The 110,965-nt window shown below is 40.5% G+C and overlaps 6 protein-coding genes and 1 long non-coding RNA gene across 12 annotated transcripts in view; 5 read left to right on the plus strand and 2 right to left on the minus strand.

Annotated features, from left to right (window-relative positions):
- Nucleotides 1–1,670: 1,670 nt before the first annotated feature.
- On the plus strand, nt 1,671–8,925 carry LOC128623993 (RNA-binding protein MEX3B). 4 transcript variants are annotated; one of them, XM_053651242.1, is made up of 4 exons: nt 1,671–1,988; nt 2,169–2,249; nt 2,810–3,335; nt 5,141–8,925. In XM_053651242.1, exons 3-4 carry the CDS (start codon nt 2,852–2,854, stop codon nt 6,514–6,516), a joined length of 1,860 nt encoding a protein of 619 aa, XP_053507217.1. In that variant the 5' UTR covers nt 1,671–1,988; nt 2,169–2,249; nt 2,810–2,851; the 3' UTR covers nt 6,517–8,925. The 4 variants fall into 4 exon arrangements, with proteins under 4 accessions (XP_053507217.1, XP_053507216.1, XP_053507218.1 ...); XM_053651241.1 differs by having other exon boundaries at nt 1,671–2,249; XM_053651243.1 differs by lacking the exon at nt 2,169–2,249 and having other exon boundaries at nt 1,671–1,984.
- An 8,151-nt stretch (nt 8,926–17,076) lies between these two features.
- LOC128624037 (protein unc-13 homolog A) lies at nt 17,077–62,228 on the minus strand. The gene is made up of 42 exons (XM_053651316.1): nt 62,195–62,228; nt 60,710–60,796; nt 60,475–60,574; nt 56,772–56,889; nt 54,491–54,614; nt 53,782–53,852; nt 53,621–53,675; nt 50,540–50,569; nt 49,338–49,551; nt 45,167–46,243; nt 44,625–44,727; nt 43,321–43,367; nt 42,333–42,411; nt 42,185–42,190; nt 41,891–41,965; nt 41,539–41,758; nt 40,543–40,770; nt 40,261–40,402; nt 39,552–39,721; nt 39,203–39,318; nt 38,102–38,265; nt 36,743–36,896; nt 36,313–36,381; nt 36,128–36,217; nt 34,336–34,470; nt 32,942–33,069; nt 31,543–31,628; nt 31,138–31,264; nt 30,127–30,223; nt 29,223–29,366; nt 28,974–29,051; nt 28,521–28,598; nt 26,127–26,215; nt 25,707–25,856; nt 25,041–25,164; nt 23,684–23,740; nt 23,472–23,552; nt 23,229–23,376; nt 21,122–21,178; nt 18,548–18,640; nt 18,286–18,445; nt 17,077–17,873 (listed from the first exon to the last, which is right to left on the minus strand). The coding sequence occupies exons 1-42, from the start codon at nt 62,226–62,228 to the stop codon at nt 17,582–17,584; spliced, it is 5,697 nt and encodes a 1,898-aa protein (XP_053507291.1). The 3' UTR covers nt 17,077–17,581.
- A 7,073-nt stretch (nt 62,229–69,301) lies between these two features.
- Nucleotides 69,302–70,916, plus strand: LOC128624038 (adhesive plaque matrix protein-like). The gene is made up of 2 exons (XM_053651317.1): nt 69,302–69,307; nt 70,317–70,916. The coding sequence occupies exons 1-2, from the start codon at nt 69,302–69,304 to the stop codon at nt 70,914–70,916; spliced, it is 606 nt and encodes a 201-aa protein (XP_053507292.1).
- Nucleotides 70,917–74,947: 4,031 nt separating this feature from the next.
- Nucleotides 74,948–84,515, plus strand: LOC128624360 (BTB/POZ domain-containing protein 2). Of its 2 annotated transcripts, none has more exons than XM_053651954.1 (9): nt 74,948–75,669; nt 77,377–77,496; nt 77,636–77,792; nt 78,048–78,153; nt 79,554–79,751; nt 79,973–80,102; nt 80,549–80,636; nt 80,780–80,926; nt 82,709–84,515. In XM_053651954.1, the coding sequence occupies exons 1-9, from the start codon at nt 75,125–75,127 to the stop codon at nt 82,868–82,870; spliced, it is 1,653 nt and encodes a 550-aa protein (XP_053507929.1). In that variant the 5' UTR covers nt 74,948–75,124; the 3' UTR covers nt 82,871–84,515. The 2 variants fall into 2 exon arrangements, with proteins under 2 accessions (XP_053507929.1, XP_053507928.1); XM_053651953.1 differs by having other exon boundaries at nt 74,949–75,669; nt 79,910–80,102.
- Nucleotides 84,516–85,986: 1,471 nt separating this feature from the next.
- On the plus strand, nt 85,987–90,563 carry armc6 (armadillo repeat containing 6). 2 transcript variants are annotated; one of them, XM_053651211.1, is made up of 8 exons: nt 85,987–86,109; nt 86,394–86,534; nt 86,635–86,720; nt 87,840–88,407; nt 88,942–89,087; nt 89,273–89,404; nt 89,661–89,798; nt 89,937–90,563. In XM_053651211.1, exons 2-8 carry the CDS (start codon nt 86,414–86,416, stop codon nt 90,147–90,149), a joined length of 1,404 nt encoding a protein of 467 aa, XP_053507186.1. In that variant the 5' UTR covers nt 85,987–86,109; nt 86,394–86,413; the 3' UTR covers nt 90,150–90,563. The 2 variants fall into 2 exon arrangements, with proteins under 2 accessions (XP_053507186.1, XP_053507187.1); XM_053651212.1 differs by having other exon boundaries at nt 89,273–89,398.
- Nucleotides 90,564–91,623: 1,060 nt separating this feature from the next.
- Nucleotides 91,624–109,353, plus strand: slc25a42 (solute carrier family 25 member 42). Its single transcript, XM_053651213.1, has 8 exons — nt 91,624–92,323; nt 97,405–97,563; nt 99,666–99,777; nt 101,538–101,563; nt 101,783–101,949; nt 103,744–103,860; nt 103,993–104,144; nt 104,407–109,353. Exons 2-8 carry the CDS (start codon nt 97,483–97,485, stop codon nt 104,715–104,717), a joined length of 966 nt encoding a protein of 321 aa, XP_053507188.1. The 5' UTR covers nt 91,624–92,323; nt 97,405–97,482; the 3' UTR covers nt 104,718–109,353.
- Nucleotides 109,354–110,358: 1,005 nt separating this feature from the next.
- LOC128623976 (uncharacterized) overlaps nt 110,359–110,965 on the minus strand; it is a 19,069-nt gene continuing 18,462 nt past the window's right edge. Inside the window, exon 4 of the long non-coding RNA XR_008388695.1 lies at nt 110,359–110,443. This is a non-coding gene — a long non-coding RNA (uncharacterized LOC128623976). The remainder of the gene's footprint in view (nt 110,444–110,965) is intronic.

Here is a 110,965-nt window from a genome sequence, read left to right on the forward strand (position 1 = left end):
TTTTTATACCCAATCATGTTACTGACCTGTTGCCAATTAACCTGTTTAAACTGTTTCTTTTTAGTAACACTTACTTTTCCAGCCTTTTATTTGCCCCGTCCCAACTTTTTTTAGACGTGCTGTGGCCATCAAATTCAAAATTACCTTATTTTTTTCTTAAAATGGTACGTTTCCTCAGTTTAAACATTTGGTATGTTTTCTATGTTCTATTGTAAATAACATATGGGTTTATGAGATTTGCAAATCCTTACATTCTGTTTTCATTTACATATATTTACATTTTAAACAGCATCCCAACTTTTTTGGAATTGGGGTTGTAATATTGGTGATGTCAGTTACTTGATGTCTACAATGTCAATTACTCAATATAATATTGGTAGTGTCAGTTACTCAATGTTGTGTCTGCAATGTCAGTACTATATATAATATTGGTAATGTCGGTTACTCAATATTGTGTCTGCAGTGTCAGTTACTCGATAAAATATTGGTAATGTCAGTTACTTGATATAATATTGGTAATGTCAATTGCTTGATATTGTGCCTGCCATGTCAATTACTCAATATTGTTTCTGCAATGTCAATTACCCGATATTGTTTCTGCAATGTCAGTTACTCGATATTGTGCCTGCAATGTCAGTTACTCTATATAATGTTGGTAATGTCAGTTACTTGATATAATATTGGTAATGTCAGTTGCTCGATACTGTTTCTGTAGTGTCAGTTACTCAATATTGTGCCTGCAATGTCAGTTACTCTATATAATATTGGTAATGTCAGTAACTCGATATAGTATTGGTAATGTCAGTTACTCAATATTGTTTCTGCAATGTCAGTTACTTGATATTGTGTCTGCAATGTGAGTTGCTCGATATAATATTAGTAATGTCACTTACTTGACATTGTGTCTCTAATGTCAGTTACTCGATTACCTGTGGCTGAATCACAGCCGCGTTAATATTCAGGTTAATAATAAAATTCATGATAATACTGACAGTCTTGCTTATGCGATACTGGAAATCATAATGCTACAGCACACAAAGACATCCTATACAATCACATGCCTCCAACTTTGTGGCAACATTTTGGGGAAGGCCCACATACCTTTGGCCATATTGTGCATCATGATATATAGGTTTGTCCCCAAACTACAAACAGCAAAACAAAAACAAAACAAAAACTGTTTGATGATATTTCATGTCTACAAAAGTTATTTTTGAAATAAAAAAAATCCCATTATATATATATATATATATATATATATATATATATATATATATATATATATATATATACACACACACACACATATATACACACACAATATAATATTAATATCATAATTATATATATATATATAGAATGGGATTTTTTCTATTTGTTAAGATTAAGTACAAATTTTTTAAACATTAACTCAACTGCTTCCAGTCAGTTGGTAATTATATATTTTTTAAATCCTGAAAAGATATCCAGATGCTATTTCCATTCCATGATATCTCAGAAAGGAGTTTTGTGTCATAGATATTATATCATCATATCTCCCCAGCCCTACTCAAAAGTAGTCTACACTGACTTTCTGTATGAACTTGAAATCGGGTCAACATGTAACGTTAAGTAATGCATCCACAAGAGTGATTATCTAAAAGATTATCTGCGATTTTTCAACACAGCTCGTGATGCTTCTCTTCGAGTTGTTCATGACTTGAAAAACAGACTTTTTTAAAAATAAAGCGAATCTGATTTCAAGCTGTAACGATGATAACGCTCGCGGTTTGAACATGACCGGGTGTAGCCGGGACGCGCATGCGCAATCGCGTTGCTGATGTAGGCGCCTACCGCGTGGCCTTTGAACTCCATTGTTGTGTCGCGGGTGACGTCAGCGCCTTGTGCGCGAGAGACTGGCAGGCAGAGAGCGGCGTCGCGTGCGCCTGGCTAGACAAAGGCGGCGGATTGCAGGCAGCGGGAGAGACGAGACGCTGCTCCTCTAGTGTGTGTGTATATATGTGTGTGTTTTTGGGATTTATACGCTCATGGAAATGTGAAGAATCGTGCCAACGTGTAGCTCGGGTCATGGGAAAGTAGAGATATTCGCGTTTTTTCCGGCGTGTTCACTCTGGCGTGTGCGTTGAATGTTCTTTTAAAAACAAATATTTTCTCCAAACGCCCCCCAGATTAGCACACTCAGCTAACGCTTGTAGCCAGGACTTCAGTGTTCCTTCTCCAGAATCAATAAAGGAGCGGGAGCCAAACAGGTAAATTAAACGCGTGTTCTTCACTTGCATTTATTATTTGAACGATTTGATGGTTGAACTTTACTCGGCGCGGTGCATGCCTGCTGCTTAGACTGTTACCCACAAACAAAGGCGGCGACAACGTGACTTACCGCCTGTATGCTAGCCGGCTAAAGCTAGCTCGCTAACAACAAAATGCAGCGTCCTTTCTGTTGTGTTTTATTCTGGCGCGTTTATCATTCCGCGGTTATTGAAGAAACTCGGTCATGTCTGTAAGTGTCACGGGCGTTGTTTAAGAATTAACACCGGTAATAATGTCAGATTTGTCCTACCGTGTAAGTTACTAACTCATGCTAGCTGGTGATGTAGCTGATGCTAAGCTACTTTGCTAACCGCTGCTGGATGAAGAGAAAGAAACAATAAGGACAAAGCAAGAGGGAGTTTTTTTTACTCTAGTGGCATGAAGTAGACGTTGATTTGGGACGTTTTTGAACAGGGTTGTGAATTGTTGTGTGGTTTTATTACTAGAGTTTTTAAAAATGTTTATTTGTGGCGTTGTTTTGTGTTTTTTTTCCGCGCAGAAAGCAGTTGACCATCCCGTCTAATGCTCATCCGCGGGCAGCATGCCTAGCCCCCTGTTCCACCCAGAGATCATGGACCACGACGCGGTAGTAAGCGCGCAGCAGACCGGAGTCGCGCTGCCCGGAGAACCGGAACCGGAGTCCCGCGACGAGGAGCACCAGGAAGCGCTGCGCTTCGCCATCGATCAGTTCTCGCTCATGGCGCTGGATAAAGTGGACTCCCTGGACGGGACCACGACGGTCAGCGTGTCCGAGAACTGCAACGGCGTCGGAGGAGGAGTTGGAGGAAGCGGCTACGTGGACCTGCCGCTGCTCGACCATCCGGGAGGCTCCCGCGGCTCGCCCTCCTCCTGCTCGCCGTCTCCGGAGTACTACGGCACAGGGGGCTACCACATGGCCCCGCACACACACCCCGTGTTGGGAGACCAGAATGCCGCGCTGTGCAACCGCAAGAGGAGTGTCAACATGACCGAGTGTGTGCCTGTGCCCAGCTCGGAGCATGTCGCTGAGATCGTTGGGAGGCAAGGTGGGTTAAGTGACCATATCCAGCCTTTGTGATTGCACACGGACCGCCTTTTGTTCCTCCTGGAAAAGTTGTTTATGATGAGTCCAGCTGTCATGGCACACCGTGATATCGGTGCTTTATAGCAACTATTGTTTAAGTTGTTTTATTTTTTAGGTTTAGAAGTGTATTGGTGAGGCGATATTGTATTGCATGCTCCTGTGTTCTTGGGGCAGATGGAGGGTCGGGGGGAGGGGAGACTCGGGGGTCAGACAAAGCAGCACAGTCTGCACATGCCTAACCAGTCTGTCCCTCCACCCAAACAAAAGAAACACATAGACCGACACTCTTTTACGGCATACTCGGTTGAGGCCAGGCGCCAAACCCTTCCTGCAACCCATTTTATCACCCGTAACATTGATAAGTTGGTGTTTATGGTGTTATTTCTCGACAGAAACGGCTGCTGTTATGTTGTGCTAGAGCAGGGCCAGTCGGTCAGGGCGGTATCAGATTGTCCTCGCGCTGCACTGAATTCGATTCCACCGCCGTGGATATTGCACTAAATCATTACACGTGTTTATATTGATTATATTTACGTTATGCTCAACATCAGTGCGGACCCGAGAGCTTCGCTGAGGCACGTGCGTGCTCGCGGCGCTTTATCGCTTTGTTCTCTTTGTTTGAAAGTGCCATGCTTTCTGCCTCGGACGATGACATCACAGCGCGCGCACGCGATTGGCTGCGCGAGGGAAGGCAGCCATATTTAAAGAAACAGTACACCTTTTACCTCAGAAGAGCTGCTAATGAACGTGAGCATCGGATTGGTTTCTCTTTTCTAGGGGTTCACAAACTTTTTTTTTTCAGCCCTGCGGATTTATCTCAGGGCACATTCGTTTAACGAACCTAATCATATGTCCATATATATATTTTTTTGCAGTTTTAAACTTTGCAGTTTTTTTTACTTTTCTCATATTGTGTAGATGCATCAGATAAACAACACTCTTAGAATTACACTTGCATTCAAATTATTTGCATTATTTATGTTTAAATGGTTAACCTTTATATTAGTAAATAAACACTTTTCCATAGTGGAAAAAACTTTGGTGTGACTGATCTACTGAACTCGTTTCATTCAAGTGACTATATAATTAGGCAGAGAACTGTATTAACTATGATTATAACAATAGGGGTTGGTGATTGTGATCTGTCATTACTATTAATCATTAAATGATGGTGTTGAATTCTAATAAATAAAACAGTAAATAACAGGATGCTTGGATGTACATCACACACCCCATTTTAAGAACCATGGCACTAAAGAAAGATGGATCATTAAAAAAAACAAACAAACAAAATAACAGTTTGTTTTAATAGCCGTTATATTCCCTCTATATATAATTTTCACTCTCAGCTGTGCATATATCATTTGTGTTGTTTATATTGATCGTCATTGAGATGAAGAGAAGATAAATTGTGCTTGTTACTTGTTTGATATAAATTCTAATCTTAAAAACCCACCATATGCCAACATGAATAAATCATGAACAAAACCAAGGCTTAATATGTTTGCTTAATAGCTCTTGAAAGCGCTGTTAAGTCTTTGTTTTATTTATTGATTTTGAAGTTTGCCTTTCTGATTGTTGTAAAGTATATGCAGTGCACAGAACTGTTATAATAATATTGGACTTAAATAAGTAGAATCTACTGCTAGTGGAATAAACATAATCAGCATAATGGCGAACAAATTAAAAGCACAGTGGTGTTCATATATTTGTGCCATGATTTCCTTAGGTCTCAACTGCTGCCATATGTTTTTTTTTTGCTTGTAGGTTGTAAGATCAAAGCCCTGCGAGCAAAGACCAACACTTACATCAAGACCCCGGTGAGAGGTGAGGACCCTGTGTTTATAGTGACGGGCCGCCGCGAGGACGTGGAAATGGCCAAGCGTGAGATCATCTCTGCAGCTGATCACTTCTCCATGATTCGTGCGTCTCGCTGCAAAGCTGGAGGAAATGGTGGTTCTCTTCCTGGGCCGCCACACCTTCCTGGCCAGACTACTATCCAGGTGCGTGTGCCCTACCGTGTGGTGGGCCTGGTGGTGGGGCCTAAAGGGGCCACGATCAAACGTATCCAGCAGCAGACTCACACATACATTGTGACACCGAGTCGAGAGAAGGATCCTGTGTTTGAGGTGACGGGCATGCCGGAGAACGTCGACCGGGCACGTGAGGAGATCGAGACACACATCACGTTGCGCACCGGCGCATTCGTAGACCTGCAGGGCCACAACGACTTTCACACCAACGGCACCGATGTCAGCCTCGAAGGCCTTGGCGCGTTGGGGCTTGGGAGCACGCTTTGGGGGCGCGGAAACAGCTCTGGTCACCATACAGCACCCCCGCCTCCTCCACCACCCCCTCCTCCTCTCCCTCTCTCCATGCACCACTCAGGCCGCAAGCTCTCCACAGCATCCTATCACAACGGTGGTCTGGGTTCAGAGCCCTACCCGAGCAGCCGCCGGCCCACAGACAGCGCTAGTCCTACCAGTCCATTTAGCACGGGTAGTGGTGGAGGCACTTTCACCTTCAACAACGACCCCGCGCCTGGCATACCACCCACCTCCGATGAGCTTGGCTTTGAATTCAGCACCAGCAACATCTGGGCACCACTGGCCAACGGCAATAAACCGGCACAGCCTCTCCGGCGCAACAGTAGCGGCCTGAGCGGGGGCACAGTCACACCACGCCTCTCACCCACACTGCCTGGCGATGGCTCGGCGCTGGAGCACCCGTTGGCACGGCGGGCACAAAGCGACCCACTCAGCACACTCTCCTGGCTTCACACGGGCTCGTCGTTCTCGGGAGGAAGCAGCAGCAGCAGCGGTGGCAGCACCACGGGCTACTCATCCTGCTCTGCCTCTTCGCTTCCTGGCGGCTCACCTACCGACTCAGAGGGTGGCGGAAGCGTAGGTGCTGCATCTGGCATGCTGGGCCGCTTGAAGGCCGGCACCCTGGGCAGCATGATGCCAGGCGGCGGCAACAGGGACTGCTTCGTCTGTTTTGAGAGTGAGGTCACAGCCGCTCTTGTTCCCTGCGGCCACAATCTGTTCTGCATGGACTGCGCTGGGCAAATCTGCCAGTCACAGGAGCCCGAGTGCCCTGTATGCCACACCCCAGCCACGCAGTGCATTCGCATTTTCTCTTAATGGCACACAGTCACCGGGGTGCTGTTATCCCAAGCCCTGAAGAACAACCCCACTATTTAGAAAGTCTACAGTAAACTATAAGGAGCGAGGAAGATGTGTACCTGCCTACATAGGATTGAAAATAATTACTATATTATATACGACACTATTCTGATGTTGATTTATTATTAACTAATAATAACTATGATGATAATGTCAATATTATAACTGACTCGTGTACTTACGCCAGGCTGTGGAATCAGCAGGTCAGCAGTGTACTTTATTTTTCCTTTGAGATGGACGAGAGGGATAGAAACCAGTGTCTTATCTATCTTTAGGCATTAATTTGATCTACCGCCGATGAGTCTGTCCATGTATTATACATTCCCCTCCCCTTCATTCTTGCTTCTGAGCAGGTTATTTTTTTGCTTGAGACTTTTTTCTACTTGCAGATATTTTTCGATTTAAGCTGCATAGGTCTGCACTTTTTTCTAAGGGTTCATTTTGAGAACTTTTCGAGAGGGGCGGGAATGCAGTCTGTTTTTAATCCCGCACGTTTTTTGCGTTTTCACAAGAAAAAACAAAACACAATGCGCAAGCCTGCGGAGCCTGCACACTCGTCAGACCAAAATAGTACAGAATTATTTGTTTGCTTTTTTTTATTATTATTATCGATGAAGAATGAAACACTTAATATTTATTCAAGTTAAGAGTTGATATCCAGCATAATGGTTAATGTTCAATATTATGTAGGTAGATAGAGTAGTTAACGTTGCATAAGAAATATCATTACAGTGCTAAGAGGTCGGTGTTCCGCCTGTATTTGTCCTAATCCTAATCTGCAATCCTAAAACACTCGTACTCCGGTCCAGAAGAGGGCGCTATTAGACCCTCGAACTAGAACACACACTGTTCCTGAGGACTTTACCCAGGGTGGACATGTCATATACAGTACACTTCATTATCAGACACACACTTTTATTGTGTTTACTGCTTTGATCAAATAAGTTCAGGTTTGTTCATTCCAGTTTCGTTCCCCGTTCCAGCGGGGTCCACTACAGCACCACGGATATGGCGGAGTCGCCTTTCACTCCACGGACGACTTTATCTGTTACACTTTTATTGTTCTTTTAGAGATTCTTTTCAATTTAGCTGTCTGGTTGTTGGAACAGGACTGAAATGTCCTCTCCAACATCACCTTGTTCTGAATTACTGAATTCTAGCATAGGTAGGTTGTAACTTTGCGAGAATATTTCTTCTTACTGTGGAAGTGTGTGTGTGTGTGTGTGTATGTTATGGAGGAGAAAAAGGTGAAGAGTGGGGAATTTTTATTATTTTAGAAATTTTAGTGGACTGTTGTAAATCCATCCCACTTTGTGCACTGCGACACATTGCAATGTTCTTTCGGTCTCTGGCCAGCCTGGAGAAACGTCGGTCTTCCGCCCCTTCCCACAACGCCTTGCTCTCACTTTGAGGGCGAAGGCTCTTTGCTGTAATCCACACTAGCGCCCAGACCCATTTCTATGTTTTGCCTCTTGCTGTTTTTGTGCTTTGATCGGATGAGTCTTGCACCAGTAGCCCAGTGAATAGTTGTTTTTGTTTATTTTCCGCGACAAGCCATGACACCGTACAGTCTAAAAGGGCTTCCTGTGATAATTCAGGTCTCCTACAGTTACAATAACCAGGATTGAGAACCAATCAGAACCTGGCAGCTATGTTCACCCAGGGCTTCCATTCACTCTTTGCTACATGTCCAAGAGCTGCAGACGAGGTTTAGTTGTAGGGTCGCAGGCCAGAGCTTAGAACCGATGTTTAGACGCAGTGGCTTTGAAACGGAAACCTCTGGAGCCGAGGTTAAGGTCAGGGGTGAGATCTTTATAGTTCTGGTTTACATGGTTTTATGTGTTGTCTATTTAGTTTCAGTAATCAAGCGTCTATGAAACAAGCCTCAAAAATGGTCCATAATTTCTCCTGTGTCCCTTTTTGAAGAGGTTTTTTTTTTTTGCTTCATCCAGAGGTACACAGATATAGAATGTTGTTAAAAGACTCAGTAGTGCCAGTTCACTTTCAGTTCAGAGCTGAGAGCATTTGGTGCCTTGGCGGTGCAGATCACTACTGATGTTCAGTTTGTTTCTGAAGCGCCTGAGAGAATGATTCTGTGTTCGTAACAGGGATCCACCCGCTCTTGTGGTCTTATTAAAACATTTTATGTCATTTCCCCCCCCTTGCTATTGATTGCAGAATGTTAGAGAGAAGAAAAGAGGGAAAGAGAATTTTTAAGCATTTGTCCAGTGTATGAGCCGGCAGCGATGACTGACTGAGATGAATCTTGTTGGACTGAGGTTAGACCTTAGTAAGGTTACTTTTAAGATACTTTGGAAACTACATTTTAAAAGAGGGTTTTGTTCTGGAAATGTACAGTAGCAGAACTGGTTAAAAGGTACAGAATTTGCTCCATGTCAGTAGCGTGTTGTAAACGTCCCTCCAAGTGTGTGCTGTCTGAAGCTCCAGGTGTTTCTCAGCCTAGCGAGGACCAGCATCCTCAGTCAATCCGTCACTCCAAACCTGGACACAGCTGGCACAGACTCGTGATGGAGATTAGTTAGTATGTTTACCCCTTTATCCCTCCCATCCCCTCTTCTTAAAGTTTATAAACAGGGTTTACTATGGAAAGCTCGGAGGGGAGATCTGATTTCGGGCATCAGACTGGCACCAAGCTGCCACGCTCCCATAGATCACTTAGCCCTGTAACTCTGCTCTCCTTTCTAGTGTTTTTTTGTTGTTGTTGCTTTAATTCTTTTATATGCAGAACCAAAAGTCGTTTCAGTAACAAGGTTTTAGGCCTGACTGTAAATACCCTGAAATACAATCATTGGGATTTTTTTTCCAGCCGTACAAAACTGATAAGTTTAGTAGTTTTTAAAACATTATCATTATTTGTAAGTTAACTATCTGCATGTCTTGAAGCCATCAGGCATTAGCTAATAATTTTCTAAAGGTTAAAAAAAAAAAAAAAAAAAGGACAAAAAACTTTTTACACATTTTATTTTTACAATTTATTTGCTTACCTTTAACCTAAATATCCCAGATTATAATGTGACCCTTTTTATTACTGCAAATTTATCTTTATTTTCCATATTTCTGTTTTCCTGTGTAAAACATATAGGCAATTTATAACAAAATGAGAAAATTATTGAAGAAAATTTAAAATTGAAATATATTTTATTTGAAAGTTTATGGACCTTTTAACCGCGAGTCGGAACAATTGTATACAAGTTATAATTTGAACTGACTTGACGGTTATAAGAAATGTATCAAGAGTTTTATTTTTTATGCTTCTTTAATAAAAATCTTGTTTTTTGTTTTCATTTTTTACTGTAAAACAATAAACCTCAGTGTCTTGGTGCTTTTCATTTAGGTTACTGTAGCTGGATAAGGCATTTGATACAGGCTGGATGAGGAACCGGGGCTCAGCTGGAGGAGTCTGTGTTTATGGCCTGGTCACTGAAAGTGAGATTGCTTTGAGTCTTATGAAATCCACAGAACACAACTTTAAAAAACCGTTGTGTTTAAGTGCCATGTGGGAAATGAAGCTATTGTAAGTTTATCATTGGAGTTTTACAGTCAGGAACTTTTTGTTTCTTTAGACATCTGAACTGCAGTCTTTCATGTGGCCGCTAGGAGGCACTGAAACTCAACAAACACGCACTATACACTATATACTGTCCACTTGTGCCTGGCATGGCATGTTTAAATAAATTATATATATATATATCTATATATATATAATGTGCGATTTAGTTACGTTTACTAGAATTAATAAATTTGGGTGTACAGAGCGCATAGTGACATTGCACTTAATGTCGCACTGAAATTATTCATTAAATTGATGGTTTAAAATATAACAGTGGTGCTTTGAGACTATATGAATACAATAATTAGTTCTCTTGCCTTTTGCTTAGTCTGTGTTGAGTCTCTAGCTATTGGGAAGTGAGACCATTCCTCAAGAACCACATCTCCATCATGTTTAATTAATCAATGCAAATGGAGACTTGATTTTGTCTTTTGTCTGTTTCAATTATAAACTCATGGAAGAGATAAGTCATGACTTCCTGGACCACATTTCTTTTCTTCCACATGTTGGAAATTGGCTTTAGTTGATTTTTTTTTCTTTGCAAAGAGCATAAATAAATAAATTTCAGTGTTTTCTTTCCTCCTGATTTTTGACGGTGTTCTCCTTTATAAGACTTTCTATGACTTTTCCATTTGGTGGATTTCTCTGATGCCTTAGAAACTAGTATGTTAAACTAGTTACTTTAAAAACATTGATAATTAGCATTAAATCTGGTTTCTGCGAATTTGTGAATCTCTAAATGACGTCTTCATCTATCAGCTGATTTATTAAAATGCTGAAGCGTTTTGAGTCCTATTCAACTCTTAGAAGCAGTCTTTTATTATTAAACTAGCCACTTACCAACCACATTAGGTCTAATTTGACATTATTTATACACCTACTTGTTTTGGTGTTAGTGCGGTTTGGGTGAAACTCGTTCAGTTCAAATTACTCGTCAAATAATTATAAGTATATGTAAGAAATATAATATGCTTGATAATGGCTGGACTTGTGATTGGCCCCATCACAGACCCCACTTTGGGACCCACAGTAGTAGAAGGTTTGCTACATTAACTTATTTATTCATTTGGCACACACTACTCATGCAGACTGATCAATATTCTATACACACATTTTTCAAAATGACCGCAGATTTGGGCCAAGACACATCTTGTGATGTCATCACAATGCGCATTCTGCCAAAGCCCTCATTGATTCACATGCGTCGAATATGAGTACGGCTGAAAGGTCTCGTTTACCAACACGCATCACTGTGCAAAAAAATCCGTGCTGTTGTGATTTCAGCACTTCAAGTAGTTTTCGCAACCAAAAAAAAAACCCCCACAAAAAAGTCTACAAGTTGCATCGCAAATTTTGAACAAAGGCGCAACAAAATCAAGCACTTTTTGGCCACAACAATTACAAAAATACTTTGTGAAATCCTGTACGGACTGCAGAATGTTGTGATAATCCAACAATGTCATTAGCATGGCAAAGGGAGGATATGTAAAGACAGAAATCAGAGTTTGTGCTCTGATTGCAGTAATGTCTTGGAACTCTTGTGTATAAAAAATATATATACTAATTTAAAGGAATCTATAATGTGAACATAAACTATGTCAAATATCACTTTAAAGAAGCGGTTTGCCATTTTTGGAGCCCTCTGCTGCCTGCAATGTGAATCACTACTTCAGTGAAATCACTGACCCCTCTGTCCCATACAGTTTGCCTTAAGTAGTTTCAGTTGTGAGTGGAGCTAATTTCTGGGTCAGAAAAGTACACAGAAGCCGCATATTTGAGACATGATGACTGTTGCTGGCTGAGTGTATACGCATTCATCCTTCTACAAGGAAATAAATCCACAGGGTCTGATTGAGTGATCATATTTTAATAGGAAGCAATGCTGCAATAATCCATCACTGTTCTGATTAGAAACCATCATAATGATTCAAAATAAAAATTAGAAACATCCCTGGTATAAAAACATCCTCTCATGCTTGTACACGCTACATTCATTTTTGGACACTTTTACGTATTCACAAGCTTTTTTTGTTTTGATAAAAATAAATACATTTGAAAATATGAACACCAAAGGAAAAAATAAAGATAAATCGTTCGATAGTTGGCAGGATAAACACTAAAAAATAAAAAAATGTAAAAAAAAAAAAAAGACACGTGCTGGCACAATTAACATTCGATTCCCCTTCATGCACTTAATTTCTGTTCACAATGTGGGCAGCACGTGGACCGCACGGCAGCAGGCATGCACGCATGCATATGGGGTAATCGTCATGCCTGTTTGTGCTTGAGCGGGTCTGTGAGTGCGTGTTTCTGTGTGTGTGTGTGTGTGTGTGTGTGTGTGTTTAGTGCGAGTCCTCAAGGGGATGGCATTTCTGCATTTGTTAGAGGAATAGTTTTACCAAACATTAATGCCACAGCATTTCCCTTACCTCAGACTTAGTCAATCAACCAAAATATATTTGGTGCCTGAAGCTTGCTTTTTAAGTTTTGCACTGAAGGCTGTTGTAACTAACAAGAAAGGACAGCTTATAGCTACCAGTCTAGCATCAAGCAGATTGTATGCTTAAATCATTACACGCTTGCTAAAATAGTAGCGTATGAAAACATTATCATGTATATCACAGTGCTGTTGAATTCTCGTATCTGCACATCTGATACGCTGTATTTTACAGCCATACAATCTATATTCTAATGCGTTATTGTTGCTATAGTAACAACTCATTCATGGCAGACGCTCCACAAAATCTAAGGCAAATGATCTGATTATATCATGTGTTCTTTAACAAAGGGAAGCATATAACTGCTGATATGGTGAAGATTTCTCTAAGGTGATGTTTATATACCATTTATGGAAGGAATCTCCAGTGTCAGAGTTTTGTAACGGTCAGTACGTTCCTCCATGGGTAAGTCTTCAGGACAGAGAAGTTTGCGCTTTTTGGTTTCTTGGTAAAATGGAAAACTGGGGGATATTTTTGTTTTGTTTTATTCACTTTACAAGAGAGAAAAATAGAGGTTGGTGAGAGAACGAGTATTTACAGCTGCTATAACGTAAGTGATAACGTAACAGGAAATATTTTTGTACATAAATGTGTCAAACTGTTAGAATCCTTTACTTATTAGGAACATTAGCCTTAACGCTTCAGTGCAAAACTAACGCAAACTTTACACGCCATATAAGTCTTGGCTGATCAACGCAAATTTGGGGTCATTTTCATTTCTGGCTGAACTATTCTTTTAAGCATGTCATATTGTTTGACTATGTCCATGTCTAACCGTTTCTCCTGAGTGAAGGCCGGTGTGACAGACATTCAAAGCTGCATTGGATTTGGACATTAAAGCCCACTGCAATTATATAAGAGACCTACTTCTAATTAACTCGACCCATTTGGATATTTGCTTCCCAACAGTAATTACATAAAGTATGTGCGAGCGATTTGTGCTGAAACACTCTGCCTTGTAAACATTTAATATTCTAGTCTAAAGCTAACCACTGTGACTGCGTTTAATTGCACTATGGTTTAGGTGTTAAAACAGCAAACTTGGATGGCTATCTATCCACGACTGACTGTCTTCCCTTGTAAGACCACATACACAGCCTTCAAAGAGGCAAGAACACTTCTGGAATTGATCATTAAGTGAATGAAAAGTGCAGGAACGGCGCTAATGATCCACTTCGGTTTATTGGAACAGCCGCTAAACGCTTACATACCTGAAATTAAATCTGTGTTCTGTGCTTCCCACTGTTCCTAAATGCTCATCTCGTTTATGAAAACTAACGTGGTGTACAAACTTATTGTCACGTATTGTTGCTTGTATAGGCCTGTGCATCTTCCTGGATGGATGCCTGACTAAGACACTCTATTTGGCTTGTGTGTGTGTGTCTGTGTGTGTGTTTTTCAGGTTTACTCCCCCCACGGTTCTGTTTTAGTCTTCAGTATTGCTGTAGAATTAAGACAGACAAGTTTACACTAGATTACATTACAACATTAGCAAAACTCAACTGTGCCCACACGTCACGGACATACGGTCTGGTTGGTTGATAATCTGACTGGTACAGACTTAATGTGACATAACTCACTGGCAGAATCCTGGACTAAAGGTCCAGCCACACTGAACACTCTTGAGTAACACTATTAGAAAGCTGCAATGTAAACCTCTTGCACTGTATTTCACGCTGTTGACACGTTTCACAAAAGGGCAATCCAGCCTGGAGTCCCCAAATTCTAATTAATGACCGTGAGATGCTGGAGAGGCACTAAACCCTCTTTCATTCATTAAAATAAAAAAAAGTCTGAAGAATCTTGGAATCAGTGACCGCTGTCAGCAGATTGTAGTCCCCAGAAGGAATATAGAAGTATTCCAAATAGGGAGAAAAACTATTTGGTATTTGGTAGCACAAGCTAACCTTCAATGCTAACATTAGCCAGTTAACTTCAATCTTCACTGCTAACACAAGCCTAATAGCTAACATTGTCATAATTGTTAATAATATTCATTGATAACTATGGCCGGCTACCATACATGAGCTAACCTGACAAGACTTCCAAGAGGAAGAAATCATTTATAACTTAAATTGTATAACCTTAGGAGCGTATTTATGATTTATATGGCACATATTGAAAATATGGTGATTTAAAGCTTGAGTTAGTGAGAGCTGGGACATGGCAAAATGAGTCCTGACAACAGTAAACCTTTAGAAACTGTGAACTGGGGAACATAGGACCCTGGGAACGCAGGAATGACCCCAGCTTAGCCTAGCTAGCTAGAATAAGATAACTTAACAGGATTTCTGAGAGGATTTGAGAGGATAGTCATAAATGTTAAAAAAATACTTATTGCCATAGCTAGCTAGCCAGGATTTTTAAGTCATATTTACAGCTGGTCAGTTAGCTAACCTGACATGATCTCTAAGGGGATTAAAAAAAAAAAAGTCTTAAAAGGTATAACTTTTAACCAATTAGCTAAAATAGGTTAACTTGACAGGATTTCTTAGACAGTTTGAGAGGATAGTCATATATGTTGCATAAATGCTAGCTAGCGAATCCTGCTAGCTAGCCAAAATAAGCTAACCTGACACGTTTTCTCAGAGGATTTTTAAAGTCATATTTCTAATATTAATAATGGTCATATATGAGCCAGGTAGCCAACGTGAGCTAACCTGACAGAATTTCTGACAGGATTTTAAAGTTGTATTCTTAATGTTAATAATCTGCTTGCGAGCTAAAATAAGTAAACTCGACAGGATTTCTGAGAGACTTTAAGTCATATTCATAAATGTTCATTATCTGTATCTAATGCTAGCCAGCTAGCCAACATCAGCTAACCTGACAGATTTTTAAGGACATATTCATAAAGTAATGTTAATAATCTTCATACAGCAATATAGCTAAAATACGTTGATAGGTTTTCTGAGAGGATTCGAGAGGAAATTCATAAATGTTCATAATTCTCAGTGCTAACCCTGCTGGCTAGCCAAAATGAGCTAACCTGACAGGATGTCTGAGAAGTTAACTTGAGTGGATTTCTGGGAGAATTCATGAATTCATATTCATAAATGTTCATAATCCAAATTGCTAACACTAGACAGCAAGCCATGAGTTAACCTGACAATTTCTGACAGGATTTTTAAGCCATGTTTATCAATTGTCATAATCCTTACTGCTAATGCTAGCCTGCAACGACGTACCCACCAGTCTGTGGTACATAGATAGACTTCTCCCTTCAGTGGCATCTCCATTAATGTTTTGGTGTTTGCTGATGATTTTAACAATGAATCTGGATATTATGTTATTAAAAGGCTGAGCAACATGACACCAGAGAGCACCAAGATGTTTAAAAAGACATCTTTGCCAAAGTTATAGTAGGAGTTAGTAGGAGAAAGTTTGTAATACATGTTTTTAAAGTTGTAGAACAGATCTCAAACTTATTATGCACCAGAAAACGATGTATATTTCGGGGGCAAATCAAAGGAGAAATCTTTTTATGGGCCAATTTAAGTAATGGATGTTCACTGATGTCTCTAGTCAGTCGATATGCACTGGGAAATATCGATATTATGATCAATTATGTAACTATGCTTTTCTGAGAGTATTGTTTGTCATCAGTATTGAACAATGTTATTGACAGCAGCTGACTGGAGGATAAAAATCTATTTTTATTTTAAAAAAAAGTTTCCATTTTAATTTCTTAGCATTACTGAACTATTTTTAAATCACGTCCCTACTCTTCAGTTAGCACATTATTTGCAAATCTAAATATCGTGAAATGTCATAAAGTTTATCGTGATAGTCTGATATTTTTGCCATATCACCCGATCCCGATTTTCATTACTCTGAATTTGAGGTCTTATAACAGCATATTCAGTCTTCACCACTCCAACTACCAGTTTTGGTTTGGATATCCAGGAACGACAGGACACACGAAATCGAACAACCTAAAGCTCCATAATGCACGGCAGCGGAGACAGGCATGTGGAGAGAGTCACAGTGTTAAAGTGGCTTGGCTTCATCATGCACAATGTAACAGAGGACAGCAGAAACAGAAGGTTCTGACTGGACCAGACGGATGAATAGAAGCACGCGACTGGGACTGGACTCAGAAACATGCAACGGAGGCTTAAGTGCAAAGTTAAGTTTCCAAAACAACACGTAAATATTGAGCCCCATAATGTTTTGGATTTTTACAGTTGTCTGGTTATAAAACATGAGTGAGGGAGAGAGTACACGGAATTCATGTAGCTCCTGTAAGCAGCAATGCATCATGGGTAAGCAGGTAGGAGCAGCATGCTGGTCTACACATGTAAGAGTAGAGTACGGAGGAGCAATGTGCCGACTCGAGCCATGCATGGACCGCTAGCATGTCGCTGTAGTGCTGCCTTTGCTCACTGCACAACTGAATAACGGCTAATGCTTCTTACGGTGACATTTTTTATGACATAGGGTCAAAAAGGCTTCGGCATGTTTTTATAAAGGATAAAAAGTAGGAAAATTCGTATGTGTGACATATGTATGGTGTTAATCACTATTGTTTTTTGTTTTTTTTTAAATATATATATATGTAAGCTTTGAAGCATGCTTAAGTCCACTGTAGATTCAGAATGCAAAAAGGAGAATGGGTGTAAAATGGGCGTGTATGTGTCTATACTGTTGCAGTTTAGGATGTCACAGCAGAGTTCCCTTTACAAAAAAAGGCAAAGATGAAAGAGCGACACCTCTGACATCATTATTTGCTTGAATCAGGTTTGATTGCTTTAGTGCTTATGCAGAGATTTATGTCATGCCACTGGTGAGGCACAACAGTATTTCTCTAACTCACATTAGTCTCTATACAAGTCAGTGTTTACTGACCTGACTGTTTCCTGTTCACTTGGTTTATGTTTATGTGTGTGTGTGTATGTGTGCATCTTTCCATTTCTTGTGCATGTGTACAGTGTGGGGACAGATCTCCAGCCTCCTAACTCCCGCGGCCCTCTTCGGCCGAGCGTTGGTCCGATTTGAGCTTGACGAACTCTTTGGCCACCTCGTCATTGTTGCGCTGTGAGAGGATTCGCAGCACGGTAAGGCCCGTCTCATCCATGTGCACACGTTTGCCCAGGGGTAACCAGAAGGCTCCACCGCCTCGTGATGCCAGGTCTTTTAGCTGCAGCACGGCCATGCCGACTGTACGGTCCTCTCGTGCGAAGCAGTAGTCCTTCACACACACCTGCAGTTCGTAGCCCTCGGGGCCCAGCTCGCTGCCCAGGACACTACAGAGAGACGGAGAAAAGGCAGGGAGGGGTCGAAGAAGGACATTCTGTTCAAGATCTGTTCATGCTATCCCTGTGTCTAAATTGCCTGTATGTGTGAATGACTGAATGTGAATGTAAATAGGGTGTATTCCTGCCTCGGGCCCAGTGTTCCTGGTATAGGCTGTGGATCTACTGTGGCTCCGATCAGGATAAAGTGTTTACTGGAGATGAATGAATGAATGAATGAGAAGACCAAGAGCAAGATGTCTAGATGATCTATGTAGCTCCACATTAGAAAGCAGACACTTAAACTGTGTATGCAATATGAAATAACATGAAGTTAGGATTTTTGGGTGTCCTTAATTATTTTATTTTTTTAAAAAATTCATATGAACTACATAATTCTGTATTTTGAGAAGCACAGACGTACAATTGGAAGGACTCTGCGAATTTCGGGGACCAGCTGTTGTTCTTGGACTTGGTGGCGAACTTCCTCTTCTTGTCGCTGAGGTGAGGTCCAATGATGTAGACCTCCACGAAGGGCCGGAATATGCCCTGAGTCTGCCAGCGCAGGTCATTGGCTGCCACCACTGACAATCAAGTGGGAGGAGTGAAAACGTGTCATTCACAGATTCATTAGTCACAAATGCAAAATTCCAGAGAGGGAGAATAAGTGAAGGGAAAATTTCCACCTTTAACATTGATTTTATGTCCTCCAGAGTTGGGGTCACTGAGGATCTCCACGGTCATGCACACCTCTCCCACAGCGTCATCCACACCCGAGGCTGAAAGGTTGAAAGGTCAACGGTCAGAAATGTGGTTTTGAATTATATATGTCACAAAAGCCAGTGCGAGAAATGTAGTTATATATGTATAACTACATTTATATAGTGCCCCCTACTTTCCTGCCATGCAACCCATGCACGTTCTTCATCCCTCAAGTTCTTATTTACTTAAGTGTTTATTCGATGAGAACACAGAAAGACAAATACTTGCTTTCTGTTTCTAGAACTTCATGCTAAGCTGAATGTGGAGTTACACAATGAAAATCTAATTTCAAATAATGCACACATTAACTGGAGTTAATTATTCAGTTATTCCTCTGAAAACATATTCAGGGGGAAAGTGGGGATGACTCCAGGGGATGACTCTATGAGTATGAAAATTGTGCAGCGGTAGGGGCCCAAGAATTGAAAACCTCTCTGGAAAATCCAAATTGCTGAATGCGACAGGCATTGTATTTTATTACATCATAAAATACAAGAGCCAATCATGTGCTGATATGCAAATGAATCCCATGAAACACCGGTTTACCAGGAGTTTACCAATTTAGGAGCAATTTAGGTATCCCAAACAAATCATCTTATATCTGCAATATTATGACAAAATTGTCCAAGAAAGTATTGCAGTCAGGCCACACTTCCTAGATAAAAATCAACAACAAAGCACTAATGAAGCTTTTGAAATCCAGGTCTTGTATGGTGTCACTTTGTTTTGTGAAATGTGATCACATCACGAGCTCCATATCTTCCTGACTCAGCCTTGACCTACGATATGGTCTCCTTAGAATCTAAATGAAAAACATTAACTGCTAATGAAACACCTCTATGGCACCCTGTGCCATATGGGGTGTCCCCTCGCCTCTTGCCCCATGTCCCCTGAGATAGGCTTGAGGTTTCCCACGACCCTGTGTAGGATAAGCGGAACAGTAAATGGATGAATGGATGGAAGGAAACACCTATGTGCTGTATTTTAATCCACTAGATGGTGCTGTAGTCCTTTGCTCATGACCTCATGCCACTTTTAAAAGCCTTATTAAAGCCTGATTGGCACCCTGTCCAGGGTGTACCTGGCCTTGTGCCCGATGCTCTCTGGGATAGGCTCCAGGTTTCCCTGTGACCCTGAAGGAAGGATAAGCGGTATAGAAGATGGATGGATGGATGGATTAAAGGCTGAATACTGTATGATGCCGACAGATAGACTCGAGCACACTCTAGATACTCTAGTCACAATGACTACTCATTTTTAGGGACTTTCTTTGGTCATCTTGATGAATTATGTTGGACAGCAAAGCTGACACTTCACTTCCATCTGCTGATTAAAGTGCTGTAATGACCGAATCACATAATTGCAATTAAGTAATCCACTAAAGAAAAGCACACCCATATAACAGTGAAGTGAAGGTTCTGTGTTAGCAGTAAACGCTCACACTCACTATGAAGAGATCAATACAATCCTTCTCCTGCATTAATGGTAATGGAAAGTGAGCAGTCTGAACATGTGCCAGGTTTTATGCTAGTCTGTGACCTCCGCTGCCTTTTCAACACCTGCTCTCCATTAGAGCTCATTCTCACCAAATATATGAGACACACAAAGGATTTATACGCCTTTTTCACCAACACATTTGCAGTGCAGCACAGCTTTATGATAACAGGTCCACTTTTCCTGTAATGTTTAAAATTGCCACTAGACCTATAAACATCATATCACTTTAAAGATATCTTTTAAACAAATTCTGATTCACAATATTACCACACACTGGATCTGGGCAGTTTCTTCATTTTCCAGCTTCTATTTACATTTTTTCCAGCCCTGAAATTAGCACCACCCTCATGTGGTATAGAGTTTCTCAGCTCTACACTTTCCCATATTTTATTGAATTCACTCACAGGAAGCAGTGGACCAAATCGTTCCATAATGTAATGTGTAAAAAATAACGACTGTGGAGAATTTTACAAATTGTACTTCTGTACAAACATATCAACATTTAGCCATAGACAGCAATTACATTACAAAGTTCTGTTAGCAGTAGCAATGTAGCCTATTATTTTCTTCCTCAAACAACTGTCTACGTATTTAAATGACTTAAAATTAGTTGTTGTCATAACACTAAAATGACATGGCCCCCCCCAAACATCTGATGGTGCCAACCCTGATGTTGCTGGTTAGGACCAGCTGAAAAGTGTGACCCGCTTCTTGATTATACTCTTGGAACAAAGGATAGTTCTAGAAATAGTTCTAGGTCTTTAATGGAATTAGACTTCTTGGAACTTTTAGTGAAAGAGAAAGCCTTGATGGAAAGTTTATACACAGACTTTTTTTGAGGTTGAGGGAAAAAAACACTAATACCCACTTACTAATGATAACCTCACATGCGTATGTGAATATGCAAACTGTTCGTTTGCATATACGAATATGAATATTTGATTAAAATCATGCCCATGCAGGGAGCAGCTCTCTGTGTTCAGAGACCTGTACACACGTACCCTTCTCTGGGTACACATCCTCACTAGGAGTGCACCTCACCCCTTTACCTCCATGAACTAGTAGAGTGGAAGAGAACAAGAGAAACGGAGAGAGAGAGAGAGAGAGAGAGAGAGAGAGAGAGAGAGAGAGAGAGAGAGATTGAGAACAAATACTAATGGAAACACATTAGCATCTGAACAAGATGTTGACATTTGAACATAAAAGATGTTGACAGCAATACAAAAGCCAGACAGTTTGCAATAGACATACAGTGAAAGACGTAGTGAGCATATTATACAACAACAGAGAGAGAAATAGACAGAGACAGATGAAAGCTAAAGGCACAAAGAGAAAGAGAAAGGAGACAGACTAAAAATAGGAAGAGAGTAGAACAAATAATGGGGAGTGTTTATAGGAGTTTAATGACAAAAAGGTGTTTAAAAAAATACAGCATGTATGAATTCATTTCAATTAATATTTTAACTGTTGAAATGTTTACATATAAAGAGACTTCTTTCTGACTTCAGTCCCCCCCCCCCTTTTATTAGGATTGATTTTATTATATTTATTATATTTAGAATATACAGTCGGGTCCATAAGTATTTGGACGGTGACACAATTTTCACAATTTTGTCTCTGTACACCACCACAATGGATGTGAAATGAAGCAGTCAAGATGTTATTGCAGTGTACACTTTCAGCTTTCATTCAGAAATATTGCATTAACCATCATTTTTTCAGAGTCTCTCCATTTTCACAGGTTCTAACATAAATATAAGAATAATTAGCATAAATATAAGGATTATTTGTAATACTTGGAAGCAAATCCTTTGCAGTTAATGACTGCTTGAAATCTGGAACCCATGGACATCACCAAAAGCTGAATTTCCTCCCTTGAGATACTTTGCCAGGCCTTTACTGCAGCTGCCTTTAGTTTCTGCTTGTTTGTGGGTCTTTCTGCCTTCGGTTTTGTCTTCAGTAAGTGAAAAGCAAGCTCAGTTGGGATGAGATCAGGTGACTGACTCGGCCATTTAAGAATATTTAATTTCTTTCTCTTAAGAAACTCTTGGGTTGCTTTCACAGAATGTTTTGGGTCATTACCATCTGTACTATGAAGCCCGTCCTATCAGTTTTGCAGCGTTTGACTGAATCTGAGCAGAAAGTATAGCTCTAAATGCTACAGAATTCATCCTGCAACTTCTATCAGCAGTCACATCATCAATAAACTCCAGTGACCCAGTTCCACTGGCAGCCATAGATGCCCATGGCATAACACTACCTCCACCATGTTTGACAGATAATGTGTTCTTTCTAAGCTGGTTTTTCTGTTCTTGAATGTTACAGGTGGTTTGCATCTTGAGGTAAACCCACTGTATTAACCTTCATGAAGGTATTTCATAATTGTAGACTTTGACCTACGTAGATACACAAACGTACCTCCTCCAAAGTGTTCTTGACTTGGCTAGATGTTGTGAAGGGGTTTTTCTTCACCAAGGAAAGAATTCTGCGATCATCCACTTTAGTTGTCTTCCGTGGTCTTCCAGGCCTTTCGGTGTTGCTGAGCTCACCAGTGCATTCCTTCTTTATATGTATCAGATTGTTGACTTGGCCACTTCTAAAGATTCTGCTATCTCTCTGATAGGTCTGTTTTGTTTTGTTCAGCCTAATGATTGCCTCCTTCACTTGTATCCACACCTCTTTGGACTGCATATTGAGAGTTCCCCTGAACAGCTACCAAATGTAAATTCAATGCTTGGAATCAACTCCAGACCTTTTATCTTATTAATTTGTCATGAAATAATGAGAAAACAGGCCATACCTGGCCATGAAACTGCTTATCAGTCAGTTGTCCAATTATTTTTGAGCCTGTGCAATGCAGTATTTTTGCTAAACCCCTTGAATTAAAGCTGAAAGTCTACACTTCAATCACATATTGATTGCTTCATTTCAAATCCGTTGTGGTGATGTACAGAGGAAAAATGACGAAAATTGTGTCACTGTCCAAATACTTATGGACCTAACTGTAAATTATTTTTTGTGAGCGAGTTTAACAGTGAAGTGCTCTGTGTGTGTGTGTGTGTGTGTGTGTGTGTGTGTGTGTGTGTGTGTGTGTGTACAGTGCTGTACCCTGATTGTGCTGTGACTGGACGAATTTGCGGATGAGTTTGTCCGTGGCTTGTGTGTAGAGTGAAAGTGCGTAGCGCAGAGACTGCAGGTCTGGGCTTTTCTCCAAAAATGTCTTCTTCAGGCCCACACCACCAGCATGGAAGTATTGCTGTTACACACACACACACACACACATCTTCATTACATTACCTCATAGTGAATACACATATGAGTGTGGTCTGAGTGTGGAATCTGTGTTCTTACCTTTATGGTGTCCAGTGCCAGCTCAATAACTGCACACTGTTTGGGGGTGAGTGCCTTGGCTTCCTCTCGCACCATGTGCTCCTAAAAAAATCATTATTGAGTCAATCAACAGCTGCGTCCTAGTTTATCGATCCAGATGTTTCATAATAATGTCTTTTCATTACACTTGTTTGTTAATTGTTGTGTTATTTACACAATTGTTGAATGTCTACCTTTAGCTTGGAGAGCTGGCCCAGCTCTTTAGCAGCGCTGAAGATGAGCTGTGTGCCCTGAAAAAGAGGACTAGGTTATCATACTTACACACTTTCACTGGATGGATTTCTCTCTCTGACCAATACACCCAAACCCTCTCTCACACACTCACACACTCCCAGAGACCACACTCTCTCCGCCCCTGTCTGGGTCTATTATTAGTTCTAAATTGCATTAGACAAGAAACCTATCTCCTCTTTTAGTGATTAAATACAGGAGGCAGCACAAGTTGTTTTCCGGTTTCTGCCCACAGGATCATGTTTTTGTTTGTCGTCTAGTAACAGTGCAATATAATCTCTCAACTGTTCTGTCTCTCAGCAGGATGGAGCTCATTACTAGCATACACGATCAGCTAGTTTGAAGACTCAAGTGATGACTCAATTGAGGACGCAAGAAGCCTCAAGTGATGCCTCAATTGAAGAATCAAGTGATGCCTCAAATGGAGACTCAACTGTCAACACAAGTGATGACTCCAGAGAAACCGCAAGTGATGCCTCAAATGAAGACTCAAGTGATGACTCAAATGAAGACTCAAGTGATGACTCAACTGACTCGAGAAACCTCAAGTGATGACTCAAATGATGACTCAAGAAGCCTCGAGTGATGCCTCAAATGAAGCCTCTACTGTCAACACAAGTGATGACTCCAGAGACACCACAGGTGATGACTCCAGAGACACCTCAATTGATGCCTCAAATGAAGCCTCAAGTGATGCCTCAAATGAAGACTCAGATGATGCCTCAAATGAAGACTCAGGTGATGCCTCAAATGATGACTCAAGAGAAGCCTCAAATGAAGACTCAGCTGTCAACACAAGTGATGACTCTAGAGACACCTCAAGTGATGCCTCAAATGAAGACTCAAGTGATGACTCAAGAAATCTCAAGTGATGCCTCAAATGAAAACAAAAGTGACGCCTCAAATGAAGACTCAACTGTCAACACAAGTGATGACTCCAGAGACACCTCAAGTGATGCCTCAAATGAAGACTCAAGTGATGAATCAAGAGAAGCATCAAGCGATGCCTCAAATGAAGACTCGAGTGATGACTCAAGTGGCAACTCAAGAGAAACCTCAAGTGTAGACTCAAGAGAAGACTCAAGGGACAATTCTGTAATAATTCTGTTTAACTAATTAATATTTGTAGTATTTCAGCTCCACTCTGTTCACAACTCCTGGTTATCCCATTAAAAAGGGAAACCGAATCTTTAAGTATGGTACGAGTCACTTGGCAACAGAAATAACAAAACATGGGATTGTTCCCATATTATGTCGCACTGCACTGTCTGGTGGAAAAGCCCTATTAGGGACACTCACTGTTTGGTCAGTAAGTGGGGGAAGAACGATGGTTTTCTCCATAGTGTTCATGACCAACTTCCACAGCTCCTTGAGGACCCGTTTCAGCACTGTCTTCTCACAGATCTTTGCAAACAATGTCAAACTAAAAGAAAGAGAGAAACGAGAGAGAGGACGAATATATATATATTACATTTTTCCCATTTGAACCAAATTCAATTGCATTTCTGAGACCTGAAGCAAAAACACTCTGATGCTCCATACAAAATACCCAACATAATCCCAGACAACCTAGTATTCCATTACTACTGCATTTCTATATAATTTTACTCAAAATCACTCCCTACAATACACAGCACTTATATAACAATCAACACAATAATCCTAAACACTCATTTTTCTGCAATTTTGTTGGGTCATCATAAATAACTGTAGTATACCCACTAGCTGTGACTGGCTCAGACTAGGTTTCCTCCATGATATAAACCACTGGCTACATTATCATTTAACTTGGTGGAGTACGAATCATGCAAGCTTGATTTTTGGCAAACTTCCCCACCACTTTTTGTATTTGTTAATGCTTTACAGCTTCGTGTAGGTTTTTCCTGACTAACATAAACTACTAGCTTCATAGCACCACAACTATTAACAAAGTTTCTGGAAATGAGAATGAAGTGTGTGTCTCACTTGCTGTCCAGGAATTCCATGATGGGCTGAAGCACGTTGTCAGCGTCCTGTGCGAGGCTGCCATTTCCATTAGCAGGAACGTTAGCGCCCTTTACCTGGCTCAGGATGTCGCCCATCTGTTTCACATTCTGCTCAATGTGAGGCTGGAAACTACAACACACAATCGTACACACACATACACACACAAATACAAACACAAAACTCAGTCACTGTACAATGTTGTTTGGTCATAACCATGACAACTAGAACAAATAACAATTAATTATTATTTATTAATTATTGGAATAAATATATATGATACAGCGCTTCAAACATAGAAGAAAAATACAAGTTGCTACAGCTAAGTGCAAAAGTTTGTACACCCTTACAAATGACATTTATAGCAACATTTGATGCCTTAGGTTAGCATGGCTAACCCACCTGACCGCAAAGATCCTGCTCAGGTCGTCCATCACGTTGTTCAGTTTGACCTGCAGCTCCTTCAGGAAGTCACTGGCCTCCACGTTCAGCTGCAGAGCAAACCATACACGGATGAATCCCGTGAAAACCACTGCCATTAAGATAAGCCTCATGATGCATTAACAAATCGGGCATAGAAGTCAGGCAGTTTCCTTAATATTCCGGATATCATCGGGTTTAAATAAGCAAAAATAGTCAATTAGTTGTGAAAGAATTAGAAATGTTTATCCATTTTATGCTACATAGTGAAAAATGTATTACCTAATATACATTCAACACAATATGTGTTATTCTGCGATGATAACAATTATATTCACAGTAAAAGCATACACAAGGATTTGTCTTTGTTCCACATGAATATATATATATATATATTTTTATGATGGAAGAGTTTGCGGTTTCTCGGTACCATGACAAGCTGCATTTTTTGGTTTATTAACTCCAAAAATAAGAGAAAATTGAGGTTGGTGAGGGACTTACTGCTAGTGATGGCAAGATCACGGATGTTCTACAACATGAAACAAAACTATAATGGATAAAAAGTATGTGGAAAAAGACATCACTCTTTAATAAATAAAATTTTCGCTGGCAAATTGCTGTGGTATAAGAGGAATAAACCTCTTCAGGATGTTGTGCTTTTGGAAAATTATCAATAATCAAGCATCATACCACCCCATCATTGATTTTTCCCCCCTTAAATAGTCCTACTCATTAAGTAACTTTTCCTGAGTATAGTATGTGACATGCTTCAAACGTAGTTTATTTTAATATGCATATAATAAACTGTTAGGAAAAAGTTCCTGCGATTGCTCAGAGATTGTGTAATAGTCCGTAAACATTTTTTGCAGGCTGGTAAAGAGGACTGGGGCGGTAAATGGTCTGTCATGCAGTAATTACACAGGGTAACAGGTGGATGAGAGGCCTCGCTGCAGAGGAGGGAATGACTAAGAGCTTCTCAAAGAGACAGCATGAGTGGGAGTTTTTACCGTAGGGTGACTCAGGAACGAGGGCACGATCGATGAATGAGAATGCGAGAGAGGTTGGTAAACGACAGAAAGATTTAATTGATGACCAGGAAATTGGAGTGATGACGAAAGAAGAGATAAATCTGAATCTAGCAGAACAGACGGGCCAACCTCTGAAAGGCAGCAGACCTCTGGTAAAAGTCTTCTATAGGAACAACTTCTTATACTAAACACAGTGAACGAGTACAAGGACAGTTAGGGCCCTTTGCTTCACTAAGAGCAATTTAGCTAAACAAAATGAATCATAGAGGCAATCTTGCATATCACAGACATTGTGTAACTGATCATTCCTCAGGAAATACAGCTTTAGTACAATGGCTGAGATCAAGTAAACTCAATGCTATATGATAGGACTTGAGAAGGACTGGATGAGGGGAACGATAGCTGTAGACAATTTGATATATATCCTAAATTATGATGTATAACTTTGAACATGGTGTTGCTGTTGGTGCTAGATGGGTTGGCTTGACTATTTAAGAAACTGCTGATCTCTTGGGATTTTGACAGACAACAGTCTCTGGAGTTTACTCAGAATGGTGCGATCCAGTGAGCGGCTATTCTGCAAGTGGAAACACCTTGTTGATGAGAGAGGTCAGAAGAGAATGGCCAGACAGGTTCAAGCTCACCGGAATGCTTTGGGAACTCAAATAAGCACTCTTTACAATCGTGGTGAGCAGAAAAGCATCTCAGAACACACAATACAGATGGGCTACAACAGCAGAAAACCACATTGGATTCCACTCCTGTCAGCCAAGAACATTAATCTGAGGCTACAGTGGGCACAGGCTCCAGGGCTGGACAGTTGAAAACTGGAAAAACGTTGCCTGGTCTGAAGAATCTCACATTTGTTTTTAGAAACCTTGCCAGAAAGGTTCACAGGGCATCTGATTGAGACTAGTTGTGTGCATGAGGACTTGGATCATACAAACAAATACTCAACAAAAAGAGTCGCTTGAGCAAGATATATGAGGGCTATGTGAATAATATCCTAACTGAGAGATATGAAGATTATGAGAATGACATGAGGACTGAGAAGTGTGTGTAGGGCTATATTGAGATCATGAGGCTTTAAGTTCTACTTGTGTTCTATATAAGAGTCACATGAAGGCTAAATGAGAGTAAAAGAGTTATTCTTGGTTCAGGAATATTACTGGGGATCTTTGAGGACTGAGAAGCATATGAAAAGAATATGAGAGTTTGAAAAACTATATAATAACTATATGAAGGCTTGATATGAAATTTGTATGCTATGTAAAGGCATTATGAAAGATTGGAATGTTGTATGAGAACTATAAGGACTCTCTATATTCAGTGATGGATAAGGACTCACGTCTTTGCCTCCCATGGCCTCAAACATCTTCTCCAACTGCACCCGGAGCTGCTGGATGTTATTAATGATGATGCAAGGCTGATCAAAAGAAACAGAAGATGTTAACGATTTAAGTCGTTCAAAGACGAATGAAAACACACAAACAAAATCGCTAGGGCTGTACTGAAATAACTCTAACCTCTTAAACACACAGATTTGGAGTCAATCAAAGTTTCATTTAGCTGCAGGACCTGAATGGTGTGTGTGTGTGTCTAGTGGGAACAATTTGTCTCAGTCCCAGCAGTGCATTCAGCTAATTACTTCATCCCCATTCGATTAAACATATGGATACCTATTCCAGACTTGAGCACAGTTACACCACATTTCCCTGAAATTGCACAAAGTGCGTGCGCGCACGCACGCACGCACGCACACACACACACACACACAAATACAAACAGTAATAACACGTACCACTTTCTCCTTATTGCAGTGGTTGGGAAAATCCTTGGCAATGATGTCAGCATAAGACAGAAGTACAGTCCCAATAGTCTGTTTACATAAAATAAAATAAAAAAAAGAAAGGTGACAGAGATGGAAATTAACTGATTGCAAGCAAACAGCAATTCATCAGCTAGACACAATTCAAGTAAATACAATATTCTTAGAAATACAACAGCAGGACAGTCACACTCTAGTGTATAAGAACGTATTAAAAAGCACCTTGGCAAATCTCTTCATATAGTTGCCAACAATCTGAGGGTCAGGACACTCCAGTTTCCGGATAATCTCAAAACTCTGATTCAGCTGAGAGAAAACGTCAACCACCGAGCAGGAGAACAGGGCATGCTCTGACGTCTGCTGGAACTGTGTGTGTGTGAGAGAGAGAGACAGAGGGACCACAAGAGTAGAAACACCTTGAGAGGGAGAGTCAAGGTAATCGTAATACTGCTTGGATCTACGAAAAGGAATGAATTGTAACTTGTAAGGATCAGGAAGTCACAAATCACACACAACAAAGCATTTTATGCAATCTTTATAATAATAATTCTTATAATAAGTAAGGAATAAACCACAGCAGAGCTGACTTGTTGATGGTTTTCCAATAACAGCATGTCCTGAAGTGTTTTATTCCTCTTATACCACAACAATGTCCAAAGTTCCTGCTATCACTTATGTTGTAGCAGCTATAAACAGTCGCTCCCTTACTTTAATAGGAAGGATTAAGTAATAAGACAAAAAGGCAGTTTGTTATCAAGAAAACCACAAATTGCAACGTCAAGCTTGAATACTTTACAGTGGCAGAAAACAAGTTTACCTCACAACTTGAACTCTGACTGTTACAAAGCAGTGACACTGGAAACTCCTTCTGGAAATTGCTAAATAAACTTCTCACAGAAAACTTCACCATGTCAACAATTATACATTTGTCTTAGACTAAACAATATCGCATTAGAATGAGCGCATTCATATCTCTGCCGTGCCACTGACGCTACTATCAGAGTTGCTGTTATGGACAATTAATCACCTTCTGAATTCAAGATTTCGGCAGTGCTGTGGTTTAATCTAAAATACCAAACTAACATAAGTATAGAGAGTATAAGCATTTTTTTTTTTTGATATTTACCCCGTCCTTTGCATCCCTCACCAGGGCACCATTCAAGAAGTCCTTGGACACTTCCTCATTTTCATCCAACCAAAGGATCACAAATGGTTCAAACCACCTATTAAAGACAGCACATATCCAGATAGGCTGAGATTATTAATACTGACTAAACCAAATGATAACCAGGACATATACAAGTTAAACCAAAGACTCATAGATTTGACTCACAACTTGAATTTGTGAACAATTGCACAACTGCAGTCTTATCAGGGAGAAAACAATGCGTTACTTTACAAAGATTACATTTTTAAAGATTTCATTTAATTGGTTCTTTATAATCCATCATACAGTGTGATAGTTAGCAGGTGTTGCTACTGAGGAACGTAGCTACATTAAGCTCACAACATGAGGAAAAAACCTTGAGAGGAACCAGACACAACATGGAACCCAGCGATACAGCACGTTTGTTTCTTGCTGCCATTGTACCAGTGCACGCTATAGAGCTAATATCGTGAATCAGGCTTGCCACGTTTCAGCAAAAGCCCACCTACATCTCATAAAACACACAAACAAACCTGAAACTTTGCTTCTATTCTATTGATAATGTTTATAGAGCAACCATGGGGCAGCGTGGTTCCTGTCTCACTGGACCTCTATTGCTTGGCTCTACTGGAGCTCTATCTTATTGCAGTTCACATTTTTGACCACTAGGTGCAATAATAATACAATAAATCTATAGTATATGCATGCAAGAAAAGTATTTAATATTTCAACAGAATTTAAAATGTATGGAGTTGTGAATTAGGACTTTATGAAGATTAACATTTGTGGACAAGTTGAAGTTTCTCCACCTGCCCCTATTGACCAGTCGCCACTGAGTTAACTATTATATACAGACTTGTTGTAAGGGTTTTTTGATCCAGAGGGTAGATTTCTAACAGGACTCTCAGCACTGCTCAACTTCTCTCTATTCTATCAGACACTATTTCAGCTCGTATCCACAGTGCATAAGTAGGTTTTAACCGTACTTACGTAGGGTACTCGGGCACGCAGCCTTTGAAGCATGGCAGCTCTTTGCAGTACTCGTTGTATAGCCACTTGACTTTGAAGTGAAGGTTCATGTAATCTGCGCTCTTACACAGCCGGTGCTTCTCGTGCTCTACAGACACAGACAGCATCAGTCTACCAGGAGCTGTGTGACAGATTGTACTTATAGCAAGGACATGCTCAGGAAGAGCACGGAGATAAAGAGAGCACAGATGGAGAGTCAGCTCTGGTCTACTTCATCAGTACGAGTTAAAAGCTGCCATGAAAAGTTCTGAAATTCTCCCTAAGGTTTTCCCTGCTGGATCTGTTCAAAGCCATTAACTTTTTGTCATCTTCTCTGCACATTTGTATCATGTAGATGTGAATGAAGAATACTGCAGAGATCCTCACCCTCCATGGCATACTTCATATCCTGAGCGAACATGTTCCACATAACCTCAGCGCTGATCTTCCCAACGTTCAGCTCCTGAGGAAACCTGCACAGAGAGTGCTTATGGGTAGTGTAGTCTATTTGCAACCGGCCTCATAAATAATGAACAGACATATTGTCAGACCTGCTGTTACAAAAAAAGCAATCAACATCTTCTGACCAATCAGAAATGAGAATTCAACAGCACTGTGGTATAATACCTTAAAGGGCCCGGTGTAAATGCTCATAAGTAGTTGTAGTTACATGCACAATACATAAAAAAGTTTGTGGCTTCATAATGTAGGTTACATAACGTATTTTCCATCCATCCGTCCATCTATCCATTTTCTGTACCACTTATCTTACACAGGGTGGCAGGGAGCCTGGAGCCTATCCCAGGAAACTTGGGGCACAAGGTGGAGGACTCCCTGGACAGGGTGCCAATCCATCGCAGGGCACAATCGCACACACATTCACACACTATGGACAGTTTGGAAATGCCAATCAGCCTACAACGCATGTCTTTGGACTTGGGGTGGAAATCAGAATACCCAGAGGAAACCCCCGAAGCACGGGGAGAACATGCAAACTCCACTCATGAGGGCAGAGATGGGAATAGAACCCCCAACCCTGGGGGACTGCTCCCGTACCACCAGGGTTGCCATTGTGCCCCCCACATAATGTATTATAATAAATTAAAATATAATATAACAGCACTGTGGCAACAAATTATATAAATCCAGTATTCCTAATGCAACATAAAAATATTTAAACATATTATATAGCATCCATAATATCTCATAATGCCTGGCATAAGCCTCTAAAAATGCTCAGGTAAGAACTTAGGTTGTAACACATCATAACAAAACATGTTGTCATAACGCTGTTATATAGTGCTGTATAGTGCATTACAGCCTGAGTGGCTACAATGTTCTTATGAACAATTAGTATTTGCTGTGCATGTTGACCTTACGAAGTCGTAAGCTCATGTTTTACAACACGTTATGCATATAAGTACAACTACCTACTGCATGAGCATACAGGCTTATTATTTATTATAAAAGTATTGTTTATGCTACATAACACTGTATTAAAGTATATAAGATGCTTTATGAATACAGGGTTCAACAAATGCTGTAATGTAGTATAAAGCAAGCTCAGGTATTATATTTTACAACTTTAGCTTCTCACATTGGACTGCATATTGTTTATAAATGTATAGAACACATAATAGATGTAATTTCAGTACTAATACCATATGAAGCATTAAAAGTGCTTTTTATAGGCTTTAAGTGAAGTGAGAAAATCATGCCAATGTGCACACGCACACACACACACACACACACACACACACACACACACACACACACACACACTCACTGGTTGAGGCAGAGTGTGTAAGAGTTCTTGTCCTCTTCTATAATGGAAACGATAAGGGTAATGAGTTTGGACCAGAAGTCCAGGTTCTTGATGCTGGGGCCCTGCTCGTCTGGAGGAACACTCTTAGACTGAGGACAGATAGAAAACACACACACACACACACACACACACACACACATACACACACACTGCTATTTATGGCAGTTTAGCTTACATAATGTTAAAAAAAAACCCCTTCCTGTAGAGGTTGAAGGAGATGAGAGAAAAAGAGAGCAGAGTAAAGGAAAGAGCACCGTGGCCCACTGAAGCGCTCTGTTCTCTAACAACCACGCCATCTCCGGTGTGATCAATATTTCATCTTAAAAAGGAACGTCCATTAGAGAGGTGATCACTGTTCACTGCCTCCTGCTCCTGAATAACAAGAAAAATGCCTGGGGCTGAATCACCGTGACATCCCGAGCATGAAGCTGGTGAAAAATGACTTTCGGTTCCGGTGAGGAGGTGAGAACAGAGAAGAAGCGTGGAGAGAGACACTTTATTACACACCTCAATTCAACATATAAAACATCCAGTGCTGATGCATTTAATAATTAATGTCATGCAGTGTCTACGTTGAGCTTGACTATTCCCAGAGGCCAAAAAAAAAAGGAATTTCTGCCTGTTTTTGGGGGTGCCTGTGTTCAACAATGAATTTATTAGTGATGTCACACTCCACAGTAGTGCTTAATGGCTGATATGAAAGTAGACATTCAGGACTTTAAGAATTTGCAATCTAGCCTACTAGATTTAAATATTATCACTTTATTGTGGCAGTGACATTGTATACAGTGGTTTACTATCAAACAAGCTTTAGTTTTTAGTGCTGTCTGTTTTATCTCTGTACCAATGTTATTGCAGAGAGGTGTGAATTGTTCGCCCAGCAGGGGGCTCACACCCTCCCCTTTCCCATCGCCCTACTCACTAACACACTGCTCACTAAAAACACAGTCACACTATACTCTACATACAGAAACCCAACAGTGTCCTGACTAATCTTATAACAGTCTTGTGGCGATAAAATTATTATATAAAATAATTTCATTTGTTTAGACTGAAAATGTCCGCCGGCAGAATGGAACACCAGTGTACTGTGAGAAAGGGTTCATTTTTGTGAAACTAAGAGAAGGGTAAATCTCATGCTTTCTCTTAAACCTTAACAAAGATTATGGCCACTCATTTTACACAGAAATGAAACTAATGCAATGCATGAACTGGAAAGTCACCAATTACTCATACTATGTTCTTCAGATTCTGCCTACAAGACCAACATTAGCCAGTTGGGAAGTAACTTTAGGTTTGCTGGGGCTTAAATGTATATAATAATGTACTATGCAAGCACACACACATCTACTTACCGCATCTGTCTGATATTCCCGACTGTAGAGCTCATGGCAGTTGTTGAAGATGTACTCATATGTAGAGTTCAGACAGGCCTTCACGCAATCCTTAACCACCTGACTGGCTCGAGGAGGACTTTGCAGCTCTTGGACCTACACACATACATATATACACACATCATCCACACAAAGACGTACAAACAATTGCATCAATGAATCTCCTTGGCAGCAAGAGCTAGAATCCCATTTGGTGTGTCAGCAGGGGTGTAACTGTTTCTACAGCGCTGTAAAAAACAGGGTTGCAATCGAACAGCAGGAGGTTTAACGGGACAATCATCAGAGTGAGTGTTTCCCTAACACGGTCCAACCCAGATAGCAAATGAGCGATGAAGCATGTTTGACACTTTCATCTGGCCCACATACAGTACAGGCACTGATGAACTCATCCGAATCTTTGCCAGGACGCAGTCACAACTCAACCTAGATGAGGCTGTGTGTATGGTTGTGATATGGACAACAAATGATCATTTAGCCACGTTCAGGCTGAAAGTGAAATGTCACACAAGTTTTACGTTGCATTTGAGCCATTATTGTCCCATATTTCAAGTCTGAAAAAAACATAAATGTAGCAGGTTACACTTGGGTAGCACATTACACTCATCACTGCCAAAACAGGGCTCAGTTTAAGAGGTGATGCAAAAGGTTGACGCTCATATTATCCCCTTGTAACACGGCTGTCTACTTTTTTTTCTATACTGTTTAGACCAATGTCAATATTTAATATTATTATTATCAGTATTTCAATTCCATTTACATTTAAGTAAGGAGTAAAACAAAACAGGCATGTTGTTATAGGAAAATAAATAATCAAATTTTAATAAAATAAATATTTTTTTATTAAAAAGCAACACGTCTTACTTTTAATCCATTTACAGTTATGATTAATGTTGTCAAACGTCTGCGAAACAAGTTAGTTCCTATTATCACTTATATAATAGCAGCTATAAACAGTGATTCTCTCACTATCTCTTCAAGGTAAAAGGTCAAATAATACAAAAAATGCAGCTTGTTACTGAGAAACTGTCAAGCACAAAGTCCTTGCTATCAAAAAATGCCAAATAAACTGATCAGTGGTTATACGTTTTTCTTAGTTAAATAACAATGCGTCACTATGAGCCGTTGCTATAGAAACAATAACGCATTAGAAAGAGCAAATTAATAGAAACTCGTGAAATGACTTGGAGCCTGTTTAAAGCTGTTAAAGCTGCTTCTGACCAATCGGAATCGAGAATTCAATAGCACTGTGGTATATGTGTTTTTTTGTGGATATATAAAGAGTTCCCCACATCAAACCAACACATTACAATCAGCGTAAAGCATGTGTGCCTCTGCCAAAAAAATATGCACATCTTTCATCAGTAATGCAATGGAGCATTAATAATATGCAGGTCAACCTTTCGAAATGGGAAATCAAACACTACATAAAGGCTCTGAGTAAAGAAACACAAGCAGCTTTTGTCCAGGGGAAGATATGTGGAGTAAATTTGAAACTAATTTGAGATCATCTTGATATTTAATTATGCTATTTAAATAATGACACTAAAATATTAGGAGTATATTATATTAGTAGCTAGATAACTAATCTGATATGGGCCTTTCCTTCACAGCTAGATTCCCCACTAAATATGCACTAAATATTAACTGCATTTACAGTTGTGGGGCAGACATTTAACTGTTTCAGTCTTATTGAGGTTTTTTTTTTTTAATACAAGACTTCCATCATGTGTGAGCGTGTAGGTGCAACACAAACCTTCATCCTGAAGAAGGTGATGCTAGTGAGTAGATCCACAGTTGACTTTAGATCCTGCAGACGCTCAGGACTGCTAGCAGGGAAATTATTCTGCAAGACATATGGAGTGTGTATCACACGCCTGGCTCGAGAGTGTAACTGAGGGTTAATGAGTGTGTAAATGAGCGTGTATTGTGCGTCAGTACCCTGTACATAGAAAGGTCGATTCTCAGAGAGTTATGGAGTTGGTCCAGTAGCTTCACAAACCTCTCTTTCTGCAGGACATACACACACACACACATACACACACAAACTTTTACAAAATAGTTCACACCAGGTGGCAGACATTGAGCATTCACGTAAAGAATTTTTCATTAATACACATTAATAATTGTGAGAGATAGCATCCATGTCAATCAAAGCGACACTAGCCAATCATGTGTATCTTAGATACAGTGCTTTCCTCCAAGTCCGATGTAACAGGAGCAGCAGATGTGGCTGGCTGGATTCATGTGTTACTCTCAGCCTCCCCGTTGGTAGCAGGTGTATCATGGGGAGAGCAGGCTGGTGGGTTGCAATTAGCAGGGGACCATATTGGGGAGAAAAGGGGGGGTTAATGATCTAAGGTAAACGCACCCCGAAGTTGGAGGCGGCGAAGCGGTCTGAGGCGGAGACATTGTTGGAGGACTGCGTTGTGTGGGCGTAGTAAGCATTGATGTTGGCCAGCAGGGTGCTCATCACAGCTGGCACACCAGGACACATGTACTTAGATGACAAACATGCAAAGTGCCTGGAAACAGCACACACACACACACACACACACACACACACACACGATACACAGTGCTGAGCATTAATACAAGAAAAAAGTTGAGTCAGAGTACGTAACAAAACAAACAAATGCATTGATAATGTTCTATACTGAAAATGTTCTATACTAAAACATTTTGGATTTCTGTTACATAAAGCAAACAGTGAGACATATACAGACCTATTAATGCGTGACACATCTGTTTAAGCACATGGATATTCTCTCTGTATAACATCTAAAAATTGGGTTTACTACAGTGTTTACAGAAAATGACAAAATGCACTCCAATAGAGTTGTTTGTTAATTTCTTCCGAGATGTTATACAAGATGCTAATTAAGTAATGGCAATGCTACAAATTCTTTCAGTTGTTTTATTGAGATCATATTGGTGAAAGTTGAAAGGAAGTACCTATATGGTCAAAAGCTTGTGGACCGCTGACCATCACACCCATATGTACTTCTTGAACATCCAGTTGCAGATTTCATCCGCCTTTGCTGTTACAATAGCCTCCACTCTTCTGGGAAATCTTTCCACTAGAGTTTGAGGAGTGGCTGTGGGGATTTGTGTTCATTCACCCACAAGAGCATTAGTGAGATCAGGCACTGATGTTGGGTGAGCAGGAATTGGGTGGTGTTTCAATTCATTCCAAAGGGGTTCAGTGGGGTTGAAGTCAGGGCTCTGCACAGGACACTCGAGTTCTTCCACTCCAACCTTGGCAAACCATGTCTTCATGGAGCTCGCTTTGTGCACAGGGGCATTGTCATGCTGGAACAGGTTTGGGCCTCTTAGTTCCAGTGAATGGAAATTGTAAAGCTACAAAGCATACAAAGACATTCGGTACAATTCTGCTTCCAACTTTGTGGCAAAAGGCTTGGGAAAGGCTCACATATGAGTGTGATGGTCAGGTGCCCACAAATGTTTGGCCATATCGTGTATTTTTCTTCATAGTTATCCATAAGCCTAATGATCTAATTATTTTCTTCTTAATAAAACACCTTAATTTTATGATCTCAAGACGCAAGGCCTCTCTGGACTTGATATGTATGATATGATATGTAATTTGCATACTAGTAATACCCACATGCAATGGATGTCAGTGATGCCATTGAAAAAGTCCATTAACCTTACTGCTATTTCATAACATCTCTAATCAGCTCTCCGTCTCTCTCTCTAGTCAGCTTACGTCATGGCTTGGTAGATGGACTCCACTCCGTATCTCATGGCAAACTCGTCCACGATCTCCTGTGCTGTCTCCTCAAAATAGACTTTCCAGGCGTCATCTCCTTTAGCGTCAGGAATCTTCACCACGCCGCCGTTCTGCTCTTCAGTGGTGTAGTGGAATAGGTGCTGCAGACACAAATGCTGCCAATAAAACACTGGAGAAAAACCTCAATCAATACGGCCACTTTTACTGAAAGGAACCCACTGGTTTAGATTCAACCGCACAGAAAAAATGTATAGAAGTTGTTAGAAATGAATGTATAATAGACAACGTTTTGTAGTTTTTGTTGTACTTCTCCCAGTGGGTGTGAACTTCTGCTTGGATTGATGGCACAAGAATGCATGTTTGAGCACTTATCCAGTCTTCCATTAAAACAGTTGATTTTTCCTCAGGACTGATATTGATATTGATTCTTTTTAAATGCCACACCGATCACACATTTTAAACCGTGGTCATGTAAATCAATTAAGAAGCTATATCACAGGTCCCTCACTTCCTGTTTCCTTGTAAAGTAAATAACGGCATGTTTGAACAGGGTTTATTACACCATGAAGCTTATGGTATTTTCTACTATAGACATTTCTGATAGTTCAGAGTTCAAAAGTTGTGACATAATGATGCTTCTTAATATGGCGGAACCAAGTGAAGCTCAGTTTGAGTTAGATCCTGTCAATAGTCAATAATTTACCAACACATCTGAGGGAAATGCTGTTATTTCTGACAGTTCTTTCTTATTTTTTTTTGTTTTGTTTTTTGATATAAGCAGTTGTCCTGCCCGCTAGGCTCACTGGTTCCTCTGGACGAGTCCGCAGTGCTGATATTAGCCAGGACGTGGTTCTTTAATGGTGTACAGGAAAGGAATGGTTCCAGATTAGTCGCCATCAACAGCACAGGCTGTTGCAAAAAAGTGATATGGCAGAGTTGACATTGAAACCCACTAACTTCCAGTTACTCTCACAGAAGTATTGAGCTTTCACTACAATCCAGGGGAAAATCACATTATAATACATTCATTCATCTTCAGTTAGTTGACCCTGGTCAGTATACAGTATCTGAGCTGACCTCATGTAGGCAGGTGTACTGGACATGGTATGGAGCCACTGTCTCCTCTCCTTTAATTTCCACACTGATGTGCATGCGGATGGCTCCAGACACGGCCGATTTATCTGTGCGCTTGTCTGTGCAAGGAGGGGGAGAAGCAATGAGAGAGCAAGAGAGAGAGAAAGAGAGAGAGAGAGAAGTTAGAGAGAGAAAAAGACAGGTCGTAAATTAACTCAACCTCCCTCTATTCCGAGATCCTTCTTATTTCCGCTTTCATTAGTTTTCATCAGTATGATTAAAATCTGACACACACACATACACACACACACACACACACACACACACACACACACACACACACAGAGCTCACCCAAGTTGTACCACACGTCCATTTCTCCACTGAGAGTCCGGACCTCGATGATGGTCTGGCCCAAGAAGTCATCAGACTCTCTTTTGAACCTCTGTTTCACGCGAGATTTAATGTCATCGTCTTCGTCCCACACTCGCACCTTTATGCGATCGGATGAGTTGTGGCACTCGCTAGCAACATGAACACAAACTCTGTGTTTGTATATGCTCACTATATTTATATTGTATTATACCACAGAACTGATGAACTCTTGAATCTGATTGGTCAGAAAGTGTTGTTTAACCTTCTACAACAGCAGCTCAGACAGTCTGGCTGCAAGGCAAATCACACGTTTATATTAAAAAAATTCTTCCTTTTTGTCAGTAACATGACAAGCAGAAAGGTTTCGTATTAAAACTGTTGACAATGATAACTTGTGTCGCAGATGGATATACCACAGGATTAAATGTAACTATAAATGTACAAAATAGGGAATGTCATTCTTTAATAAAAAAATGTTGGACATTGTTATCGGATTATAGCTTCAGGGTGGTAACAGTACCTCAGCTTCGTGATTGCCCTGAAATGTTTCATTCTATGCTTATCCTATATGTTATATGATTCCACCATTAGAATTTTCTCCAGTGTACACTAAATAGTGAACCTGGCTTTAATGACAGACAGTGCTAAGCAGGCTAGGAGTAAAAAAAAAAGAGGGACAAGGGCTTACAAGTGGAAACTCTCATCCCAGACAGGATTGAGGTTGCCATAGATGGTCTTGGTCCTTTTCTTGGTCTTGCCCACCTGGACCGTGACGTAAGGATCACTGGAGCCTGTCTTATCCTTGGCCTGCAGTCCTTGAGCACAGACCACTGAGAGAGAAACAAACATACACACACATACATCGACCTTCTTTTCAATACAATGTTACTTAATGCATTTAATGTACTGTATTTCTAAAAACTTTTCTCCAGCAACATTCAGACAGGATTCACTGGCTTTGAACTCTGACCTGTGATGCTGATCTTGGCCGACCATTTGGACGTCCCGTCGAGAACGCTCTGCTTGATCTGCTTCATCTGGGTGCCATGGGTTGTCTTGGCCACACCGAACACCTCCTGGATGAGCTCAAAGATCTCGGGTTTGTTGCGTTCACGGATCTTCATGCGGTCCTTCAGGACCATGATGATGTTCTGAGTGCGGTCCTCTGCCCCGTGCTTAGAGCTCTTCTCGGCAGCTCCTGAAACACAGAGCATAGCCAAGAGTCTAAAACATCAGATCCATGCTTGCTGAACAGATCCAAGCCTATGAACTGGTATGTTAGTGGAGAGAAAAAGAGCTCTTTTTTTTATGTGTTGTACCTGTTGAGATGATCGATGACTCGAAGCTTATACAATCATTTAATCCATAATTTTGTCAGTTAGTCTTATAATTTACTCCAAGTTTACTCTCTCTCTCTCTTTCTCTCTCTCTCTCACACATACATACAATGATCTTGCACTCATTTGTGGTCTGGTGGTATTTGTACTGTATTACTATCAGATTATCCAACAGTTAAATGCTCAGATTGGATTTTGGGATTGCATAAAAGTATCTGCCAAATGAATATATGCAAATGTACGTGAATTTAAACAGATTTCTGCATGAGAAATGTCAACAGCCACGTAAGGCCTTCACCAAGTAACATTTATTCTATATTACATAATAAATTGATGTGTCGCAATTTCTCTCATCAGGAAATCATATTTCTATGAATATACAAATGCATACATATGCGCTGCTCCTTCCCCTGGTAAACAAATGTTGCATGACCTGAATTGGCATACTGGAACCTTGTAGGCTATTTCATTTTATGATGCAATAACATTTGTCTGTCATACTTCTTTTTCCATCAGTTTCCGTGTTTCTTAAAAAAAAAATGTAGAAAAACTCTGCTGTAACAATTTTTAGATAATGTAGGTTTACACAATGTGGGTATTGAGGTCATTGGCATATCATGCTCACTCACTCTGTAGGCAGTCGGCATTGAGGAGGTCCTGGCACTTTTCGTGGCATTTGACCCCGCACTCTGTGCAGCGCATGCCCTGACGGGCGATACCCCACAGCAGCCCCTCACACTCGTAACAGTAGGTGGGTGTAGTGGCTGTCCACACCTCAAAGTTGTGAGGAGTCGTACAGGAGATGGGGTAGATCAGAGCTTGGAGGGCCTTCTTATACACATGACTCTTCTGCAGTAGGAGACATGGAAACAGAAAACAGATTGTGATGCTTTTTGAACTAGATTAGTGGGTGCCAGTGGGATTAGTGTGTTGTTTTTTTTTGTAGACATATGGCCACAGACACAAACACAGAGCACTCACCAGTTCCTCATTGTTGAGTGTGCTACATGCCATAGCAGATGTGATTCCGGCTTTACGAGAATTCTGAACCAAAGACTGCATTCAGACACAAAAAGAAACAGAAAGAAAATCTGAATCATTTCTTTTCTTTTAAAAAAAACTTCAACATTATACATAAAACAGTGCATTCACTCCAGGTCAATGGTTCTGGGAACATCACTAACTAACTGGTAATTTGGTGCATGAGCTGCTGTAATTCAGCAGGGGGCGGAGCTAATTTCTGGGCTGGAAAAATGGTTCTTGTGCCAAACTTACCATAGCCTGTGCGGAGGCAGAGGCAGCAAAAGACAGGGAGAGAAAAAAACAACAATGTTATATTCAAATACATACACAAAGTTATGTGATTTACTGCGCGCACAAAAAAAAAAAACGTTGTGAAGATTTTGGCATGCATTTCACTCACCAGGTCCCGGACTAGTGGGATGGCTTTCCTCTTGCGTAGGTCAGGCATGCTGTCTATGCTGTACAAAGCTCCTCCCATTCTGCATGAACACAGGAAATAACTCATACCCGAGCACAAAGTCTGAAATTTCTCAAGAATATGGTTTTCGTCACTGCTGGTTCTGCTTATGAGATATATAAGTAGCTACACCTGACAGCTATGTTCACGATGATGACCCCGCCCCATAGTGATTGATAGGGTTCCTGACTAATAATGTCTAAATTCTAAACACATGCAATTGGCTGAGTCAGATCTTCGTGCCTCTCAATAGGCTTACACTTTTCTACCTTAATGCCTTATAGCAGCACATTGCAATAAAGCTTTAAGAGCTGAGTGGAGGGGAGTTTGGGAAATATCTCACTGTTGCCACAGAGAATACCTTCCTTATATTATCCGCACTTAGATTAAAACCATAAACTATATCTAAGTTGTGTGTGTGTGTGTGTGTGTGTGTGTGCGCGCAAATGAGTAAGTGTGTACTGTATTGTCAACCAATAAATAGTAACAACTAATTCCCAGTTAAAAGCAGAGAGCCTCTGATTTACATTAATTCTCAAATCCAATTAAAATATATTACATATGAGCTCTTGATAGTGCAACAAAAAAGAGTTCACCCTATTGTTGGGAGACAGTGAGTTCAAATCCTCAGACGGCACAGCCTTCCATGGCCAGGAGTCAAGGGACAAAACTGGCTGTGCTCTCTAGGTAGGAGGGATGTCATACTCTCTCTCCCCTGTCAATCACAGTGACACTAGCCAATTGTGGGTGTGTGTGTGTGGGCTCGTATACGTAGAAACAGGCTGATAGCGCTTTCCTGAGTAGGTTATAGCTGAGTATTTGTTAAATCATGTTTAAAAATTAAGTAGTGTAACAAAAGGTGACTCTAAACTTCATTTAATTCTGCTTACTTCTAAACAGAGTCTTCGGTAAATGCTTGATTTTGACTTACCCGCCCTTTCCAAACCAAAAAGACTGAGAATCTGTTTCTCCCCGTTCCTGAAATGAGATGAGATGAGAGAGAGAGAGATTTAGAAAGAGAGAGAGAGAAATGACAAGAACATTCATGCTGACATGTCTCTGGAGAGCACTTCACAAACCCTGATTAGGCTTGACCTACAAACCAAAATCAGCAATATTTACAGCACTCATGGAAGTCACTGAAGTGAGGTACACAGTTATATTTTGGCCAAACCACAACAATCAACAAGATCCATGCACTCTGAGTCCAAGGGCTGCAATCTACATGACCTTCAATCATTTTGAGAAGCACCTGATTATAACAGCACTGCAGAAATGATTGAATCACAGTCTGAATAGTAGATTTCCAGGAAAGGCTGTATTCTCTGACCTTTACATGAATTACACACAGAAATCAATTAGCAATCATGGTAACAGCAATTAGATTAATTCTGAGGCAGGTTTCTGAGAATTCTGAGGCAGGTTCGTCTATAATTTTCACCTTGACTCAAATTTAATTCATTAGCGTAAAATATAACGATTGGTAGTAAATAATCTGGTCCCTCACTTTGAAGTCTCTGGGCAAAGAGAAATGTCACATGTATGATCCTGTAGTTGCTGTCAGCCAAAAGAGAAAACGAATTCATGCTTCCATAAGCTTGTGTATGCACACAAATGCTCAATGTGCAGACCTTCACAAAACCACCACATAACTTTTATACCACTAGAGCAGACCCACCTGACTCTCGTCCAAGCATGGCCCATCTGAGTGAACATGCAAATCGCTAAAGCAATGAAAAGAGACTGGAGAGAAAACAAAATGGTGGGATACAGACAAAACAAGAAAACAGCCAAAAATAACAGACAAAACAAAAGAAGAAGCAGTGTGACAAAGTTGCATGGCAGCAGTTATCTGCAGTGGTTAAAATATCAGCAAGACAAAGCCTTTTTAGCATTATTATAATTTAGCAAATGCATGTACAGTATATAAAATGAAATTCGGAAATCAATCTAAGTGCATCAAGCCAAAATGCTAGTAAAATAAAGTTTGTAAAGGAAACCAAGCAGTGATGTGAATTGACTATTGTAATGACTGTTGCCTTGAATCCTGTCCCAAGTGGGTTTCAGGTTTCCATCCAAGACAGCCATTCAAAAATCAATACTCCATAGATCATGCATCACTTTAGCATACACTTAATTCCCCTTCTGATTTAGCATCCAGATTCAGGATTGATGACCACCGTTGAACTTCACCCATAATAGCCCATGGAAGTAAGAGTATTTTTAAAGTCCTACCTCCTGCAGCTGCTGTCGGACCTTGTTGAAGAGCCGTAACCAGTTCTCTTTAGCTCGTACTGCTGGGTCTACTGGCTCCTTCACCTCCTCAACTTCTGGCTCTCTACACAGATAAAAGAGAATGCAGGCATGAACAGATGATTTAGGCTTTGATTTAACAATCACACTCATTTGGTATTTGTGGAAAGGTTTGGCTGTTTTTGCTGCTTTATTTAGGTTTAAAGCTTTGGACACCTGGATACCAACCATCCTACTGAAGATGGAGCTCCTACAGGGTTCAGTTCCACTGCAAAACTAAATGGAACTAGGTTAGTTTGGGTTTGACCTGAATTAGGACAGTAGATTTTAATGCATAATATAATAGCTACTGATATGGACGTGAGACTTCAACTCCTGAAGGACCACAGCATTGCACAAGTCAGTGTTTACCATCCATTTTCTGGTCAAAAAAATTATTAGATGTTGAGAGACAGCCAACTATGCAGTGCTGACCCATATTTTTACTAATTATTTGCTGCTGTGCATGGGAGTAACAGCAATACCTGTCTGGATCAGGCTCTAATTCCATCTCCTCAGGTGGTGTTGTTGGAGGGGTGATCTCTCTCTCTTTTTCCTCCAGAGGAGACCCTTCTACTGGAATTTCCTCATCTTTTGAAGGTGGCTGCTCTTGCACTGGTGGTTCCTCAATGACCTGTGTTTCCTCTGTTGGTGTGGTTGGTTTGGTGACAGGGGATAAAGGTTGAGCATTGGTTGTGGGAGTCTGGGTTGGGGATTCTGTGGGTTTGGCTGTGGTTGGAGCTGCTTGTTGGATTCCAGAAGCCGGAGGTTGGACTGGTGCAGCTTGGGGCTGAGATGCTGCAGGTTGTGGTTGTGGTTTTTGGGGTTGGGGTGTGGGTGCAGGAGGCGGTGAGGACATTGACATAGATCCACCCAACCCAAAAACAGCAGTTAGAGGTTTAGCCATAGCAAAGAAGGACTGGACAGATGGGATGGGACCTGTAGAATGCTGTTGCTGGAGAGGTGGCCTGGCCTGCTGCTGTGTTTGATTGGGTTTGTTTGGAGCTTGATTGGTTGGTGGTGGTTGAGTAGGAGCTTGATTTGTTGGTTGTGTAGGAGCTGGACTGGCCATCTGGTTTGCATTCTGGCCCTGTGGCACCTGCTGTGTTGGTGGTTGCTGATGCAGGGATGCCTGTTTCTCCAGTGGTGGCCTGGAGGTTGATGGCACACCCAGTTTGGGTGCAGTGCTGGTAGGGGTCGGGGTGTATGGAGGCTCCTGATCTTCGCTGAGAGCCTCATCAATAGGGCACAGATCTTCATCATTATAGTTGAAGTCATCCTCTTCACCCTCATATAAGTCAGCATCTTCAGCATATGGGCCACCATCTTCATAAAGGGCACCTTCCTCGCCACCATCTTTGCTGTAGGCACCCTCATCACTGTAGGCACCTGTTGTCTCGTCTGGTTCCCAGTCAGGAGAGTCTTTGCTGTAGGAGACGGATGAGTGGCATGAGTGGTAGGAGTCATTCTCGTCATACAGCTCCCGCTCACCATACTCTTCCTCACTTAGCTGTGAGCTACAGTGGCTCAACTCTGCTGATGATGCATAGCTTCCTGTCGGACTAAAAGAGAGAAAGCAGGAGAGACAGAGAGAGAGAGAGAGAGAGAGAGAGAGAGAGAGAGATTAGTATCTGCTTGGAGATTACTGTATAAAACTGACAAGTTCATCAAAGTCTATTTGTGGAGGCTTTATGGTTTTAGCTTGGGAACATTTCTGAAAAAAACCCCTTTCTTTTGTAAATTGAATTACTACTTAGAATGTTTTTTTTAATGGGTTACCCTTGACATACAGCATAGGATACACTTTTTATTCCTTTAAGCAACCAATGAGACAGTGATGGAAAGAGAATATCACACATACACCCTTAGAAAACAGGGATACTCATGAGTTCTTGGAATTGTTAAGAATTGTTCTTAGCTTCTTAAAGAAATTCTCTGAATACTCTGTTGTTCAGATACATGTAGAATTTTAAGATTTTCCCCAGAGGGACAAACCAAAGAATCCTTAGGGGTATTAAATAGAATCCTTTTTTCTAAGAGTGTACAGAAAAGGTTCTTTATAGTGAAGCCATTTTTGGTTCCCTGAAGAGCTTTTCCCTCACAAAGCTCCACAAAACTCCACATAATGGTAACCCATGGCATCGAAAATGGCTCAAAAATGGACAATGGTTAAAAATAAAGCTTCCAAAATAGTTATTCTATGACAACACTCACAATATCTTTTGCTGTTTAATGCTCTTTTTGATAGGTAATTGTATAGGGATTGCTTAATATCTTGTTCTGAAAATCCCAGTACTCTATATTGATATAAAATATCAATAAAAGGTTATATAAAAATAATATTTGAAGTACCAGCATTAATTAGACTGTGGATAAAAGCAGAGATTGTAAATCTTTGGTCTGTTGCGTCAGTCAAGAGAATCATCCAGAAATGAGGATATTATATAACAGTATACAAGAAATATGAAGAGGAAGAGTGAGAGAGAGAGAGAGAGAGAGAGAGAGAGAGAGAGAAGCAGAAACTGAAGGAGGACTTGATGTTTCATTTGATATTGCGGGAACAGAAAACAAACTCAGATGAGAAAGCAAACCATCAATCTAAAAGATGGAGCTACTTTGGCAGTCGTGGGATGACTAGAGTGGAAAAATGTCACGAACAACAAAGCTGACTCATAAAACAACCCCCCCCCCCCCACACACACACCCACACCTCATTCTCTCTATGCTGTGATTCTATCACCAGCTATTTATGCATAAACACAATGCGGAAGAGACCTTGGGAGGCTTCGGTTTGGAGAAAACCACCGGCTATTCCCAGTGTGCCAAGCTAGTTACATCATGCTGAGTGGGACTCAACCAACTGTTAGGATATTCCTGAGTTTTGGCAGTAAAAGCACTTTGAAAGCATGCTGTGAGTGAAGCTCTGTAGGTGGACGATTTAAAAGCGGTGTTTTAATACATTAAGAGTCTTAAATTTTAACGATGGATTACACAATCATGAAGAACTCCTTGTAAATTGTTTATTTAAATAATGTTCCTGTAATTCTAATTAAGGTTAATAACACGTGTATATACACATATATTTGGGCAATGTCTTTTTGGACCTAAATAGAATAAACAAGAGCTTATTGGAATTTATGTCTCATAGCTGCATCAAAACTCAAGAAGGAGCTATATAGAAAAAACACATTCTTATATTTTTGAAATCTAGCCTAATTTAAGCAAAAATAATTTTTTATCCAAATGTAGATGGTGCAAAACACGAGAAATCAGAGCAAAGTGCTTGAGAAAGGTTAGAGAAAATGAGGAAAAAAGAACCATTATTAAAGAAAGACACATGGATCAAATATGATGAATGAGCCTATTAAATATAAGGAGAAGGGAAGGAGGAAAAAACACAACACTCATCCACCCACCCACCCACACACACCCACACACACACACACACACACACACAAACAATCTGACCCACATACATTTAGACATACCCGAGTTAACATACACTTGTATGCGTGCATTTGCTAAGACATTCTCATCCTCGTACACTATTGACCAGTGGCATTTATTAAATAATGCATGAAGCAGCGCAAGATAAAAAGTGGTTTTATGCACAAAGCACACCACAGGTCAATACACACACCCACACACATCCTGAAGTAGGCCAGGCGATGCTGTCATCACCTGCTCTGTTTAAGCGACGCTACAGACACCAGGATCAAATGAGCTGCTGAAAACTGCTTAAACAATGAAAATGTTTGTCCTCCAGCTAGAACCATTTAGCAAAACATGATTTAACTGTACCATCTGGCTTTAACTTTCTAAAGGGCTTCTAACATAGAACCTTTTCTAATGGGGACCTTTTTTCTCCAGGAGTGTACAGTAGAAAGCTTTGAGGCTGTTATTTATGTGATCAAATGTGATTATAGCATTATATAACCACCACTAGATAACCTGACAGATGTCAGTTAGAATGAATAGATTATCAAGAGGTGTGGTTGTCTGATCAAATTAGCTCCTCCCATTCCATTATTTTTTATTAGTGCCACAAACGTAGATATTTATTTGAGATTTAATTTCAACGGTTCGAAAGCTCAGAATCATAAATCAAAAAACAGGTTAGGAGTCAAAGATTCATAAAGCTCCAGCGTCATAAGTATACAATATAAACCCTTTTCTAAAGGCTGTACAATAATAACATTAATGGGTTATTTTTAATGATGTTAAATAGTTTACAGATAAATTGTGAGAGTGAAATTTGAATGTTTTATTCATGTGTGAAAAAGAAACAAGAACACAACACATAAAAAATGGATCAGCCAACGAGTCCTTTGAGTCCTTGAATCAATTTGTGAATCGATTCGTCAATTGTTCGATGCGTGCCAGTTAATTGGATATTTCCTTTAAAGAATGAGATTATCCTTCATTTAGCAGGTCCCAAGAGTTATAATTAGGAATTCGATAAGATGCTCACGAGGGTCTTATCCACACCTTTTTGGTGAAGCCAGGGTCAATACGGAAATGATATATTACAATTTAACCCAAAACCCCTTGCAATTATTATCTAGAACCAATCACAGCAGATGAGAGAGCAACATTGTGGGTTAGAGCACAGGCTCTCTAGCTCTCTCTCTCTCTCTCTCTCTCTCTCTCTCCTACCTGATTGCTCTCTGGTGGTCGTAGTCGATGATGTCACAGCTGTGAATAGAACGGGTGTAAGTGGCTCGGTTGGTGCGATGCTGCTGACCCATGGGGTATTGGTGGACGGAGGCGTTGGGCTGTGATGTGCTATAGAACGGTGGTGGGATGCTGTTACTTGTCTCACTGCGGTAATCACTGTCCCGGTCATCCACCGCACTATCTGGGTCTTCGTCTACACATGGGAAGTGAGCGTTAGCAAAGGATTTAATTTCCACACAAATATAATGCCAAACCAAACCAAAACCCTGTTTTACATGAGCCTGTAGAATGAAATGCAACAATGGACTCTACCCCTTCAAAATGAGATTACCACAAGAGCTAAATCTGGCCCTCGGGGAGGAAGAGGAGGAAGACTGTGACTCATTCAGGAGTGGAGTGTGGTGCTATATTCAGGAAGGCTCCAGTATGAGTCAAACCTCTTATAAGTGGTATGCTTTGGAGACGAGAGCCAAGATTGGGTGAGGGGTGGCGTGACAACTGGGCCGATGGGCCAACTGGACCCTCGCCAGCAGGTCCATCTGCTAATCCACGCATCAGCAAAGTTGTGTGTGTGTGTGTGTGATGCAGTTAGTGTGTGATCCACTCATGCTCTTTTGGTGATGCTATTGGAAAGAAGGTTATGTATTATATTGTTTTATTGTGATTCTCTTGATATTTTCATGGTTGCTGCATAATATGGAAGTAAGCAACTTGAAGAGATGGTGGTATTTTACAGGATATTACAGGATATTTAATATGCTTAAAGGATTTCACGGGAGTGTTCGTCATCTTTTTCAAAGCTGCTATGAACTTGTAGCTAAATCACAGGAGAAAAATAAACACCTGGGTAACATTTGTGGAGACCAAAGAGACAGTACAATTGATTGTCTCTAGAATTCTTAGCTATCGTTCACCAGAATGCTAACATTACCCTTATCATTCATTTGATTAAAAATACAAAACACTGTATTACTATTATAATGTAATACGATTACATTTGGGGTCATTTGTATTATCTATGAAAACCGCATTCCGTCACATGTCCTTTCCCTGAACACATGTGTGTTCGAGGGGAAAAAATTATCACTTTTATAATTTATAAAACATATCACTTACTTGGCAATCCAAACATAACCCTTTGATCATAGCATGCAGCTTAATGACAGTAAACAGTGACTCACTCTGCTGTTCTCCCCACAAATTCCAGTTACCTGTAAGAGAGCAGACATACAAAGGACACTCAGGTTGGTTGAGACTAAAGCGTTGATTTGTGGGATAAACAAACCAGATGCAAAGTACCTGCATATACTGTATTTTAATGAAAGTAAATGTATAGTCAGAATTGCTGCAAATCTAGCACACTGGAATATGTGCTATGGTGGAAATTCATCTGTAGATGGACGCTAATGAAATGTGAAATGTGTATACTTCTCTCCAACACACACCACTTCAGTAAATGCTTTGTCAGTGCAGGACAACAGATTTCACCAAATGATCATTTCACACACAAAAAACTTCAGACTAGCCCCAAATATTCCAACAATATTTCTCCCATAAGGTCATTTTGGTGCCCATAAATTTATGATGTAAGGATATTATCCACAACATTAACCCCTTTCCCTCTCTCAAGCTTTGAGGTTTTAATTACAATAGAAATAGTTAGGGGGGCAGTGGTGATTTAGCGGTTAAGGCTCTGGGTTACTGATCGGAAGGTCGGGGGTTCAGGCCCTGGTGCTGCCAAGCTGCCACCGTTGGGCCCTTGAGCAAGGCCCTTAACCCTCTCTGCTCCAGGGGCGTGGTATCATGGCTGACCCTGTGCTCTGACCCCAACTTCCTGGCATGCTGGGCTATGTGAAGAACAGAATTTCACTGTGCTGTAATGTATACGTGACCAATAAAGACCCATTATCATTATTATCATTGACACACTGTCTGCACTTACACTTTGCTCTTGTTTGTGGAAATTTTTAGATTTAATTCTGATTACTTATATTATAAAACAAGAGCCTGGTGGCTGCAGAATATTTTTAAAGACCAATTTGGCCTAAAAAAAAAAGAAGCATGACCCTGGTGATTCCTGCCCCCATTTTTGACCACTAGGTGCAATAATCTCTGTGGAGCTAAATGGGGAAGTTAAGCCCAGTGCCAACTGCCCCATGACTGTGCTATCCAGAAAGGTGAGCAAATCAATGGAGCATCAACTTATATACAACAACTTACTACATGGCCAAAGCTTTGTGGATACCTGACCCTCACACCTATATGTGCTTGTCGAACATCCCATTCCACATGTAGTCCCTCTTTCCTGTTATAATAACTTCCATTATCCTGAGAAGGCTTTTCACTAGATTTTGGAGCATGGCTGTGGGGATTTGTGCTCATTCATCAACAAGCGTATTAGTGAGGTCAGGCACTGATGTCGGGTGAGGAGGTCTGAGGTGCAGTCGGTGTTCCAGTTCATCCCAAAGGTGTTCAATGGGGTTGAGGTCAGGGCTCTGTGCACGCCACTTGAGTTCTAACACTCCAACCTTGGCAAACCATGTTTTCATGGAGCTCACTTTGTGCACAGGAAAGTTGTCATGCTGCAACAGGTTTTGACCTCTTACTTCCGGTTACAAATTGTAAAGCTACAGCATACAAAGACATCTTATACAATTGTTTGCTTCCAACTTTGTGGCAACAATTTGGAGAAGAACCGCATATGGGTGTGATGGTCAGGTGTCCAAAAACCTTTGGCCATATAGTGTGTGTATAAACTAGCAACTTTTTTTTTTAAATAGTTGGTCCCTCACAAGAGGTAATTAGCATATCAATTGAATTTAAAATGTATTGTGAGCCGCCACTTGTTAAACGTAACTATAAATGGATAAAAAGTATGGGATGTTATTCTTTCATTAATAAAAAAATGTAATCCATGGCAATTTGCTGTGGTATAAGGGAAATAAAACCCTCGGAGACATGCTTTCACTGAAAAATAATCAATGTTGGGGTAGTAACTTATAATATAACAGCACATCCTGTCATGTTTTATTCCTTACTAGACTCACCCCAGTACTCTCTCCCGTTCCTCTCAGCTAATAGAGTGGAGGAAATCACACAGCCTTTATTATAGGCGGCTGTGATGCCTCACCAGCCTGTGATTAACACAATGTGGGTCTGGCAGGTAGCCAATGACAATCTCCGGCTGCCTGCCACAACCAATGACAGGCCACTTGAGTGTAGCCCAGCCCACTGGAACCTGTGTAGTAAAATTAGTAACTGTGGCAGTAATGTCTTTAAGGTCAGAGATTATGCTTAACTATAATATTCCTCAGGGCATGTTTGGTGTCATTTTTATCCATACTTAATGGTGAACAATGTGGTGATATCATAAACATCATAGAAGTTTAGGAAATAACATTTAAAATATATGTTGCACTATGTGCTCTTTCACTGACCTGGTGTCGCTGATTAAAGATTAGTTTAGCATTATACTCCATCCATGACTGGAGGGTGGCAACATGGTGGCTGTGACCCAAGCCACCCCAATTCTGGCCTCAAATCACATCCCTTAAAATGTCTACCACTCTTACACAATTCATTTAGGCTTTAGGTGTTTTATCCAAAGCCCTTTCAGTATTAGGAACTACCACATAACTACATATAAAGTCTTCAGGTAGCTGTTTATTTTGCACCATGGAACAAATCAGATATTCTGCAAATTTAACTTTGTCTTATACATAATTTGGTGGTGCTGCCTCTTAGTGTGCGCTCCTGCCTCCAGTTACAACCTCATATCTATAACCTGAACACTCTGCTTTTATCGAACAGGCAGACAGGTGAGAAAGGGAACACGAGACAGCATCTGTGAAAAGCTCTGAAATTTTGCACATCTTTGGGTTTTTTTCTTATTTTCTTATTCTCCTTATTTTAATAAATAAAGTAATCGATAATTAGTTTAATTATCGATTACTACTTACACAACAATGTTCATGAAGTAGCAGCACAAGCTACTGACTATTAAAAGAACTTTGGCCTTTGCAGATCAGGTGCCGCCAAAATTCCACATCAAAAACTTCCATAATACAGATAACCGATATCCGGTGAGTGTAAGATTACATAATCCAGACAAGTCTAAAAGCCTTGTGGTGAATAGAGATTCATTTGAGGTTGTGGGAGCTTCTACAGGCAGGAAGCAGTAAGGTAACTCGACCTATCCCTCCACCTCTGAAGTCTGTGTGTGACAGTATGGGATTGATTTTATATGGAAGTGTGTAACTCACAGCATTGGCTCCCGGGAATAGGAAGTGGCCTCTCCTGCTGCTCCTGGTATGAGTACTACGAGAACAAGCATAATTAGATTAATTAACAGATTATGACATTTCCAGGATGGTATTTTAAACATGTGAATCATGTGACTTCTTTATGGGGAAAAGGAACTTACATCCTGGTCTCTCATGGCATTGAGCTGTTCAAGTTTCTTAGCCCAGTAGCGAGCTTCCTCTTCAGGGATATCTGTGGCAAGGAGCACATGCATCCACACACATGTTTGCTTTACAATCCTTGTGAGGACCTTCCAGTGACAATGCATTAAATTACTGCTATGCCTACACCTAACCCAACCTAAACCTTAACCTCAGTAATCAAAGGGAAACATTTTGGCTCTTTTAATTTTTTGTTTTGTTTTTTTCAAAAAAAGAAGAAAAACAAGAAATTAAGTTTTCTTCTTGGGGACCAGCCAATTGTCCTCAGAAAGTCAAAATCATCAAAAATGGCAGACATCGAGACTGGGACCCAAACAGCAGGTCATGGAAGTGGGTGGTTTGTACTTTCTTCATACACACCCCAACTACCACATATACACTGTGTTACTTTGTTTGCTTGAAGAACCTGCTGTGACCTTATGCCAACACAGATTTCTAGCCAAGAAACAAAAATGGGCCTCAATGGTCTCTCTTTTTCAGCAGAAACTCACTGAAACTAAGGTACTGGATTAATAATGACTGTAATGCAACTGATTTTTGGCTCTTCCTAAGGTTTAAGGGTAGCCATTTATTTCTAATAAAGAGAATAGAGGATCCATTTGAGATTGTGGTGATGAATCGGTAATCTGTTGTTATGATTTCAGTGGGATTGATTAATTACGGTCCTACCCAGTGGCAGTTCGAAGCGAGTGTCGAGCAGCACCCGGTGAAACGTTGGGTCTTTGGTGCCACAGATCTCATTATCGTCCATGATGACCTGGGAGTCCAGAGTCTGCCACTCCCCTGGACCCTCCTATGAGAATACACAGGTAAAATGATGACATGAGATTAATTCATAATCACAGTTATTTGGTTCAATATTGAAATCATGAGTATTTATTACAATTACACAATTTAAGGACCAAATTGGGACAAATCTCTGAATCACAGTAAGGCTGCTCCTTAGTTACATTAACTGAGTGGCTTTTTTTTTTTTTACAAACACAATTAGCTTCAGTATGCAACCAAGCAGAAATCTGAATGGGAATCTAATGATTTAATACACTGAAGTCAATAAATAAGCAAACTGTCGGTACATTGTTATGGTATAAGAGGAATAGAACACTTCAGGATGTGTTGTAATAGGAAAATAATCAACATTGAGGAGGTAACAGCTGCGTTACACCACCCCATTGTTGATGATTAAACCCTTTATACCTCAACAATTTGCCAATAATTACATTATTATTAATTATATAACAACACAACATATTTTGTATCAGTTTATTCTTACATTTAATGTTGTGGAACATCTGTGAGACAAGTTAGTTCCTGTTATTAGTTTCGTATACCATTCCCTCACCAGACTCTCTTTTTTCCCCACTCTCTTGAAGTTAATAAGATTTTTTTTTAATTGCATCTTGTCATAGTGCCGAGAAACCGGAAAAAGTCCTGGTATAAAGTACTGACACTGGAGACTCCTTCCACAATTATTAAATAAATGTCTCCTCACAGAGACTCCTCACTTCACTATATCCATGTTAAATAATATGCTTTTTTTAATCCATTGTAAAAAAAAAAAAAAAGGTCATTGTAAATAAGTTGTTGCTATAGAAATGATACTTTATTAGATACTTTACCTATGATTTACCTTGCAGCTGGAACTATTGTCAGAGCTGCTTTTTAAAGAATATCAAACACCTTCTGACCAATCAGAATCGAGAATTCAATAGCACTAGTATAAATATAAACATCCATATCTAACATCAGCCAAGAAGCTAGATTTAACTAAGCTCACCAATATCATAGTCAATTATGTTAAATTACCCGAAAAAGCCAAACAAAATCATGCTCACAAGTAAAATATTTTTTTTAAATTGCAGCTCTATATTTCTGTGAGTCTTCTTTTTTTTTGACATTCTCTGCAGGACATCATTATTAAATGGTAAATGGTCTGCACTTATATAGTGCTTTTATCCAAAGCGCTTTACACTGTGTGTCATTCACCCATTCACACACACACCAGTGGTAGCAGAACTGCCATGCAAGGTGCCAGGAATCGAACCGCCAACCCTACGATTAGTGGACAACCTGCTCAACCACCTGAGCTACAGCCGCCCCAACCATTATTAAATAAAATCTACTCTTGAACATCACGATTAACATGAAAAAGCCATTGTCCACACTATCGTTATCACTCCAGCTGGAGTCTGGTGTGGAACCAAATGAAAAATATTGCCCGCTACTGTCATCACTTCTGTAATCACATCTCACATCAGCAGTTTTAGTTCACCCTTGATGGCTCAGTTACAGATCAAAGAGACACACAAACGTGTCTGTTGAAGTCCGGGAACAGGCCAGGCAATAATCCCGATTCATAATCGAGGACAGGTGATACATTATTCATACAGAGTTATAAAAACAAAGTGAAAAAAGCTCACGCTCATTTATAAAGCAGAACATAAAAGCTGCAAATGGGAGAAATGGTTGCTTCGCTTTAGAGGAGGCCATTGTGTGTGCTTATGTAACTGTCTCTCAGCAGCTGGTGCGTGTGCGTGTGAGTGTGTGTGTGAGAGAGAGAGAGAGAGAGAGAGAGAGAGAGATGGGTGCTGCTGAGCTCAGCTCAAACAGAAACGCATTACACCGGTAGACTTTTGCTACTATGGATTTGAATTTTTATGCCTTGATTTAAAACAGCAAATGAAATTTGGAACTTGAATTCGATTAAATCAAAAGTTGTATTTAGTACTTTGAATGTGTGTGAAACATTTTAATGCTGAGTTAATGCACACTGGAAAAGCAAAACTGCAACCTTGCTTATGTTTTGAAGTTTTACAGAAGCCTGCTTATATATCACTTCATGAAATCCTTCAACATTGCTTAATAAAGGATTTATGGAATGCTTATGAATGTGTTATGCATACAACAGTGTAAAAGACAGTTGTAGAATGCAATTGGTCCCGCTCCTTACTTCATTTGATTGACGGATGCTCTGCAACGGGATCCAGACGGTGCCCACCATGGTGTCCCAGATCAGACCTTTATTCCACACCTCCACCGTCAAACCCAGATCCAGCCGGTTTATCTCACTGCCCAGAGAGAGTGAGAGAGAGAGAGAGAGAGAGGTGTTACTTGTATTGATACTTCTTTCTTATTTTACCAAATTTTTCTTCATGCACATTATTTCTCTTCTTACACATTATTTTTAATCGGATACATTACTGCCAAAGCACTGGGGGGCATTATAAATAATCTTTTATTACAACATTTATTCATATTAATGAAGCATTGCTGAATTAAAGAGAGATAGAGAGCGGGTGAGAAAGAGCGACAGCTCTGGAATGATGATATTGTCCTCATATTATATTTAACAAGGGATTAGCATTGGAACTGGGTCGATGATATTGCCAGCAGCATGCTGTGTTGATTTTGTAAGTACATTTCTTTTATGTAATTATATTAACTTGCATTATAGCAAATGGTAGCGGACTGAAAACAAAGCTGGAAGCAGGGCTGCGAGGAACACGACGCGGCTCAATTACAACACAGCAGGATGCGTTATTAGAGTGAGAGAGGAAGATGGAGGAAGAGAGAGAGAGAGAGATGGAATGAAGTAAGTGGAAGACAGATGAAAGCTGCATGTGAAACTACACTCCACTATACTATAGGCTACATGCACAAAATTAGTACAGCGCTATAGTATATGAATGAAGCCTAAAAGATTAATACTCTCAGAAGAAGTCATTAAAGGAATACTCCAGTGGTTTTCAACCTAATTTGTAACCTAATTATTATCTATGTGTAATTATCACAAACAGACTGTGACGAGGAGGAGGGAGAAGCCAGGTTGTGAAGATGCACACCTGGCACTGATTTGGCTAATCGTGTACTATACTACTATGTTGCAAAATTGGAAAAAACTTCATGTCTGTCCATAACAAGATCCTAAAGGCTGAGTGAATCTAGCATGCATATATATGTGTGGCGGTCTGGGAAAACCCAACAGAGGTAGCTGGGTAAAAAAGACAAAAAAATTCAGTTTTGGCCATGGGTTTTTGACCCTATCTCACAGTACACTGGTGTTCTATTCTGCCGGCGGAGTGGAAATCCTCTTATTAAACATTTTCCATACCAAGACGCTAAAGGCTGCTTCCACACTAGACGTTTTTACTCAACTGTCGGTGCATGTTATAAATGTAATCCTACAGGAAGTGAGCACAAAGCGTCCTCTTATCTGGCACAGCAGAAGTTGAAAAAAGATCAACTTTTTAGAAAAGCACATCATGACATCAAGCAATCAGGATGCGAGCTGGAAGGCAATCGAGGTAAAACAAACACGGAGAACAACATGCTGGTGAAAAATCTTGTTAGTGAACGAATATAATGAGAAAATATTTCGTTGTCAATATTCCACCATTTTAGTGTAACTAACACCATTTAGTATAATTAACACCATCATGCAGTACAGCCACACAAGCAGCTCGAACTTTCTTCATTTTCCACCTGGAAAGCTACAGAAACCTTCTCAAGACAATCAACCTCCTCATCCCCAGAGTTACACCAATCTCATCTCTCATTTCATCTACATTATGGATGATAATAATAAATCTAAATCTACACAGCAAGCTAGGCTGGTTATATAGTTGAAGTTAGCCAGGGAAACATGTCTACATTCATGCACACTGCAACTACACATCCACTACAGATGCACTGGATAGTGACCAGGTTGAAAACTGATGGAATATTCCTTTATGGAAGCCTATAGCACTTACTGAAAGCTGAGCACTTCACACATTATAGGGTTAGCCTTCCTCTTTCCTTTTTTGCTATAATCAGATCATGTTTTCGATATAAATGGAGCTTGCAGTAATTAATCACACGTAAGATTTTGTGCAAGAGGCAGCAATGAAGCGAGTTAGTGAGTGCTAATTATGGCCATGTGGCTGTGGGAGAGTGTGTGTCTGTGTATGCGTGTGTGTGTGTGTGTGTGTGTGTGTGTGTATGTATGTTGGTGGGGTTGCAGAGATGTGGACATTACGGACATGTCCCTGGTCTCACGACACAACAGAGAATCTCCACAGAGCTTTGTTACACAACAAGCACTTTGGCACCACAGCACTCCAATCCCAGTGCTCTGAAACAGTACCCACCAGTACATACACACTCCTGCTAGCCAATTCTACTCCACTGGATCATGGGCAAAATGAACGAGCGAAAAGGAAAGCATAGAGGAAATGAAATGGAGCAAGATGGAGAATGAGGGATGCATGAATGAATGGGCTGACAGGGAAAAAAAGGAGTGCGAATTAAAATGAGTGCAAAAGACCGAGGCGGAGAGCGATGCATGATTGAGCGAGTGAGTAAACGGCGGGGGCAGTGAGGTAGGGGGAGGTGAAAGAGTGCAAGAGAGAAAGTGAACGAGTGCAGCTGGACTGTATGAGTGTCTGCATGAACAAGCCTGAGTTGAGTCACGGTCTGAACATAGAATCCTGGGAACATAGAAAAACAAAAAGATAAGAAACTTTTGCTTCTTTCTTTATTGATCAAACCTGTCAGTTAAATATGAAGCCAACTGTCTTTTACTCGGCACTTATTAAAGCAGGTCTGTCATTTGCAATGGATTTTTATGACCAAAACATGAAGATCTGTGAGCGAATCTAGCATGCATGTATATGTGTGGCGGTCCGGAAAAACCCACCAGAGGTAGCTGGGTAAAAAAAACAACAAAGTTTTAGCCATGGGTTTTTGACACCTCAAGTTGAAACCTTTCTCGCGGTACACTGGCGTTCCATTCATCCAGCGTCCATCAGACATTTTCAATCAGCAGGAACAAATGAATTATTTTATTGCTGCAAGTCATAAGATTAGTCAGGACACTGTTGGGTATCTGTATATAGAGTACCGTGACTCTGTGTTTAACTGCTGGTGAGCAGGGTGATGAGAAAGGGGAGGGGTGTGATCCCCCTGCTGGGCAAACACTTCACACCTCTCTAAAATAACACTAGTATAGAGATGAAATGGACAGCACGACTACCGTTTTTTTTTTTTTTTAATGAAGCCCTGAGTGTCTACTTTCATATGAGCCATTAACCACTATTGTGGAGTGTGACATCACAAATAAATTCAATGCTGAACACAGGCACCCCCAAAACAGGCAGAAATTCTATGGAATTTTTTTGACATCTGGTAAAAAGAGTTGAGTACCTGTAAGTACTCAGGTTACCTGCCTTGGAGTCTACCTGTAAAGATCATGGTAGGTAATCAGTCAATTTGTCTAAATTGAGTAAAATGAATGACTGGAGTCCCCTGTATAAGCTTCCTCACTGTAAACATGGGCTGTAATGTGAACTGGAACCAATGAAACATCCAGTAATGGAATGCCAATGATCTAAAGCCTAAAATTTTTGTTTTTGTCTCTGGGAATGAATATTTCTGTTGTACTGCTGCTTGCAATCAAATAAAAATCAATTCAAAACAAAGCCAGATTACAAAAATAGGGGCATGAAAAGGAGTGAAAAAGGAAGTATGGGAGAACTGGGTTGTGGAAAGAAAATGGTAGATGAAACATGAGAAAATGAGGAGAAGATGACATGACAGATGAGGAGCATAAAAAGCAGGAGGTGAGAAGAGAGCGAGAGATAGAGAGAGACAGAGAGAGAAAGAGAGATACTCACAACATGAAGTCCTGCTCCCAGCTCGGCTGGTTGCCCCGCACTGCAATCGTTGTGCTCTTAACATTCTGAACCTTCAGACTCACATACGTGTTAAACTTCTCTAAAGGGGGAAGAGCATAAGGAAGTCACTCACAACAATAAATACACACAAGCGCACAATCACACACACACAGAGTTTGTCAGAGTCATGCCTAGAATCAAGGGTAATGCTGGTGTTGAATCAGTCTTCACTCACCTTGGGGTCCATCGAGTTTGGCTTTCTTCACTGCAGAACAGAAAGGCAAAGACAAAAAATCAGTCACTCTAGTCACTTCATGCCTTACTTGTTACGACAAAGAATTCATTTCAGTTTATCAAATGCAACCTGATTCCCAGTTTGATCCAAAGATCAACACATCCATCCATTTTCTGTACCACTTCTCCTACACAGGGTCGTGGGGGAATCTGGAGCACATCCCAGGAGACTCGGGGTACGAGGCGGGGGACACCCTGGACGGGGTGCCAATCCATCGCAGGGCACACTCTCACACACCCATTCACACACTACGGACAATTTGGAAATGCCAATCAGCCCAATCAACGCGTGTCTTTGGACCTTTCACATTCAGATTTGTATTTAAGTGATATAACTGAGTAGTCAAAGTAATTTTAGCATTTATCAATCAAGTATGCCAAGAGCTCCATCCGAGCAATTTCGAGAGGTTGATTGGATTCAGATTTGAGGGGAGGGGTTTCTTATTTCATATTACACCACAGCACTGCTGAATTCTTCATTCTGATCGCTCAGGTGTTGATTAATGTTCTATAACAGCAGCTCTGACAATAGTACCGGCTCCAATGCGCTCGCTCTAATACGTTATCATTTCTATAGTAACAGATAAAACAATGTGTCTTGCATGGCAAACGCACAACATCCATCCATCCATTTTCCGAACCCTTTATACTACCCCTGGACGGGGTGCCAATCTATCGCAGGGCACATTCGCATACACCCTCATTCACACACTACGGACAATTTGGAAATGCCAATCAGCCTACAGTGCATGTCTTTGGACTGGGAAGGAAACCTGAGGAAACCCCCGAAGCACGTGGAGAACATGCAAACATGTTCCGTGCACACAGGGTGGCGTCAGGAATCGAACCCCCAACCCTGGAGGTGCGATGCAAACGTGCTGGACGCACAACAGAAATAGATTAAAAACATGTGCATTCACTGATATGGTAATGTTTTCTGTCAGCTGATGTTTGTTTAGCATTTCTGGAGAGTCTCCAGTGTCAGTGCTTAACAATCAGAGGTGAAGCTTTATTAGCGTCATGCTGGAATACTGAACATCAACACTGTAGAATACCATTTGATCATTTAACACTGCCACACTCTAATAACTACATATCTTTGCTATTAGCTTCACTGTAGCTCCTGAATAATTCATGGTTACTGAATAATATGATTAAGACGAATAATATTAAGTAGGAAATATGAGGAGGTCTCTGAGGCCTTGCTCATGTGGAAACAGCACAATGCATAAAAATCATTGTGCTAATGCCACGGCACCTGTTTTTGTTTTTTTCAATCTTCAAAAGTCCATCTTTGATGAGCCTGTGCCTATGATAGCCTCAGAATCCTGTTCTTGGCTGATTTGATGTGGTCTTCTCCTGTTGTAGGACATCCACCTCAGGTTTTGATGTGTTGATGTGTGTTCCAAGATGCTTTTCTGCTCACCACAGATGTAAACAGTGCTTATATGAGTTACCATAGCCTTCCTGCCATCTTGAACCAGTCTGGCTATTTTGCTCCTTTAACCTCTCGCATCACCAAATGGTTTCCATACACCGGATGTTTTTAGTTTTTCGCACCGTTCAGTATAAGACGTTTTCTGTTGTCTGGGAAAATCCCAGGAGTTCAGCAGATTCCATGCCAAGTCACTGAGATGACGTTCTGGTTCTCCATTTCCACCTGGATCATGATTTCATGCATCTCATTTCCTCATTGGATAATTACATGAATAATTGCATGAAGTGTACAGTTTTTTTTTCTTCTTCCTATTAAAGCAGCCAATGACTGTATATTCTTCTTTCTTCCTCTTCTCTTTCTCCGATCTATGGCTCAATGGCGGCTCAATCTATTTCCTGTTTTCTGTGTGATGCCAATTCTGCAGCTGCTCTCCTGGGCTTTTCTTCAGACTGTGTGAAATTAATCCTGCAGCTTACTGCTTACAGCTCGCAGCACAGCTCAGCTCTGTCTCTTTTTTAAAGGAAAAGAAAGAGAGAGAGAAAAAAACCCTGCTGGCAGTCAACCGACAGAAACGTGTCTGAGTGAACGTGACTCGTGACACAGACGATACTGCAGTGAGTGTCACAAAACACTGACACAAACAGATGAATGAAATTGTTCATTAGTGGAGTGTGGAGATGAAATGTAATACGTAATATCTGTCAAACTCTGCGTGCGTGTGTGTGTGTGTGTGTGTGTGTGAGGATTTCAGCTGAGTCAGAGCTTTTCGACATCTTTGCTTCCAGGGAAGAAGAGACGAGAGGAGATGATGGAGAAGAGGCACTGAGAGAAAACGATTCCGCAATAAAGATGAGAGGAGACGATAGAGATGAGAGGCATTAGGAAAGAGGGATTAGATGAGAACAAGACGTGTTTGATATGAATATTAACGAGCCCTGTATTACGTGGCACAAGCAGCAGCGGGCATTAACAAGGCATACGTACTGACGTAATAACTCTGACCTTACGAAGTACTGCAGTGTGAGAGAGAGCAAGAGAGATAGAGACAGAGATAGTGATTCAAGCACATCCAGGACATGCTTTCTCTCTCCTTCTCCTCACACACACACACACACACATACACTGACATTGAGTTAAAACACCTGCAGAGTGTCAGGAATTCCCAGAGCTTTTCTCCTGTCAACCACTGTCACTACAACTGATCACACCGCCGACGGGCATTCAGCGATAAAAAGATCCGAAGGACAAGTTAAACTCTCCGTTTCTACACGGCCCCTGGGGCGAGATTTCAAACTGCAAGACGTGGAGCTGTGTTTTAGGTGATTTAACCGAGTCTCCGTATTCCGGTTGCACATTATAACCCCTTCAATTCACAGCTTATTGTTTAGTTATTCAAAAGGAATAGAGTTAGTGGTAGAAGTGTCAGTGAGATATAGCCCTAGCTTCATATCTATCTAAACAGAGCGATGCAGCGACTAGGTGTGAACTGGGCCTGTGAGCTGTATAGTCAGTGTAATAGAATACGGCATAACTTCATTACTGTAAAAGTAAAGAAGTGCTACTTTGTTTGCTGTTGATTTGACTTTCTGAGGAGATAGAGAAGGTGTTTTCTTTGCTAACTTCTCATGGGATTGACAAAAATACAGCACCAATCAACCAACCAACAAATCAGCACCAGAATCTCAAAACATACGTAATGTGTTTCAGTGCGAAGCCTTCCTTTAAAATAAATTGGGGGGTATAAAAAGGCAGCCTAAACCGTGGTGGCTTAGTGGTTATAGCTTGTTTGCCTCGCACCTCCGGGTTTGGAGGTGAGTTTGGGTTCCTCCCTCAGTCCTAAGACATGAATTGTCTGTAGTGTTTGAATGTGTGTGCGATTGTGCCCTGAGATGTTTTGGCACTCCATCCAGTTAGTCCCCCGCCCTGTGCCCCGAGTTCCCTGGGATAGGCTCCAGGCTCCACCACGACCCTGTGTAGGTTTAGCAGTACAGAAAATGAATGAATGCGATCTGCCCCAAACACACAAGGATACGCTCACACTGCTGGAAACAGATCGAATCTTTATGAACCTTCATAAAATGTTATATCATTCTCATATTCTCTCTCTCACACTCGTAAATTAGAGGTAGAGAGTTTGACATGATCAGAGAAAATGACTTCGCTGAGGGATCCATTAGGAGATAAAACTGTGCTTTAGAACAACACGTACACAGCTAATCAGGTAGACCGGTGTTCCTCGGTGATGCCCGATCTCTCTAGAGACGTGCACGCGTGAGCTTAATTAGAACAGCCGCAACCTAAATGGCTCCAAACTGGCTCGGCGAAAGGCCAGGGCTTTGCTCTGTGTGCCGGTGGGTATGAACCTGATCAATTGGCTTAATGCTAATATGGAGCTAATAGAGGATTGTGAAGAAGGACATGAATAGATGACAGAATGAGGTTAAGGGAAATGAGGGACGGAATTTGTGCTCCATCAGACGTTTATACACATAGCTGCACCACACTGGGATTTGGTACAGGTTTTTGAGCGGCGTCGATATGCGGAACGCATATCGAAAAATCTTTCTATTATCAGGCTCTTCAGAAACAGGCTGCATGTGACTTGCTGGATCAATTATGATGTTACAGGTACAGCACTGGAACTTTGTGGTTAACGTAGCTAACAAGCACTGGAAGTCTATTTCATGTCAATTTGTATCTGCCCTAAAAATCATGTCCAGTTCTTAAAGGAAAACTCCACTCTGAAACACATTACATATGTTTCTACTGAAAGATTTGTGATGTGTTTAGTCATGCTGGTGCTAATCTGTTGGTTGGTGCTGCATTGTTGTTATTCCTTTGAGAAGGTGGCGGTTGTCTGGGGAACATTGTTAGCACAGTTACAAAGGTAGGAGGGAAAAAAACAGTGATGATCAAACATAAGTGATAAACGTGCATAATTTCAAGTTGTTTATATGATTATTGTATATTTATATCATTCATATAATGTATATTTATTTCATTATGTATTGATCCTCCTTATCTGGTGTAGAAGGACATGCTAATAATATAATAGAACAGTTTTATATTATTAGCACGTCTTTCTACACCGGATAAGGCGGATCAGTGGAGGATCAACGGGGCAGTGGTGGCTTAGCGGTTAAGGCTCTGGGTTACTGATCGGAAGGTCGGGGTTTCAAGCTGCCACTGTTGGGCCCTTGAGCAAGGCCCTTGACCCTCTCTGCTCCAGGGGCGCCGTATCATGGCTGACCCTGCGCTCTGACCCCAGCTTCCTGACAGGCTGGGGTATGTGAAGAAAACAATTTCACTGTGCCCTACTGTATATGTGACCAATATTGATAATAACTGACTCATTATCAATTAGTACGTTTACATGGACAACAATAATCCAATATTAACCAGATTAAGACGATACTCTTTAGGAAACTACCATGTAAACAGCAATTTTTTATTACCTTAATCGTATTAAAATCATACTCGGAGTAAACACAAATGGAATTAAGACGTGTGGAGTATTCCTGTTTTAGTCGCATTATCGATGTGTATTACAGACATGTACACACCTTAATCACACTATTAACGTCGTGTGAGAGTTTTCACCGCATTTTGCGACAGGACACATACACACGGCAGTGCTCAATCGTTTTACGGCAAACAAGAGAGCACGGCTGTGTCCAAAACCACGTACTTACCTACTATATAGTAGGCGAAATACATGTATCTCAGCTACTATATAGTAGGTAAGTACGCGGTTTAGGACGCAGCCCACGGCTTCAAGCAGTCATCTATTTGCACGTATAGCATGACAAATAATTAACTGTGTTTGTAAAAATTAAAAATAAAAACACCCAGAACTGTATACGGTTCCATAACGAAGACGAACTGTATGTCGATACGTGAAATTCTGGAGGGAACGTCGGACAGCGTGGTGTGGGGATGTAATGATGTGTGCTGTTAATCGCCCTGTGTTCTATAACATGTAAAACGGGAACATGAAAGGAGTATTCTAAAAGCGACTCATGTAAACACCTCAATCACAATATTGTCTTATTCAGAATAAGGTCAATAATTAGATTACTGCTGTCCATGTTGAAAGCAATCCAGTGCCATCCAATGACGTCTGTGTACACAACTGTGCACGGCAAACTACAGAAACAATTTGAAATTATGCAGGTTTTCATTCAAATTCTTTCTTATAGAGGATGTTTGATTTCGTTTTCCCCTATTAACTAACAAACATCTACTAACATGTACTTAAATTGGTCGTTATTCACGAATGAATTCATAAGACTGACGTCGTAGTTAAGGTTAGCTCTTCATTAGTTAGTGATTAGTACATGCCTTAACTCATCATTAGTTCATATTTAAATAAGTATTAAGTCACACATTAGTGCTTGATTATTCATGTACGGTTATTGTAACGTGTTACCAATGCACGTTTTGTAGGCTATGTCACAGTTTTCTGTGGCTTTAGAAAGGGTAACGAGGCACTAGTACTTATATATATATATATAAAGTATATTTTTCATTTCTTAAAACCCTTATTGGAGCTTTAAAGTGAGAAAACACTAAACCTTGACCAGCTCGAACAGCATGACACCTAATTTAGTCTATTCAATATTGTTTTTCAAAGCCAGTGACAAATTCCTTGGGACCTCATGTGCTGAAACCCTATTAATTCCGCCTACTCCGGCTAATTAGTTTCGAGTGCATCGCAGTACGCTCCAGGAAAACAAAATATGACTGTACTGCTAATGTCCTCTTTTCTGCAGCTGCAGCAGCTTGAAAGTTTGCTTAAAACGTGTCCCCAAAAGTGGTTAAAATTAGACTGTTCTGTTCCCTTCAAATCTTCACAGCCCGCTAAAAAGTGATGACACTGTCCAGGTGAGCGAACTGACCGAAACTATTTTAAGCAAGTTAAAACTCTCTTGCCTGCTTCTTGGCTCAAATTCGAGCCTCAATAAGAAGTGCCCAGACGAGCAGGAACGTTGCAGTGCAGTTTCACCTGAGAGCTTTGGGTTTCATTCAGAGCAGTGAAAAACAGGCAACTGTAATATATCAGTACATGTCAGAAATCAATGACAAAGAAATTGGGACTGCAGAAAGTGGGAAAGCGGCTCTTTATAATAACACCGACTCATAAATCACTGCCAATATAAATAATTCAGGTCAGGAAGTGCCGCATACAGACAATACATCGTAATCTATGAACCCTGAGATGGGGTTTATAAAGAAGAACCTGGAGAGGAATGACGAGCTAACCTCAAACACTCAAAGCCAGCCTAAATATGCCTTCTGAGTCTGAAGATATTTACTACAATTACTGAACTGAACTTTTTTTTTTTATCAAGCTGACTATGTTTTAGCATTGGGTTCTTGATAGCGTTGTTTTTGCACTGAATGAGGACCATATAAGTGTGTCCTTTTTAAAATGGAAATAAAAAGAGCCCATTTCTCAAATACATTATTATATTAATAAAACACAAGTACAGCAACAGCCTTAGAATTTAAACACAGTAAGAGAAAAATCCATACACATATGCAAACAATCATACTCTAAACACTGAATGCCTTTGAAACAAATCCAATTTATCCATTTAATGGTTTAGTGGGTGTATGTGTGTTAGATATTGACTGATGTGGGTTTCTGGATATCAGGTCATTAATATAGGTAATGAATTTTATTAGTATGACTTTCATATATACAGTACAAGAGCTGATAATTGAATTCCCAACCCAGGAAATGCGAGGAATGGGTATGCTAACTTCTAAGCCACTGTGCACAAAATAATTCTTAATAATACTTACAATTTTTAATATCTTAAGAAAACAGATATATTGTCTCCATTTGACAAAAGAATATCCGTATCCCAAAACTACACATGTTCTAAAACAAAAATTCCATACTATTGTGGAATGAGTGCATTTACATTAAATTACCGGACCTTGCAAGACTGAATACGTAGACAACTTGTTATCTAACTAGTTTATTTGGTTTCTTTATATCTCTGTGTAGAAGAATGTTTAGATTTTTTTTTTGTTTTAAGTATGAAATAAAACAGAGGCCTTTTATTTCCAAAAGGGGATAACATAAAGCATTTTTAAACCCATTAGTGAAAATCTAGTCATTAATTCATACACAACTAGCTTCAGAAAACTGTAATTTAAGAGTATTGGTTTAGCAAAAAAAAAAAAAAGATTTCCCTGGCATAATCTGACTAGCTACTAGCATAATCTGACTTACTTTCTGTTTAGGTAGCTATATGTTTTGTTTCAAACAACAAAACAAAACAAAACAAATAAAACAAATGTATAAATAAATCAACAAACTTATAAACACACCAAACATTAAAAAAAAAACAGACAAACACATTTAAGAAAGGAAAAAACAAATAAAGCAAACATTTTAAAACAACAGTTAAAGTGACAGCTATTACACAGTTTATGAGTACACTCAGTGCTATGTAAATAAAATATGACTTGTTGATATCAAAAATGTGACGTGATCATAAAGATTATACGATATATAACTCATTGATAATGAGTGTATTGACTATACAAATGACTGAATATTGTCTCGTAGTACACCATAACAATGACATTGCTTTAACACATGTTGGTGCCTGATTAGCTATAGATTAGATTTAGGGAACTGAGTAAATTTACTGAAGGTTATCATAATAAATTGGAAAGTAAATATAAAGCAAGGGTGTCCCATCCACTCATTAAAAGCCTTTACAGGGAGTTTATTGTACACAGATACCAATGTATTATAGTTTCTACTAAAGACTGAAAACCACTGGATGTGATTTAAACTGATCAGGCTGCTATTAAATATCAAGCTGCTGGTATGGTATTGATACTGAATTCGAGGCCATTGTGGGCTGCAAGATGAATAACTAGCCTATAAAGCTCACGACATATTACATAAATCCACCTCCACTCCCACATGTGGAATATAAGATTAGGATGTTATAGCATTCGCAATACAAAGGACAATGCAAAAGGATTACATCACTATAAACCCAATGAAAGATCTGTATTTTTATGTCATTTTACTATATAATTAAAGTTCCCTGTGGGCTTGAGCAAGAGATGAAGGTGTGTGGGTGAGAAAACACACACACACACACACACACACCGCTAACCCACAAGCATTTTTCTTTCCGCTGATAACGTCAGTTCATATCCTGCTTCCTCAAAATAACAGCGTTATTAGATAGCATCCATCCAGACAAATGCAGACCATGTTTAATGCAGAGAGAGTGTGGAGAATCAGAAATGGGACCAAGAGAGGAGAAAAATATGGCATCGATCACATCGCCGCCTTCCACGTTATTCATTTATTCATTATTCACTCTAAGCAGAGAAACTTACGCTATGACCTTACTCATAGACGTTACTCATGCACATTCTCTCGCCCTGATCTGTTAGGCAGAAACAAAGTAGAGAGCGATTTCTCAAAAATTGACTTTAACATCTGCTACACACAATTCCCACTCACACACAACTCACTGTAACATCTGCTGTGGAGACAGCAAATGCTGGACTCAGCTTTCCAGAATGCAGTGCAGCTATACAGCAAAGACTCTGCTCGACTAGTTAGCCATGTACGAGATGATGAGCATGACGTAGGTGAGAGAGTGCTGAAGGGCAGACTAAAAGGCTAAAGTGCTGCTGCATCACTCTCTTTAGGTAGAGATGAAGCAAAAGTTAAATCCCACTGGCACCACTATCAGCATTGATAAGAGTTTCAAAATTCAATGAAAGGAGTTTCAAAATTCAATGTGGAATTTCAAAGCAAAGTCAATCTTGCTTGTCAATGAAGATCACATCCATCCATCCATTTTCTGTACCACTTATCCTACACAGGGTCACGGGGAGCCTGGAGCCTATCCCAGGGAACTCAGGGCACAAGGCAGGGGACACCCTGGACGGGGTGCCAACCCACAATCGCACACACACTCACACACTACAGGCGATTTTGGAAACACCAATCAGCCTTCAACACATTTCTTTGGACTGGGGTAGGAAACCAGAATACCTGGAGGAAACCCCCGAAGCACGGGGAGAACATGCAAACTCCACCTACAATCCACGAACAATCCAGCTACAATCCACCTACAAGCCACGAACAATCCACCTACAAGCCACCTACAAGCCACCAAGCCAGCTACAATCCACCTACAAGCCACCAAGCCAGTTACAATCCACCTACAAGCCACCTACGATCGACCTACAAGCCACCTACAAGCCACCTACGAGCCATCTACGAGCCACCTACGAGCCATCTACGAGCCACCTACGAGCCATCTACGAGCCACCTATGGTCCACCTACGATCCACCTACAAGCCACCTACAATCCACCTACGGTCCACCTACAAGCCTCCTACGATCCACCTACAAGCCACCTACGATCCACCTACAACCCACCTACAACCCACCTACAAGCCACCTACGATCCACCTACGATCCACCTACGGTCCACCTACAACCCACCTACGATCCACCTACGGTCCACCTACGGTCCACCTACAAGCCACCTACAATCCACTTACAAACTACCTACGATCCACCTACGATCCACCTACAAACTACCTACGATCCACCTATGATCCACCTACAAACTACCTAGGATCCACCTACAATGCTGTTGGGAAGGAGGGGGATCCTGAGTGCAGGATCAAACAGGAGACTCTGGAGCTGTGAGAGCACTACCCACCCACACCCTCACTTCATATACACACACACACACTTCATACATACACACTTCATACACACACACACACACACACACACACGACTTACACACCCACACCCTCACTTCATACACACACACTTCATACACACACACACACACACACACACACACACAGACACACACACTTCATACACACAAATCCTCACTTCATACACACACAAAGACACGCACACACACACACACAAAGACACACACACACACGCTTCATACACACATAAAAGCTTCATTTGATCCAGACTCAGACGCTTAAGTTTGAACATCGCTGTGCTTTATCACTGCAGTGTGATTTCGTGAATGGAGCAGAGACGAGCGCGTGAACGTTTTTCGTGAATGGCGGTTTGGAGGCGCTCGCGCGCGCACAGACCAGCCGCCCACGGGATTCCCTCGCGGCCGAGAGAGAGAGAGAGAGAGAGAGAGAGAGAGAGAGAGAGAGAGAGAGAGAGAGAGAGAGAGAGAGAGAGAGAGAGAGAGAGAGAGACGGGTTTCACCTGCAACAGTGCTGCAGCTTTCCGCCTTTTCTGACTGAGTTTTTTTCTCAGAGCCACAGGAATACCGATGGAGTTAGTTAGTTAAATAAATAAATAAATAAATACGCTGCGGCAAACTCTCACGAGCTCAATTTGTGAGTAAAAGAGGCTGATTCACAGGTGTGACTCATTAAACTAATTGCGTAAATCAGGTGCAGCCAATAAATTAACCGCTTAATGATTGGGTTAAAAATACCGGAAAAACAAACAATAATAAACATGTAAGTAATTCAGATGAAAAATAACAACATAAAAGTAGCTTTTCAGTCCATTCAGATGGTGAACCAACAACAAGCTAGGCTGCCATTAAAGAGAAATGGTGCTATTTTGAGTAAATAAATAGCTCAACTTAGTTTTAAAGAGTGAACTAACAAAGTTTAGCAGGACACTAGGATATTTCTCATACACACGCACACACACACACACACACACACACACACACATATACATATATATATATATATATATATATATATATATATATATATATATATATATATGGAGAAATTTAATTGGAGATGTTTTCCTTTTTCCAACTCACCCCCAACACACAGAAGTGACATCGCTCCTCAGAGTCTCGGTGTGTTTTTGTTGTCCTCCACTGTCCTCTAGCAGATCGCCGGTCGAGAACGGGACAGCCTGGACGTGCCGTGATTCGGTGATGTCCGGTTTACACACGCCCCGCACGCACGCACACGCACACACACACACACACACGCACACACAGTCCTGCCCCGACGCCTTTTGTATATATATATATATGTATATATATAAAGAAAAAGGTGAGAGGATTTTCAGCTCAAAAGCTTCCGGGGTTAGTTTCTCCTCTCAGCTGTGCTGGTTTCTCGTTTCCGCTCGGGACGTCTCGAGAAAGCTTTGGTCGTCAGTCCCCGGCTCGCACGCGCACAGCCATCTTGTTTTCAGCACCAGCGCGGCGGGGACAGCTCATGCCGCTGTGACGTCACGGCGCGAGACGACGGGCACAGACCGGGGAGCGCGCGGGCAGCGGAGTTTCTCGTGCTCGCACTCTCCCGCCCACATCCAGGGGCTCCCGGAAACCCGCATGAGCTGAATCACAATGGGAGTCTAAAGTGGAAAATGGCACTGTGAGAACTTATTACACGGAAGAAGAACAAGAAGAGGAAGAAGAAGGGGGAAAATCCGTTTTGCATTATGTTACACTCTTCATACTGACAATTCATTCATTCATTCATTCATTCATTCATTCATTCATTAATCTACTCATTCATTCATCTACCCATTCATTCATTCATTCATTCATTCATCTAATGAGATTGTAAAATAGCCTACATAAAGGGCTATATTATATAAATGCATACATCACACTTATGTATCTATTATAAACGCTATACAATTAAATCCAGGCAAGAAAATTAATAGAAATATAAAGTCATTGGGTATAATGAGGGACCTTAGATTTTACCCAGTATACAAACATTTACAAATAAAAATGAAAGAAAACATGATCAGAGAGCTTTTCCTCCTGCACTGTCGTGAACAAAGAGCAGCTGCTGCAGTGTTTGCAGTAAGTGATGCAGTCCGGATGTTTCCCTTTACTCCTGAAGGCGGCAGTAAAACTATCCTCATAAAAACCGCCTGGGCCACGGTGCAGTGTTGCCAGGTCTGCAGAAATCCTGCGAACTGATTTGAGATTGTTGAGCCCTCCATCTATCCATCCATCCATCCAATTTCTGTACCGCTTATCCAGGGTCATGGGGAAGCCTGGAGCCTACACCATTGGACTTGGGGCACAAGGCAGAGGACACCCCTGGAAAGGGGTGTCAACCCATCGCTGGGCACTATCGCACACACTCACACACCCATTCATACACTGCGGACAATTTAGAAATGCCAGTCAGCCTACATTGCATGTCTTTGGACTGGGGGAGGAAACCGGAGTACTTGGAGGAAACCCCCGAAACACAGGGAGAACATGCAAACTCCGTGCACACAGGGCAGAGGCGACCACTAAGCCACCATGCCCCCTGAGATTGCTGAACATTCTTTTTATTTAAACAAACAAACAAAAAAATCAGGGTTGGGATTAAATTGTGAAATAACGCGTGTATCGATAGAAATAAAATACAGTGAATAATCAACAGTGAAATAGATTCATATATTGTAGGTTATCTTTATATATCTGTATATACACTGTATATTATCCATGGATAATGTGGGTACTGTTGTATATACAATGTACATATCTCTTACATATTTGTACGACTATACTTGCATATATTATACTTTTCATTAGAGTTTTTCCTATTATAACATAGTGTATTTACCATTCATACCACCCATAACCTTACTATCTATCTATCTATCTATCTATTAACAAATAGGTTACCTTTAATATATTTCTGAATTCTGCATTTTTATTAAGAAAACTACCTTGCATAAAACAGTGTCAATAAAACATTCCGGATGTGGAGAGGTGAAGTTGGCCCAGCTGTATTTACAACACTGCTCAATAAAACAATAAAACATCATAAACATTTATTCAGTGGGACAGTGAATACTATCAAATGCATGTATTTATTTTGGCTATCCATGAACTATGTATTCTGGTCATTATTATGTACAAAAACTTTCCTATTCAACTACAGGTCACATAATAATCAAAAAGTATTGCATGATATTACTTTGTAAATAACTGCCTATAGTACTTTTGTAATAATATCCAAGATGTTGAATGAAAAGTGGTTTGGGATGGGGATATTAAGAGTTTTGGTACTGGGCTCCTTTTTGGACTGATTTTTTTCCACAGACCTAGCAACGGATTGTGATGATGAAGATGATGATAATTCCGCACTGGTTCTCAGTGACATTAGGTAGATGCAACAATCTTCTATTTATTACCCGTTCCCAGATTTTAAAGGTTTGTGATATCAATTTCATAGCCCTGTAGTTCCCACAGAGTCTCATGTAAACTTTGTTTTTGTAAAAAGGCACTAGGTAGCTTTTTCACCATGCAGTTGGAATGCCGTCATCAAGAATTTTGTTGAACAAGGTTGTCAGGAAATAAACTCCCGTTTCTCCTAACCTCTTCCACAACTCTGACGGTATGTCATCAGGCCCAGTGGCCTTGTTATTGGCCATTTTATGGACTGCTAATTTAACCTCATCTGAAAATAGATGGATAGATTATTATTATTATTATTATTATTATTACTATTATTATAATAGTTGTTATTAATATTATGGTGATGATTTTTATGATTATTATTATTAATTGTTGCTGTTGATATTGTAGGTATCATTATAAATAAGTTACATTACCCTAACAATAATTTCATTCATACATCAAACTTAAAATCTGGTAAACTCTATTGCGTTTCATTTTTAACTATATTAATAAAGGAGGCTTTGTGTGACCTCATTTCCCCCCCAACTGGTATTCCGACGAGTCCCGCCTCCTGCGCTAATATTGGCTCACGACAACCCGCCTCCTGCTCTATGATTGGCTGATAATATACCAGTGACCTGTACATTCAGTGACCCGCATGTCACTCTAAACACTAGCCAATCGTCGGCTTGTCAGAATACGGGTGTTGTGAAAACAACTTGTTTACCTTATCAGACCTTGAAGGGAGAAGTTGAAGTCCAAGATGGCTGCTGGAGACAACGGTGGTCGGGCCCCGTGTTTAAATTTCCCCTCTCCCGGTCCGCTGGGTAACAGTCAACCGAGCAACAGTACCTATACTTTGGCAGCAAGTAACGGAGGATCCATCGGGGCGACCGGAAGCTCACAGAGCGCGACGAGACGCTCGAATCCACAGCCAGGGCCTAACGGCTCCGAAAGCAGCGGTGTCGCCTCTGGGCTTCCGCCGAATATGCGCAACTCTCTCCCGCAGGCCGTGGCTCAGGGCTCGGTGATAACGGGGGCGGTCGGGGGGTCAATGGCGGCCGCAGTGGCGTCGAACATGATGGGACCAGCGTCAAATTCAGTACCGGCCCCTGCGACCCACTCCTCACTTTCTGCCCCTCCGGCTGCAGCAGCGGTTCTGGTTTACCGAGAGCCCGTGTATAACTGGCAAGCGACAAAAAGTACTGTGAAGGAAAGGTTTGCGTTTCTCTTCAATAACGAGGTGCTAAGCGACGTGCACTTTCTGGTGGGGAAAGGGATGGGAGTACAGCGTATACCTGCTCACAGGTACCTCATTACTGTACAACATTGTGTTTATTGTGACATGAGCTAAAAGTTATCAGCTTTTGTTATCTAAACCTTTTCTAGCAGCTGGGTATGTGTCAGTAATTGGTTGTGCAATATATCACAATATATCAGCAATAACACTTTACAAATATCCAACGGTCTAACAAAAGTTTCTTCCAAGACCCATATACAGAGATTTAACATCTACAACACAAACAAATGGAGAGTGTCTCTGATTTTTGCAATCTTTTTATAACACCACATCCCAAAGTAGGGCTGGGTATTGCGACCAATTTGGCCATTCGAATCTTATTTATATGGATTCGATTTTGATTTAATATTAATTAGTTATCAGTATTTCACTTAAATGTTAGTTTTGCAGACATGGAATCCATGTTTTGATATAAATGCTGGTAAATGAAACCCTCCTATTTAGCTATATTACTGAAATACACATTTACATTAACAATAGGGCCCACACAATTATGTTTAATTACTTTTACTTTGAGTAACAAACGTTGTACCAAGAAAGCATAAATATGTGCATACGATGCACACAAGGTAAGCACAAACTGCACATTACTGTAAAAATAATAAAAATAAAAAACGTTGTACATGTGCAACAGTGAAATTCATTAACAACTTGAAACATGTTTAAGAAATAAAACCGTTTTCAAAATTCAAATCATGAAAGATGGTGACATGTTGAGGATGAGAGGCAAACTACAGGTAATATTGGGTATTGAATATCGAATCCTATATCTAATGGGTATCTGTCTAATCGAAACCATATAAATATGAATCGAATCGCCAAATTGCTCGTAATACCCATCGATATCGTTTCGTTAAATTGAAGATCGATTAAAATCGTAGAATCTTTATTTATTTATTTATTTATTTTTTTAACCAACCCTATCCCAAAGTGTTGTATTCCTCATCAGTTTGCTGTGAATGACAACACATTTTTAAAAATCCTTTTATGGTTACGTTTATTGTTTTAGAGCCTCTTTTTTTTTTTTTTTTAAATGTCTAAGTTAATAAGATGAAAATGTTGCTCGTCATATTACAGAGAAACTACAAAGCAAAAAATAGTCTTCTGTCCTGAATACACTCCCATGGCGGAAAAACAAGCTGCTGATTATTACAAAACACTGACACTGGAGACTCCTTCCAAAAGCACAAAATAAACGTTTTCTTGTGGAAAATGTTTTAAACACCTTTTCTAAAAAAAAAAAAAAAAAAAAATTAAAAAATCAGTTTACATGAGATGCCCGTCATACCCCGTCCTACAGGTCCCTGAGGATGCTGTTACTATAGAAACAATAACGTATTAGAACGAGCACGTTAAATTAAACCTGTGAGCTGAATTACGGCTGGCACTATTGTCAGAGCTGCTGTTATAGAAAGTTAATCAACACCTTTGATAAACCGTATGATAAACTATAGACTTTGACTAGAATTGCAGTATTGTTTTCTTTTCGGTACAACAACACATGAAACCCAAACATTGTGTTGCATATCATGATGTGTTGTATAACTTGTATAACTGGGCACAATTTATGCCTAAGAAGTCAAGGTTTGTGTGTAATGTCGTTATCTTGTGTGTTAATTGGCAGCTACACAGCCAAGACTGTTTAGATGATTATATGAATGTGCACCAGAATTTTATATAATTGTGTATAAGTCACTTTGTTGTTATCTTTGCAGGTTTGTTTTGGCAGTTGGCAGCGCTGTATTTGATGCCATGTTTAACGGAGGCATGGCCACCACATCCACAGAGATCGAGCTGCCAGATGTGGAGCCTGCTGCTTTCCTGGCTTTGCTCAAGTAAGATTTTATCCTGTTAGAACTATTTGGTCGTTATAGTTTTTAGTGCCTTTACAATTAGGATTGCGCAGTATGCACCGACACTTCCAGCAGTCACGCTTGAACGTGTGTGATTTTTATGAAAATATTTCCTGTTCAGGTTCTTATACTCTGACGAGGTTCAAATTGGACCCGAGACTGTGATGACCACTCTGTACACGGCAAAGAAATACGCAGTCCCGGCGTTGGAGGCTCATTGTGTGGAGTTCCTGAAGAAGAACCTGCGGGCCGACAATGCGTTCATGCTCCTCACACAGGCACGACTCCGCAAACCTTTACAGCAATCTCTGTATACGCTCAAGTTGAATTTGAAAGTTGTATGTTTGAATTTTTATAGTATGCTTAAGGAGCAGTTTGTCATTTTTGTTTTTAGAACTAATGCTGTTTCGGTGAACCTCAAAAGCTGTTAGTCGCCTTATATGGAAAAGGGGGGCGGACTAAATAATTTCACTAACTATATTGTAAATAATATTTTTGTCACAGTCTTGTTCAATGTTGTTTTATTTCTCTAGGCCAGGCTTTTTGACGAGCCTCAGCTGGCCAGTCTGTGCCTCGAGAACATTGACAAGAACACAGGTGATGCTCTGGCTGCTGAAGGCTTCACGGATATAGATCTGGGTACGTACGTGAGAACCGGCACCCGCTTTTCTGTTGACATGTGACTTCATTTATGTTTAGTCGTATTTAACAGACACTCTTATACAGAGTAACTTGTATAATGTCAAAGATACAACAAGACAACGTACCTGATCCTCCAGAATTGAGGCTGTGAGGAGATGAAAGTGAACTTCTTGAGTGTTATGTGATTGGATTGATCCTGTTGATATGACAAGTCAGTTGGGAGAGTAGTTATCAATTCCTAATTTAGCAAGCGTGAAGATGAAGCTTTGCTATCAAAGGCTGCTGACAGGTTGAAAAGAATGAGGACTGAGGATCAGTCATCAGCTAGCAGGTTAAAACCAAAAATACCAATCGTATGGAAGAAAACAAACAAACCATACCCTGGAAAAGATCCATTCGTCCATCCATTTTCTGTGCCGCTCATCATACACAAGGCAGGGGACACCCTGGACGGGGTGCCAATACATCGTAGGGCACAGTCACACACTCATTCACACACTAACCAATGTGTGAACCAGCAGATGACCTGATTAGGTTTGGGAATCGTTCCAAACAGGATCAAGGTCACAGCAAGGTCAAATCTCTGAAATCGTTTTTCTTCCATAGCTCCTTTTCTGTTTGTCATACAAAGATGATGCTTACATTTTCACAGACAGGAACTCAAGACCTATTTTCATCTCTGTCTGTTTTTTCTTTTTATTTACCATCCGGCCAGGCATCGGTGTGTCTGTGCGTCTGTCCGAGATTCTCGTTCGCATGCTATCTCAAGCATTCGAGTGGTTGCATGATTGTAGGATTCATATGGAATTATCATTGTGACTGATTTATATTTTGGAATTCAAAACAGGGTCGAGGTCACAGTAAGGTCAAATGTCTGAAATAGTTTTTCTTCACATGTGTAGTATATTTGAAAGGTAGTTCTGGCATGCACATTATTAACATGAAGGATTAGACTTGGGTTAGATTAGGTGGTGGTGGTATGGAGAGGGATCTCCGTCGATGCTGTTACCCTTCGAGTTCGACTTGTTTATGACTTTGAATTGAGGTTCAGTGACCGCAAGAAGTGCCATTTCTTTTTAATGCACTGCCTTATATCTAGATTATAAACGAACATTTAGCAACTTTGATTGGAAGCAAATGATTTCAGGATTTTTTTTGGGTTATTATTATAATGTATGTTTTTTTCCTATTCAGATACGAGTAATATGTTTTTGCTATTCAGTTTTTATATAGATGTTAAATCAAAGTATCGTCAAACTCAGTTTTTATATTTCAATCCGAATAATGTTGCAATTCATGGTTGTACAGTGGTAATATTGTAATAATGTTTTGTAGATTTAAAAAAATAAATTTAAAAAAATCGATTTTTATTTTGTCATGCTGCTGTTGTTTCTCAGACACGCTTGTAGCCGTGCTGGAGCGGGACACACTCGGGGTACGGGAGATTCGGTTGTTTGGAGCGGCGGTGCGTTGGGCCGAGGCTGAGGCTCACCGACAGCAGCTGCAGCCCACACCCGAGAACAAGAGGCGCGTTCTGGGGAAAGCCCTGACCCTCATCCGCTTCCCTCTAATGACCATAGAGGAGTTTGCAGCAGGTATGTCCCAGCATGCACTCTTATACCCAGCTTTCTCTGCACAAGTCACAAAGGGATGAAAGATTAGTCGAATAGGGTGGAATTCAACACCATGCTTTGGGACCTACCTTCATGTGTCGTCCTGCAGTGGTGTATGTTATTAATTTCGCTGTGTGCAGGTCCTGCTCAGTCAGGAATTCTGACAGACAGGGAGGTGGTCAGTCTGTTCCTCCACTTCACAGTGAACCCCAAACCGCGAGTGGAGTTCATCGACCGGCCCCGCTGCTGTCTGCGTGGGAAAGAGTGCAGCATCACGCGCTTCGCCCAGGTGGAGAGCCGCTGGGGATACAGTGGGACCAGTGATCGTATCCGGTCAGAACAAACCCAATCACTCACTCACTCACTCATAACAACTTCCAAGAGTCTAAATCTAATCTAATTCTGTTAAATAGCACTTATGATACCATGATTTTTTTTCAGGCACTAAGGGTAAGAGGAACACTACAGCTTTACACACACACACAAAACATGCTTTTATAACCAATCAGTAGCCCAAAAACTGATGATATCACCAAACCATGAATGTTGTGAACTGTTACACCACTATGGATTTCCAATTTTAAAAGTTTTTCAATGTATACTGCAGTGTTGTCTGGTCTGTGATGAGAGATCATGCACCACTCTGATGAGCTGATGGACAAACCTATCACAGTTTCTGAGACCTGCACAGACATGCTGCTTAGACATTACACAGTGTTTGTCCATTTTTATTTTTTCAGAATTCCTTAATTTCTGTTTCTCTTTCTGTTCTATGGCAGGTTCTGTGTAAACCGCAGGATATTTGTTGTCGGTTTTGGACTGTACGGGTCTATACACGGACCCACAGACTATCAGGTCAACATACAGGTAGTGTTCCTTGAATCTTTTGCTCATTTTGAAGTGTAATTATTTTTATTTTTTTAAAAGTGATAATGCGAATAATGGATTTGTAATGATGTGTTTATTCTGGGGTTTTGTGTTTTTTTTTTTTTTTTTGGCGATCTTGTCAGATCATTCACACAGACAGTAATACAATCCTTGGTCAGAACGACACGGGTTTCAGTTGTGACGGGTCAGCGAGCACCTTCAGGGTCATGTTCAAAGAGCCGGTGGAGGTTCTGCCCAATGTAAACTACACGGCCTGCGCCACTCTTAAGGTATGACTCGCCGTGCATGGGACTCTGATCTTGGGGTTCCATGTGGTACGTTGGATTTGCATAGGAGTTCCATATTTTATCATTGGAGTATGCTAGTATGAGTTATTACTAATAAAATATACCAGAAGACCTTCAGAAGTATTCTTTTTTTGCCACCTATAAAAAAAAAAAAAACAGCAGGTCAATCAGTCTACATACGAATCTGGAATGATTGTCAGTTATTCAGGTGTTCCCCCATCTCACATTAGTAATGTTTGGCCGTATTGACTCAATTTCTCCACTTGAAAGATCCACTGATGCCCTCGCTTTCTGTCAAGGTAAATGGAGAATGTTTTGAATTTATTAAAGGGAAATAAAATCTATAAATATATTTTCAAACCTGCCTAACGTTAGAGAAGTATATCGTTAACTATACATCAGTTAACATAACATTTAGTTAATTATAAATCGAGGTCATAAGTTTACATACGCCTTGCAGAATTTGCAAAATGTTAATTTTGTTTTGTTTTTTTAAAAAGAGGGATCATAAAAATTGCATTAAAAAAAAAAGATTTTATTCAGTATTGCCCTAAAGAAGCTATTTCACATAACAGATGTTTACATATAGTCCACAAAACACAATAATAACTGAATTTATACAAATGAACCAGTTCAGTAGTTTACACACGCTTGATTGATGTTTTGTGGTAGTTGCTCATGATTCCCTTAAGTGTCCTGTGCAGTTAAACTGCCCACTGTCCTTCAGAAAAATCCTGTTTCATCCTGTTCAAAAGTTTACACCCCCCTGGTTCTTAATGTATCGTGTTGCCTTCTTAAGCATCGGTGAATGTTTGCACCTTTTGTAATAGTCGTGTTCGAGTCCCTCAGTTGTCCTCAGTGTGAAAAGATGGATCTTAAAATCATATAGCCGCTATTGGAAAGGGTTAAATATGCAGACTATGCTGGAAAAGCAAAGAATGTGCGGGACCTGGAGGATTTTTCTGAAGAACAGTGGGCAGTTTAACTACTCAGGACAAACAAGGGACATGAACAACTATCACAAAACATAATCAAGGTCGCTGATCAACCAGGTAATGACACACGGTATTAAGAATCAAGCGTGTGTAAACTTCTATACTGGTTCATTTGTGTAAATTCAGTTATTAATGTGTCTTGTGGACTATAAGTAAACATCTGTTATGTGAAATAGTTTATTCAGGGCAACACTAAATAAAAAAAAAAAAATTGAAATGCATTTATTTATTTATTTATTTATTTATTTTACATTCATCTTATTTTTTTAAATTATTAACGTTTTGTAGCTTCTGCAAGGCATATAATTCACCTGACCACAACTGTATGTATGAGGGACTCACTGAAAGTTCAACCAATGTTGGTATGAAAGAGAATAATGACTGAACTACTCCTACTTCTTTGGGGTTGACCGGTCTGATGATGAATCTAGTTCCTTTCTGATTTGGGTAAAGAGGTCTGCCAAATCAATACATGTATATGTGCAAATAAGAGCTGTTGGTGTAGGCAGTCTTTGCACAAATGTAAGGCTAAATTGACTTGATACTGTTTGTTGCATTATTAATTTCTAGTAGTAACACACTGTCTTACTACACTGTGTTACTAAGATGAGATTTGGAAACCGTAGAAAAAAAGGCCAAGGATTCAAATCTTTATCACATTTCTACTGACAGTTATCACTTAAATCATGTTGTTTTGGTGAATTAGGATTGAGTGTGTGTGTGTGTGTGTGTGTGTGTGTGTGTGTGGTGTTTTTCTTGGCTCTTCCAGGGTCCAGACTCCCATTATGGCACCAAAGGCATGCGGAAAGTTACCCACGAGTCCGCAGGCTCCGGCACCAAAACCTGCTTCACCTTCTGCTACGCTGCCGGCAACAACAACGGCACTTCTGTCGAGGATGGACAGATCCCCGAGGTCATCTTCTACACATAATGACCATCCAGTTCTTCTGTATTCCAGGGGTTTTGGGCTGTGTTACAAAATAGCTCACTGATGTACTTCCAGTTTTGTTAACTAGTCTGTAACTGGAAGAGCTGAACTCGGTGAGTAATCTAGTGTACGGCAGAGATGTTTAGAGTCGTACACCTTCACCTGCACTTTCTGAAAAAGCTGCACAGAGATAATCTGCGTGCTTACTGATTGAAGCAGCCTAATTTGTCCATGTTGATTTATAATAGAACCCATAGGCTGTGAACTATTCACCAGCAGACTGACCTCGAGGCTGTTTAACTGGATCAAGCTGTTACTGAGTTTCCTGTCTTTAACAGCTCTTTCAGCATCTCTTTATTAGGGACAAAACTGAGGAAAAACGTTTTCTGGATTAATCACAGCTCGGGTTAGGGTTAGGGTTGTGCCAGCAGGGGAAGCGAGATCAGGATCGGAAGCATTTCTAGGATGCAGGGGAATTCTGCAAGCTCAGGTTCCCTTATATTCTGTGCCAAAATATTGTGCTTAGAATACCTCCTTCACAGCCAGTTAACAACACTCAATCATCTTTAAGCCAAGCGTACAGCTCTGTAGATCAGCGTGGGCCGTTGTGAAAATTAGCACACGGAAGAGTCCTTCAAAGGTGGAGCAACAGCCCTCTGCTTTTGTCAGACCTGATGTATTAAATCCTCATCTCAGCGGTCACTCACTTATCATATAATACAGTGAGTTCTCATAGGCCATGGTAAAAAAACAACCCCAACTGTTTGAATGGACTGTCGCATAATCAACTGTTAAACTGTCTACTTGTGTGTTGCAGTGAAATTTTTACATACATAAAGATCCATGTACATTTTGGTCATTCTTTATTCATGTCAGTAACAGAAATGAGGAAAAAAAACATTCTTTTTTTTTTTTTTTTGTGCAAATTCAGGCTGGATTGTGTTAATTTTTTTTATTTATTTTATTTCTGTTACTGACACGAATATAGAATGACCAAATGCTGTTTAACCGGATTCTAGTCCACCACCCACTGTCACCTACTAGACTGAGCCTCTGTTGCTCATCCTTAACACATCTATAAGATACCACGTCTATCCGATAGCCCATGTGCGTTTATTTAAAAATAAATAAATAAAAAACGGCCGGGTATTGTAACACTAAATCATTCATGTAGCTCGACAGGTTCATGTTTCGAACTGTTACTTTTCTTTTGGTGAGATTAAATCAGGGTTTTCATTTCTATATAACCAGCATCAAACTGTAAAATACTGACATCACCTCGTATGTGTGTACAATGCTATTAAATAAAAAGGTTGTTAAATGCAAGTGTTATTCATTTACTTCGACAGCTAGCGTTGTGTTCATGATGACCTGCTCGTGAATGTAGGGACACAGTGAACCTAAACTGCACAGAAAAGGGTTTTTTTTTTGTGGTGTGTGTGTGTGTGTGTGTGTGTGAGAGAGATTTGTTTAATTTCCTAGGTGAAGATAAATGTTTGGTTTGGAAGCTGGGCTGAAAGCAGCATCATAAATAAAGCTGGTCTGTATTTAAAAAGAAGTGTGTGTCTGAGCTGATGTTTGCATGCGTCCTGTGTAACTCATGACTGTAATGTTGGGGAGATGAACTCGTATAAAAATGAACAAAGCAGGGAATGTGTATTTCTTTATTTTTATTTTGGATCTTATTGATATTTTATAGATTTAAGATTTATGTTAAGTATGTAAAGATTGGATTAACAGAGGTAAGATGTATTACGTAATTGCTTTATAATTTGACAACCACGTCTGCAATTATCTGGAGATTTCTAGTTTTCCATCTTCTTTTCCTCATGCTCTACCTCCTTGTCCTTCTCCCTCTCATAATTCTCTACCTCCTCCTCATCCTCCTCTACCTCCTCCTTCTCTTCTACCTCATCCTTTTCCTCTACCTCCTCCTCCCTCTTATCCTTCTCCTCTAGATCCTCCCTCTCATCCTTCTCCTCTAGATCCTCCCTCTCACCTTCTCCTCTACCTCCTCCTCCCTCTCATCCTTCTCCTCTACTTCCTCCTCCCTCTTATCCTTCTCCTCTACTTCCTCCTCCCTCTTATCCTTCTCCTGTACCTCCTCCTCCCTCTTATCCTTCTCCTGTACCCCCTCCTCCTCCTCCTCATCCTTCATAACGTTCTGAGACATTTCTTTATTTCTAAAGACCATTCATTCAAAAAATAAAAGCAAACTTGTGCAACCGTTGTCATGTAACATAAGAGAACAAGGTGGGGTTTAAGTTCCCATAAGGTTTGGAAAACCTTTGTTGCTGACTTTTTTGACCAAAATAGAACGTTATGACATGGTTAAAAAACAAAACAAAAAACATGGAACTGGATTGTAAATGTTTTGTTTTTGCTGGGTAAATAGCCTACCTACGCATTTAATGCCCAGTTACTGTATTTGCTAAATCTGCCTAGAGGAATATGAGCAAATATTATTATAGTTAGTTTATTTTTCAGATTGAATATTAAAACATTGTTGGTCTCAGAGACTGTCGTAGGGTTATACATCAGCTCATCAGAGTGGTGCATGATTTCTCATCATGGACCAGCCAACGCGACCAAGAAACAGAGTCGCGGGTTTTGAACCCGTCTAATGCGGTGACTTGTACTTGTTTCACCGCGTTAACCCGCTGTACCATTTAGACAGGGTACAAAGTAAATCTCTAAATCATATATGAAGGACTTTTTTCACATGTGGTACTTTTCAATTTTTGTTATGTGGTACCTTATAAATCGCTATCTCTCTTTAAATTTAAAAAAAAAAAAAAAAAAAAGACGCTTAAAACTTTTTAAATCACTCTAGCAAACTTCTACTTTGAGTTTTGCGGTTGTATCTAAAATTTCTGTTCGCTAGATGGCGCTGTATTGCACATGCCGTTTCGTACAATATTATACAAAAGCATAATTTATGAAAACCATATTTATTACTAAACTGTATTATTGTGCTATACTATTTAAATTGCACTGTTGATTATTGATTCATTGGCGAAAGTCTATTTAAAAATAAATTGCACATCGGAACTCAATATTATTTTGCACGTTTAACCCGAGCCTTATTAACAAACGGACCTTACGCAAGGTTAGGGATTCACAACAGCTCGCGTAAATATTGCCATTGAGTTTAACCTACCTGTCTTAACTCTTATATCGTAGCGCGCTGTTTGTCACAGCTGGGTGGGATTTTATCGTTGAGCTGCAGGCTGGGTGGAGTGGTGAGTGGCGCGATTGTTATCAGTGATGCGTTTAAACTAACTGTTTTTTTAAACGTTTGAAATTCAGTGCTTTGAATGAGAGATTGTGCTTAGAATAGATAAAACCACCTAGAGGTTTCAATGTACATTTGTTTTGGTTAAATGTAACCAGAAGTAACTGACATGGCCATTCATTGTTGTGCTTGAGAGATTGGTGTAACTAATAGCAACGTCAACGTCTACAAAGGATGTAAAAATAACACATTATAATAGTTATAATAATTCATATTATTTTCCTTGTTTAGTTATTCATTACTCGGCAAACATGGCGAAACGGAGAATAAAGCAGGAGACGTTTGACTCGGTGGTGAGGGAGAACATTGAGGAGTTCGACATGGAGGAGAGTGAAGCTCTGAAGGAAGCAATCGAGCAGTTTGAGTCTCAGGGTAATTTTACCAGCTTGTGTTTCAAACCTCGCTGAACGATGATTTATGGTTTGTTTGTTTGTTTGTTTTTGTTGTTGTAACGCCTCTTTTTTTTGTAAAGGTGTGGACCTGAGTAATATTGTGAAGGCAGTACCGAAAGCATCTTCTGAAGAGACCACAGATGATCAAACTCATGAAGTCCTCCAGGTACAAAGATGATGAAGATTCATCTATTTCTTCCTGTTGCACCTGATCTTTATTTCTTTCTTTCTTTATTTTATAGCTGTGTGATATGGGAGAAAATATTTCATGAAACATTTGAGCAAAACATCTCTATAATGATTGGGTAATCATCCATCCATCCATCCATCCATTTATTTTCCATACCACTTATCCTACACAGGGAACTCCTGAACCCATCACAGGGCATAATTGCACACACATTCAAACACTACGGACAATCTGGAAATGCCAGTCAGCCTGTCAACGCATGTCTTTGGACTAGGGGAGGAAGCTGGATTACCTGGAGGAAACCACGAAAGCATGGGGAGAGGATACAAGCTCTGCGCACACAGGGCAGAGGCAGGATTCAAACCCCCAACCCTGGAGGTGTGCTCACCCCCACCAAGGGGTAATAATCAATAGGAGCAATTAGTTTATTGTCGTCCCAAGAAATTTGCCCTTGTGCTTTACACGAGGTGCTGTAACTCACCTAATTCATCTCATCATCTTATTAAACGCCCTCCCTGATGTTGAATCAGGTGTATTAGAGAAGCGAAAACACTAACCCGAGTGTAGTCCAGGACCAGGGTTGGGAACCTGTGATTTAAGTGAAGGTGCAATAAGCTCTGCCACCTCCTCATTCTCATTGTTTGACACGCTTAACTCTTTGTTCTGATTGGCTGCTGGTAGGCAGAGAAAGAAAGTGAGAGACTGTCAAAGCAGCTACAACTGTCAACAATTCTTCATTCATTTATTGATTTGTTCATCTTCAGGACGTGCTTTATTCTAGTCAGGATTGTAGTGGATCCAGAGCCTGTCCCAGGAACACTGGGTGCGATGTGGGAATACACCTTGCTTCCAAGGATGCCAGTCTATCACAGAGCACCATACAGACACATTTAAACCTATGGGCAATTTAGTGTAGCCATTCCACATACAGGCATGTCTCTGGATTATGTGAGGAAACCTAGAGGGAACCCATACAGACACACAGTACATGCGCAGACAGTAACCCAAACTCGGCATTATTAATTAACATTAATAGGACAAATTAAATGCTGTAATGTCCTTTGTACATGAAATGATGTGTTGATCTTCCCCTAGGCTCTGCAGTCTCTCAGAAGCACGTTAGAATCCTCATCCATGTCCGTGGTGGAGAGCTTAAAGCTCTTCACAGAGCAGTGCTCCCTCGGCTTTGCTCAGCGATGCCTGGCGGCCCAGAAAGACGCCTATCCCACGCTCCTCTCCTGCTGCCAGGCTGCTGGTGAGGACAACAGAGTGCTCTCTGCTACTCTCGCTGCTCTTTCTGTGCTCACTGACGGCCAGCCTGATCTTCTGGACGCCGAGGGTCAGGGCTTTTTGATAGACACCTTACGCAGCCACCAGGAGGATCCAGCACTGACCTGCCTGGGGATCCGGACGGTGCGTCACTGCTGTCTGAAGCACGAGCAGAACAGGCAGGGCCTGGTGAAGGCCGGGGTGCTTAACTTACTCACCAGTGCCATAACACGCCATATTGAGAGGGCTGAGGTGGTCAAAGAGGCTTGCAGCGCTCTTAGAGTCATGACCTTTGATGATGACGTGCGGGTTCCTTTCGGCCAAGCGCACGAACATGCCAAAATGATCGTATTGGAGCACAATGGACTGAAGGTCATAATAGAAGCTGCTAAAGGTGAGATTTATTTCTTGGATCTGCATCTCATTTGTTAACTGTTACTGTAATGGGGAGAAGTTGGAATCATTACATTTAAGGAGTGTACATGTAGGACAGCAGGTGTTTGCTGATGTGTTTTTCTTTTACCACAGCACTGTTTAATTCTTGAATCCGACTGCTCAGGTGTTGATTAGTTTTCTATCTTTATAGTAAAAACTCATTCACAGGGTCTTTTCACAGGGATGCTTCCTATAAGCTAAGCCTAACAATCAACATATTTAGAAATGTGTTATTATTAACAAAGAAAAATGGAATGGTTCATATGGTGAAGCTTTCTGTAAGGTGAGATTTATTTATTATTATTATTTTTCCATTTTGGAATTACAATTATGGAAGGAGTCTCTAATCAGGACAGGATTGCAGAGGAACAAAACACGTCGGGACGTGCTCTTATTGTTTCGCATCATATCGTCGATAATTAATTATTTTAATTAACGTCACGATCCGTCCTTACTTAATAGTGAAATGTGAATGTTCACGGTTTTACCACAGCCCATCCCGAGAACATGCCGGTCCTCAGCGAGCTGTGTGCCACTCTGTCCCGCCTCGCTGTGAGGAACGAGTTCTGCCAAGACATTGTGGATTTGGGTGGACTGAAGTTCATGATGACGCTGTTAGCGGACAGCTTGGACTGTCAGGTGAGAGATCATATATAGGAATTTTTTTTTTTTTCTTGAAGTCTGATGTGATTAAAGCTGCAATCAGTAATTCCTTTCGGGAGAATTTTGGGTTTGCAAAATCCTCATCAGGAGCCACATTCTTATTATACTTTTAGTATTTATTCTGATTTAATTGATGATCTGTTTTTTTTCTCCCCTTCCAGGACCTTGTAAAGCAGGTGTTGAGTGCATTGCGGGCGATTGCTGGCAACGATGATGTCAAAGACGGCATTGTGAATGCAGGCGGGGCAGAGCTTATTGTCATGGCGGTAAACCGGCACATGAGTAATGTACAGGTGACCCTCCCTGTTATCATCTGATGGAAGTGCAAGTAAAAAACGCTGTCCTGATTGGGGCTAAAATGAAAACTGTAGCATGTGGGAGATAAAAAGATTTTTAAAAATACATTGGTCAGACGTCGCATGTTAGTCAGAAAGCTTCGGTTGTAGTAATATGGTTTAAACCAGATCAGATAATTCCATGGTTTTAATGGTGGTGGTGATTACAGCACTTCTGTATGGATGTACATAACGTTTCTGCATAACGTCTCAGGTGTGTGAACAGGGCTGTGCTGCTCTCTGCATGCTCGCTCTGCGCAAACCCAGTAACTGCAAAATCATCATGGAGAGTGGAGGAGCTCTGGCTGCACTGCAGGCCATGAAAATGCATCAAGCTGAAGTTAACGTGCAGGTAAACACAACACCATGACTTAACTCCTTCTCAATAGCAAAGCACAGTTTTTAGATATTATGATATTATTACTTTGGCACCTCTGAGTGTGTACCAGGTGAATAAGTGTTAAGTGAAAGTGTCTGTACTCTGTTGCAGAAACAGTCGTGCATGCTGCTTAGAAACCTGGTGTCACGAACAAGCGATTTCAACCAGACCATTTTGGAAATGGGGGCTGAGGCTCTGATCGGTCAGGCGCTGGCCTCTCACAGGGACTGCAGTGACGTGGCGAAAGCCGCTCTCAGAGACCTGGGCTGTCAGGTGGAGCTGAGAGAACTATGGACTGGCAAGAAAGGAAGCCTGAGTAACTAAAACCCCAAGAAAACTGTTGAAGAAGGACTGAATAGCTCAGCTAATAATAAACATGTACAACATTAAAGAGGGTTCTTCCAGAAATATCAAATTCAGTCTCCAAGGTTCCATTCTTCATGTGTGAATTATTGGATTGGATTGGATTGTTGGTGATTTGACCTATTACTGGATTTTTTCTGAAACAAGCTCAAAGCTGATGAAATTATTCATGTGCACAATCGACCTTTTTGTCATATATACCTTGTTTTAGCTAATTTATAACAGCTCAATATATTTTTTATTGTGAATGAGAAGTAGTACACTGTAATGTTCCCTACAGTAGTCCATGTTAATGAGCTGGACTGTAGAACACAAGACTTAAAATGATGTGTAAAATAGCTGATCTCAGTGTGAATAAAAATACCTCAGAATTAACCGTTTTGCTTTTTCTAAGTCCTTAATGCAAGTTAACATTTTATTAACTTTAACATATTGATTGACATATATTCCAATTTCCCAATGATAAAGGTGATACATAATGAGTACAGGACCAAATAAAAACTATCCTGTGTTCAAGTTTACTGGAACGTGTATACCACAACGCTATTGATTTCTGGATTCTGATTCGTCTAATTGCTGATTAATATTCTATAACGTAAAATAAAAGCTAAAAACAACCTTTGGGGAACTTTAAGAACGTCCAATAAGAAAATATGAAATGGGTGTTCCTGGAATGTTAGTTTGTAGCTAGAAAAATAATAGTTTCAAGAACTTCGGGAACTATGCTGACTTTGTTATCCACTAGGCCTAAGTAGCATTGCCAGAATGTTATAAATGTTATAAACCAAAGGATTCATAGTTTTACCAATGTTATTATCTACAAACTATTCTGGGTCACTGTAAGATTCTCAAAAGATTCAAATATATGTAATTTAAAGTTCCCCAGAGTTTTAAGGGGAAAGTTTCCTGAACTGTTGCGGGATATTTAAAAGTTAGAAGATTTATTCTCTGAACCAAAATGCACAACACAATCATAACGTCATATTTCTATAAAGAACACTTTAGTGGAAATCCAAACAGTCCACACGCACACAACAACAACAACACTTCACCACAAAAACGATGATAACAACTACTTTCTTAAAAATGTTTTAAAATCTGTTTATTATTGGTCTTAGTTTATTTTGAGCGTCCGTACACGTGCTGTTACTATAGAAACAATAACGTATTAGAACGAGCGCATTCATATTAACCCCTAGTTCCTGTTACAGCCGGAACTACTTGTGCTGTTATAGGAAAACAATGCACACCTTCTGACTAATCAGCTTCGAGCATTCAACAACTGCGCCGTGGTAAAAATAACTATAAGAGAACGTTGTCATCATGTGTTCCCAAAACCTTTCAAGGAACTGTCCTTGACTTTGTTAACCAAAACAGAATGTTATAAATTGGTTTAAAAAATAATCAAAGAAGAACCAAAATACTAAGATTATGCTAACGTTCTGTGTTTATTGATTATTTTCCTGTAACTGCATGTCAGGTCCTGTTTTATTCCTTACTTCACTGTTAGGAATGTCCTGGACATGACATGTGCTGTCACGCCCCTTAATCTAACCTATCCCCGCGTGCGGCTCTATCCGCAGACTTCATTTCCCACAATGCAATCCGATCCGCCCTTGCGTGCCAGTACCAAAGAGAGGCTACGTTTCAAATAGCGTCCCGCTCTCACACAGTGTACCACATAGGGCTCGAAATGCTAACAGTCTGCACCTTTCTTTGTGCACTACCTAGCTAATTACATGGCGATTTGGAATTGATCCAGAAGCGTCGATAGCTGCAGGCGAAAACAGCATGGAAGCAGCACGGTAACGCCACTCAGTTACAGACAGAAAACAAGCGACTTTTGTGTTTTTGGATGTCGTCTGCTGCGGGTTTGTCTGAACTCACCATGCGTAGTTTGCGTGCGTGACTGGTCGTCAGCTGCGTGAAGCAGCGCTCGTGACTCCGGCTAAGCGACAGTTGGCTAAGCTGCTGTAGGGTTTGTGTTGGGTTAACGTTAGCTGGCTAAGCTCAAGGGGAGTGGTTGTCAAAGTGTCACCCGTGTGTTAGAAAGAAAAGAAAAGTCGTCCTGCGGCTCGGTTCGGAAAAGGAACAGGTGCAAAAACAACGGAAAAGCTGTTTATTTAATCCGGAAGGTAAGTCGGGATATCATTAATAATGAAAAAGTGGCGCATTCGCGAACTTTCAATCAAAACATTGACATTACTGAGCCACGCCTGGTGAACTGGCTAATATGAACTTAACCTCATATCTAATAATGGGCCTGTTTTTATTCTGGAATGATCTGTGACATGTTTTAAAGGTTGCTGTTTATTTCTTTTGGGTTTTTATCATCATTGAAACATGATTCTGTAACTATATGGTCCTTTTATTCTGGTTATATTTGTGTTTATTTAAATGTATTTATGTGGTTACAGAAACTCTGGGTTATTTCTGACTGTAAGACTTTGAAAAATGAAAAATTGACTCTTAATTCCTTTGACCTAATACATCTGACCCTCTCTTTAGTCAGCCTCTGTCACATAGGCCTAGAATATAGGCTAGATGATCATTTAGCTAGATGATCCTAGATCCTAGATAGGCCCTAGATCCTAGATAGGCCCTAGATGATCATTTAGCTCGGTTTCATACACATAATACAAGCTCAATATGCTGGAATGAAGTGTGTTTTATTATCATTAGGGGTCCAAGCACGAAGTGCTGGAACTGTATTGAATTTGTTCATGTTGATTTTTTTTTTTTTCTTCCCTAGAACTGACCTCTATTTAACTGGAGACCAAAATTATAAAGTGTGAAGTTCTCACAACATGTAGGCTGAAAGTCATGGGCTCAAGTTACACAATTTGTTGTCTTGACTTTGGTGTCTCGTGGCTACGTCATGGTAATCAGTAGCCATGAGTTACTTAGGTTGTGGCTTTTCAGTATTATATTTACATTTATTCATTTAGCAGACACTTTTATCCAAAGTGACTTACAAATGAGAAAATACAAGCAAAATTATTAGACACCATGTATTGTCTCTTGTCCTCAATATATTAATATCTAGTCACATCTTATTTGAAAATAACCACCAAGACACGAGTGGCTTCGAATTGAGCCCATTGTTTAGTCCAGGTTTAAGTTTTACAATAATTTGTTGTAGTTGAGGTTGTATGAATTTTTAAAAATGCCAATAAATTTTGAATAGTGGTCAGAAACTGAAAGAGTACCTCATAGATAACTTTTATTTGTGATCGTTTTCTACTTAAAATCTACTGCTGAAAAGTCTTCATAACAATTAATATTATGAGTAGCGTTATGTGTACTCATGAATCCCGTCATGGTTTGTTAAACCATGTCTAAACTAGCTTAACCGAGCCTGTTTAATTTAATTTAAGTTGGAGTACGCCACCCTCGTAATTCTCATTTAACTCCGTATGCCAGAGGATAAACCTTGGATTTGCTTTAATCGTAGACTTGGTTAACCTAAAGCCTTAAATGTGCTTCTTTGATAATATTGCGTAAGGTGTTTTTGTATTCTTTCTTTAGAAACAGCAGCCCGCTTGTGTTGGAACTTTCCTCGTAGAGATCTCACCTAATCCGTTTTGTAACGGGACTCTTTTCAAAAGCAGACTAAAGACTAAAAGCTTGGCAGCATGACTGTAAGTTGATCCACAAGGAGATATGGGGAGGAAGAGAAGGACATGGAGTAGAAGATAGGACTGACAGTGTCAGAAATTGGGTTTAGAGAGAGAGAGAGAGAGAGAGAGAGAGGTGATATGTTTACAGCCTGTGGAGAAAGACATATTTGAAGCCTGTCGTGGAAATTAAACAACACTCGCAGACTCGTCCTCTGAAGGTAAAAAGGTTTATTACAGAAAGATGGTTAATACAGGATAGAATTATGAGAGCGCTCTGAAGCGCTTGTTTGTTCCTGAACTCATCAGGAAGTACCTGTGTTTCCAAATTGTTCCAAAATCATGTACTACCTCAAAGGCATATCTACTGTCTGTGTAGTTATTTACTGACTGTCCCTCAGCATGTCTTCATGCCTCTATGAGGGCATATAATTCAGCTGCTTGTGCTGAAAGGTTTGAGGGGAGACTTCCTGACAGACTGTCTCGTGTGCGGTTACTACTGCATAGCCCACTCGATTTTTACCTGTCTCTGGGTCACGTGATGCTGACCCATCCACAAAAAGGATCAGATCTGGGTTTTCCAATGGAACATCCTTCAGGTCGACTCTAGGGGAGCACAGTTCGTTAGTCAGTACAACACAGTCATGTGGTTCCCTGTCTCCCTCTGTTGGAAGGAGAGTAGCAGGGTTAAGGACAGTACATCGTTTTATCGTGTCATTCGGCATGTCTATAGTATAGTGTTATGGTGCAGCCACCGTTGGGTGGACAGGTGTGAGGTTTTCTGTTCAAGTAGGAGTAACAACACCTCATGTGGAACCAAGAGGTTCATTTCTGAGTAACCTACCAGGTCTCTGGATGCCACCACAGCTTTCTCAGCTGCTGCTACTGCACGTACACATGGGGGAAATTCTGCAGCGACTGGATCCAACTTACCTGAGAATGAGCTGTCCAACCTGTTGCATATGCCATCTCTCTGAGTGGTGCTTCTAGAATGGTATAGTTTAAAATGAAAGTTCTGCGATACGAACACATACCTAGGGAAGATAGAACCTGTTTCTTCGTCAGAGGCTTGGGAATCTTCTGAATGGCAGATACTCTGTCTGCGGAGAGTTTCCTTCCACTGGTGGAGATGTCGTTCCCTAGAAATCTCACTTCTTGCTGTACATACTGTAATTTGGAGAGACTGGCTTTGTGGCCTTTGGCAAGATGCTGCAACAATTTAATGGTGTCGGTTTCACACTGTGCCCTGGAGAAAGTGGTAGAGGTGCTAAGCTGTCCTTTAGCATTTGGTTGTATATCCTTAGTGAGTCAGTCAGTGGTAAGGCTGCATCTGTCTTTCGCTCTGCACAACAGTGGGCAAACTGCCTTTGCGTCAACACAGATTTCAGGGTGAAACTTTTCCACGAGCGTCCTCTGGTTTGTTTGTTGTCCAGAAAAGCTGAAAGACTCACGCAACCCAGCCAGGGATGCCAAATTGTCGTGGAAATTAGACAACACTCGCAGACTCGTCCTCTGAAGGTAAAAAGGTTTATTACAGAAAGATGGTTAATACAGGATAGAATAATGAGAGCGCTCTGAAGCACTTGTGCTGAACCACTACTATATATATGAAACGCGGCGCATGACACACTTCTGTGTACCGATAAGAAGCGGTTTGAAGCAGTTCAAACAGGCTTTGTTTTAGAGTCTTGGAAGATGTGCATATAAACCTTGAACAGAAGAACATGTTTGTGTCTCTGAAAGCAGATAAACATTCTGTAATGATCTCAGTGACATGACGACATGGCCTTCTTAGGCGTTATCCTCAGATGAACAGAAAAAGAACAAGAACAAAACTATTACAAAGTAAAAATAAGTAATTTCCCTCACAATCCAGAGAGAACTGTGAGAATAATGGAGATGCACTGGCTACTAATGGCTTTGCGTTTAAGTGACCTCTGACACAGGCCTTGTTTTATAATCGGTCACTAAGAGTTAACAATTAACAATCTTCCACATAGTTTTCAGTTTATTGTATAAACTACAGAGCAAAGTGTATCAGGTTGCTCTGAACAAATCTTACATTTGCACTAGGACATTTGCACTAGGTGTGGATTTGGGGTTTGCTTTATACATCCTTATAGACCTGTTCCCATTCCGATGAACAACCTTTCACCCAGAAAGCCCGTCCTGCATATCCTGATATCCGAACACTATGTAGCCGTCGTGCTTGGTGACTGAGAATAGCGCGTGAATGCAGGCCAACTGGGTTGAAGTCAGGTTTCCCTCAGCAACGCCGTGAACTCTGAATAAAGTCGGGTGTCTCTGCGGCGGTTTTCTGACACGGCCTCCAACAACAGACAGCACCACTTTGGGGGCAGGGTGTGGGTGTAGCAGCTGATTAAATCATTCTGATGAATGAGTGCATGACTCCTAGGAACCAGGAGTCTGTTCTTGATCATCTTTGAATGGTATTTTACAGGGATGAGCAAGTCCAAAGTCTGTTTAACACTTCAGCATTTTAAGATGGTTAATCGTCACACTGTATGAGAGGATCCCAATAAAATCTTGACTGAACAGACTACGCGATAACTAACTGTCCTTCCTGCTATTTTTTTACATGAGAATTATAGCAGTGTTTATACACACGCACAAATAAAATAAAAATAAATTGGACGCTGCCGGAACTTTGTTGTCGTCAGCACGCCACAGTATGCATTCTAAGACCGCCAACATCAGCTCGCAAAACAAAGAATTCCTGTGTGATTTTTGTGGGCGACAGCAAACTTGTAACATTTGATACATCACATTTAAGTCGTTGAATCTATAAGGTGTCCCGAAAGTCTCCGTACATAGGGGAAATTAACACGTTTTAGCAAAATGTCTTGCTCAAGGCCCCAACAGTGGCAGCTTGGCAGTCCTTTGACTCGAATCCCTGACCTTCTGATCAGTGACCCAGAGCCTTAATCATTGAGCCACCGCTGCCCACTGGCACTGGAATTTGAAATCGTAATCTCTTCTAGACTAAGCTGTCCGATGGACTTTCACCGTTCAAAGTTCGGGTAATTTCTTACACATTTCTCATATTTTCAGTGTGAGATTCGTGTGTGAGATCTAATTAACCACAAATGCTCTTCTTTTATTTTCGTTTTTTTTCTTAAAGCAAGTGTGCCAATAATTCTGGAGCTGACTGCAAATATTCAAAGAGACAGAATCCACAGTTCATGTCATCATTATGTTGTACGTGATGTAGCGAGCATATATAGTGAATAGGAAAACATTTCTTGATTTGGCCTGAGTGTTCATGAGTTAAATTTAATTAAATAAACAAAACAAGGGAACGGTGTGAAGGCATAGATTTTTACACGGGTCCTGGGTAGCCCAAGGAATGTAGCATCTCTCTAAATACGAATGTTTAACGTAGCAGTGTCGCTAATCTTCATTCTGTCAGTGTGTGTACAGTTAAAGGCTCAAATATATCCAAAAGCTACAATACGAAAGTAATGAACATTTCACGGCTCTAAATGTTTCACAGGACCATGAGTTAAATAAATGTTCACCAGTAAGTTCTATAAAGTTTGCACCAGGCTAATTGTGCTGCTTTGGTTTTTGTCCTCCAGGCAGTCCTCCAGCAAGTGTATGAGTGCAGCCAGCAAACCCCCCTGAGTGCTGGCGTGTGGTGCGTATAGCGGGTTAGCATGGGGAACGGAGTACAGGAACATGGGGGGGCGCTCACACAGGGTGAGGTGCTTCCACGACCTTCGTCCAGCCAGTCAGAGGTAATTAAAGAACAGCTGATAGCTAAAGATGTTATTGACTACATTAGCAATCATGACACACACCTTACAACAGACTTTAATGTGTCAAAGGGCATTCTGTATGAGTTATAATACACCAGTATAATTTGCTAATCACCTTGGACAACTAGTCATACTCGTTTCCTCTGTGGAAGGAAAAAGATTCTGAAGATAAATCTAAGAATATTGTATGGGTGTGTGTGTAGACAGGCAACAAGAAGGGTGTACATCCAAACACAGTGTGAAAATAACCCAAGGTAGCAGTACCAGTGGAGACTGCTGGAGTAAACATGCTGACAGGGCTAAGACTCCCTGTGTTGATTTTAAAAAAAAAAGACGGCACCTTTTTTTGGCATCCATATCAGATTGTTTGCTGTTAACAAATGTTTTAAGGCGGGTTGTTGTGGAGTTTTGTGGAACCAAGTGCACAGCGCAGTGATGCTGGGGCTGATTTCTTTCTAGGCCAGACCGTAGATTCATGCAGACTGTCAGTGACGGTTAGTCTTGTCACGATAATTACATTCTCGACTTATCCGCCGATAAGTCGCTTTACTAGCGGGTTAATTAAGTCACCCAGATGCATTCTGTACACATATGAGATTAATCAGACATATAAACATCCATAACACATCGTCAACAGTGATTGAGAAGTATGACATGCAGTCTCGGGTGTAATGACGGTGAATTTGATAATCTATCATAATATTTCCTCTAAAATGTGTTTGGAGGCACTAAAAATAGATAAGCACACACTGTACAATCAGAGTATAAATTATACAAGTAAAGATGACAGAAATGTAAGTTTAGTGTTTTTCGTTTTGAACGAAAGCATTAGTTTTTCCGTTTTCCATGTTTGGTCTTTAGAGGAAACATGGCATGAAGCCAGGACCAGTAGAGCATTACTGGGAAATTACCTATCAGTTTTTAAGTGTGTGTATGTGTTTGCATCACCTTATTGTTATTATGCCATCAAGACATGAGATATCTCGCATTGCTCAACACTAATAGTTTTATAGTCAAGCTACTGATATTGATTTATAACCCTCCCAGTCATCACTGTACAGTAGTAGTTATAGAGTTATGATGTGTGTCCATGATCCCCTCAGAGACTACTTGTCTCTGTAGTTTCAGTCTTACACACCTCGTCATTCTTAAGCATCATCTCTCAGTTGGAATCAAAGTGGTCCTAGTTTAGGAACTAAACATACAGGTAGATCTGCAGGAGCAGGAACTCCATCAGTTACCGTAACAGGCCCGAACAAGGAACTGGACAACTCACTTCAGGCATAACATTTTTCTTGCAATGTCTTCTCTCACACAAACGTGTCATTATTTCCATGTTGCAATACTGGGCTTAAAATTTTGTAGCCTGATGCATAATTCTGAACTGGGGTTGATCCAAGGTCAACAGCGTGGGATTTTAAATGAAATCTAATTGTATAGTTTTTGGTCTTGGGCATATAAGAATAGTTATGCAAAGCTTCTATTTCTAGACATGAGTATTATCGTCATATTGTGGGTCTGTTATGATAACCTCTTGAAATAACCACCACCTAAACATTTGAGTCTCTTACCCAGGACTCCTGCATTCTTGTTTCTTGCATAAGTTTGGCTTAATTATCTACAGGATCTCAAACAAGCACAGTGCCACAACTGCATGTTTTGTGCACACACACACAGGCATACAAACAAACCACTGGCTCGTGCATGCCATTACATGCTGGTACTGACACCACATTACATGTATGAGTCATGCACATTTCTTGATTTAAAAAAATTTTTTTTGCCAGTCTTCTCATCATTGTGAGATCTAAAATGTTAGGAGTGTGTAATGGACTTAATGATAGCCGTTGTTGGAATATCCGTCATATTTAGCATGGGTTTCCCATACTAAGGGTACAAATGTTTGCACAGCAAGTATTTAACAATGCACTTATATAATCGAGTAATTATGTGCTCAAAAGATAAAACGGTTGAAGTAGCCTAGACGATTGTACTACTTCTCTGGGGATTTGGTAACATAACTGTGTGTGTGTGTGTGTGTGTGTGTGTGTGTGTGTGTGCGCGCGTGCGTGTGCGTGCAGGGTTTTAAGCAGGGCCGGAATGTGCTGAACACATTACTCTCTGGAGCCTTCGCAGGAGCTGTGGCTAAAACAGCTGTAGCTCCGCTGGACAGGACCAAGATCATCTTCCAAGGCAAGTCAATATTTATACAAACCGACGCAATCAGTATGAACTGTTCTTTCAAGCTGTGCACAGAAATTGGATGAGTTTTGGCAGGTGAAAGCCTCACTAGGTGTTTGTTAAGTAAATATAAACATTTAAAAATGGGTCATAGGGAAGATACAAAAGAGTGAAACTGCACCTCAAAGCGAAATCTCTGTATATAATCAGTTGGTTGTATACAAGTATATAAATGAGACTAGAGCTGCAACAACGAATCGATAATAAGCGATTATGAAAATCGCTGTCAACGAATCTCTTTCGATTAGTTGGTCTGCGTGCGGTACAGGTCACGTTTACTCATTACGTTACTTCTTTTCCGGAAACACGCATCGGAGTGTACAGACCAAAGTTGTGTCCCAAATGACGTGCTATACACTTACACTACGCACTATGTACTCTACCATCTGGTTTATGAATTTTAGAAGGGTAGTATCCTTTCAAATTGAGCACTAGCGATTTTTTTTTTTAATAACAGGAAGTATAAGCCGCTTCGTAGGCGATGGCGCATGACGTCAAACACGCGTAATGCGACGCCGCTAGCTTTAGCATATACCCATTTTACTGTTTAAGTCATCATTACCTTTTATACGCAACATGACCTCAGTCACCATCAGACGGAGGCGTAACCGTCAAGTGACAGCGGAAAAAAGTGCGTGACCTCCAAGTCCTCTAAGGCATGGGAGCACTTTATATTAAATGCAGTGAAGAAAAATGTAACCTGGAGACTTATGGAGCACGGCAGCACAACAGTGATGCACGAACACAAACTTGTGTTTATATCCAAAAACGCTCCACTGTGTGCAACAGGTTAGGGAAACCGGTGCGAATTGCTCAAAAGGTTCAGTTTCTTTCACGTTTATTGTCATTATATGTGTAATGGATCAGTGCAAAATCTGTCCTTAAATTTTATCAGGAGTGAAGTATTAGTATCGAGGCTGCGTAAGATCTGTAATGTCTAATTAAAATGGTACGATCAAGTAATTATAAGTAAGGCAGTGAAAGTGAGATTTTATTATTCTGTAGTTTGATTATCAGTGTTTTTTTTTTTTTTGTGCATCCATAAAAAAATGCATAAATTCTTGTTAATATTACAGTAACAGTCTATTCTCTTCTCTCTCATGCCCAGTGCTCCTGGGATAGGCTCGGAATCCCCCGCCGTTACCAAAGATGAATAAACAGCTCTATTTGTTTTTAAAAGTTTTGTGTTGCACGTTTGATTATGGGGCGTCGAGGAGAGTGTCCGTTCATGCAGCTTTAACCCCTGTTTCAGGCAAAACATAGAGAATACGCTGCTTCCACGTTGCTTTTATGCTTTAAATCATTGTAGGAGTGCTACATTTTGGTGTCCTGTTCAATAAGGGTGAACAACTTGAATGCACAAACAACAACAAAAAGAGCTTGTGGTCACTGGAGAAAGGGGATGGTCCCTGGGATGAAATCGTTCCCCAACTCTCATGTGGCATAGCAGCTCTTGACTGTTTAGTGTAAAATATTTATATACTTATTTGGTTTCTGTGCATTTTGAATGATTGTACATAGTGTACACAAAATTATTCATGTGCAGTAGCTTAATTTGTAAAATAATCTAGTAAATAGTCTTAATGACCAAAGAATATTGCCCAATCCAATAATCGGACTACACAGGCATTACCGTCTTAAGGAAATATTCTAACATTTATGTCATTTATGTCTCATTCTTTGTCTGTTTTTTTTTTTTTTTTACTTTTTAGTGTCTTCAAACAGATTTTCTGCCAAGGTGAGAATTGACAAGCAGGTGTTTTTTTTTTTTTTTTTCTTTCTTGTGACATAAAACTTTTCCAAAAAATATCCGCATAATGACCATAAGCATTCATCCTTGTAAAGATGATTGTTATGCTGTGTAGATTTTGAGTAGCGCAACCTAGTGTTCATGGCATTTACTCACTGAAAAATAAAGCCAAACCCATGCAGATGACCGTGTCTTTGTGATGAACAGGAGGCGTACCGATTGATTTATCGCACCTATCTGACTGAAGGCTTCCTGAGCTTATGGAGGGGCAACTCCGCCACCATGGTGAGGGTCATCCCTTACGCTGCCATCCAGTTTTGTGCCCACGAACAATACAAGAGGCTTCTAGGAGGCTATTATGGCTTTCAGGGCAAGTGAGTACCTTCCATACAGTCCAAGATGTTTGGTGTAGCTTTCTGACTTGACCTGAACAGCTTGTGTGAGATCTGATCATTATAGAAGTTGGCAAAAATGTAAGCGAATCTTTGCTTATGTTCACCAGATTTCAGAGTGAGAAACCTGTTTTAGGATTATAGAGCTAGGTTTTTTTTTTTTTTGGAGATGTGAGATGTGATTATGAGACACTGCTTCACAGTTTCCTGCATCCAGAGAGGTAAAGTGCACTGGTCAGGAGCTTCATGTCAACAGCAGACCTATTTCTGTCCATTTAAGAAGCTTCAAGTGCTGGCTCATGTATAAAAAGATTTGTTAGGGAAGTTAGTAACGGCATTATGATGTACACAGTGCTGGGTTAGGAAAAGTTGGGAACTCGGACTTGTCACATACTCGGGTAAATTTGTACTCGGAATTTTCTATTGATTTAATGTTAATCAATAAAGAAAAGACAATAATAACTTCAGTAAATTTAATAAGAATCACAGTATGTATGTCATACAGTGAAGTCTGTTTTATTTTACATTTAATCGCTTTATTCAATTTCCGTGGTATTTCTTAATCGAATACTCCTGATAGACCTACCTTAGAAAACCTATCGTTATTGTGAAATAAGATCGTAGTCATATCGCCCACGTCTAAACATTAGCATTTGGTGATTCCAGTCTTGAATTTCATGTGAAATGTTCTACTTAATGTAGTAAATATTATAAATATCTACTGATGGGGATTTTTTTTGTTCAGAAATGAGTTTGTCATTAATAGACAGATTAAAATCAGTAATAAAGCATGAAGCTTGTTGTTATGACATGCTGCTAAATGTAACTCTATTCTGTACGCTCTCTCTCAGTCTATATAACTGTGGAGGAGACGCATCAAATCATTGAAATATAAACTCGAACTGGAGGACATGATATAGTGTGATACAATAACAAAACAGGTTCATGTGTGATATAATAAAAGTTCTACATATACCTCTATATACATTTTTTTTCCTTTGAAGCCATTTTTTGTGTCCGACTTGGCCCCTTTTGGACTCGGACTCCGACTCGATTGGTTAAGGACTTGGTCTCGACTCGAACTCGACAAAGGTGAACTTGGACCCAGCACTAGTTTATGATTTGTGTGTATTGGGAATGTAACCGAATACATTATTCATAACAGACACATTTGGAGACACACTATATCTTTTATTAAAGCTTGGTTGAGACTAGTTGTGCGCATTGACGCTGGGATCCTGCAGGATGTGACACAAATGGAGGTTAGGTGTGAGTGAGTGATAAGATATGAAGCTCAGAGGACCAACGAAGACCATGTTCACTGACATGAACGCAGTGCATTTACAGTGTTCATTCATTCATAGTTAGTCACTGCCTGGTCAGGGTCGTTGTGGGTTAAATCAGGATAGTTTAATTATTTTTGGGAAATAGAACCAACTAAAATTACTCAGAGCATGTCGCAGGTTAAAAAAAGAAATCTCTGTGAACTTGAGTGATGTAGCTGAGGTTGAGAAACTCAGTCAGAGCCTCACCTACTTTGAGTTTAAATCCTGATGCAGATATGGATAGTTACAGATACAGATAATGTCATTAGTGTATATGGGTTTGATTGTAAGGTGGTTTTCTGAATCAGTATGAGTGATTGAAATGTTATACTTGGAGAGCAATGTATGTTAAAGTATAAATAGCAACCAACAGCACTCCTCCTTTCTGCATAATGTGTACTAGCATCTTTTTGGGAATCTCAAATTTGTATTCCTCTCCTCTCTGTTGCAGGGCTCTGCCTCCTGTGCCGAGACTCCTGGCTGGCTCACTGGCTGGCATCACAGCCGCCATGCTCACGTACCCGCTCGACATGGTGCGCGCCCGCATGGCAGTCACGCCGAAAGAAATGTAAGAGACAGCGCTCTTTAGATGACATCATCTTCAGAAGGAAATTTTTGTAAGCGCAATGGAGCAAGTGTTTATTGAATTACCTGGATTAAGGTTTGCATTTTGTCTTGTCTTTTTTTGTTTATTCCCCAGGTACAGTAATATAACGCACGTGTTTGTGCGGATCTCCCGCGACGAAGGACTGAAGACCCTCTACAGTGGATTCACTCCGACTATACTGGGCGTGGTTCCTTACGCAGGCCTCAGCTTCTTCACTTATGAGACGCTTAAGAAACTCCATGCAGGTGCATTCCGCTGTGTGAATGTGTGTGGACGTGGGAAAGAGAGAGAGAAAATGTTTGAGTAGATGATGTTTGTCAGTTACATGTACAATCGTAATATTGTTTAGCTTGTTTTGTGTGGTTTGTGGAAATTTCCCAGGAATGCTTCTAAATATGACGAAACCTTTAGAAGGTTTGAAATTTCGTCTGTATTGGCGTCACTCGGTGGCTGACCTGGTCGTACCGGCTCCTCGAATAAACCCTTGCTTTCGTGTTCGTGTTTCAGAGAAGACAGGACGAGCTCAGCCTTACTCATACGAGCGGCTGGCGTTCGGCGCGTGCGCCGGCCTCATCGGGCAGTCGGCTTCGTACCCGCTGGACGTGGTGCGACGGCGCATGCAGACGGCCGGTGTGACGGGCCACGCGTACAGCACCATCGTGGGCACCATGCGGCAGATCGTGTCAGAGGAGGGCGTCATCCGTGGCCTGTACAAAGGCCTCAGCATGAACTGGGTCAAAGGGCCTATTGCTGTGGGCATCAGCTTCATGACCTTTGACCTCACCCAGATCCTGCTGCGCAAGGTGGGTGCAAGATAGCCCATCACTTTTTAGGGGCAGCACGGTAAGCAAGATGTCTGCCTGTATCCCTATATCTGAGGCGGCCTGGAAAGGAATAAACAGGGTCTTCTTGCTGCTCGTGACGGACTCAGCGAGGAGGAAGAGTGGAAACCAGGGCACATGCTGCCAGAGAAAACAGGAAGTTTACCAACTGACACACGCACAGAAATGGGACTTTTGTGGAAGTTTGTGTTTCCACATTTTGCCGGGCTGTGAAATGAGATTTTAGTGATTTTTTTTGTTTATTTTTTTGTTTTGTTTTCTGAGTTGGAGAATCTCTTGGTACACACTATGTGTGTATGTGTGAGTGCGTGTGTGAAATAGAGAAATAGAGTTACAGACAGAGACGGAATGAATGTACATCCTGTATTTTCTCTCCCTTTATACTGCCCTCTCACAAGTGTCCAAGTCCAGCAACATACAGGATGTTGGGTTTAGTTGCCTTTGTTTTATGTTGCATTTTGTTTGAATATCTAAAAGTATTTAGTATGAGAGACACAAAAACAGAAGAAAGCAAATACTTTTTCACAGCACTCTACATGCATGTTTATGAAATCCTTATTTCCTACAGTATCATTCAGTTAAACCCTCTTGGTTGCCAGCAGCCAATCAGGAGATGGAAATGATGGGGGTAAGACCTTGATTGGTTAAGTATGACAACTAATAAATAATAGACATGAGGCAGGGCTTAAGGTTTAGGTCTTAAATGGCATCTTGTGTAGTGTTTCAAAAAATGAATTGAAGAAGGCTAAACTGCCTGCTGCTGTTTAATACATTTGAATACATTAATACATTTAAATTTAATACATTTAAAAATGTAACTGTGTAAGCACCTAGCAGGAAGAAAAAAAAGCATCAAATATTCATTTAATCACTCAGCTCTACTTCATGCTCGATTCTATATTTTTATAGATAATTTCTGTATCTATATTTCCTCTCTTCTGTGTGTGTTAACCTCCGAATTTCTTTTCCCCGCCCTTCTGCCAGACGTCTGATGCGTCCGAGCTGCCTCGATCGTTGATATATAATAATGATAATATATAAACCCGAAAGATATATTTTTATTATTTCATTTCAGCCGTATGAATTTTTGATTATCATTTAGTAGTGAACCTATAAAATTTTTTTGTTTGTTTGTTTTTTAAAGAGAGAAACAGCAATAAGGATGTTATGAAGCAGAACGGAGAGGTGTTATGGGGAAGATTCGGTGCGTCGCGCTACTCGTTCTCACTGCTGATGAACAATGTCCACTGCTTCTATCTTTATCCTGAGCAGTATGTGGTCAGCCAGTCACACCACAGAGGGCCGAGAGCAGGTGGTGTGTGTGAGTGAGTGTGTGTGTGAGAGAGAGAGAGAGAGACAGACAGAGAGAGCTGACCAGCTGTGGGCAGTAAAATGCAGTTTGGCTCTTATTTAAAGTTGTGTGTGGGGTGTTGTTTCTCTCTTGTCCTACACATCTCTGTGCTTTAGTAGGTACACCGTGGTGCGTATTAAGACGTGTGTGTTCAGGTTAGGTGTGTAAATGATAATGAGCTTTGGATGAGAATATGCTAAGTGCCTCCAGAGAGAGAAGACAGATATACTATAACTGATGCGTACTATCAGAAAAAAGGGAACCTTTCTTTATCGCATATCTTCTTATTACCTTTATTATGGATCTTTCACCTGGAAATGTGGATATAGTGCAGCTTTAGAAATGAATTAAGATGCACAACTTGATCTATATAGAGTAAAGCTTAAAGCAAAGTGCACTACATGCGCCTTTCTGGATAAAAGATACAAAGTGTCTGTGCTTCCGGATAACATCCCAGCGACAGAGAGCAGTACAGTCGAGTTTCCTTGTTTCTGATGCGTCATACGGTTATACATCTCCTATATCTTGTGACCATGTGTGATTAAAGTGCAATAGGTAAGAGCTCATTCCGAGTAACTGCATGATTTATTATCGTCCTCGTTTCAGCAGTTTGGTGTCCTGAGGAAAACGTAAAGGAATACTCCAGCACTTTGCTGTGTGTGTGTGAGATTACGCTGAACTGGAATTTCAGCACCTTTTACCTGAGGAGAAAAGAACAAAAAACCTGTTTTCAACATCATTTACATACAAAGGACAGTTTATGGAAAACGTTTGAATGAATTCTTCAGTCAGAAATATTCTCAAGTGCTTTCAGATGGGACTGCTTTTTTCGTTTGATGTGATGGTACTGTGTGTAGCACAATAATGACTTTTTATTGTTCTGTGTTGTTGGAAGTTTCGATGACTCTTCAGAAGAACAGCTTTTGGTAACAGGTCTTCCTCATCTTAACACCGTTGTGTTGAATTTGCGTTCTACACTTGCATTATATGTGAGTTTTGACTGAACAGTTTTTCCTGTTCTTTTTTTTTTGTTTGTTTGTTTGGAAATGAAAATGTGTTTGATTTCCGTTCTGCGTTAGAGATGCATCGCTTCCCTGCTTCACGAGTGCATGCTCATGCATGTTCATTTCCTCATACTTGTAAAAATGATCTGATGCCAACATCGAATACCACATATTTGTATGTGAAGTAAGTCTAGTGTACGTTGTCGCGCGAACTCATGAACACGAAATGACCGCGATCTGGATGTATTTCATGATTACTGATGGCAAAGTAAAGCAGACCACAAACTGCACAATATATCAAGGCGACGTACTGCAGTCAGTCCCTCCAGGATTTCATGATTGCAGAAATTCCACGGTATTCAGAGGAGCTTGTAATTTTTCAACAACATTGCAGATTTGGGCCAAGACGAGTCCTGTGACATCATCACAACGTTCAGCATGCAGCCAAATATCCCTCTTCGATTCACGTGCGTCGAACATGAGTACAGCTAAAAGTCCTCATTTACCAACAAACATCACCGTGAAAGAACGTGCACAACAATTGTGCGATTGCAATTTCGTTTTCAAGAAAACTCCTCAAATCTCATGGCAATTATTTATTTTTTTTTTTTTTTTAAGCCGCAGCAAAATCAAGCATTTTTGGCCGCAACAATGACAGAAAAACTCCACGACATCCTGTACCAGAGCGCGAAATGTGCTGTGAATTGCACACACACACAAAGAAAGATATTGAGCGAGCAGAGAAACTGTACTGTGTGTGAGAGAGCACTTAAGTTCAGCGAGCACTGAGCACTGCGAATTTCATGCTTTGGGTCTACGCTTTGCTCATTTTTAACGAGCACGCTCGCTGATGCTGCTCATCGCACTCACAGAGCTTAAAAATGATAAGTTCCATAATGCCGTGAAGTAGGTTCCTCATTTCAGTAGCGGTATCGGTGCACTCGTACCCGGTCTTGCCATCGATGCATCTGTACTCCGTGGTAACTGCACATTTGTTACAGTGAATATAGACTGACTTTTAATGCAGTGAAGTATTCCTTTAATATTATTGACTATCGTCAAAGCTTTCAGACGGAGTGACGTGTAAATATCTGCATTTGCTTCCTGAAGTCCAACAGTCTGATGTTCTGCACCGATATTCAGTGGTGTTGATGAAACGGTGTGATAGGACTGTGTGCTGTATGAGCTGTGACCAGTTACTTATTCACACAACAATGTCAAACAAGGTCAGATGAAATTTTCAAAAGCGAACAAAATGACAACACTTTTTCAAAATCTGGTTTAGTTCTCTCTCTCTCTGTCTCTCTCTCTCTCTCTGTCGGTCTCTGTGTCTCTCTCTCTCTGTCGGTCTCTCTCTCTCTGTCTCTCTGTCGGTCTCTCTCTCTCTAGCTCTGTCTAGCTCTCGGTCTCTCTCCGTTTCTCGTTCTCTTGCGCTCTCTCTCTGTCTATCTCTCTCTCTCTGTTTCTCTCTCTCTCTCTCTGTCTCTCTGTCTCTGTTTCTCTCTATCTCTCTCTGTCTCTCTCTTTCTGTCTGTCTCTCTCTCTGTCTGTCTGCCTGTCTGTCTGTCTCTCTCTCTCCCTCTGTCTCTCTCTCTCTGTCGGTCTCTCTCTCTCTGTCTCTCTCTCTGTCGGTCTCTGTCTAGCTCTTGGTCTCTCTCGTTCTCTCTCTGTCTATCTCTTGCTCTCTCTCCGTCTATCTCTCGCACTCTCTCTCTCTGTTTCTCTCTCTCTCTCTCTCTCTCTCTCTCTCTCTCTCTCTCTGCCTGTCTGTCTCTTTGTTCCTTCAGCAGAAGAGTTTATTAATAGACAATCACTCGATGCCAAAGCACAGTTTGTGTGTGAGTCTGTTTTATTTGGCATTTTATGTTGTGTTATTTTGTAACTCAGTGAGGCCTAATAACTTTGACACTGTTTGAAAATGGTCATTATATTGTCAAAACTAATTAACCACATGTTTTCCTTACATGTAGCAGGTACTGAAAACTCAGACATGTCTTTTTAAATTTGAACTAACTGGACTAGAGAATATAACTTACCTTTACGAGCTGTAAATGAAATGTAATTTTGCCTCAGTGAAGAATGAAGTCACTCGATGACGTGTCAGTGTGGTGAAAGTTCTGCTGTTTCCAGTGTTCGTGATTTTTTTTGTCAATGCGAAATGGTTTAATCTCTTTAAAATGGCTCATTTTGTGGCATTTTGTAAAGAATTTTAGTGTATCGTGCCAACGAATGTATATTAAACTAACCAGATCAGTCAGTCTGTGTTTTGTTTTTTTTGGTGCTAAAGTTTATTGCTGAGTGCAAAAGTTTGCACCCCCTTAGAACTCAATAAGGAACACTTTGCAGCAAGACATTTAGTGTGTTTGTTTTCACACGTCTTCTTTTATTATCAGAACAGACAAATGGTGTACGTCAAAGTAGTGGAAACGATATGTAGTTCAAATGTTAGGATTACACGTCTCCCTTTCTGAATGTGAACAAAATCGTTTCTTAAACCTAGAATTGGGTTCAGTTTACTCAAGTGGGCCAATGCAGGTTACGTGATCATTTTTGATTTTCTTTCCTTTTTTTTTTTTTTTTTTTGGGAGTGATTACATCTATGTATTGGCATTGCAAAACCCCCCCAGATCACTTATTTATTTATTTATTTATTTATTTATTTACTTGGTTTAACTATGACGGCCACCTTTGTGTCATAGCACAGAGAAAATTTGTTATACAGCTCTTTATGGACACCTCAGTGTCTCGGCTCAGGATGGTCCTAGCTCCTTGAAACAAAAACTGACCTCTAGCGCACATTACAAGGTAATGGGAGTGAGTGTGTGCATTAAAAAAAAAAAAATTCCCCTCACTTTCGAGTTGTAGATCTCTATTGCTAGTGGGCAACCAGATATTCAATTTGGTTTTATTTGTGGGGCGGCTGTGGCTCAGGTGCTCGATCCCTGGCCCACATACCTCCACATGCCGAAGTGTACTTGGACAAGATACGGTACTCCAAGTTGCTCCCGATGGCAAGTTAGCGATGTGTATGTGTGAATGAGAAACAGTGTAACGTGCTTTGTAGAACCGCTAAGGTTAAAAGGTGTTATATAAGTGCAGACCATTTACCACACCAAACTGAAATTCACAGAAATAAATAAACAGATGCAATATAGGCATAACAAATAATAAAAAATGAACAGAATTTTGCGGTAATTGTTTATAATGGATATCCAATAGTTTATAATTGTCAGTGATATTGACAGTTCATATTGAAGCAGTGACGTGTGATCTATCACAGGGTTCTTCACATCTGCAGAGATTAGCTCCAGCCTCCAAACTCACCTGCGTGTAATATTCCAGTTATCCTGAAGACAGTTAAAACAGAACAAAACACACGGAGGTAGGATTAGGAGTTTTGCTCAAGGGTCCAAATGTGGCTCTAGGGCAGTACTGGGATTTAAACTCACAACCCCTGAACTAGCGCATTCATAATTATTCACATTTCATAATAGTATTTCTTATAATCACTGACTTAAACATATTCAAATGAGCTCATAAGAATCTTAAGCTTAGAAATACTCTAGAAATGATTGCAGTCGTAATTGCATTGGCCACTAGACGGCGCCATTTGATAATACTTTGTTCCTGCAATTAGTTTATAGGATAAATGGATTATTCATTAATTTATTGTTTATTTATTGCAAATATCAGCCATGTTCATTTTGATTATGAATTATTTTAGCTAATCCGACAGTGTTTATATAACACATGCGCTTGTTTTTGCTTTATAACCACTCAGGCTACATTTGTACTTTTATTAACCTTTTTTTATTGTTAGAAAGGTGAGCAAAGTATCAGCTATAAAAGTAAAAGTGAAAATTCTCTCT

Source organism: Ictalurus furcatus, chromosome 20 (genome assembly GCF_023375685.1).
Source record: "Ictalurus furcatus strain D&B chromosome 20, Billie_1.0, whole genome shotgun sequence".
Classification (NCBI taxonomy): domain Eukaryota; kingdom Metazoa; phylum Chordata; class Actinopteri; order Siluriformes; family Ictaluridae; genus Ictalurus; species Ictalurus furcatus.

Coding starts and splice junctions, on each gene's coding strand:
- LOC128623993 (XM_053651241.1), top strand. CDS start 2,852: ATGCCTAGCCCCCTGTTCCACCCAGAGATCATGGACCACGACGCGGTA. Junction 3,336..5,140: donor TGAGATCGTTGGGAGGCAAG/GTGGGTTAAGTG, acceptor TTTTGCTTGTAG/GTTGTAAGATCAAAGCCCTG.
- LOC128624037 (XM_053651316.1), bottom strand. CDS start 62,228: ATGGTAACTCATATAAGCACTGTTTACATCTGTG. Junction 44,728..45,166: donor TTAGAGCCTGATCCAGACAG/GTATTGCTGTTA, acceptor TTATCTGTGTAG/AGAGCCAGAAGTTGAGGAGG. Junction 29,052..29,222: donor ATATGAAGAGATTTGCCAAG/GTGCTTTTTAAT, acceptor TTATGTAAACAG/ACTATTGGGACTGTACTTCT.
- LOC128624360 (XM_053651953.1), top strand. CDS start 75,125: ATGGCTGCTGGAGACAACGGTGGTCGGGCCCCGTGTTTAAATTTCCCC. Junction 77,793..78,047: donor CGTTCATGCTCCTCACACAG/GCACGACTCCGC, acceptor TTATTTCTCTAG/GCCAGGCTTTTTGACGAGCC. Junction 79,752..79,909: donor CATAGAGGAGTTTGCAGCAG/GTATGTCCCAGC, acceptor CGCTGTGTGCAG/GTCCTGCTCAGTCAGGAATT.
- armc6 (XM_053651211.1), top strand. CDS start 86,414: ATGGCGAAACGGAGAATAAAGCAGGAGACGTTTGACTCGGTGGTGAGG. Junction 86,721..87,839: donor AAACTCATGAAGTCCTCCAG/GTACAAAGATGA, acceptor ATCTTCCCCTAG/GCTCTGCAGTCTCTCAGAAG. Junction 89,088..89,272: donor CGGACAGCTTGGACTGTCAG/GTGAGAGATCAT, acceptor CTCCCCTTCCAG/GACCTTGTAAAGCAGGTGTT.
- slc25a42 (XM_053651213.1), top strand. CDS start 97,483: ATGGGGAACGGAGTACAGGAACATGGGGGGGCGCTCACACAGGGTGAG. Junction 97,564..99,665: donor CTTCGTCCAGCCAGTCAGAG/GTAATTAAAGAA, acceptor GTGTGCGTGCAG/GGTTTTAAGCAGGGCCGGAA. Junction 104,145..104,406: donor GCTTAAGAAACTCCATGCAG/GTGCATTCCGCT, acceptor TTCGTGTTTCAG/AGAAGACAGGACGAGCTCAG.